Genomic DNA, 119970 nt, shown 5'->3' with positions numbered 1-119970 from the left:
CCGATTCAGTATGTCTGGGGTGGGGCCAGAGAATTTCCATTTTTAAAAGTTCCAGGTACTGCCTCTTGGCTTTCTTTGTTCACATTTCAAGGAAATTTCCAGAACTGTAAGCCTTTAAGGGATGGTGAGGGTGGGAAAGATGCTGATCTTAGGCAAGCTTGTATTTTTTATGCAAATCTTACTATTTTGAGAGAAAAATCCCTCATTCCTGGCTTGGCTGAAGCTCCTACTACTGGAGGAGACTGTCAGAGCTGGCCCCACTTGCGCTTTGGCCTCAGTCTCTGATCTGCTGAACTCACTCTTGCCAGCACTGTGTCAAGGGTTTTTTGTTGTGTTTTTTTTTTAATGATCAAAATGTCAGCTTTATTACAGATAAAGCGGGAGACTGTGGTTTTCGATCTCTAGCCACAGGGATTGCTCTCCATTTCTACCCTTGATGCCTCACCAGTCTAAGCCTTGAGACACCCACCCAAGGGAAAGGCTGTCTGTAGAGCAGATACTCCAACCCAGACTGGCTGCCCCATGCTGACCCCGGGTGAAGAGGGGAGATAAAAAGGCAGGTTTCCCCCGTGCTGATGCAGTAACATGGATGAATGGATGTCATCCTCAGTCACCTCTGTGGAGAACAGTAAGAGGTGGGGCCAGAGGCAGGAGTGCTACATTAGCTGAGGTCACTCCACAAAGAAAACAGAAACCCAGGAAGCAGGAGTTGGTGCCCAGCCTTCATACCTGTGCCGATTGTGCATCTGGAGCTTTCCCCACATGTCCATGCCTTTCATACACACAACTCCGTGGGGATGGCACTACACCCCTGATATTAGAGTTAGAATCCCGGCTGCCAGGTCACCTGTGCCAAAGTTTGTTTGGAAGTGTAGTTAATTTGGGGCAGGAGGAGGTCTCTGGTGCTTGGAAGTAGCAAGGGTTAGTGGGCACGATTTCCATACAAGGAGTGCTGACAGCTTTTGGTTTAATTGGTTTTATAGGGTAATCTGGGAAATTACCTCTTTCCTCTCTATCACTGTTCCTATGGGAAACGTTTGTACAAATCTGTACAAATGAGATTATTTCATTTTCAACCTACATCAAGTCACAGATCATGGCTCTCATTCTTTTATAACTTTTGAAATGCAAGTGGGGGATTGCCTGTAATTTTTCTGAATTCAGTAGAATTGACAGAGGTTTGAAAAAAACCTAAGTAATTTTTTTTTTAATGGGCCTACAGGACTTTCTGGGTGTCTAGACCTCTCCCGTAAAGGTTCGGGTTTTCAGAATTGATGCAAGAGAAGTTTTAGTGTGCTTTTGATCTGATTGTTGCATTGTGTTTTAACATCACTAGTAAAAATGTACATAGTTCAAGAGTGACATTTTAAATTTTCTACAAAAGCACTTCTGAAGATCATTTGAAAAAAAGCAAAAAGACTTGGTGAGACTCAGAAGATTTAAGTGCTTTAAATAACAGCCACTCTCCCAGAATAAGTTTGGAATCCAATGGCACCAGGAGTGATGCCGATCATCCTAAAAAAATGCAGACTTTCCCCCACCGGTGCTGCCACTGGGAACTTGATCCAAAAGTGTTGCTCATTGCAGCAGGAGCAGCCAAAGTAGAATTAGATGCAAACAGATTCTTTCTTAAAAGACTGGCATAAAGAATGGAAAAAAAAAAAAAAAAGATAACCTGCATTCAACGTATTTTATCCAATATGAAATACACAGGAATATTAAAGTTTCCCAAAATAGAAGAACTAAATGTTTTTATTGGTTAAAAGAAGCTGCTTCAGATGCATTCCAAAAGACAATGAGGGAAATGCTTTCCATGGAAGGAGACAGTTGGATAGGCTGTTAAATAAACTTGGAAATAGCAAAGGAGTGAGAGTAGTGTGTGTTGCGAGCCATGTTGGGAGGGGTGGGGGAGGGGCGTGGAGGGTTAGCGCTATTCCTGTATTTAGTCAAAAAGGGAGCTTTTTGTCAGGGACAGTGTCCGCCATCAGAGAAGTGCTGTCAATCTGAAGTCTAATGCCAGTGAGCAAGAGGCAGTTCTGGGAGGGGAGGCTCAAAGGTGTCACAGTTGCATTTCAGAATGCAGCCCGTGGTTTTTATATGCATGAAAATGAGAAGAGTTTCTAAAAGAACTATGTGCCATACAACAACATTTCAGATATTTTTAAATGAAATTCAGTCATTTCATTTCTCTTCACATTAGTTCTCTTTAAAATAGTGTCCAAACTGAGTTTTTAAAAGACAAAAGGACCTAATGTAAATTAAAACTAACACAGTGAAGCAGAAAAAGTAGCAGAAAGTAACAGTCTTGAGTTGAAATTCTAGGTCTGCTGCTGACTACGCCTCACTTAGGCTGAGTAACTAACTCTCTGAAGCTACTACCTTGTCTAAAATGGAGAAAAATGCCACTTACTTCACAGGTTATGAGAGTAGTAAGTGAAATAATTCATGAAAAATATCGACAACATTCTTTTTGGAGAAACTGAACAGGTGTGGGAAATGCCACCATCCCTGCTCCAAAGACATGGATAAGATGGTAGAACAGCCCTTTTCCCCCCATTAAAAAACCAAACAAACATAGGTTCTCAAGGTAGGAAAGAATGTACAGTAAGGAGCAGAAATGGGGCGTTTTCAGAACTTGGAAAGCCCTGTTCCAGTATGAGAACAGAAAATCAGTATCTATTAAACCCAGGGGCATGAAAGGAAACCAGCTTTCCCTCCGAGGCTGTGGTCACTCACAAGAGGCTTCATTACATGTGAATGCACAAGCCAAATTCATACCAGTTACATCTTGGACTCCCATTCACCAAAAATAACATAACAAATGGTTCAGTTTCAGGAAAACATATATGGCCCTAGTAGAAATAGTCTAAAACATTTTTCCAAAGGAAGCAGTTGTGCCTACACAAAATAAAGTGCTAAACAAAACAGTCTGAGAAGAAAATGCCCCAGAAAATGACCACATAAGTTTACAAAATAGAATGCAATTCAATGTTAGCAACAATAACTGGCAAAATCCTTACCTAAAGAACCAGAAATGAGAAAGATTTAAAGGACTTTGAAAATAAGTGTTCTAAATGCTCAAAGGCATACTAGAAACACTAAGATTAATAAATGAATACAAGAGATTGTGAAATTAGAACAGATAAACTTATAAACAAAATTAGGAAAAATAGTTCTTGAAATAAAATAACTTATTTAGATGTATTGAACTTTAACTAGACTCAAAAAGAAAATTCAATGAATTGGAAGAATGATGTGAGGAAATCACCAAGAACCTAGCACAGAGGTGGTAGGGATGAATGATATAAGAGATGCTAAGGCAAGGACTCATGGACAAAACCAAAGGGGAAGAGCTGAGGGAGGGAAGGGGGGAGGGGGCAAGGGAAAGAGGTGAGATGGGGAGGCAGAGACAAATGTATTTAAAAAGTAAATAAATTTAAAACAAAAAGAAAAAGAGAGATGCTAAGGTATGGAGGTTGGACTGTGAAAACTTCTAGGAGGTTAAGATGGAGATAGAGAATTTGGGAGAGAAGCTATCTTTTTAAAAATAAAAAATTTTTAGAACTGAATCACAGATTTTTAAAGGAGTACAATGAGTTGCAAATAAAGCAAATAGGAATTAATCCACACCTAGAAAAATTTTAGTGAAACTCAGAAGCTAGAAAGAAAACACACATTCTTCAAAGAAATGACTATCTAGTTGACATTCAACTTTTTTTCATGAATAGATGCCAGAACACAATGGAATACCTACAAGATGCTGAATAAAGATAACCAGGGATCTAGAATTCTAAACCCAGTCAATTTATCTAAAAAAGTGTGACAAAGTCATTTTCAGACTTCCAAAGATTGAGAAAATTTACTGTTCCTAGACCTTCATTGAAAGGTCAATGACACAAAAACATCTTAAAGGGTTCAACAAGAAATAGTGAGCCAAAAAAGGGGAGACCAATCTTGTTAGTAAATCAGTAACTCACATTTAAAAAACAACTTGGATCTTTTAAAAAAGGATTTATTTATTTTAGGCCATGGGGAAGGGAGGAAGAGAGAAAGAGAAACATTGATATGTGAGAGAAACATCGATCAGCTGCTTCTTGTATTCCTGACTGGGGACCTGGCCCCCTACCCAGGCACGTGCCCTGATTCAGGAACTGAACCGGTAAGCTTTTGGTCTGCAGGATGACACCCGATCCACTGAGCCACAGCAGTCAGGGCAAAAACAACTTAGGTTTTAAAGAAGTTATAACGACAGACTTTTGGCCAAGATGGAGGTGCAGGTAGACACACTTTGCCTCCTCGCACAACCATAAAAAGGATTACAACTAACCTGAAAACAAAAAGCAACCAGAACCGCCAGAAAATCGAACCGTATGTAAGTCTGACAACCAAGGATTTAAAGAAATACTCATCTAGATGGGTAGGAGGGGCAGAGAGGATGCGGTGTGGTGGTGATGAGGGGGCAGTGGCAGCTAGTGAAACGGGCAGCCACACATACATGTGTGGCAGATAAAAACCAGATGGGACACCTGGGGAGTAGGTAACCCCAGCCCCAGACCACACCACGGAGCCCAGGGTTCCAGCACTGGGAAATAAAGTCTCATAACTTCTGCATGTAAAAAAAGTGGGCATTGCGGTGGCAGAAGAAACTGTTGGTGTCTCAGGAGAGTCCATTTAAAAGATCAGCACAGTCCTAGAACCTGTGCAAAGGCACCCACTCTGGTCCGAAAGGCACCCATTCAGCATCAGAGTAGCAGCTAGAAGGACGCCAGTCACATATGGGCAGTGGGGGAAGTGACTGGAAATGGGACGAGAACCGAGCAAGTGGCATTACTCCCTCTTAACACCTCTCCCACACACAGTGCCACAAAGCAGTGAAGTGTGTTGCTTCACCCTGGTGAATACCTAAGGCTCCACGCCTTACACCATAACAGGAGCACCAAGACAGGGAGTCAAAACAGTTCTGTCTAATACACAGAAACAAACAGCAAGGCTGCCAAATTGAGGAGACAAATAAATATGGCCCAAATGAAAGAACAGATCAAAACTCCAGAAAAAGAACTAAGTGAAAGGGAGATAGGCAACCCTATCAGATGCAGAGTTCAAAATGCTGGTGTTAAGGATGTTCAGACAACTCACTGAGTGCAGCAAATGCACAAGGGAAGAACTGAAGGCTCCACTAAGTGAAATAAAGAAAAATCCACAGGGAACCAACAGTGAAAGGAAGGAAGCCAGGGTTCAAATCAACAATTTGGAACATAAGGAAAAAATAAAAAGTCAACCAGTACAGAATGAAGAAACAAGAATTCAAAAAGATGAGAGGAAAAGATGACTGTGGGGCAAGCATGCCAACATCCAAATCATAGGGGTGCCAGAAGGAGAAGAGGAAGAGCAAGAAATTGAAAACTTATTTGAAAAAATAATGAAAGGAAATGTGATGAAGGAAAGAGATATACAAGTCCAGGAAGCACACTAAGTCCCAAATAAGTTGGACCCAAAGAGGACCACCCCGAGACACATCAAAATTAAAATGCCAAAAGTCACTTCTGGTCAAGATGGAAGTGTAGGTAGATACACTTTGCCTCCTCGCACAACCAAAAGGACAACAAATTTAAAAACAAAAAAATGACCAGAACGGCCCGAAAATTGAGCTGTATGGAAGTCTGACAATGAAGGAGCTAAAGAAGAAACATTCATCTACACCAGCAGGAGGGAGGGAGATGAGTAGCCGAGGTGGAGAGGATGAGCGGTAAGGCGGCAACTGGAGGACCAGGCAAGTGAGGCAGTAGTTGGGGGCGGTCTCACATTTGTATGTGGATGAATTGGGAGGAACAGCTAGGGAGTGAGACAGACCGTGCAATCCAGGGTTCCAGTGTGAAAAAAGAAAGGTTCAGAACCTCTGGAGGTAAAAACCTGCGGGGGTTGTGGTGACAGGAGAAACTTTCAGCCTCACAAGAGTGTCCGTTGGAAAGACCCAGAGCGTCCTAGAATGTACACAAACCCACCCACCCAAGAAACAGCACTAGAAGGGCCCAATTTGTTTGTGGGCAGCACGGGAAGTAACTGAAAGCCAGCCAAGAGCCAGCTGCTTGGCATTTTCCCTCTTGGACCCCTCCCTCACATAGAGCGTCATAATGCAGCAACCTGGGTTCCACTAACCTGGTGGATACCTAAGGTTCCACCCCTTCCAACATAACAGGTGTGCCGAGACAAAGAAATATGGCCCATATGAAAGAAGAGGTCAAAGCTCCCAAAATAGAACTAAGTGATGAACAGATAGCCAACCTATCAGAGGCACAGTTCAAAATACTGGTAATCTGGATGCTCACTGAATTGGTTGCGTATGGCTGCAAAATGGAGGAAAAAACAAAGGCTATGCAAAGTGAAATAAAGAAAAATATACAGGGAGCCAATAGTAAAAGGAAGGAACCTGGGACTCAAATCAATGATTGGGAGCAGAAGGAAGAGATAAACATTCAACAGGAACAGAATGAAGAAACAAGAATTCAAAAAAGTGAGGAGAGGCTTAGGAAACTCTGGACAACTTTAAATGATCCAATATCCTAATCATAGGGGTGCCAGAAGGAGAAGAAGAGCAAGAAATTGAAAACTTATTTGAAAAAATAATGGAGAACATCCCCAGTCTGGCCAGGAAATAGACTTCCAGGAGATCCAGGAAGCCCAGAGTCCCAAAGAAGTTGGACCCAAGGAAGCACACACCAAGGCACATCATAATTAACATTACCCAAGATTAAAGCTAAGGAGAGAATCTTAAAATCAGCAAGAGAAAAGGAGACACCTACAAAGGAGTTCCCATAAGACTATCAGCTGATTTATTTCTCCAAAGAAACCTTTCAGGCAAGAAGGGGCTGGAAAGAAGTTTTCAAAGTCATGAAAGCCAAGCGCCTACATCCAAGATCACTCCATCCAGCAAAGCTATCATGTAGAATGGAAGGGCAGATAGAGTGCTGCCCAGATAATGTCAAGTTAAAGGAGCTCATCATCACCAAGCCCTCATTATATGAAATGTTAAAGGGATTTATCTAAAAAAAAGATCAAAAGCTATGAACAGTAAAATGACAACAAACTCACAACTATCAACAACTGAACCTAAAAACAAACAAACAAAAAACTAAGCAAACAACTAGAGCAGGAACAGAATCACAGAAATGGAGATCAGAGTGGAGGGGGTGGGGGGAGAATTGGGGAAATGGTACAGGGAATAAATGGCATAAAGAGTAGGTACAATACAGGCAGAGGGACGTTAACAACAGTACAGGAAATGGAGAAGCCAAAGAACTTATACGTATGACCCATGGACATGAACTAAGGGTGGCAGGGGATGCTGGTAGTTGGGGTGGTGCAGGGTGGAGGGGAATAAAGGGGAGAAGTAAAAAACAACAACAACAACAACACAAAAAAAACACCAGCCTCAAAATATTGATATGGGAAACTGACGCCTCTGGGTTTTCTTCATTTTCTGTAAGAACATTCAGCGCTGTCTTGAGGATTAAGTGAACCGAGGGAAAGGATTCAGGATGTGACTCTATTAAACTCAAACAGCCTGGCAAAAAACAAAACAATAAAATATTACTCCAGAAAAATAAGTAAAATAAAATGCCAAAGGTTAAAGATTAAGAGAATCTTAAAAGCAGCAAGAGAAAAGGAGAGTTACCTCCAAAGGAGTCCCTATAAGACTGTCAGCAGATTTCTCAAAAGAAACTTTGCAGACAAGAAGGGACTGGCAAGTATTCAAAGTGATGAAAAACAAGGACCTATAGCCAAGATGACTCTATCCAGCAGAGCTATCACTTAGACTGGAAGGGAAGATGAAATGCTTCCCAGATAATGTAAAGCTAAACGAGCTCATCATCACCAAGCCATTATTACATGAAATGTTAAAGGAACTTAAGGAAAAAAAAAGAAAATCAAAACTATGAACAGAAGAACAAACTCACAACTATCAACAAGTGAATCTAAAAAAACAAAAACAAACTGAATGACTAGAACAGGAACAGAATAATAGAAATGGAGATCACATGGAGGGTTATGAGTGAGGAGAGGGGAGCAGGAGTTAGGGAAAAGGTTACAGGGATTAAGCAGCATAATTGGTAGGTGCAAAATAGACAGAAGTTTTCAGAATAGTAGAGGAAATGGAGAAGCCAAATAACTTATAAGCATGACCCAGGGACATGAACTTGGGGGAGGATTGCTGGAGGGTCGGGGGATAGATACTGGATAGAGGGGAAAGGGGAAAAATTGGGACAGCTCTAATAGCATAATCAATAAAATACACTTAAAAAATAAAAAGTTATAACCAAAATAGTGAACATGAACATAAAAAATAGGTCAGAAAAGATATGAAGGGAAATAAAACTAGGGTAAGATATTTGTCTTAATCAGGAAAAAACCTGAGGTATTGACCATTTTATAAATATCAATATGCTTTAATGCATAGGTATGTTAAAAGCTTAAGAATGACCACAAAATAACAGATACTGCTTGAATAATCCAATAACTTTCAGTGCAATGCAAAGGTTGGGGTGGATCTAATCCTCTTTAAATATAGGGTCCTATAGGATCACAACGCCTGCTTGAGTGTGGTTGGAAGGGTAATAATATGGGTCTAATCATTTATAACTTTAATTTAAACATTTCACCTAAAATGCCATGTGGTGTGCTTGAGTATGACATTATGTTACATAATTACATGCTTATGATTTTGTGATAAAAGATTTTGTAATAAAAAACAGGCATTATTTGTGCCAGACCCTGTATAAGAACAAGGAGAAAAAGAAAAAAAAAAAAAATCCTTGCCCCATTTATGATGAATCGAAAACAAAATGCAATGATAGGAACAAATCTAAATATCACAGTAACAATAATAAAGATTAAATTTAGCTATCAGACTATGCCAAAATATAAAATTTGAATGAAAAAGTTGCAGAATATGTACATTTGTATAAATTTTAACACTTGAAATAGTATATTTTGTTTATGAATACCTATACATGAACAATTTATAAAAATCAACTGAAAAGGCATCATTAAATTGATAATTTCTTAGGTGGGGAGGTGATGAAAGCATGTCAGCCTTTTTTGCAATGTTTTTTTCCCCCCTTTAAGAACAAATGCTAACAACTGTCAACACTGGCTAGACTGTATGCAAGGTGTTCAGTAGTTTCTTTTTTAATTTTTCACATTTAAAAACAAACTAAAACCCCAATAGAATAGAGCATGGTATAAATGTTGTTTTCCTTCTCCTGGCTTGTGTGTAAGACAAGGGGAAGTTTTTTTCCCCTAAAATAATGAAACTTTTAATACTGAAATTAAGTTATCTTCGTAAGGTTCATAAACAGTTAAAATCCCTAACCAATTCTGATGCAAGGGGCCAGAATTATATCATGAAGAAAAAATGAGCAGACTTACTGTCCACAATATTTGTGTATCAAGAGAAACTATTCGTTAACTCATGTAGGCATATTTTATAATTCAGGAACACAGGTCAGTGACAAATTTTCATGGAATTCTACCAAAGAAACTCTTCACATTGCAAGATTACTGCACTCGAAAGATACCAGCCTTCCTCATCTCCTCAAAATCTTTCATGGAACCATAACTTCTGTAGAAATCTGTGTCTGCCTTCTTTCTTGGTTCAGGCACAGCAAACTTACAGAAAGCTGCACACCGCAGGGGCACAATGATGGCTCCAACAATATGAAATCGCAGATGCTTGGTCACAAGGCCATGTACTTTGGAGTTTTGTCAGAGCCCTGAACACATAGTAGTTACTGTCTCAACACTGACATCCTTATGGATGGGAGAAAGGCTGGAAAGTTTTAGTATCACTTAGTATAGTATCTGACACTTAAGTATTTAATAAATGTTTGTTTCTTGTCAAATAGAGTTTATACAATAATCCTCCCTTATTTGCAGGGTAAATGTTCCAAGACCCCCAGTGGTGTTTTTGGATGACCCCCGGTGGCTAGGGTAACCCCCAGGGGCTAGTGGGTTTAGGGTGTTCACTTGGAGTGAAGCAGATATAATCAAATGGGTTTTTTCCCTATAGGTCACCTTTTTCCCATTTCTTTGGCTTGTGAGAGCAGGCTTTTTTTCTCTGTCTGAGCCCAATGATGTTTTGGAGCTGTAGGTTTCCCTTGCACCTACACCAAGAGAAGGTAAAAAAGAAGGCAAAACAAATACTCCAGGAAACTTCCGGGTCATTCCTCAAATTCTGAAGTGCCTACCCCGGCCACCTTTTTTCACCTTTCAGGGTCTTTTGCTCATTACTTTGTGTTTCATTGAGGCTTTTTAGCTATATAGTAGCCCCTCCCCTCCCATTCATGGTTTCACTTTCTGTGATTTGCTACCTGAGGTCAATTGCAGTCCAAAAATACTAAATGAAAAATTTCAAAAGTAATACATTTTTAATTGCACACCGTTCTGAGTGGCAGAGTGAATGACAATGAGGAAGAGCCGCACAAACCATCCCTGACCTAAGCTGCAAAGATGCAGTACTTTAACTGTGTCAGCTAGACACTGAGGGAAGATTATGAAGAGAAGGAGCTGGAAATCTGTGTATGTTGTCCTGGACAGACCCTTAGGCATACCGTACAGAAAACTGACCATAATCAATACAATAAAAAGAACTATGAGTGGTCTACTGCCCAGGTTTCAGGTTGGTCTCTGGGTAGCATCCAGGTAGGGGCAGATCAGAACACTGCAAAGACTTGGAAAATTAAATTGACATTGAACCACAAAACTCCGTTGGAACATGAATTCTGAACTGAAAGATAAAAATGAACAAAATGTCTTATAAAACAGATTTAAATGGAGACAATATTCTCATAATACTCAACAGGTTCAGGATTCAATGCAAAATTATTCATATTGAGAACCAGGAAAATCTCAACTTGAATAAGAGAGATATAGAAGACCAAAATGGAAATTTCAGAACAAAAAAATATAATAACCAAAACAATACAAACAAAAAAACCTATATTCTGCTCAGTAGCAGACTGGATGAGGGGGGGCTGCCCAAAAAACCAGAATTCTCTTCTGGAGGGCAGGCCCCTAGTAGTACAGGCTCGCCCTGCTAGGTGAGTGTATCAGTGCACCAGCTGGCATTGCTGTTAAGAGGCCACATTTGGCTTCAGTGAAATTTTTTGGAAGACTCTCAATGCGTTTGCCCATTTCATGACAGATGATTTACGAGTGCACCTGCCCACACTGAGCTGAGTGTTCAGTAGTTTTTTGACCAAAAAAAGGCATAACCCTCTGCCCCAATTTCCCTATTTACTGCCCAAGTGATTTTTTGTCTTCTCAGATGACAAAGTCCTCAAAGGGAACTGTTTGGCTGATGTGCAGGAGGTGTAACAAAAAATGGCAGAAGCACTAAAAGGCATCAGAATCGACAAGTTCAAAAAATTTTTGAGCAGTGGAAAAAAGTTTTGTTAGATGTATTGCATCAAATAGAGAGTGCTTTGAAGGAGGCTGAAATGCAAACATGGAAGAATAAATACACAATTTTTTATAAATAAATTCTGCTTTTTTTTTGGTCCCCGCTTGTAAATAACAGAGAAGAGTCGGAAAAACTGAGGAGATTATTAAAAATCATCTAATCTGAATAGAGAATATAAACTGAAGAAAAAGGAACAAAATCTCAGAGTCTTGGGGAGACAACAACCAGGAGCTAATATTGGAGTTCCAGAAAAAGAGGAGGAAGAATGCAGGATTGAATCATATTTTTAAAAATGGCTTGAAACTTTCCAAATTTGACAGAAGATATGCTCTAGATTCAAGAAGCCAAGTGAACCCAAAACAAGATGACTCCAAGGAAATCCATGCTCAAACACATCTTCAAATTTCTGAAAATTAAAGCCAAATAAAAAAGTCTTGAAAAAAGCCAGAGAAAAATAACATATTACCCATAAGGGGACATAATATGAGTAACAGCAGATTTATCAGACACCATGGAGGTTCAAGGTTTGAATGGGAGAAAATCCACTTCCATGCTCATTCCTGTGGGTTCAGGACCTTGCTGGCTGTTGGCCAGAGACATCAGTTTCTTGCTACACAGGCTTCTCCCTAAAGTAGTGCAAAACATGGCAGCTGTCTTCTCTAGGAGTGAGCAAGAGAAGTTGTCCAAAGTGGAAGACAGTATTCTTGTAACCTAACTTTCAAAGTGACATCCCTTCATTTCTGCTGCATTCTATTCATTACAAGGGAATTAGTTACGTCCAGCCCACACTCAAAGGGAGATTACAACAGGGAATGAAGAATCTGGGGGTAGAGATCACTAGAGACCATCTTGGAGGATGCCTACAACACTATCAACCAGTTTATCAATAGTGTTCGTTCTAGTTCTATATTATTAAAAGACCAATTTAAAAATTCAATTCCTTGGCCACTGGTAGGCAGAGGAATTTAGGGATGCTTCAATCCATCAGGATAGGCTACATCATGCTAATAACTCAAAAACTTTAGGGTCTTAAAGATTTACTTTGCACTCATGTTGTATGTCGATGCCAAGTTGGCTGGGGGCTCTGAATCATTCTTAGATTGGAACCCAGGATGGGATGAAAGTTCTATCTAGATGCTATTGGTCTGCATGGAAGGGGACATAAAATTCTGGAAGGAATGAAATGCTTTGCCTAGAAGTGACACATAGCATTTCTGTCATAATTAACTGACCAACTGGCCAGATGGCCTACCCAACCCACACAAAGACTAGGATGTGCAATCCTAACACATGCACTTGAGACCCAGAAATAGCTGGTGAACAGTCAAATGACTACCACAGTCATCCGGTCACTGAATATTCAGCTCACTTTCATCTCCTACAGAAACCCTCTAGAATGGTGACAATGAAAAGAAAAAACAAAATGAGGTGTTAGTATGTGGGGCAACCAGAACTCTCATGAACTACTGGCAGGAATATAAAATGATATAAGCTGCACTTGGAAAATACCTCTTCATTTTTCTTGATATGAAATTGGTATGTATGATAAGCATATATTTAGTTTTGTAAGAAACTGTCATACTATTCCCCAAAGAGTTACACACAAAGATTCATAGCAGCTTTATTTATAATAGCAAAATCCTGGAAACAACCCAAATATCTGTCAGCAGATTAATAGATAAACCATATTGTAGGATATTCATACATAATGGATTACTCAGCGGTATGTTCAAACTTTGGCAGTATCCAAACTCTGTCTGTTACATTTCTTTTCAAAATCATGTTTATATCTAAAAATTTTAATCTCAGATTATTCTTCACATAGCAGCTTGTTCTTCTATCAGTGCAATGCAATTTAATGCCTAAGGATATAGCTGTAAAACTCTTAATTCTTTCATTCATTTTTCTCAACAGTAGTTGTTTGGTCATCCTGTTTGGTTCCTCTAGCTAGCTCTTATTATCTTGTGTTCAGTGACTGGTGTTTTCATCTTTTTTTTTTTCCTTGTAGTGTCTGATTAATCCAAGTTACTAAATATTACTTCCTTCAGGGATTTAAAGGTCTGATATGGGGATCAGTCAGCAGACAGTGAACAAGCAAGAACAGCTTTTCCCAATGTGAGCTGGTGGCAAGCAGGTAATCAAACTCAATTCCCTCAAATTAGGTAGACAGCCATGAGCTCTATCTTCCAGGGTGTTCTGAAGATGAATGGGGAAAGATCTGATCCCCACTGAACAAAGAAAGGAATAGCACACACGAGGCAGGTCAGAGCACATCTCTACCTAGCTTCTATAAGTAGGATCTACATTAAAACCCAAAGCTTTAGCTTATACACAGGGGCGCTTTCTGTTAGCCAAACTGTCAGAAGAGAGTTGTGAGAGAACTAAGGGTGTTTTAGATTGTCAGCCTCCAAAAGATTATCTACTATCCTTAAACATACTAGCATGCACATATTTGTTGAATAAACCATATCATGTAAAAGTGAGGTCTAAAACTAGAGGCCCTGTCTACACTAGAAAAAATTAACTAAAATAATCCTATCCATATTAAAGTGGCTGAGTAATTAACAGTAATCATTGTAACCTAGTAAATGTAACAGAATCTAGTGAAAAGCTCATTTTTCAAACTTAAGCTTAAGAGACAACCAGATACTATGAACCCCCTTAGAGGACAACCACACCACGTACGAAGTCTTGGGGGAAAAAAAAAATCAAATCTGAATCTGGTCATGCTTGAATTCTAACTGCCAGTTTACAGAAAATAAAGAAAAACAGGATAAACCATTCCACATGGTTATAATCAGAAAAATCTATTCTGTCAGGAAGACTTCAGGACAACTTCATCACACAAATTGTAAAAGGTAAAAGAAAACAAAAATTGAGGGGCTATACATAGATTAAGAAACATTTAAAATATGGTAATAAATAACAATGCAAGAGCCTTATCTGGATCCTGATTCAAAGAAACTGACTTAAAATATCCATGTATGACATTTGAGAAAATGGACGTTGAACATTTACTAGATATTTTATATAATTAGCATTAATCTTTTTATACATGTATGGCAATTATATTGTGGTTATGCTTTCTAAAAGTGTATCTTTCAGATAGAAATGGAAGTATTTATGTAAAAAAACCAAAATTGTTAAAAAAATTTAGGAGCAACATAAAATCACCTAGTTTCGGGCCATTCTTGACACTTCTGAACATGTTAAGCTGTAATCAGCTTTGTTTCCTAGTCTGTCATGTTATAAGCAGAGTTAAGACCATATACAGTTTAAGTGAGGGAATCACTTCTCTTACTAATAAAGGTGGTAGAACCAAACCAGTGCAAGAAGCTGAATCTGGGAGACATTCCCCACCCTTCATGCAGAGATGTGGCCAAGGCAGGAGGTAATTACACCACCACATGATGCAATTTAATGACCCATTTTCAATCTGATTTAAATTTGATTCTTCAAAATAAAAATGATTCCAATGTTTATAACTAGTCCTAAGTGACAACAGCTCCAATCACTATACTGTAAACCAGAACCTGGTTTTGAGTTTAACTGAATGCAGGAAAAGCACTGAAATTAGTTTGGCTTATATTGACATGTGAGAGAGTCTACATATAGTCCAAAAGGAAAGATCACCAGGTCTGGAATCCGATTGCCTAAATTTACAGCTCTGACACTTCCTTGGCGAATGAACTTTGGCAAGTACCTTAACCTTTCTTTGTCTTTGATACTCATCCATAAGACAGGGATAATAGCACCTGCCTCTTAGGATTGTGAGTAGGATTAAACTCATACACATAAAAACATACAAGTGACTAGTACAAAACAAATATTCAGTAAATATTGGCTATATGTATGGCTCTGAATTCAGGGGTAGGAAAACAGAGTCAAACAAAGTAAAACTGATTAAAGCATAATATAGCTACAGAGATGAGAACTATGTTTTAAAATATTCTTGTGTCTGTGAAATAAGAAGTAGCATTGATTATGCTAAAATTGACATAAGACTGAAGTTGTTATAAAGACACTATATTGTTACATTGAAAAATTTTCCAATTTAGTAAAATTAAAAAAAAAACATACTTAGGATGAAATCTGTCCTTAAGTGCTTATGATTTTGTATTAGTTCTCGTTGCGAAAAAAATAGAGTGAAAAATTGTGTGAGATGTCTGTTTCAATAAAAACGTACAATGAAATACTCTGGAAATAATTGATTCTTCAAAGCACATACTATAAGCCAGACAAATGTAAAACAGTGAAGCAAGATGAGCTATTTTGCTAGTCATAAAATATTTATTAAGGTATACTTTAGGGAATATAGTGAATATAAAATTTAGGATCACAATATGAAGCAATTTCAGCCCTCTCAAAAGTCAGCCCAGTCCTCAATGCTCTGCAGCTGAAAACCCACTGGTGAGACTCACTAAAAGCAGTTTGACTAGTACAGAAGAGGCTTTTCATAAACATTTACAATTAGAGCATCCGAATACCTCTTTTAAGTGCAAAACCACACCACATTACACTAATGCAGCAACAATGCATTCATATTGTTCTCATTAATCATTAGTAGTCAACTTGCATAAAACACCAGAAAAAAGCACAATGGAGCTCACAAAATGGGCTAAAAAATGAACCTGCCCTTGCAAAACACACATTGTTATGGAAGAAGATATTAAACTTGTATTACACATACTACAGAAGCTGTGTTCATTCCAATGATCTCAAGTGTCATTTTCTTTTCTGTAAAATCAAATTACATGAACGAGGCACAACTAATATTTGGGAGGCAGTGTGTAGCTAAAATTTCATTTAACTAATTATTCAATGATTTAAAAAACCCCCATAAATCTTTTCTGTCCTGAGGTAGTTGCAAAATAAATCATAACTTGGATATCAACTAGAGCTGAGGCTTTGACTTTTACTCATTACAACTAGTTGTTACTGATAGGAACTACCTTTTGATATTTAAAAGACAGTTGAGAAATGGGCCTCTTACTACACACACAAGATGATGGCTATGTAGGAAAGAGGATTAGCTGCTTCAGAACATGAGAGATATGGTCCACCATTGCTTCCACCCCCACCCACCCCCAACCACTTTAGATTCTTTATTGTCCAAAAAAATCACCAGAAGCAACACAGTGGAAGTAGACAGATCATCGTCCTTTGCTGTAGCCAGGGAAGAAAAGGTCAAGTAGAGTCTGCAGAACCTCATTGGGAATCATGATGTAATTCTGGCCAAGATCATGCCGGCAAGCAGGGCAGGAGAAAACTTGAGCCTTAAAAGAACGCTGTAAACAATCCTAAGGCAAAACACAACAAAACAAAAAACCAAAAAATATACCCAATTGCATCTGAGAGTAAAGCATGTAGAAAAGTACTCAAGAACTTTTGCTTTTAAATATGAACTAGAAACTTACTGTTTGGCAACAACAACAAAAAGATGAATATAAAGGTCTGAATCTATAATATATATGAATACTAGTCTATAGACATGACTTTAGTCCTACCTCTAGCACAGTGATTTTCAATCTTTTAAATTTTATGGCACACTTAAACTAATTACTGAAATTCTGTGACACACTAAAAAAATATATTTTTGCTGATCTGTAAATAAACAGGTATAATTTTGATTGATTTACCAAAAATAGTAATTACCTACCCTTTTTGCTCCAAAGTGACTTTAAAAAAAAAATCAGGTGCCTGTACTCATATAATATAAGGATTTCTGGTACCAAGAATTAACCAATCAGATGCAATCTTATTATGCGACATGTGTGACTAGTAAGATATAACTCTGTTACATGACCTATATATTTACAGTTCAAGACAGGGCATTCATACAAGATGGGTATTGTTGTGTTGGCTGTTGTCATTTTTCAATTTGACAATCTAAGGGAAAAGAGGTCGGTGGCCTTGACTAAATAGCAAGGTATTGCATGTTTTATAAATCCTTGTGGCATACAGGCTGAAAATTGTTATTCTAGCACATACTGTGAGACTTCAGGTAAATGACTTAACTTTTGCATGCTTTGGTCTACTCATCCAATAGAATGAGGGTGTTAAAGACTATGGTTCTCACTAGCCTCATCTTCTAGACTGAATTTTAATACTGTTCTTTTCTGATTGAGCACTAAAGAAAAAAATTCAGGATTCCCCTGCTTAGAACTAAGTTATATATTTTATCAAATCACTTAACATATAATGTGTCTTCCAAAAATAATTTTAAAAAGTACTATATATATATTACACAGTTAACTCACTCAAGGCCAGGCACAAACACATGGGTGGAAGGGCTGTTTCTATTTTACAGAAGAAACTAAAGTGCAGAAGTTAGGGTATAAAACAACCAAGCAGTAGAGCAAGACTCCCACCTTTTTACTATAACTCAAATTTTCCTTTCATGCCATACTGATAACACAATATTCAACTTCTCTGGGCATGCTGCCAGACAGAATCTGTTTAAGATTGCATTAAGTACATGGCACTATTTTAGTTTGCACTATACTATATGAAACATATAAAAGCTAAAAGAGAAAACAGCAATAAAATTTCACTTTCTCTTTTCCATTTCAAGCCCTCCCCACAATGCCAAACACGACAGACTATCTCAGCTATATATATCTGAATTACTATTACTATCTAATTAAAACATGCATTTACTACCAAGATGTAATTAAGTGCTTGTGAGCAGGCAAGATTCTATTACTATTCTGTTTTATGGAAAAATGCTTCTTCACATGCTAAAAGCAGGTTTGGAGGTTAGTGTGCTTTTGGCCTAATAAGATAAAATGAGAAAGAAATTCTACTTACTTTACAGACATTGTGGAGGCAATCTGTTGTCACAGGCTGGTAAACTAGTTCCTGGCAGCAGACACACATAAACGATTGTTCCAATTTTTTAAGAAAATTCTAGATGGTACCCAAAAGGGAAGGAAAAAAAAAAAAAAAGGTTAGCATTTCATAACATTTTAATAAAATTCAAAAAGTATCTTCATCACATTCAATACATTTTCTATTAAGAAAAAAATCAGCCCTGGCTGGGTGACTCAGTGACTAGTGCCGGCCTGTGAACCAAAAGGTGGCCAGTTTGATTCCCAGTCAGGGCACATGTCTGGGGTGCAGGCCAGGTTCCCAGTTACGGGAGCATGAAAAGCAACCACAAAGTGATGTTTCTCTCCCTCTCTTTCTCCCACTCATCCTCTCTCTCAAAAGTAAATAAACAAAATCTTTAAAAGAAAAAGAATAAAATCCTTAAAAAAAAATCAGGTAGTGACTGTAATAACTAGCCAATATATAATAGAAACTGGGAAAAACTCATTTCATTAGATATACATATTAGTGTTAAATCTTAGGATTGGGTTGGAAAGGTCGCAGAGGCAGATATATAGCATTTAAATGTAAGTGGCCCCTCTAGCCTCACATTCCAGAGATTATTTTTTTGACAGTTAAAAAAATTACGGACAACTTGTTTCAAAGTAATTACATATATTTTTCAAAAAGTTGCATGGTATTCCAATACATGAACATGTATTACTTATTCAATCTTTTGCTATAAAACTTGAGTATTTAAGCCTAAAAACACAAAAACAAAATAAAACCCCAAAAAGCAAACTCACTGGGCAATAACACTCTGTACTATCTAAGACCACCAAAAATCTACGTATTTATTTTCCTAGGATTATTTTCTGTAATATTTTGTTGCAACCCCCAAATCCCATATTTGCCTGATGCTAAAGTTACTCAAATTGGGACTAAATTATGAAAGGTAAAGCTATAGAAAGCAAACAAGATAAAATGCTTATTCTTTACTCTTCAAGACCATTACTAGTTCCATGTTACCCAAGCTGTTTGTCACTTTTAAACTAGAAGGATAAGCCCTGGCTGGTGTGGCTCAGTGGACTGAGTGTGGACCTGTGAACTAACAGGTCGCCGGTTCAATTCCAGTCAGGGCACATGCCTGGGTTGCAGGCCAGGTCCCCAGTTGGGGGTGTGCGAGAGGCAACTGAATGATGTATCTTTCACACATCTGTGTTTTTCTCCCTTTCTTTCTCCCTCCCTTTCCCTCACTCTAAGAATAAAAATAAAAAAATAAAATTTTAAACTAGAAGTACAAGTAGTTTTTTAATACTCACTACGATAATCCGCCATTCCGTTATTTTTGGTAGCAAGGGAGTATATTTTATATTTTTATGTTAATAGAAAAAGTAGTATTTATAGTTTCAAGTAAGAATAAAAATATCAAAGATCCCAAAGTATAAACAAGTACCATATGATCTCACTTATATGTGGAATCTAAACAAACAAACCTAACCTCATAAATAGAACAAGTTAGTAGTTGCCAGAGGCGGACTGAGGGTTGGCAAACTAGCTGAATAGAGTCAAAAGGTACAAACTTACCATTATAAAAATAACTCCTGTGATGTACTGTGCAGCGTAGTTAATAATAATGTATTATTATTATAGTTAATAATAATGTATTGCATGGTCGAAAGTTTCTAGGAAAAGTAAATCTTGAAAGTTCTCATCACAAGAAAAAAAATGTTTTAACTAATGTATGGTGACAGATGTTAACTATAACTTATTACAGTGATTGTTTTGCAATTATACAAATATTGAATCATTTTGTTGTGTACACTAAAACTAAAATGTTTTATGTCAATTATATCTCAATTAAAGAAAAAGTGAAGATCCCATTTCAAAGTTATGTCTTGATACTAACGTATTTATAAACGTGGATTATGAAAGTCAAGTGAATTATCAGCAAGGTGTTATGCAACACAGTAAAACAATATACCAATTAGGGGAGACATGGAAAAAATTATCCATTTTGTACCAGGTACCCTGTCCCTGAAAAATGCCTTTGTTAACGACTGGTATTTCCCCAGTACCTCCATAGAGCCTATGAGTATATGTACTAGAGGTATTTTGAGTTGCCACAACGTGGTACATAGCTGTAATTAAAAGGCCACGTCTCTGTTCTCATGGAACTTTATATTCCTTTTTAGGAGAGCAAACTAATTCTATTTCATGTAGTAATAACTAAGGAAACTAGGTAAATTAAAGCAACAGAGTAAAGACTACTTTAGAAAGGGTAGTAAGTTAAGGCCTCTCTGAGGAGTGTAATACTACTGCAGAGTCTTAGACAGGACCTGAAGGAGTGAGCCACATGAAGTTGTAGAGGAGAGAGAGAATTCCAGTGAATAAAGCCCTAGCAGCCAGAACAGGCTGAGTGTGTTAAAAAACACAGAGATCACTGTAGTCAGAGCAAGTTGGGCCAGAGAGAGTGGCAAGAGGAGACTGCAGAGGTAGGTAGGGATGCCAGATCATATAGGGCCTTGGGAAGGTGTTTGGATACAAATGCATGTATTATATATATGTTCATTTATTAAGTCATCATGGCCAACATCTGATTTTTTGGCTTAATAAATGTGTTTCTGGCTTATCTGTAGAGAATGTGCATAAAACCTGCCCAGGGCAATCAATAATAGTTCATAAATGTCCAGAGTAGTCACTAGAAGCTACATCATAATCATCTGACTCACGCATGTAAGATCCTTTCACAAGCAGGCTGGATTTTTTTTTTGGGGGGGGCCCTTCTTTTTTGTCTGAGAACTGTCAACTGATGACTTAATTTCATACAGAAGTTATACTGAAAGAAGAGATTGAAAGTAATATTTGTACATCCTTGTCAAGTTTCACAGGATTCAACCACTTTGATAATTTTTTAAATTAATAACAGAATATACATATTAAAAATCTCACATTGAAGCCCAATACACATGTCCAACCGAGACAACAGATGTGCAAAAGAAATTCTGTGTGTACTCAGGTGGCTTTCTGTTACTGATATCTGCTATTTTGTCCCCTGCCCACCCATAGCTAGAACTCATCTGAGTTATCACTAACTAGCTGTAGCCCTCCAAACAGAAAGTAGTTAGACCATGATCAACAACTGCTTGCTGTATCTTACTCTGCCACAGTCAGGCTCTTCTTATGCCTGTGTTTCTTGGCTAAACATCAAGTAACACTTCTCACAGAGCTAAATCACTTTACTTCTGTCTGCCAAACATGTAAGCCTCATACTACCAAGGATAACCAAAATAGCGCATTTGTAGGCAAAGGAAATGATGACTGCAATATAAATCCAAAGGGCATGTGATAAACCTTACCCATTTTTAAAAGTTTAAAAATTATACCAGGAAGATTCTTCTTTAATATAATAATGATGACTATTTCTGAAATAAAAACCAACACAAAAGCTCTATGAGAGTTTCCTTTAAATATAGATAGAAAGCATATAGATATTCATCAATAAACTCATTTCAGACACACAAGTGTTCTGGCTAATGCAGAGAGAAATAAAACTAAACTTAGAAAAAATAACTAAAAGATGACAAAAAAATTTGGATTTCAAGAGAGAATATGAGAGGTCACCAACAATAGCTGCATATCACAATATTTTGGAGAAAAAGCAGAAAAGTAACTATATTACACATGGCAAGAAATTAATCTCTAATAAAAGATGATTTGTTTATAAGCAAAATTTAAGACAATAAAAGCAAGTGAGCAAGCAAGCAAAGAATGAATAGACAATTCACATTTGAAACCTCTAAGCTTTGGGGACCTGATAAGAAAGTGCTGTTTCCAGAACGGCTTAATACAAATCCACATATCAGTTAACTATGTAATTTCTTTGCACTAAAAAATTTTATGATTACCAACCGCCCCCCGAAACAAACAAACCAAAAAACCCGCCAAAACATACAAAGTATTTAACCATATCAATGCTGGTTTATTTACCTTTAGGTTGAACACATAGGCACTAAAATTGTGCTGAACTGCTTAAGACTTGAAGTGCTTAATGCTATAAGTTTGAAATAAAACAAAAAATCTCCTTATTCCAAAAAATCCAAGAAGAGGGAAGACTCCCAAACACTTTTTATGAGGTCAGCATCATCCTAATTCCAAAACCAGATAAAGATACAACAAAGAAAGAAAGCTACAGGCCATATCATTGATGAATCCAGATGCTAAAATCCTCAATGAGATATTGGCAAACTGGATCCAACAATAACATTAAAAAGATCATAAACCATGATGAAGTGGGATTCATCCCAGGGATGCAAGGATGGTACAATACTCACAAATCAGTAAATGTGACATATCATGTAAACAAAACAAAAACCAAAAATCAAATGATCAATAGATGCTGAAAAAGCATTTGATAAAGAACAGCACCCATTTATGATAAAAATGCTCAGCAAACAGAGCATACCTCAACATAAAAAAGCCCACATATGAGAAAGCTATAGCCAACATCATACTCAACGGGCAAAAACTAAAAGCTTTCCCCTAAGATCAGGAAGGAATAAGCCAAGGGTGTCTGCTTTCACTATTTTTATTCAACATAGTGTTGGAAGTTCTAGCCATGGTGATCAGATAAGAAATAAAAGGCTTCCAAATTGAAAAGGAGGAAGTGAAACTGTCATTGTTTGCAGATGACATGATAGTATACATAGGAAACCCAAGAGATTCCACCAAAAAACTACTTGACTTAATAAGTGAATTTGGCAAAATGATGGGATACAAAGTCAATATTCAGAAATCAAAGGCATTTTTGGACACCAACAATGAAATATCAGAATCAGAAATCAGGAAAAAAATTCCATTTACTATAGCAACAAGAAAAATAAAGTACCTAAGGTATAAACCTAACCAAGGAGGTAAAAGACATATACTCAGAAAACTACACAAAACTGAAGAAAGAAATTAAGGAAGATATAAAGAAATGGACGCATATACCATCTTCATGGACTAGAAGAATTAACATCATCAAAATGTCCATACCACCCAAAGCAATTTACAGATTTAATGCAATTCCTATTAAAATATCAATGACATATTTGACAGATATAGAACAAACATTTCAAAAACTTATATGGAACCATAAATGACCATGAATAGTCTCAGCAATTTTGAGAAAAAAGAACAAAGTAGGAGGGGTCACAATACCTGATATCAAACTATATTACAAGGCCACTATAATCAAAAACAGCTTGGTACTGGCATAGGAACAGAAACACAGATCAATGGAACATATAAATAGCCCAGAAATAAACCTAAGTCTCTGTGGTCAATTAATATTTGACAAAGGGGGTAGGACCATAGAATGTAGTAAAAATAGCCTCTTCAATAAGTGGTGTTGGAAGATCTGGACCAGGTGCATGCCAAAAAAAAAAAGAAAAAGAAAAAAAGAAATTGGCCACCAACTTACACCATACACCAGAATAAACTCAAGATGGATAAAAGACTCAAATATGAGTCATGACACCATAAAAGTCCTAGATGAAAACACAAGCAGTACAATTTCAGATATTCCAAGCAGAAATATTTTCGTTGATATACCTCCTAGGGCAAGGGATATAAAGGAAAGAATAAACAAATGGGACTTCATCAAATTAAAAAGCTTCTGCACAGCTAAAGAAAACATCAGCAAAACGAAAAGGGAACCAACCATATGGGAAAACGTATTTGCCAATGATACCTTGGATAAGGGTTTGATCTCCAAAATAAATAAAGAACTCACATGACTCCACACCACGAAGAGAAACAATCCAATTAAAAAATGGGCAAAAACAGACTCCTGGCCAAGAATGGAAGCATAGGTAGACATGCTTTCCTTCCTCACACAACCAAAGAAGGATAACAACAAATTTAAGAACAAAAAACAACCAAACTGCCAGAAAATAAAACTGTATAGAAATCCGACAACCAAGGAGTTGAAGAAGAAACATTCATCCAGACTGGTAGGGGGGATGGAGATGGGTAGCTGGATGGAGAGGACACAGAGCAAGGCAGCAGACCAGGTGGGCAAGGGCATTTCCACATTCACATGTGGATAAGTTGGAATAACTGGGGGGAGGTAGGGGGGTGAAACAGACCATGCAACCCACGGTTCCAGCACGGGAAACTAAAGCCTCAAAACCTCTGGCAGTAAAAAACCTGTAGGGGATGCAGCGGCGGGAGAAAATCCCAGCCTCACAGGAGAGTTCATTTGAGACCCCTGGGGTCCTAGAACGTACACAAACCCACCTACGCAGGAATCAGGACCAAAAGGGCCCAATTTGCTTGTGGGTAGCAGGGGAAGTTACTCAAAGTGGGGTGAGAGCCCAGGAAGCAGCACTGTTCCCTCTCTGACCCCTCCCCGACGTACAGTACCATTGCAGCAAAGCAGGTTGACCTGCCCTGGCCAATACCTAAGGCTCTGCCCCTTACAATGTAACAGGTACACCAAGACAAAGAAATATGGCCCAAATGAAAGAACAGAACAAAACTCCAGAAAAAGAACTAAGCGACAAGGAAAATAGACAATCTATCACATGGAGAGTTCAAAGCACTGGTAATCAGGATGCTCACAGAAATGGTTGAGTACTGATGCAAAATAAAGAGGAAAAAGTGAAGGCTGTGCAAAGTGAAATAAAGAAAAATAGACAGGGAAACAACAGTGAAAGGAAGGAAACTGAGACTGAAATCAATGACTTGGAACAGAAAGAAGAAATAAACATTCAACTGGAACAGAATAAAGAAACAAGAATTCAAAAAAATGAGGAGAGAATTAGGAACCTCTGGGACAATATTAAATGTTCCAACATCTGAATCATAGGGGTGTATAGGATAAACAGAGGCAATCTGGCCTCCTCACCCAGATGATGGGCAACTAAGGGAAGCAGTTTCCTATAACCTTGAGAATGGACATATAAGCAGTGTTCTCATAGCCTTGAAGCTGGACCTGATAAGTAGTCCCATAGCCTTGAGTGGGCTCACATGTGCAGAATCACGCTATGTTATACAATTTTCTGGCTTCCTGTTGGCTTTGTCTGTCTTCAGTATATAAGGTGGTAGGGGATCCTCACTGGGGGACACGAGGGGGGGGGGGACAGGTGACATGCAGTGTGACACGCAGGGCCATGTGGACACACACAGCCTGCATGTGTGGATCGCTCACCCTTGAATAAAGGCATGTCAAGCATCCCCATGGCTCTGCGACTTTTCTTCCACCTGCACAAATCCCATGAATCTGTCTGGCCTTGAAAGGTCACAACAGAGGGTGCCCGAAGGAGAAGAGGAAGAACAAGAAATTGAAAACTTATTTGAAAAAATAATGAAGGAAAACTTCCCCCAATCTGGTGAAGAAAATAGACTTCCAGGAAGTCCAGGAGGCTCAGAGTTCCAAACAAGTTGGACCCAAAAACGAACACAGCAAGATACATTATAATTAAGTTACTCAAGATTAAAGATAAGGAAAGAATCTTGAAAGCAGCAAGAGGAAAGGAGACAGTTACCTTCAAAGGAGTTCCCGTAAGACTGTCAGCTGATTTCTCAAAAGAAACCTTACAGACAAGAAAGAGCTGGCAAGAAGTATTCAAAGTCATGAAATCCAAGAACCTACATCCAAGATGACTCTATCCACCAAAGGTATCATTTAGAATGGAAGGGCAGATAAAGCACTTCCCAAATAAGGTGAAATTAAAGGAGTTCATTATCACCAAGCCCTTATTCTATGAAATGTTAAAGGGACTTATCTATGAAAAAGAAGCTCAAAACTGATGAACAGTTTTTACTGGTGAACAGTAAAATGGCAACAAACTCACAACTATCAACAACTGAACCTAAAGAAGAGAAATAAAAAGCAAACAACTAGAACAGGAAAAGAATCACAGAAATGGAGATCACATGGAGGGTTATCAGCAGGGAGGGGTTGGGGGAGAATGGGGGAAAAAGTACAGGGAATAAGAAGCATAATTGGTAGGCACAAAATAGACAGGAGGAGGTTAAGAATAGTATAGGAAATGGAGAAGCCTAAGAACTTAAATGTAAGGCCCATGGATATGAACTAAGGTGGAGGGGACGCTGATAGATGGGAGGGTGCAGGGAGAGGGGGATAAAGGGGAAAAAAATATTGGACAACAGTAATAGCATAACCAATAAAACATATATATTTTTTAAAAAAGGGCAAAGGACCTGAACAGACACTTCTCCAAGGAGGACATACAGAGGGTCCATAGGCATATGAAAGGATGCTCAGCATCACTAGCCATCAGAGAGATGTAAATTAAAACCACAATGAGATACCACTTCACACCAGTCAGAATGGCCATCATAAACAAATCAACAAACAACAAGTGCTGGCAAGGTTGTGGAGAAAAGGGAACCCTAATACACTGTTGGTGGGAATGCAGACTGGTGCAGCCACTGTGGAAAACAGGATGGAATTCCCTCAAAAGACAAAAATGGAACTGCCTTTTGACCTGTCAATTCTGCTGCTGGGATTATACCCTACGAATCCTGAAACACCAATTCAGAAGAACCTATGCACCCCTATGTTCATAGCAGTGCTATTTACAATGGCCAAGTGCTGGAAACAGCCGAAGTAGCCATCAGTAAATGAGTCGATCAAAAAACTGTGGTACATTTACACAATGGAATACTAAGCAGCAGAAAGAAAGAAGAATTCCTACCCTTTCCAACATGGATGGAACTGGATAGTATTATGCTAAGTGAAATAAGCCAGGCAGTGAAAGACAAGTATCATATGATCTCATGTATAAATGGAACCTAATCAACAAAACAAACAAATGAAAAAAAAAGAACCAGAGACATGGAAGTTAAGAACATGCTGACAGTGATCAGAGGGGAGGGGAGAGGGAGACAACAGAGGAAAGAAGGGTAACATGTACAAAGGACCCATGGACAAGGACAATGGGGTGAAGATTGTCTTTGGGAGCAAGGCTTGGACAGGGCAGGGGAGAGCAACTGGGGGAAAAAATGGGGACAACTGTAACAGTACAATAAAAAAATAAATTAAAAACAGCCCTGGCTAGTGTGGATCAGTGGACTGAGTGCTGGCCTGTGAACCAAGGGTCACTGGTTCGATTGCCAGTCAAGGCAACATACCTGGGTTGTGGGCCAGGTCCCCAGTAGGGGGCACGCAAGAGGCAACCACACATTGATGTTTCTCTTCCTCTCTTTATCCCTCTCTTCCCTGCTCTTTAAAAATAAATAAATAAAATCTTAAAAAATATTAAAAATAAACAAACAAAACACTCTCCTGATGAGTTTTAGATTGAGTATGTTCCACAACTGAAATTTTTCCCCATGAATAGTACCTCAACATTAATTATTAAGTTCAGGCACAGAGAGGTCAGAAACCAATATCTAAGAGGTCTATAATAAATTTGAAAGCATTTAACTTCTGCCTCAAATTGTTTCTGAAAGCTGGAGGAAATGGATGAAAAGATTAAAGGATCAAGTTTTGACTGACTTGTGAAAATGATACTTCACAGGCAAATTATTTTCCATCATTTGTTAGTATCAGGACATTATTATTTAAAACACTAATAATAACTATGTATGGTGACATATGATTACTAGTCTTATGGTGACCAAGTATATAAGTATCTAATCACTATGTTGTACACCTGACACAATTATTATATTGTATGTCAATTATACTTAAAAATAAAGTTAGAAAATAAAGGCATGTAATTATATGGAATAAAAGAAAAACAACTTTACATACTGGTCCTTCCACAAGATGAGCAAGCACTTCATCCCACAGTTTCTGGTTTTGATGATCTTCTCTGATTAGATGTTGTTGTTGAGGGGTTAGTTGGAAAGCCTCAACTGCTTCTGCTGAATCTGATGCTTTGAATACTTTGGAGGCACTTGGACAATCATCTAGATTTATTTAAAAATACACCAGAAAACTTATGAGTGGTTCTAAGCAGAACTATGAAATAAAACAGTTAACTGGTACCAGTAATGTTTAGCACGAATATAACCTGCGTAAAGCAGCATCTCACTTCCCCTGGAGTTTAGGATACTTACTATACATGCTGCTGTTTTGATTCTGAGACTATTAAAATACAATGGAAGTAACACCCACACCAAAACCCCTTAGCTAATTTCTTATGAGTTTCTCAATTTATTCTCTTAATATTTCTCTTTATTAGAAATTATGTTATTAGGATTTATTTCCTGTAATCATTACCTACCATCATCTGGAGTCGGCCTCTTTGAGGCTCCACTGGCCTGCTTCTTTGACTGTCCTTTAGTCTTCTTCCCTTCCTTATCTGAAGGGTAACCTACTGGATACTGATAGGGGAGGGGGAAAAGTACAAAATGTAGACTTAAACTTCACAGAGAAGCGGGGGGTTCTAGATCCTGGTGAGAATTTAAAAACAGGACAGAAGAGGAATCCATTTTTTCCCTAACTGAACAAACTTTATATAAAGAAAACAGACATTTAAAGAAACAAAATTCAAAGGACAGAAGGCTATTAAGATCCCAAATTCAGTGTAAAACCATGTAGTTTTGATTGTTATGAAATTCCATTTTATAATACAATGATCTTAGTTTCAGACCTAAAACAGGAAAGGTAAGTTTACAGGAATTGTGACTAGGTGGCTTGAAAATTTTGAGGAGGAAAGGAAAGTGGAATCTTGATATGAAGACAAGTGAAGATCAACCACAGAGCACAATAGATGGTACTTACATCGATGGGATTACACTAAATTGTGGGGCCAATCTAAAAAAATAAAACAAAAGAAACCCTACCAAAACATTAAGGGCCAAATTTCTTATCTCTTAAAAATTGGGGTGGGAAGGTAATAACAGCTTTTAGAAGACCTAATGCCACTAAGTTACTGAATTCTGTATCTGTCAAAGGTCAGGTTTTAAGGAATATATTCTACCTATTATCCTTGTATTTTACTGGCTATCTTATTTTTCCTTTGGGTTATGCTTTGTGATTAAGACTCATGTTTAAAGCTCAATATGTTTCAGACTTCATCAATGATATATTAACTCATCATAGTAAATGGGCTTATGTGCTTCTCTGTTCAGTTTCATGTCTAACCTTTCTAGAACATTCTTTTTGAGATTCTTTAAAGATCTGAAAAAATATTTTAAAAATGGGTTTAACAAAAGGTTTTTTTTAAAAAATCAGTTACAAAAAGAATTAGAGCTGACCCTTGAACAACAAAGGTTTGACATGTGTGGGTCCATTATATGTGAACTCTTTTCAATAAATATATTGGAAATTTTTTTTGGAGATTTCATTACATGAATTGCTATATCTATTAATAAATTTCTTTTTTACATTATTTTTATTTTTCATGTCAATTGTTATAACATGTATAATATCTACAGTGTTTTGCATCATGGAGGACAATATTGATGTAGGAACTGACAGACAATTCATCTTGTAAACAGATGACAAACTTACAGCATTGATAAATACAATAGTGTAAATGTATTTTCTCTCTTGGATTTTTGTTAATAACACTTTCTTTTCTTTAGCTTACTTTATTGCAAGAACGTAGCATAGAATACATATGCAAAATATGTGTCAATAGTCTGTTTATGTTATTAGAAAGGCCTCTGGAAAACAATACATTATTAGTACTTAAATTTTTGTGGAATCAAAAGTTATACATGGCTTTTTGACTGTGTGAGGGTTTATGTCCCTAACCCCCATGTTGTTCCAGGGTCAGCTGCATTTTGGCAGTTATTTTAGCAGCTGATAGGTCTCATTTAAACAATAAATTCTATGAATTTAAAAATAAAACAAAAATAGAAACAGACTTTCACTAGAAGACACACACTCACCTGCCTGGGTGGTCAGACACTTGCCCATAGTTCAGCCCCTACACATGCAGTGTGGGCAGAGCCAGGGAAAATGACAAAGCTGGTAATCTTTACAGAAAGCACAACAATGGGGAATGATGGAGGATGAACTCAAACCATGCAAGTCAGTGTCAGGGACAAAGTCTAGGGTGTACAGGCAGTGGAGGGAGAATGCAGCCATACCATCCACTATGCACACAAAACCAACAAATTCTCATATATGGGTTAACAGCTGATCATGGGCAAAGGGAAAAAAAAGGCACAACACTAAAGGTGGTGACAGACAGGGAAGCAGCTTTGAGGGGGAAGAGAGAAAAGGGGTGAGGAAAAGTGAGAAGGGTAGGAAGCAGACCACTCTTATAAGCCACCTCCCCCACCTTCCCCTACAAGAGACATACCCCCTGTGCCATCTAGAATAAATTTCCCTTCTCCAGGTCTCCTACACATAAATTTTATGTATCCCTTTCCATCACACTTACAGTGATTTCCATATTGAATTGAAAATACGTTTCATTGACTGGCCCAACTTTCACCAAGCAGAATTCTTGGTCTGAGGGCAGTTTGACGCCTAAGATGCTACTTTTTTTCTGCTTTTCCTTCTGTATACTCGCCGGATCTCATTTTCACCCTTTACCATCCACTGATCAACTGCTGTGGGTTGTATCCAGTGTTAAAACATGTTGGTAGTAGAGGTGAATGTTTTTGGCTATACAAGCAGCCTAGACAAATGTAATCTAACCTGCAAACGTAGGCATAATCTCCTTGATCGTTCTATTCCTTCTGAGGTCCAAGGAGCAGGTTCAACATCATCTCTTCTTAAAAGATAGCGCCAGACCAGAAATCCATGACTTGATGAAATCTCAGGCCAGTATTTCACCACCTAAATCACAGCATTTCAATACTATGTTGAGATTTAAAGTTCAAACTTATATCATCATATTAGTGGTTTAAACTTGCCAAAACTAAATCCAACTTCAAAAGGTACTTGTTTTGCTGTAATAGTAAATGAATTAAGAATATTACCAAAGTATTATTTTGACCTTATTTCTTATTAAGATAGTTCCCATATAAGTAGAGATTACTATAAATTTGAAATACTAACAAGATTATGCTTATTAATAGAATTTTGCATAATATTAAACAGAAATGGTGGCAGTAGATGCCTGTTTTCTAAACAAAGAATACAACCTGTTTTAAAAATTATAATGTGCTCTGCTTGAAAATCTGTTGCAGTTAAAATCATTTTGAAAGATATATAAGAATCAAGATCTATAATGGTCAAGTTATTTAAATGGTTTTATCATAGAGAATAAACTTACAAAAAGCTTAACCCAAAATATTGCTCTGCCCTTATGGACTTGAAATTAGCCTTAAAAGAAAAGTATTAAAATTGAGAGCTCACTTAGTGCATCTGTTACAGTTCCAGAAAAAGTAGAAATACCAACTAGGATGGTCTAATGTTTCCTCCAGCCCACCCACAGCAAAGTAGTTCCCTGTGGTAGTAGTAGCCCTTGTCCTGAAAGCCCGGGAAGAATGACTAACAAGAGGTCATGCCAGATAGAGCACCTTATAAATGCCATCATATCTGTTGCCTTCTTCAGGAGCATATTTGCTGATCTTCCTCCCTTTAAAACTGCGTATCACTCTGACTGGCTTACCAGCTCTCCAATTCCGAGATTCTGCTCCAATTTTATCATCCAATGGAGCATCACAGTTTAGGGCCAATGCCCTAAAAAATAAAGCAAAGTCTTTATACCAAGTAATCTTTCTTCAAGTATATAATCGCATCATTAGCACAATTAAAAGGTAAATTATGCCTTACCTGACAGTTAAGATTCTATGATTCTTTCCATATTATTCCAGATAATAGGATTATGCTTTCCCCCACCAGCAGAGAAGACAAATCAGTTTTCTGATGTCACCCCCAAGCCAGGGGATTGGTTCTCAGATAGCCTGTAGGGTTCTTCTGAAAGTAATAACATCTGTGCCACGTATAATAGAAAACAACTAGAAATACATGGAATTTTCTTTAAATAACGTTTGTTGAGGAAAGGGAAAAAGTTGGAAAACTAAAGCAACCAATTGTTGTAATAGTTATTTTTGATTGGGAGTGAGGTAAATTGCAGGAATAATGTAGAAAAAAATTCAGAAAAATAAATTTGTCAGCAAGGTATGAATGACCTTTCTAGGTCCACTTTCCACACAACAGAGATTCCTTGAGGTTTAGAAGATATTAAGAACAAGTTCAATATGAGAATATCCTTTAAAGACCTCCAGTAAAAAACATAAGTTTAAATAAAAGTGAAGCATTTAAAGTTCTGTGCTCAATCATGACAATAAAGATTTCTGGCGGCTCAAGATCACTGCATTTTACTGATGACACATGAACAAGGAGGAACACTGAGCTGGAAACAACATCTGATTTACCTAAAGCTTCTTAGTATGCCTGCTCATTTAGTAGTAATTAATCATCACTAAGGTTATTAGATGTTAGAAGACCTTTCTTGGGGAACTTAATCCTGCCCCTCAAAAAACGAAAAACCAAAAACCGAAAAACCCCACCAAACTAGAATCTGTTTAAAATTAGTATTTTTCCTCGAAAATACCTATTTCCTAACTTAGGTGAAACAAAACCACTGACAACACGTGATGTCAAAAATACACAGACACACCCTGGATGGCATGGATCAGTGGATTGAGCGCTGGCCTGTGAACAGGAAGGTCACCAGTTTGATTTCCGGTCAGGGCACATGCCTGGATTGCAGGCCGGGTCCTCAGTTGGGGGCATGCAAGAGGCAACCCATCAATGTTTCTCTCACATATTAATGTTTCTCTCCTTCTCTTTCTCCCTCCCTTTCCCTCTCTCGAAAAATTAATAAAGTCTTTTTAAAAATTACATACACAAAATCTTGTGAAATCAGATATGATATAAAATACTTGTTCAGATTATAATTCTCTTTTTGCAGGCTCAAAATATACGCCTTAAGAGTAAATGACTAATCCACTAAAATTCCTTGATAAAAAAAAAAATCTTGATCATAGTTATATTGTTAAAGTAAATGAACTTAAGAAAGTATTTCTCAAAACAACAACAAAAAAAAACATTTATAGATGTGGCCAAAGAGTGAAAGCTTACCAATTATCTGTTATCTCAAAGTAAGATGCATTAAAACTCTGGGAGGTAGAAAAAAATATAGCCATTAACTCTAGAGCTAGTATTATATCTTACTTATAAAATAGTTACCTCAATACATACTTCATCTTTTAAAGAATTAATATAAGGATAAATACTAACTTCATGTTAACGAGTGGAATGCTTTGGTGCTCACAGTTACCTTTAGTCATAATGACTGCCAACACTAACTGGCATTAATTTGCTTCTAGCTTCACATAAGTATTCAGGCTGTCCAAGTATGTGAAGAGTCCAAGAGGATGAAACTAGCCAAAACAATAAGGCTATCCACATTACTCTATTCACAGCTCAATCAGTTGCCTCTAACTGCCCTGATAAAGGATGGCCAGGTTACCTTGCTGCCCTTTTCAGTTTCATAAAGTAGAAGAGCTGAGAAGAAATAGGAACAAACTTCTCAAAAGTAAAATGCAGGTATCAAACTATGTCCTATTAGAGTAGCAAAAATGAATTGGACCATATACTAGTCAAGAAAGAGTATACTGTAGGTCAGAGCTAAGGACCTTTCACTTCAGGTTTCATGTTTATGAAACATATAGTACCTTTGCCCAAGAGGTCTTTACAATCAGTCATGAGGCATACTCACAGTTTAATGTATATATTAACTAAATGGATGTTAGAGTCTATGATATATCAGTCCTAAAGTATTTAATTATATTCATTTTCACTACCTTCCCTTTAAAACATTTTTACTACTTGACAATTATTTTGTAATGAAATTATAACATGGTTAACAGAGTGCACTTACTAGATTCTTCAAAAGGTTGAAAAGAATCTACTGTGTATTTTTCCAGTGCAGGTAGTTATGAAAGAAGTTTCACTCAAGCAAAATAATCTATTATTATTATTAAAGGGAAAAAATATAACTTTCAGATCTGACAACCTAGAAAAGCTTTTGCGAATTCAAGTCACATTTCCACTGACAAAAACACATTGAAATATTTCTAAGTCTTTTTAAGATCATTCCTCCTTGAAGAGTTGCTCTCTTGCTAGAAAAAGACTAGCTAGTGACTGGACTCCTGCCTCAGGAATGTTTTCACCAGCAAATCTGACCTGTCTCCTCTGCTGGTTCAGTAAAATAATCCTACTGTCAGAAATAATATAGAAGGAAGACATGAAAACAAGAAAGACATGAAAACAGATTCTATATAACTTGGTATGCGACAAAGTCTTGAAATCATACTGGTATATTCTTTACTTCACATGTTAAGCAGAAATTATGGGCACACTACTTAAAACCAAAGTGATTTAAACTCAAAAAAGTGAAAAATACTTTTACTTAACAACCCACAGAATACCCTTATTAATAGAATACAAAAATTTAAACTTTATGAAATGATTACAAAATTATCAGTATGACAAGTTATAATGTAGTCATTGATATTTGATGGTTTGCTGTTACTTTATTTTTAATATTAGCATGCATTTATGAAATAAAACATTTTGAAGTTATTAAATTTTTTCCCCCATGGAAGCTGGATGCCACTGATCCTTCTATAGAATTAAGGTCAACACAGGTGGCTTTTTTGTAATGCCTTACAAGTATTTAGTTAAAAAAGGTCACTTTTGTCATAAAGAGTCCCTCTTATAACATTTAAAGAAACTGATTATTAAAAGTCCTAAAAACATCTTGAGTGTAGGTCTGATTTAATTATTTGATGTGTTTAAATGTGATTCCTGAATATAACCTTGTTCCAAATTAGTATGTCTCTTCTAAAAAGAACTTTGTCACTTTAAAAGATAAATAACTTTGACCTATAAGGTAGTAGATAAGCCACTTTGCCCTCAATTTCATTTATATTATATAGGCTCCTTTCTTTCAAAGGTTTCAACATGTTTTCAAAGGCAAAGCACATGTATTAAGGCTGGGGATTATGCCATTAAAAAAAAAAATAATTCAAATAAATAAGGTGCTTGCAAAAATTGTAGTATCAGGTAATAGGATTTTAATTTTAGATGTTTAACTTTCAATTTAAGACTTTCCTCTTCAATCTAAGTTATAAATTATAGTCCTATAACCAAATATTTATATGAAGTCCATATTCTAAGTAGTCTTCACAAACTCTAACAATAAAGAGTACCTGTTCATGTTTGTTAATGTTTGATCAGCCGATGGTGCACCAATTCTTTTATTGCCAGCAAGGTTTTTACCACCACTCCCAGTGTATGTGAACTCATCACCTCGGTCCTGCAGGAGAAGATTTTTCATCATTAAGACACCTAAACCCAAGTATAGTTTCATCAAGTCTTGTTTTAGAGTCAGAACATTTGGTTAGGATGTTGTACATTAACATATTCTATCAAGGTACCTATCAAAATAAGGTCAAATGCAATCTTATGTGTAGTATGCCTTCAAGTTATATCACTTGATTTAAAGATTTCATTTTGAAGTTATGTACCTCCAAGCACTGCTATTCTCATTTTTTATATATATATATATATATATATATATGTGTGTGTGTGTGTGTGTGTGTATGAAAACATATATAGATCTCTTCAAATATAAAATCAAGTAACCTATAGAACATTACAAGATTAGCTCTTATGAATTGGGAATATTATTTCACTTAATTCAGTGTTATTAAAATAAACTTATCAATATTAGCTTCTAGGTTCTTCATGGAATACCATTTTAATAAATACACCATAACTGATTTCCCAACAGCAATCTATGCCATACGCACATTTGCTGCGATATTTCAACTTTAAAACCCTAATAGCATGGTAAGTTCCCCACATTTCACTCTATGAGTTAACTCAAATTACATTAAGGTAAAATAATTACTTATCATTAAGTTGTATAAAGTGCCTACCACATGTGGCACATAGAAAGCAAAAGCCAAAAGAAGCGGATGATACTTGAACAAGCTCCAGAAATATTTCTGTAGTAGCTATAAACTTATATAGATATTATTGAAGGAATTCTAACAAATAAGTACACCTAGTACAGCTCAGAACACTTCTTCGATTGATCAGAAAGTTTTCCAAATGATATCTGGATTGACTTCACAATGCTCATATTCATAACTCTGGCAACTTTGAAATTATAATTGTGGTAGTTCCATAAGAGAAAAAGTAGTGCGAACTAGGAGCACATAAGAGGGACAACCCAAGCTGAACAAAGTTTAAAGCAAAAGAACAAAAGCACTTCTGATTATTCTTTACAATTTTTTTTTTATTGTTCAAGTAGAGTTGTCCCCATTTTCCCACCACCACTTTCCCCTGCCCCACCCACCCCCACCTCCCACCCTCAATCCTTCCCCACTTTGGCTTTGTCCATGGGTCCTTTATACATGGTTTTTGACTTGACCCTTCCCCTTCTTTTCCCTGTTTCCCTCCTCCCAATTCAAGTAACTAATAATCAAGTAAAAATGGTTAAAATTCTGTTATTAACTCTTCTGTACTTTAATCTTTATACCAACAAAGACTTTTAATTATCACTTGTGGGAGAAAAACTGCAGACTGTCAGAACTGTCAATATTTTTTCAGACTATTTTCCTCCTGAAAAATGATCAGCCTAAAGTTGTTGCATTTTCTAGTCCATGCTCTACTAAGCTATACTCCTGTGAGGCAGTAGCTTAAACGCAAGATTGCTGCCTGGGAAAATCTCACATAAAGAAGCTATCATTTACACAGGAGATATGGTCTGTCCAAGAGTGACTAAATTTCCCACAGTTTTCCAATCTCTACTCTTCTCCAAGCTATAAAGCAGCTGCCTACCACAGTAAGCTGGGAGCTCCCAGTCCTGCCATCATTCTCATCAAGTAAAAGACCTTCATCTCAGTCTTCTCACCTGCCCCCCACCCAAAGGTTATCAGATAAATATCCCACAGCACAGTTAAAATCATTGAACTTTTCCCAGACACCTTTAATGATTCCTCAATTCAAGGCTGTCTAGAATATAGTCTCAATTTTTGCCAGTTTCTCTGTCATAATACCCCTTCCATGACCATAAAACTGGGCACTACGACTACTACTGATAATACCTACCTAACACTATGTGTGAAGGTCACACTAAGCATTTCACATACGATTAATTCATTTAACCCTCATATCAACCCTGTGAGATAGGTCTTATAAACCCTATTTTACAGATGAGGCAGAGGGGTTCAGTCACTTGCCTAAGATTACATAGCTAGCAAGAGATGACACCAGGGCACAAACCCAAACAGCTTGGCTCCAGAGTCTGTTTCTGATCACTGAGTAAACTACTTATCAGGACAACTGTAAGAGGCAGATGACCTCATTTCTCAAATGAGGTCATCAAAATCAAGGCAAAAAGCTAGCAGGTGATTAATTCAAGTTTCTAGACTAAAATGTTAACTACTTTATCAGCAGGTGTTCAATAGCTTCATGTCCATTCATCTAAACATAAAAAAAAAAATCATTGGCTCCATGAATTTTACATGAAATTGAAGGTTTAAGAAGAAATTTTTCTTGCATGAGAAAAGTTTATTTAGGATTCCTCCACCTATTTCTGTAGATTATGATTAAAATCAAAAGATGGAAAATGCTTATAAAATAGAACATCTCCAGATTCATCTTAGTTGGCAATTAAGCCTAAAAGGAATTATTCTTCACATTATACAATAGACTTAGAATTAACGGCTTATGACACCTCATCAGCATTTTTCTCCACAAATGTTTTAATGTGTGACTAGTAACTATATTCAAAAGATGGGGGAAAAAAGGAAGTAATAACACCCATCTCATTTCAACCTGGTACTTGTTTTTAGCTTTACAATTATAAGTTTATATGTTTCATATATTAAATTTCTGATCCAGACCATAGAACTGTCTGAATCCTTATTATATGCCCAGGACTACATAAATTACTTCATTTAAAATCAGTAACTTTCTGATATAAAATTACAATACTATTTTTTCTATTTTACACATGGGAAAACTGAGGCTTAGTAGAGTTAAATAATTTGGCCAAGGTCTCACACACAAATGTTAGCGCTCAAATCAAATACAATTGGCTAATTGCTAAAAACATATGCTAAAGAGACTCCACTTCATTTGGTTTTTCTTACAGAGCCTGAAAAAAATTTTAAGTGCTCATTTCTATAAGCTATATTACATTTTTGTATTTCTGAAATAGTTAAAGATATAGCTTCAAAATATGCATATTTTGCTGGGCATACCATACAGCCCAGCAACTGTACTCTGGGTATTTATCCCAGAGCACTGAAGACCTTTGTTGAGGAAAAACAAACAAACAAAAAAAGTGTACACAAATGTTTATTGCAGCTTTATTCACAGTAGACAAAAATTGGAAATAACCCAGATGTTCTTCCAGAGATGAATGGTTAAACAAACTGTGGTACACCTATCTATACCATGGGCTACTCAGCAATAAAAAGGAATAAACTAGTGATACATGCCATAATTTGAGAATTATCCTGAGCAAAAAAAGAATTTCCAAAGGCTTATGTACTATATAATTCCACTTGTAAAGATTTTGAACTGACAAAATTTTAGAAATGGAGAACGGATTAGTGGATGTCAGGAATTAAGAAGGGGTTAGGAGAGTAGATGTAGTATATGTGGCTATAAAAAGGCAACATGAGGCATCGCTGTGGTAAGGAAAATAAACGTTCAGGGTTCTAAATGTATCATGTCAATATCCTGGCTGTGAAATTATTCCGTAATTTTGTAAAATGTACTACTGAGGGAAGACAACTAAAGGGCACAAAAATCTCTGTACTGTTTCTAATGCTACATGTCAATCTAAGATTATCCCATAATTATTAGTGTGGTTTTTAAAAAACGAGCTCTGTAGAAAATGTATTTTCATTGCGATAATCAGTTATCACAGATATCTATAAATCAAAACAATACACACAAAAATTAAATATTGCCAACTGATGTACCTTGTAACTTGTACAGAACTGGCTACTTCAACATAAACATTATGCTGAAAAGAGACAGGGTTTGATGTACCCTAGACAAAAATTCTGTATTTTACTGAATAATCAAAGCAAGTTCTAAAGCACAAGGTTGTTTCATGACTTACTACTTCATCTGCAAATCCACCAGCCAGGACAAGAGAATAAGCCCCGTCATTACTTCGACCATGAATTCCACCAACATGGGGCCTATGTACACCAGCTTCGCTCACCTATAAAATAAATAGAGTCTCAAAAAATCTTTTAACATTTAAGTTACATTTACAAAATGCTTTTGCATATACCATTGGACCTAAAAGCCTCCAACTAAAAACTGCATGTTGCCCAGATTTCTACCTTTTGTCCACTGACTTTACTTCTCTCCAACTATATATCCCTTAGGTACTAAGCTGATGACTCTTAAAAGTGCTCAGGCTTAGAATTTTAAGTTTCAAAATAACAAATAATCATCTTATGTCTATTGCTAATAACAGCTCAATCTGGGTAAACAAGAATTTACTCTCAGTGCTACATCTCTTCCCTTATGTCTCATCTTTGATTATGGCACTGTTCCTACCCATATCGGATAGGCAAGAGTCATTTTAGCCTCATTCTTCTTATAGTCCAAACCCATTTATTTGGCCACAAATATGGCTGACCCGACCTCCCAAATCCATTTTTTCCTCCTTCTGCTGCTATAACATTAGTTTGAGTCATTAATGCTTAAACTAGACCCTCTTTCACTGCCTCCAATTTTGTTCCTTCAAACCCATTCTAACTATCACAAACAGAACGATCCTTTAAAGAATGAATCTACTTTTAATTTTCAACTGCTTAAAATATCTTAAATGGTCGGATAGTCACTCTGCAGAGCCCAAGTTAAGTATTACTCCTTATCCTCTCTCTGTCTGGCTCCTATCTCCAATCTCCAGCTTCTCCTTCATGGAGCCTCTATGTTTGAACCAAAACTACTCAATGTTACCCAAACATGTTACCAATTTTCTTAGTTTACTCATGCTATTTACTACTTCAATGGCCCACTGTTTTTCCATATTCTTTCAAATCTGGCTCACTGAAACAAGTGCCATTTCAAACTGTACTTCAAACTCACTGAATGAAGTACTATAATTCATCTGCTTAACATACAATTGTTTGCTCTGACCAGTGTGGCTCAGTTGGTTGGGCTTCATCCTGCAAGCAAAAGGTCGCCAGTGCAATTCTGGGTAAGGGCACATGCCTAGGTTGTGGGTTCATCCCTGGCCAGGGCATGTGTGAGAGGAAACCGATTGATATTTCTCTCTCACACTGGTGTTTCCCTCCCTCTCTTTCTCCATCCTGCCCCTTCTCTCTAAAAATAAATACTTTAAAAAAATTTTTTAAAAACCCCTCAAAACATACAATTGTTCTTAGCAGAGAAAAAGGAGCTAAAATCTAAGCATGAAAAGTAGGCTAGGGAAGAAGGCACATTAGAAGCCCATGACAAGCTGGTAAGGGCAACAGAACCTGGATTTAGTCTTTGGAAACACCAGGTATTTCAAAAGATAGGACCACTTGATTCCCAACCATACCAACTCTGAAAATAATAAATCTGTTTTAAATCTTCCCCACTTCTTAAATGGCAAATCCATCTTTCCAGTTGCTCAGTCCAACAACCTCAAAATAGTCTTAGACTGTGTTAATGAGATTTTTAAGAGTTCAAGAATGGATTACTGACACCTATACAAAAAAAAAAAATAAAGCAAACAAAAAAGACAGTTAAAAATACGCAGTGTATTTTTACTGTATTTATATTTTATTATATTGTATTTTACAGTATTTTTACTGTATTTATAGATCCAAAGTCATAATAATATAAAACCTTGAATAGTGATTTAGCCAAATTATTTTATTATGCGATGGGAGGACAGTGTGTTAAACTAAATTGTTCATCTTCTATAGAAGGAAGTTAATAAAACTAATGTATGAAGACAAAAGCAGTATAAACACATTATTTAGAAGGAGGCAAATCCAGAAGAAAACATCTAAAATGTTAAAGTGGTTGTCTCTGATGAACAGAATATGGAGACAAAAATGGGGTGGGTTTTAAAATATGCCATATACTAGCAATTAATTTCTTGAGCTATGTATAAGCATTACACTATTTTAATTTTAAAATGTTATCATTCTACTCAAAGTTCAAGCTCCTCTAATTGCAAAATGGTTTACCTAAGATTCTGCCCCCCCAAATTAAGTTTTCCATAATGATAAAATTACCTTTCTAAAGAAGAAATCAGGAATAAATACAATAGAGCCTTCTTCAAGGGGAAAAAAGAAGTAATTTTATCCTGGGATTATCTGGCTATTCCTCTGACCAATACCTTAACAGTCATTCAGAAAGTAAGCCTCAAAGAAAACACCTAAAGTGAACTTTCTTATAGTTAAACTGAAATTAGTTGAGAACTTACTACATACATCACAAAAAGAAAAAGTTTAATAGTGCAAATATTAAATTCTTGCAAAAAAATTGTTTAGGAAACTTACCAATAATGTTAACTACCATAACAGTAACACAACGGTAAAACAAAATGATGAAAAGGTATAGCTCATGCTTATTTCATGATGCATGTTCCTCTGTCAAGCTATGGGGAAGCGTCTACCCATTGTAATAGAAAATCTTTCATTCTAACTGAATACAGTGTGATACTACCTAGGTTAGTCCATTTATAATGAATAGATACTGATACGTGCTATAATTTGAACTATACCAAATTCTACCCTTTCAACTAAGCCAATTTTAAAAATACCTGAACTCTAAATCGCCAAGTCGATCCAACAGGAATTCCAGGAATAGGTCCATAATGATTTGAAGGAACAATAGTACATTCTCTAGTGCGACCAACACAGGCCATTCCCTACAATTCACAGAACAAGCTGTTTGAGAAATCAGTTATGCTACATCTTAAAGCCCTTAGATCCCATAATATGTGAATAAAATAGAAACCTGACTATGTATATGATTAACAATATATAACACTTTATATTATTAAATTCAATTAACAATTATGTTAACAGTTAACAGCATTAAACAACATAGTTATTTGTTAATATTTCTGATATTTAAAATACCACTCATACCATTACTACTGTTATTAAAACATTGTAACTTGCATTATAGTTATTATAAACATTATAACTAGGAAGAGAGGAAGACTTTTTTCTTTACCCTGCCCCAGTCTCGTCGGCTTTCAGTACTAGCTGATGGCATCTTTGCTTTCTTTTTACTCATCTTAAGTCTTTCACCTGCCTTTACAACTTCACTGGAATCGGTTTTACAGGAAGGACAGTACCTTTAAAAGGAAAAAAAAAATTCTGATAATAGCATATTAAAGCCAGTAACAGAATAATGACCTTTCTAGGGTAGAACAAATTTAAAGATGTTGTAATTAGTGTATATTACAGAGTTTCAGCTGGTACTTAAGTATTAAATTTTGCAAAATATTTACATGGTTAGGCTGGTCAAAACAACAACATAAAAAATGTTCTTATTCTTTTAGAGAACTCAAAATTTTATTATAAATTCTCAAGTTTAGTTCAAAAGCCAGACACAACTGTCCAGTTCAAATGGTACTATGATTTTATCACTAACTCTGAAAATGGTAATTATTCATTTGATGTTTGTATCATTAAAACAAAAGGAACAAGAATAGATGATTCTTCTACACTGAACACTGAACTATACGCAACTCATACACATCTCATCTAAATTGGTTATTAGAATTCTCAAAGTGAGAAATGCATAGTCTATTATAACAAATTTTCAAGGATGTTTATTTATATTAACTTTATCTCTAGCTCAATTTTAATTGCTTATACTTGTTTTTCCTTTAGCTTATTCATAGTTAGTCATGCCGATGTAACCTGTACAGGCTACTTTGGAGGTGCTGTGGATTTGGTTCCAGACCATCACAGTAAAGTGAGTAGTGCAATAAAGCAAGTTATAATCTGTTTGCTGGTAGAGTGTCTTGCCTTCAATTTGTAAAAAACAAGACATCTGTGAAGCACAACAAAATAAGGTATGCCTCCCTATCATTATAAGCAATCTTAAAGCATTTCTAAAAAACAAAGTGTAAGTATCCATAGAATGAAATGGGCTATTCTGTGTCACCAACGAATGGAACATCTTAATAAAGATTGGCTGGCCACTTCCCATGTTAATTTTAAATTTTTGTCTATACTTTCTACTTCATAATTATCCATTCCATTTGGCCTATAGAACAAAGACGACTCTTACGCCCAGCTAGATAATTTTAACAGCCTAATCATGAGATATCTTGATTAGTGCTATATGAAAGAAAAATGTAAACAATTCAGTCTCTAATTCTGAGATTAGTTAGGCAGTGAGATACAGACATGAAATCAAGGCAAAATTAAGTATGAGAAGGCAGTAAGTACTATCAAGTGAAATCTTCCCAGTTAGGAAATCAGGAACGCTTCCAAAAGGAAAGGAAGGAATGTTATGCTTTTAAGAACATAAAGGTGGATAGAGCTTAAATTCAGTAAATAAAATGGATAAATGATGAGGTTAGAGAGTAGGCAGGGGCTAGGTCATAGGTGGCAAGGGCTTAGGTTTTATTCTAAGAGCAACAGGAAGACATTAGGGGGTTTTAACAGGTGAGTAACCTAATTTAGAACTTTGTAAGATCACTCTGCTGCTATGGGAGAAAGGAAGCTGGTACACAATGTGGAAGCAAGGAGACTAGTTAGGCATTTATTATAGAAGAGATGAGGGTTTGGGTTGGGGGTGAGAAGGAGGAAGATTATGCTCATACATTATTGGATGTAGTGTATACAAGGTAGGTGGTAAAGAGAATCAAGGATTCCCTCATTAATTTTGTGATGTCAGGCAAGCAAGCAGTTGAATATAGGAATATAAAGCTCAGGGGAGATTAGATCTGAAGGCGTAAGTTCAGAACCATTTGGTTGGTATACAGAGTCTCATGACTGGGTGAAGTCATCTAGGAAGCAAGTGTAAAGACGGTAAATGAGTAGTCCTTTCGGAAACTGAAATCTGGTAGGTGAGAGAGGACCAGTAAGAAATTAAGAAGGGAAGTGAAGTAGGAGAAAAATTAGATCATATGATATCATATAATCTATAAAAACACAGTCAGCAGCTAAGGACTACAGTAAGGAAAGGACTGAGAAGTCACCATTGGGTTTGATAGTGGAATGTGTCTGTGAGCCTGACATAAGGTGGTAGAGTAGTGGAGAGTCAGATTGGTGTGTTGAGGTATGAATCAGAGGAGAGGAAATAAAAATAATCAATGGGGAATGCTCTTGAGAAGCTTTACCATGAAGGGAGCAGAGAAATGGGATAGGCAGCGGGTAGGAGGAATGGGATTAAGGTAGAGGTGTGTGTCTGTCCGTTTTGAAAGCTCAACGAGATTCTAGGATACTAATTAGAATAACCTAGTAATGGTAATTCGGGAGAGGAATTCACTGTAGGCATAAAGTTCCTGAAAAGGCAAAGGATGTGGAATTGTGAAAGAAAGTAGAAGGGCGTGCATTTTAGAGAAGCAGGAACGTATCACCCATGGAAACAAAAGACAAATATGAGACTTGAGAGGAAATATAATTACTAGTGATGATAAAATTTAGGATGTGACCATGTGAAGTAGGGGGTGAAAAAGGAAGTTATATCTCTTCCTTTCTTCTATCCCTCCTACATCATCTGTTATAATACAATAAAAACCTTCCTAAAAGTAGGGGGGGGAGAAACGGGACACCAAAGGGATGGAGAACAAGCTATTCTTTACAATGATACCAGCTGCATCTCATGGCGATGTTAATATTTCTGGGTATGTCATCCTTCCAACTTAAAAACCATCTATGCTAGTAACATGGCCCACAGTTTGAAGAGAAAAAGCATAGTATGACATTAAAAAGTTCATTATAACTTTGGGCACATTTTTCCCAGTCTCCTTTCTAATTATTTCTTTTTGTAACTAAGTTAATAGAAGAAATATTTTGTCAAGTGTATTTGATCTTGGTGCCTGGTTGTACTTATTAACCTCATAGTATTAAATATTGATACAATAACCCATATAAAGCACTTTGTAACTGTCTAGCATTTACTAAGTGCTTAATTACTATTAAGTACTATTATAGAACATAATAGGTACATCTAAAATAAGTCATATTTAAGTAAAAACCAGAAGAATGAATATCATCCTGAAGTTAGGTAAAGAAGAAAATGTTGCCAAGAGAAAACGTATCAAGCATAAAAACCCAGAGGAGAGAAAGAAAATGACTTATTTAAAGAGCTCCAAGATATATAATCTGGGTAGAGTAACCTTGGCCAGGTAGGTCAGTTAGAGCATTGTCCCAATATACTAAGGTTGTGGGTTTGATCCCTGGTCAGAGAACATACAAGAAGTAATCAGTGAATGCATAAATAAGTGGAACAACAAATCGATGTATGTCTCTCTCTCTTTTCTCCTTCTTTTCTCTCTAAAATCAATAAATAAAATTTTTAAAAAAACTATTATATAATCTGGCTAGAGCACAGAATATTTGGGGAAATGGAAGGGGTAAGTGGTAAGAAATACAGCTGGAAAAATCAACTAAAAAATATTTGTAAGGCAACATAAAGCCTCTGAAGCAAAAGGGTAATACAATCAGGTATTTGAAAAAACATAGACTCCATACTGGAGAAAAGACTGGAGGGATTAAGTATGGAGCTAGAGACTGGTTCGGGAGCTGTGGTAATAATTGAATAAAGGTATCAATGTCAAATAACCATTGGCTATAAAATGTTAAGTACTTTAATATACATTATGTATCTTTATAAATCTATGGTGACTCAAACATCTATTTCACATTCTATTTTTAACATAGCAACAACAAAAATACCCTAATAATCATACCAGTATTCCTCTTCAGGGACCTTATCCAAGGGTGGATTCAGGCAGTAAATATGATAGGCCATGTTACATTCATCACATAGAAGCTGCATGTTGGGTTCCTGTTTTCCACCACATATATGACAGGAGCAAGAATGGCATTTCTTGTCTGGGTCTCCACCGCATAAGTCACATTCAGGATCATTTTTCCCTATTAAAAACAAAATATAGCAAGCCTAATCTTAAAATCATTTTTGCAACTATATATCTTCCCAAGAAAAACCTATGAAAATATCACACAGCTTTTTTAATGAAGAGAAAGAAACCATCAAGTATGGGACTTTAAGAATAAATGCCTGAGCCTCATTCTAGAGTTGTGAATCAAATTTTCAGGAATGGGGCCTGGGCATGTGCCAGTAATAAATCTAATTACACCTGACCATGAGGATAATGAACTTTTGTCTTAAAAATATTTTAATTTATACTGATTAGACTCATGGTTCCCCAAATGTGCACCAATGTGGTGAACTCACTGGGGCATCATAAGATGTCTTAAAATTTCAAGGGATATACAATACTTTGTCAAACAAAGTTGTTTAGACCTACTTACTTAATAAACGGAATTGTTAAGTACCATCTGTCCTGCAGATCCAAACCCTTCCTTGGGAGGGCTGTACTAAGAGGGGGAGGGCTGTTAGGAGCCAGCAAGCCCACTTTAATTCCCATACAAGCTATGCCCCTAACATATTCTCTTTATTAGTAATAGAAATGCCTCTTATAGGCATTTCTAATTCAGCTGATTTTCATCTTACTTGTCAATTGGTTCAGAACTCTGGCAAGTTAAGAAATGCCATTTTTTGCCTCCTCCCCATCTAAGTCCAAATACCTTTTGATAAAGTGTTCCCTTAAAATTTTAAAATATACATAAGTACACAAAGTCTTATAGTAACATTCATTAATACCAAAAGTTAACCTAAATGTCAAAGAGGAACAATTGGAAAGATTTTTATGAAAAACACAGGTAAATTTACAAGAACTATTAATACAGAGGAAACCAGGTATATTAAATTCAAAAACGAAATTGGAGGATAATTTTTTAAAAAACAAAGTAGCTTAAATACAAGAGGAAAAATTATAGATACAGGATGATGTCTAGAATGACATACTGTTAGAATGATTACCTCCTGGGAGTTCTATATTATTTGAATTTACATAGTTCTATATTCTGAATTTCTTACAAATTATATACAGTACATTTGTGAAGAAATTTACTGTATCAGGACTAATCTAGCATAATGGGGAAAGTACCTGACTAATGAGATGGAGGAAGGAAAAGAGAAAAGGCTACTGACTTTAGTAATAACTTTCTGACTAATCACTGCTCATTCTTGCTAATTAAGATGACAGTAATTTTGTTGTTCATTTCCACTACAGTAGCTGTGACAACATATTAAGTAATGGAAATATGACAAACCTAAAAGGCATGTTTAGATTTTTGGTTTGGAGAGTGAATCATCTGACCAATGGAAATTTGGCTATGGCTCTGAAATGGTTTCTTTAACATACAAATTCAAAAATTATAGCTATAATGTGATTAGCATTAGACAGAACAAAAAATATGCAGATATACCAAGTGGGAGAAGACAGAAAGACATGAGAAAAACCTAGTCAAACTTGGTTTTCTATTGTGGTTAACTGAGAAAGACTAAGTCACATTAAATAGATTTACTCATCAATTCACCTTTGTTTCTAAGATACAATCATACAGGTAGTCATACAAAGTATGCCTTAAGGGTGTTAACTCAAATGTAGATAAATTAGCCTTACAGACTCAAAAAATGAGAATGGTCTAGACTGGTAACATGAAAAGTCTGTTTATTGATCTGTTAAAATTTTTGTTTTATAATCTTGCACAATTGTGGTAAGAAGAGATTAGGAAGGACCCCTTTTGTCTTGAATAGTTCTTTTCCAGAATATTCTAGACATTGATATGTGGCATAAAGTCAATGGACTGCTCTCCACAAAAAAATTCAGAACTGAAAGTGTGAAGACACTCTATATGAAAAGATAGTAATTGAATCATGAATGAAAAAACCTAGAATCTAGTCATAACTCTGTTATCAGCTAGATATATGATATTAAGCAAGTAAAATATGTACAATGAAGAGGTATGGATATATAAAAACCTCATTTATTATCTCCCAGGAATTCAAGGATGAATCAGCAACATTATTCTTGGGCTCTATTGGTATAAAAATAAGTCTCATTAGTAAAAACTAATCTTGTCTGGCCATAAAATTACTGAAATGGGATTTTTATTTGGACAGAACCTGTAGTAGAGAAAACAGCAAGAAAATGGCAATAAAATGTCACTATGAGAAAATATTTCTTTGAAAACAATTTTTATTATGAGAAAAATCCATCAGACCAAAATGGAACTTAGATCAAAACTGGTGTCTTGGAAATTAAATTCTATAGGCTAAGTTTTATACTCTCTCAAAAGTTATTCCCTGGCCAATTAAAATGGCAATCATGTACACTAAATATAGTTTAAGCCCATAAAAATATCCATACTTAAAAACTTTCCATCTGCCAATGAAAGAGGATGGGCTCCAGGTTTCTCGATCTTGAAGATTTCATTTACAAATTTTATCTGGCAGTCATTTATTTTTCCTTCAGAACCCCTGTTTAAAAAAGGAAGAAAGGTTAACTTCTGCCAGCAAATCTAACCACATGCAAGTAATAATTAAAAGTCAGTGTGAAAACTAAACTTTGTTTATTTACAAATTAGGATTATAGTTATTCCAATTACTCTGAGTTATTGTTTCCAACAGAATAAAAAGTCCAATAGTAAGAAGCTAATATTCAAAGTTAAGTGTAACTTTAGTGTACTATTAGGAAAAAAAATTTAGAGACTGCACTTAAATTATCTGGTAAGAAGATAGCTATCTTGTAAATTTAATTTAAAGGCTAGATAAAATGATACTCTCAATTAAAATGAAAGATTGAAACATATTTCCAACAAATACAGTGAGTTTCTAGGTAAAAAGATGACATCATTAAAAAGAAGTCATTTAAATACTATGCCATATATTTCATAGATATAATCTATACCTGTTTGCATAAGCTTCTTCAAAGTTTCCTGTTATGATGGTGGATATGTACATTTCTCCTTTTAATCTGTCAAGTTTTGCTTTATATTTTTGAAGCTACATTACTGGGTGTATACAGATTTAAGATTCTTAAATCTTATAAAATGTGTCTCTACTAATACATTCTGTATCAAAAGTGTACCTTTTTGTTATTAGCATTTGCTTAAAGACATTTTCCATCCTTTCACCTTTTCTTTTAAAACTGATAATGTAAAATATACACAAATGCAGAAAACTGCATAGGGAAATGTACCATTTTTGCATTTGTTTCCAAGACTCTATAAATTCCCACATGATCTCTTTTTTCCTTGCAATTTGTTGAAGAACCACTATCATTTGTACTATGGTTTCTCAGTCTTGATTTTGGTATTTGTATTCTCAAAGTTTTGCATTCCCAGAGTGTAGTGTAGTTTTTTTCTGTTGTTCATATTTTCAGTAAATTGGTAGTTGGATCTGGAGCAGAAGTCAAAAAACTTGGTTTGCTGCCTGTTTTTCTAAGTATAAGTTTTACTGCAGAAGCTACGCCTAACTCATTTATGTATTCTCTATGGCTGGTTTTCTCTACAATGGCAGAGTTCAGTAGTTTTGACAGAGACCCTCTGTCCACCAAAGGTTAAACTACTATCTGGACCTTTACAAAAATTAAAAAAAAAAAAAAAAGAAAAAAGTCCAGACCTGGCTTTAAATGCTTAATCAAATCATCTAGGTTCATTTTTTGGTAAAATTATTTGCAGTTTTCAAAAGTAGTAGTTCCTCTAACACCCTATATAGGTGACCAATGAATTTTATTACTAGGAAATCACATATTTGAAGTGTTTGAATCAACTGTAGTTACATTCCTCATCAATGTTCAAATTGTCTCATCTCTGGCCAATGGGATCTTCCAGATGACTCCCAAATCTTCCTGACAAAATCTCTGTCTTTGCGGGTTTCCTTGTTACCTATAACACAAGATGCTCCAAGTCCACCTTGTACACTTTCTGCCTCTGGCCTGAATTATCTCCAAGGAAGCCTGGTTTCTTTTAGGTAGACATGGTATTTCAAGACCATAATTTAAGCACTAGAGAAGCTTACTGTAACTGGACTGATCACTGTTTCTAGGCTTTTTCAGTGGACAGAGCTATAGAATTGAAATGTACACATTAATACATGTATAAAATGCCTCATGAGTTCATACAAACTTTCTGTTCAAATTCAGGACTAAAGGGCGAATTTACTTTTTAAAAAACAATTATGTTTCTCCTTTTTCCCTAATCAGAAAAGACACCAGTGATGCCTAAATTAGAATGCTACAAATACTTCTTTGCTTTATCCCAAAGTATATACAAGACATTCTCTCACCAGTTGTCATTATGATTTCTGAGAATGCTTTAAAATTTCTCTGTACAGCCCTGACCCACGTAGCTCAGTTGGTTGGGTGTCATCCCACAAAGCAAAAGGTCACTGGCATTCTATCCCTGGCTGACGCGTGTACGAAACAACTGATTGATGTTTTTCTCACAATGTTTCTCTCCCTCTCCTTTTCCCTCTCTTCTACTCTCTAAAAATAAATAAATCTTTAAAAAAATTTCTCTGTACATCTCCCCCATGTCTTAGTTATATTTACAGTGTCAGATCATATAACCATTACATACATATTATATTTTCTATATCTCCTTTAGCCCTAGTTCTAAATGTAGCATTTTAATGTTTACAACACTCTGTCAATTTTTTTTTAGTCATCTCAATGATCTGAAGCTGGTTTTTTAGGAGATTCCCTAGGAGGGGTTCAGGAAAACAATGCCTCCCCTAGTTGTTACAAGTTAACGACCTGTCTCCAGCCTTTATGCTGATGGCCAGTTTGGCTAGACTTAAAATCCCTGGTTCATGCTTTGACTCATGCATGTCTTCCTGGAATGCTTTCTTTGTAAGCATGTTATCCTAGTTCCTTATTTTTTCCCTTCTAATTTTGAATGATATTTGACATTGATGCTTTTCTTCTTATTTTCTTGAAATTTTAGAGGGTATAATTTCACTTGGCTTTGCTAGTTCACAGCTAGAGTTCCACAGAGCTATTTTCATTATTGCTTTTTGGAGAAGCATTCAATCTCATAGCAGTTAAAATCTAATAGGACAAGAATCAGATCAGTAGTTGTAAGGGGCCAAGGCTGAAGGTGGCAGTGGTGACTTAGATGAAGTCACTTTTTGGGGTGATCAAAATGTTCTCTATCTGGATTACAGTGGTAGCATGGATATATACATTTGTTAATATCCACTTAATATATTGTAAAGTATACCTCAAAAATTACTTTTAAAAAGACATTATGGAAGTTTACTTTCTGAAATCTCCCGGCTCCATTCCCCTCCCCTATTTTTAACTGGATATTTTTTCCTTTTGTCTTTATTTCCCTGTCCTATTCAATTTGAATTGCATTCACAGTAATTTCTTCTCAATATGGAGCTTTGTCCTGGTATGGAGCCATAATTAATTTTGAGAGTTCATAGAGTTATAATCCCCTTAGACCTCTCTACAAACTGTTTGTACTTACCCAAACTGGGGTGCCTACCCCTTCTAGCTTCAGCTGCTGTCATTACCTATTGTTGCATAATAAATCACCCTAAAACTAGCAGCATAAAACAAAAATTACCTTACAGTTTCTGTGGATCAGGAATTTGGAAGCAGCTTAGCTGAGTAGGTCTGGTTCAAGATCTTTCATGAGGTTTCAGTCAAGCTGTTGACCAGGGTTGCAGTCTCATCTAAAGGCTCAACTAGGGAAAGACCGACAGGCTGTCTGAAGTCTCACAACACAGCAGCTGGCTTCCCCCAGAGGAAGTGATCTGAGAGCCCAAAATGGAAGCTTCAATGTTTTTATATTTTTATAGCCCAATCACAGAAGTTGTATACAACCACTTCTGTCATATTCTGTTGGTCACACAAAGCAACCCTAGTAAAATGTGAGCAGGAATGATGCAAGGCATGAGTATCAGAAAGCAGGAATTATTGAGGGTCAGTTTGAAAGGTGGCCACCAAGCTGCTGTTATTAAAACTGCTTGCTTAATTTATTATTTTAGAGTTCTTGGATCCATCATGTATCCTGTAGTTAGCCTCTCCTTCCTCTTCTACAACCACTAACACCACACAGGTCTTGTAGCTTTCAGCTGTTTATCCCACCAGCTATTTAGGTGTTTGTGCGGAATGCCACATCACCCAAAACAGTTGTCCATGAGTTTTTGGATTAGATATTTTAGTTGCTCTATGTTTTTATAAGGACATCTAGGAAGATTAAAAATTCTGTCATCTTTCTAGAATTCATTTCTTCTTGTATTTTCAACTTCTATGATTTCATAAAGAGCCTTTCTAGCAAGCAGCATATGGGTTTTGTTTTTGTTTTAATCTAGTCTGCTGATCTTTCGTCTTTCATTGTAATACTTAGTTCACATATAGTTAGTATAATGGCCGATATGTTTGGGTTTCTTTCTACCATTATACTATATATTTTATAATTTATCTACTTTTTCACTTCTTTTACTCTTTTTAACTGCCTTCTTTTGGATTTTTCTAATATTAATTATTTACTTTCTACTCTATTTATTTGCTAACATTTTATTATTTTTTAGTGGTTCTTAAAGACTGCACCATGCGAAACTGACAAATCAAACTCTTGGGTTGGCCAAGATGTCTGCATGGTTTTTTTCCATAAAATAAAAAGACACATTTTTCATTTTCACCAATAACTCTATTGATTTGGATATTTTGAGTATGTTCATTATCTCCTGCGTGGTATAATGTTGATTGTTCTCAATTAATGTCTCGATTTGATCGCTGTCAACTTCAATTGATCTACCTCACATGTCCAGTGAGAAATCTCTAGCATGAAACTTCACAAACCACTTTTGACACTTTTGATCAGTCACAGAAGCTTCTCTAATACACTGCATAAGTCTTTTTTTTTTTTTTGCATTTCAGTTGTTTTTACCTTTCTTGAAATAGAGCATATGCTGAAAATGTTGCTTATTTTCTTCCATCTTCAATATTAAAATGGCTACACAAAAATTCACCCATTTTGATGTTTTTATTTTTAAATGCACACTGATATGAGAGCCATCACAATACAATTGCACAAAATTGTTTCGAATGAAGTTAAAAACTAAGCAGTACTAGAGCCACCTCACAGAAAAAACCAAACTTTTGGCCAACCAAATATTTTAAGTTTTACTTTCACTATTTTACTGTTCATGCCAGAATCTCAGTTTCATTTACCAACTCCATCTTTGCATGGCTGTCATGCATTTTCTTCTACACATATTTTGAGGTTCACTATCATTGTTTTGAATAGTCTATTTGTACATCATTCATATAGTTACCCTTCCTTTGTTAATTCCTTCCTGCATTTTCATGTTTCTAGCTGATACCTCCTTCTACTTAAATAAGTCCCTTTAATTTCTTTTCATGCAGGTCTGTTAGTATTGAATTCTCTAAGTTCTAGTTTCATGTCTTTATTTTGGCTTTCTTTTTTGTAGGATATTTTCATTAGAAATTTATTTCTAAGGTCAGCTATCTTTTTCAAAAGTTTTGGAAAATTCTTGCTATTTTCAACTACAGTGGTACCTTGGTACTTGTCATTAATTCATTCTGAGGGGTAGCAAGCAAGTGCCAAGTGCTGAAACATTTTTTCTCATCAAAATGCCGCAAGTACTAGGTTTGACGAGTTCTGAAGCCGACGAGTTCTGAAGCCAACGAGTACTGAGGTATGACTATTGTTTACACCCTACTCTCCTTTCTGGGATCTATAAGTAAATGTAATACATATCTTTTCACCAGTCCCATATGTCCAAGTCTATTTTCTGCTGTTTTTGATTATTTTTTCCATTTTTCAGATTGAATATTTTTCACTGACTTTTTAATTTACTAATCCTACCTCCTGCTGTATCTTATCTGCATAACCCAATCTAATGAGGTCTCATTCTTAGATAACTATATTATTTGAGTTCTAGAATCTCCATGATTATTTTACAGATTCCAATTCTCCATGAAACTCTCCATCTTTTTGTCTGTTTTCTTGAGCATTTTAATCACAATTACTTTAAAGTCTCAAACTGATAACAGATTTATTAAGATCACCTATGTACATCTATTTCTATAGTTCCCCTCTCTTTTCTGGTTTTGTATTATATGGCCCTGTCTTTTGGTAGTACAGTATTTTTGGCTCCATGGTAGACAGGGTATATAAAACATTTGAGGCTTCAGATGTTATCTTACCATAAAGAAGGTCCAACTTTCCTTCTGCTGAAGAGATAGGTACTATGGTGGTTTAAAATTTTAATCAGCACCTATGCTGAGGCAAGGCTGGTTTGAAGTCTTGGTAGGACTCATAAGTTCACCTGTTTGCCTTAGCCACCCAGTTTTTAACTAAGGCATCTAAATTATCTGCCACGAGCTTTGACTTCTGTCTCTACACAGTCCCCATGCAAAACTAGGTTTGTACTGCATCCATAATTAGCAGAATCCCCAGGGCCAAAAACAACTATAAAAGCCTACTGTCTTCTAAGGTTTTGATTCATAGTTCCAGGAGTTCTCCTTGCCTTTATGCTGCCTGCAAATCATGATAACTATATTTGATCTAGCTAATCTAGTAATTTTAGATAAGAATAATGATCTACTGCCAGCTATTTCATCCTACCCAGAGACAGAAACCTTCCACATATTTAAGTGCTTCAATACATGTCACCAAAAAAAAAAAAAAAAAAAAAAAAAAAAAGGCTCTAAAACTAAACTTACTTCTTCACTTATTATCTATTATTTTTGTTGAAGGCTTACCTTACCCATTTCCTCTACATAAAACTGATAAAGTCATGGATCACAACCAAACTGTGTAAGTACATAGTCAATTCATTCCTTCAAGAAATACCTTATTTCATTGAATGTAATAAACCAACAATTGTACAACACATTATTTTATGTACTACCAAAAAATAAATTGGTCTGTAATGGGGCAGTCTAAGAAGAAAGCTCAAGAAAGTTGGAACACAAACTAGAAGACAACAACTATGAGATACATTAGTTTATAAAATCCCCCAAAAGCAACGAGTCAGAGAAGGACCCTCAAAGTTAGAAAGCTGAACAGCTTCTCTCACAGTTAAAGAGAGAAATAAATTACCCTACTGTAAGAGACAGAAAATAAATATGGCTGTTTCAACATTACCACTGGTTGTAAAGAGAAAAGTGATCCCCTAAGAACTGAACCACAAGGTATAATTCATGCAGGTTTGCACCTGCGAATTCACACCACCTGCGTGGTCTAAAAATGCTCAGAGAATTTAATTTCAAGTAAAAGGCACTCCAAGATGACTAGCAGAAGTAAATCCAAATCTCTGAAATATCCCAACTTCAGTTAGTCCAATAGAAATTTTAAGATATATCCTATTTCAGAAATGCTAAAATATGAAAAAACATTAATTTCAGATTCTATTTAATATTATGGTTATTGAATACCAAATGAAACTAGTGTCTAGAATACAGTAGCAAACAAAAATCAAGGCATTAACTATTCCAGTGGTAAGATAGGCAGAATAGGCTTCAAAGATGTACATGTCCTAAGCCTAGGAACCTGTATGTTACTTTGCATGACAAAAGTGACTTTACAGATATGATTAATAACCTTGAAATAGGATTGACCAGGTAGGCCCAATGTAATCACAGAGGACCTTAAAAGTAGAAGAGGAAAGAAGAGTTACTTTGAGAAACACAACATTGTCGGCTTTGAAAAGGAGAAAGTAGGCACAGGCCAAGAAATTAGGAGGTCTCTAGAATATGGATAAGGCAAGGAAGAATTCTTTTTAAGAGTCCCCAAAAGGAACACATCCCTGCTGACTCTGATTTTAGTCCAATTAAACCTATCTAAGACCTCTGACCTAGAGAACGATAAAATAAGTGTTACTGTTTAAGTCACTAGGTTTGTGTAATTTGTTGCAGCAACAATAGCAAACCAATACAAAGCAGGGCATGAAAAATAAATGTCACGATAATCAATACCATAAAATAAGTCAAAGTAAGAGAAAATTTAAGTAAGCAACACATGGTATATGTATATGATTTTACACAGTATGATCAAGAAAAGCCTCTTTTCAAGTGATGTTTGAACAAAGAACTGAAACAAGACAGAGCAAGCCAAATGTGGGGAAAACCAGACAGAGGGAACAGCAAGTCAAAGACCCTGAAGCAGGGGCATGTTTATTTGATTAAGCAATTCAGAAAGGCCAAACTTTTTGGAATACAGTGAATTTTGATTTATAACTTGATACAGACACCAAATTTGTGCCCTGTAAGAATGGTACATTCAATGGTAAGTATATCACTAAAGAGATTTCATGATAAGCAAGTATGAATAAAATTTAGTAAATAAACTATAAAAATGACATTGAAAATAAAGTAAATACATACTCAGTGTAAGGTTAAATAAGTTATTTCTTGCTATAGGATTCAAATTCACTTATGAATATATAAACTAGTATGATTTCATGTGACATTAAATACAACATACATTAACAATGTTTTGTCAAACACTCATTTGTGATGAGAATTTTAAGATCTACTATTTTACATCTTTAGAACAATGTATTTTGAAAAATAGATGTAAACTGTAAACTTCTCTTTTGAATTCTCTTCAAAACTAAAAAAAAATGAAAGAAAAGGTAAAACAATTTGGTAACTAGAGTTAGATAGTTTAAGGATATTTGCTTTTTGGTACTCACAAACTAAAAACAGAAAAAACATGAACTTTAACTCCAAGTTCCCTTATCAAATCTCTGAGGCATAGTAAAAATCATATTCCCTATTTGCTTCTTCGTTTGCACCTTCAAAACAATAGAGAGGATCAAAGCTGAAAGTTAGTTCTTTGCAAAACTAATAAAACTAATAAACCTCTGGTGAGATTAAAAAGTCACACACTAAATTTAAGAATTTATCATCACAACAAAGACTGTACACATTAAAAGATGAGGCTACCAAAACAAATGACAGTAAATTAAAATGTAGATAAAATAAATTCCTAAAAAATCAAATCCTATTTCAAAAAGGGATAGAAAATTTGAATAGTCCTATAATCATTACAGAAATGGAATCAATTATAAAAAATCTTCTCACAAAGAAAACTCAGCTCCAGAGGACTATATTGAGAAGTTCTATCAATCATTCAAGGAAAGCACACAAAACTCTGCTATAAAATAGAAAAATAGTATCCTGTCAAGTTATTTTATAAAACTAGCATAATTTGTAAAGGACCACTAGATAGAAAAGTTAACACGCAAATTTTGCTCATTAACACAAATGCAAAGATCCTATACAAAATATTGTCAAAAAAACCCCAAAAAACACACAACACAGGGAAGCATATCCACAAAATACCTGTATCAAAAGTAGTTACTGGTGAAATTTTGAAAGCTTTTTTATGGAGATTGGAGGGTGGAGAGGGGGGATGCATACTATCAATACCTTCTTTCAACAATGTACTCAAGACCAGCTGATAAAGAGGAAGCAATCAAAGAAAGGGACGAAACAAAAATGTCATAATTCAAGATAATTATAATTGTAAAAATTCCAAAAACAGTATGGATGCAAATTAATATTAGTAAAAATAAAAAATCTAGTAAGGGTGGTAGATCCAAGATTAAAAGTTACTTGTATACCAGTAACAGAGAAAAATGAAATAAAAAATAATTAAAAAGTGGTACCTAAGTTTAAATAAAGATAACAGGCAATATAAGATCAGATCTCTGGAGAGAGTTGTATCAAGTTGAATCATATAATTGTCAACATTTAAATATTTGAACCTACAAAAGCATATTTCATATGGTTCAACCTAAAAAAAAAATCAGAAAAACACAATGACCTAACTAAATGATGAGAAATCACATTATGGATTAGATTAAATGTAATACCTATCAAATTCCCAATAGTTTTTATGTGGAAATTACCAAGATGACTGGAAAATTCAAATGAAAGTACAAAGAGCTAAGAAAACAGTACTGAAGAACAAGGAAGGGAGATCTGCTCTGTCACATTATGACACGTTTGGAGCTGATATAAGGATACACAAAATAGACGAATGTTATAGAATAGTGACCAAATGGATGTATCAAATATAAAGATACTTGTTATGAGGTGATATATATTAAGATCAATGAGGGAAAAGTGGGCTTTTGATAAATGATAAATGATTATCCATATGTCAAGGTTAATTAAACCCTTACCTCACACTGTACATAAAAACCTACAAGTGGATTAAAGACCTAGAGAGAGGCAAAAACACAAGCTTTTAAAGGTCAGAATGGAGAATACCTTTATGCTATCTGGGTAGGAAAAAGTTTCTCCCTTCCCACTCATTGTTTTATTGAGATATAATTAATATGCCATTTATAAGTTTAAGGTATATCACATAATGATCTGATATATGTATATACTGATAAATGATTACCACAAAAAGTTTAGTCAACTTACATGACCTCACATAGTTATAATTTTTTTTTCTTGTGATGAGAATTTAAGATCTACTCTTTTAGCAACTTTCAATACAATACAGGATAGTCACCATGCTGTACCTTACATTACTGGAACTTGTACATCTTATAACTGGAAGTTTGTACTTTTTGACCACTTTCACCCATTTTATCCCCCCATCCCTAGCGCCCAAGCCCTGGAAAGTTTCCTAAGCAAGTAGGTTTCTCATAGAAAATATAAGCATAAAAAAAACATTGACAAACTTAACTATTAAAAATTAAGAACACTATTCAAACATATGGAGAAAAGATAAGGCATAGAAGATACTTTCTTCACAAATAACTGAAACGGTCAAGTTTCCACAATTAGAACAACTAAAAATCAGTAAGACAGACTACTCAATTAACAAGAACAAAACACCAGTGTTTGGAACACTGTCCTTGCAAAAGATATCCAAATTGCCAAAAAACATAAAGTTCTCAATCTCATTAGTAGCCAGCGAAATTAAAATTAAAGCCACAATGATATACTATTTCATTATATGCCAAAGTGTGAATGAGAATGCAGAGTAGTGGGAATTCTTAAACTGCTATGAAAGTATAATGCAGTACAACCATTTAAGTATTTGGTTCTAGCTGTTACAGTTGAAAATGCACAGGTTTTACAACCCAGCAATTCTACTTCTATATAAGGTGTGCAACACAAAAACTAATGCAAACAAGCACCAGGACACAGATATTATGTCAAGGCAGAACTCTTTATAACAGTCCCAAACTGTCTATTAACAGCAGAATACCTCTATACATTCGCTCTAATTATTTACCCACTATTTCCAGTGAGGGGAAAAAGATTTCTAACTATGAAAAAATTTCCAATCCACAAGCTACACCAGCTCCTTTCTGGCTTTGTGTTCCTAAAATGTAGAGTAGAAATTTAAATGACAACACAATACTTTATAGGACAGTGTGTTTTAATGTTGGGTATCACATAATTTTTCTCTGTAGTGAGCCAATATTTCACTATCTATAATTTCCATTCAATCTTAGCTTTAGTCACTAAAGCCAGGGTGTTCTACTCTAACTGTATCTCAGAATCCCTCAGGGAAGTATTTTTTAAAATAGTGAGCTATTTTTCAGCTCAACATGATGTATCGTTATCCCCTCCTACTCTGTACAAATGCTTTTTTGTACTTCCCGCACTCAAGTATCTTATAAGGCTCCCGATACAACCAATTTATATAGATGTTTTCTTCTTTTCTTCATGATTTATATCCATATCAGAATTTCAAGTGGTCTGAAAGTCTGTTGATTTAACATCCTTATTCTGGCAATAAAATCAAACTTGTGTTGGTATAAAGTTCTGCAACTGTTTTCTAAAATATAAACTATTTTCAGCACCTTACACACATTCTTTTTCTTTATCTTAGGAGTCAACAAACTTTCTCCATGAAGGGTAACAGTAAGTAGTTTAGGTTTTACAAGCCAGAGAGTCTCAGTTACAACTATTCAATGCTATTGAGTACAAAAACAGCCATAGAGAATACAATAAATGGATAGGTGTTGCTGTGTTCAAATAAAACTTTTCATAACAGGCAGCCAGTGGGTTATAGTTTATAGACCCCTGCTTTGTATTATTAACCAGAAGCAGATGCTTGAACCCAGATTTGTCACCTCAATGTTATCATAAATATAACAAATATATTAAATATAACATATATTCTATTATGTTATATATGCATTGTATATATTATAATAATATGGAATAATCCATTTAATTAGAACTTGACAAGTATATTAGTCTGGCTGTTTCCTTTATGTAAAAGAAAACTGTCAGGGTCATCCTAGAATCCCCAGTGCATAATGCAGCAAACGTACCCCTAAGGACTCACTCTAAATTAAAAACAAAAACAACAACAACAAAAAGACACAAATGAGTTTACAAAATTGTTTACTTAAAACATTATTTATAATAAAAAACTAGAAACAGTCCAACACACTTTTTTTTGAAGTAAATTAATGGCTATTTATCCAATAAACTATTCAGAAGAAATGGACTAAGAAAGGTGGTAATAATATTTTCCTAAGTATAAAAAGGTAGCTGTGAACAGTGCCTAGTACTCTATCACTTGAGAGAAATATCTAAAAGTATTGCTTAAAGAATTGATGATAAAAACATATGAGTGATTTGGTATTTTGGTGACATTTTACCTTTTCAATTCTTGTCATTGAGCTTGCAATATTCTATAACTTGAAGAAAATTACTATAAAGAAAAATTTCAGACAGTCTTGCAAGACCAGCAGACAGCTGGTTATGTAGACAGTCACAGCTATTATATCAACATAGATCCACATAGCAAACATGGCTATTGAAATGCTCTTGTATATTATTTGGTTTAGTCTATAAAAATTCTGTGAGATAAGCAAGGATTTCTTTAATAAAACACTGTTATTTCTTAGATGCTTTTAAATAATATCTCCAACCATAAAGTAGCTATAGAGATTTAAGGGCCATTCTTAATTTAAAAATTCTCAAAAAAAAATTTTTTTAAGTCTCCTTTAATACATAAATTTCTATCTTTCATAGATTCCATTTTTAAAAGGAGAAACATGTGCTTAATACCTAAAAATTGTATCAGTGAAGAGAATCTTACCCCAAGAAAATATTGACACGAAGTTCTTTCTTGGTCCTTGAGATTGTCTTCAATGCAGTAATTTCTGCATCAAACCAAAATCCCCTATTACTAGGACTTTCTACGTTGTAATTAACCATTACCACATCTCCAATATTTAGTTCATTCCATTTCAAAGTGGTTCTTGCTCGTGGTCGAAGATCCTTCACATTTATTTCTACAGTACCACTTTCTGGATATCTGAGGAAGGAGAGAAGAATCACAGAATACTGCTTATTAACTATCAAAGAAAACTAAAAATGTAAGCAACACATACAAAAACTTAATCATATTATTATTTTTTTAACCCCACCCAAGGATATGCTTATTGGTTTTAGAGAGAGGGAGAGAAACATCAATGTGTGAGGGAGAACCATTGAACAGTTGCCTCTTATACACACCCGACCAGGGTTAGCAGAAATGAAACCTGTTATCATTCTGTTTATGAGAAGATGCTCCAACCAACTGAGTCACAAGGGCCAAGGCCTAATCACATTATTCTTAATAGCAATTAAGGTAACTGATATTTATCTATGATATTAAGTGCCAGAATAAATAATTCTTGCTAAAATCTTAGAAATCCTCACAACTTGGAGGGAGTGGGGGGAGGAGCAGTAAAAAACAAAACAATACAGGTTCTTTCTTCCTCTTCCACATTTTCTTAACCAAAGTTTAAGAACAACTTCAACAGGAGTAGATGCTGACCTCTTCCTGAATTTGGAACCAGTTTCAGTTCTGCCATTTACTTTAGACATAGTAAGAACATGAACCCAGTACATTTCAAAAGCCTCCATTTTTCCAGGAAGAAAAAGATAAAATTCTAGATCTTATAGTCAGCTTCCTAGTAATGGCAACAAAACAGAACAAAACACAACAAAAATCCCTAGATTTTTTTAAATGTATCATAAAGCAGAACCACGTGAAAGAATTCTAGCAGAATCTTGGTTTTTGTGTTTCTAAATCTAAGCTTAACATAAAACTAAAGATGACCTGAATTTAAAGTTTAGAAAGCTACTCAATTTTAGGCCTAATTTCTGCTTTCAACTGATCAAAGACAGCAATGTAATAGTCCACAATGATTTCTATAAAATTAAGACCTGTAGCCTTTGTGTATTGTTTGGTAGTAGGTAGTAGGAGGAAAAATAAATGAGAAATACCTGGTTTGTGCTCTTGGAAAGTTCTATTGGGGCAGGCTAAACTACCATAACAGTGGTTCTCAAAGTGTGGTCTTCAGGCAAGCCGCATAAAGCATTATCTGGAAACACGGTAGAAAGACAAACTCTTGTGGCTCTGCTTGGGATCTACTGAGTCAGAAGCTCTGGAAATAAGGTCTAGCAATCTACTTTCACAAAATCTCTAATATTCTAAAGCATGCTCAAGTTTGATACTTTTTGTGCTATAGGAACACAATAATTAAATATCATACCCTAGTGTGACAGTATTATTAACTATGAAGAGACCATTAACCCTTAACCAACTGAGTGGCCTGTTCAAAATATAAGTGGGTCTGAGGTTGGAGGCAGCTGTAGCAGCTAGCCTTGGTTGTTCTGAATCAAACAAGTACTATGCAGGCCTACGACTCTCACAGTATATCTAATTCACTTAGAATAAATGGATATTAATCCTGGGTGGGATCTTTAGTTAATTACCCAATTTTATCAAGTCTCTTCAAATTTTACAATAATTAAAAAAAAAAAAATCTCAGAATTAGCAAGGGCCTCTAGGTACCATAATTCCCTTCTACCACAAGCCTTCCAAATAATCTTTTGGTTATTGCAACCTTTGTTCAGACAGTAAGTGATGAAGTGTCAGTTTTAACCCTAAAAAGAGAACATATTGACACTGGACCAAAGGCAAGCTTTGGAACTCACTCATTGTATACCTAGGTTCCATGAAGAAATCTATGTACCCTCTCCACCACAGACAGTTGGGTCTTGACAGTCAAAATATCCCTGCCACCCTCAATCTTTGCTCCTAAATAAAAACACTTTAAATGAATTTACTTTGACTTATATGGCAAGGTTTTGAATCCTTTATCATCATTTATAATGTTTTATTTTCAGTTTGCCTGGGTTTAAATCCCCAGTTTAGCTTCTTGCTACTGTGTGTCCTTGGGAAAGTTACTAAACCTCTCTGTGACTGTCTCTCATGTGTAAAATGTACCTATCAACTGTATTCATATGGTTGTTCCAAGAACTAAAATAAGAAAACTTGAATTCTGCTTAAAATGGTATATGATAGGGTAAATAAATGTAAGTTGTTAATATTTTGTCATTATCACACAGAAATAATTCCGAAGAAAGTGATGAGTACAAGGTCATGTGTATGGTTCTATTCTCCTCCCATTTTAATTCCATTTTTAATGGTAAAAGCTAACTTCAGAGGTCTCTAGTCTAACACTTGGAGTTTATATACTCATGTTGTTTCACATTAGTTTGGTCATAAAAATAACCAACACTTTCCCAACCTATAAAATAAAGAAGTTAATCTAGATCTTCTAGGGCCTTTTTCATTCTAAAGTTGTGAATTTGTTTCCTGCCTCAATAAGGTGAAGTAAGATAGAAAACTCTGTTCTCAGCAGCAATGTCAAAATATAATTTTGACATCATGTTATCATGTATTTCTGTACAATACAGTAAAAAAAAAATTATAATGATAAACAAGAAAATTCTCCATTTATATGTGTAAATTTGTCAAAATTAGATACCAAGAATGGAAATATTTGAACAATGCTTCAAAATTGTATACAAAATGTTTCTAGAAGCTAAGGTAAAAATAAATTATTCCATATTTCAGAGCACAAGAATTGAAGCTATGTTTGCCCTGAACTAAATTTGTATGATAACAGAATTATATTGTGAAGTATAGGTATATGTATAGTCTGTAAATAATGTCATGAAAATGAAGTATATTTTTCTAATTCTGGCAAAGGAGATGTTAAGTCAATTGCTATATGAAAAAATAAACATGGAAGGGGCGCATAAACTACTCTCAACAAAGTCAGGAACATCAGTGTGCTCAAACATTAATATTATTCTTTTCCTGGGCACCTCCATCTACACAAAACACCACATAGAGTGATGACTTGGAAGCTCCACCCTAACCCAAATTTTTTTCTTCAGATTCATATATCCAACTAACATTTCTAATACAGATGTCTCAGAAGCATCTGAATGAAATTCAAGTTATCCAAGATAGAATTCCCACATCCCATAATCTGTTGATCCTCAGTATTCTCTAGAGGAAGTCTTTCATACTCCCAGAAACTTAGGGAATTATTCCCAATTCCTCATTAATTTCTCCATTCAGTTACTAGGTCCTCCTTATGCTATATCATTAACAATTCTTTACTTTAACTATACCCCCTTAATGAAGACCTGAAATTCTTTGATTCTACTGTTAAGGCCCAACATATCTCCCTCATCAGAATCACACCTTTTAGTCCATACCATGCTTTTTGCCAACGATTCTACTTAAAATATTTTGTGAAGTTTGACAAAAATATGTTCCTAGGCTGTGGGAAAACAAAGTGGTACTTTGTCATTGTACACAGGAATTTGGCCATAGGCAGAAAAATTGCCTATATATATATTTATCTTTTAAATCCAGAAATTCCACTTCTAGGAATCCATCCCAAATATAAATAACAAAATCCCTATGAAAAGACACATACACAAGGCTATTCATAGCTGCATTATATGTAATAGGATTATAAGCGATCTAAATCTCCACAATAGGAAACCACTTAAAATAACATGGTACAGTTACATAATGGAGAATTATGCTCCTATAAAACAGAATATGAGCCCTGGCTTGTGTGGCTCAGTGGCTTGAGCTCTGGCCTGTGAACAGAGGAGTTTCCAGTTCCCCTCCCAACTGGGGCACATGCCTGGGTTGTGGGCCAAGTCCCCACTTGGGGGCATGCTAGAGGCAATCAATCTATGTTTCCCTCCCTCTCTCTAAAAAATAATTAAAATCTACAGGACTTCTGGCCAAGATGGCAGCATAGATAAATACAGCTCGCCTCCATGAACAACCACACCAAAATTACCACTAAATTATAGAACAACCATCAATCATAAACATCAGAAATTAAGTTGAATGGAAGCCTGACAACTACAGAATCAAAGAAACAACACCCACCCAGACTGGTAGAAGAGGTGGAGATACAGAAAGGACTGGTTGCACATCCACATGCAGTGGATAAAAGTTTGTGTGGGATATCTCAAGAGCAAGGGGTCCTAGTCCCACACCAGATCCCTCCCAGCCCAGGATTCCAGTGCCAGCAAGATAAATTCCTGTAACTTCTAGCTGCAAAAATCAGTGGGAAGTGAACCGGGGGAAGAAACTTCTAGAGTCCCAAGCAGTTCTTAAAGAACCCACACATGGACTTATTCAGACTCGCTCACTCTGAGATCCAGGAATGGGGTAGCAGCTTGAAAGGCACCAGAGGCATATGAGGAGGAACTGAAGTGACTGGCACCAGGATGAGAGCTGGGGGACAGCTTTCTCTCAGAAAGATAGGCGGACAGAGGCCACTGTCCCTTTTCTGAACCCTCCCCCCATAGCGTCACAGAGCCACAAGGCAGGTGCCATATCAGAGGCTCCATCAACCTGACTAACACTGTTTCCTCCACCCTGGAGATCTCCCGAAGCTCCAACACACCCAAAACAGGCCCACCCAAGCTGTTAACAGAGGCTTTTCCATATTAATGGCTGGTCTTGGCTCATATTTCACAACTTACTAAATCCTCTCAAACAAGCAACAGCCAGCCACAGTGAGCCACCAGCCCCCATACCTCTTGTTAAGTAGCCCCAGCCTGGCACTAGCAGCAGCCATCTCAGATTGCTTTATAGCTCAGGCAGGGTGGCCCTGGGCAAAACACAGGTAGGGACTGACCTTGGCCTGCACCACCTGGGAAACCCCAGGGTCTGTGCATCCAGTGGACAGCTGCAAACCATGTTGGAGCACGACCACCCTGCCCCTACACAACTGATCCTCTACAGAAGGTGGAAGCTGATAGTCAGTGGTCACAGCCAATCCTAGCAGCTTATTGGCCTGGGTAAATTCCTCCCATTGATCTGTCAACAGCAATCAAGGCCCAACTACAAGAGGAGGTTGTACTGGGCCCACATGAAGGGAGCACCTCCAGTACCCAGCTAGGGTAGGAGAGGCTGTGCCGCTGAACATTACAGAACACCTACTATATTAGGCCACTCTATCAAGCTCGGGAGAAGTAGCAGCTCTTCTTAATAATTAGAAACACACACACGGAGGCTGCCATAATAAGGAAACAAAGAAACATAGCCCAAATGAAAGAACAAATCAAAACTCCAGAAAAACTACTAACCAAAAGGGAGATAAGCAATTCATCAGATGCAGAGTTCAAAACAATGGTTATAAGGATGTTCTAGGAGCTCAGTGAAGTCCTCGACAGCATAAAAACGGTCCAGTCAGAAATGAAGGATACAATAATTGAAAAAAAGAACAATTTATGGGGAAACAACAGAAGGGTGGATGAAGCTGAGAATCAAATCAATGATTTGGAACGTAAGGAAGCAAAAAACAACCAATCAGAACAAGAAAAATTTAGGATTTATGGTCAAGATGGAGACATAGGTAGACACTTTACTTCCTCACACAACCAAATAAGGAAACAACAATTTAAAGACAAAAAACAACCAGAACTGCCATAAAATAGAACTGTGTAAAAGTCTGACAACCAAGGAATTAAAGAAGAAACATTCATCCAAACTGGTAGCAGGGGCGGAGATGGGAAGCCAGGGTGGGAAAGCATATGCGGCAACGCAGCTGGAGGACTGGGCAAGCGAGAGGGTGGCTAGCAGACCTGGCAGTCCCACATTCATGTGCAGGTAAGCCAGAAATAACAACTGGGGAGGGAGACAGACTGCCCAACCCAGGGTTCCAGTGCAGGAAACTAAAGTCTCAAAACCTCTGGCTGTAAAAATCTGTGGGAGCTGCAGTGGTGGGAGAAACTCCCACCCTCACAGGAGAGTTCACTGGAGATCTCCACAGCATCCTAGAACATAAACAAACGCACCCACAAAGGAATCAGCACCAAGACGGCCCAATTTGCTTGTGGGTAGTCAGGGAAGTGAATGAATGTGAGGTGAGAGCTGAGCAAGTGGCATTGTTCCCTCTCTGACTCCTACCCCACATACAGCACCACCAACGCACTGAAGCAGGTTGCCCTGCCCTGGTAAACACTTAAGACTCCATCCCTTACAATGTAACAGGTGCACCAAGACAAAGAAATATGGCCCAAATGAAAGAACAGATCAAAACTCCAAAAACAGAACTTAGCAATAAGGAGATAGCCAACCTGTCAGATGCACAGTTCAAAGCACTGGTAATCAGGATGCTCACAGAAATGGTTGAGTACAGATGCAAAATAGACGAAAAAGTGAAGCCTACGCAAAGTGAAATGGAGAAAGATATACAGGGAACCAACAGTGAACGGAAGGAAACTGGGACTCAAATCAACAATTTGAAACAGAAGAAAGAAATAAACATTCAACCGGAAAAGAATGGAGAAAACAAGAATTCAAAAAAATGAAGAGAAAATTAGGAACCTCTGGGACAACATTAAATGTCCTGACATCCAAATCATAGTGGTGCCAGAAGGAGAAGAGGAAGAGCAAGAAATTGAAAACTTATTTGAAAAATAATGAAGGAGAACTTCCCCAGTCTGGCCAAGGAAATAGATTTCCCGGAAGTCCAGGAAGTTCAGAGAGTCCCAAAGAAATTGGACCTAAGGAGAAACACACCAATACATCATAATTAAATTATCCAAGATAAAGATAAGGAGAGAATCTTAAAAGCAGTCAGACAAAAGGAGACAGTTACCTACAAAGGAGTTCACATAAGACAATCAGCTGATTTCTCAAAAGAAATCTTGCAGGCAAGAAGTATTCAAAGTCATGAAATATAAGAACCTACATCCAAGATGACTCTATCCAGCAAAGCTATCAGCTATCATTTAGATCGGAAGGGCAGATAAAGTGCTCCCCAGATAAGATCAAGTTAAAGGAGTTCATCATCACCAAGCCCTTATATGAAATGTTAAAGGGACTTATCTAAGAAGAAGGTCAAAACTATGAACAGTAAGATGACAACAAACTCACAACTACCAACAACTGAACCTAAGAAACAAAAACAAAGCAAACAACTAGAACAAGAACAGAATAACAGAAATGGAGAGCAGAGGGGGGGGGCAAAATGGAGGAAAAGGTACAGGGAATAAGCATAGTTGGTAGGCACAAAACAGACAGCGGGAGGTTAAGGAAAATATAGGAAATGGAGAAGCCTAAGAATTTATATGTATGACCCAACATTAAGGGCAGGAGGAGAATGCTGATGGGATGGGGGATGCAGGGCGGAAGGGAATAAAGGGACAAATATAATAGTATAATCAATAAAATATACTTAAAATTTTTGGAAAAAAAAGAATAAGAATAAAAAAGAATTTAAAAAAATGAGGATAGTGTAAGCACCCTTTGGGACAACTTCAAGCGTTCCAACATTCATACCATAGGGGTGCCAGAAGAACAGAAAGAGCAAGAAACTGGAATTCTATTTGAGAAAATAATGAAAGAAAACTTCCTTAATTTGGTGAAGGAAACAAGACATGCAAGTCCAGGAAGCATAGAGAGTCCCAAACAAGATGGATGCAAACAGGCCCACTCCAAGACACATCACAGTTAAAATGTCAAAGTTTAAAGATAAAGAGAGAATCTTCAAAGCAGCAAGAGAAAAGCAGTTAGTCATCTACAGAGGACTTCCTGTAAGATTGTCAGATGCTCATTTCTCAAAACAAACTTTGCAGGCTAGAAGGGATCGGTAAAGAAATACTCAAAATGATGAAAAGCAGGGACCTACAGCCTTGATTACTCTACACAGCAAAGCTATCCTTTAGAATAGAAGGGCAGATAAAGAGCTCTCCAGAAAAGAAAAAACTAAAGGAGCTCATCATCACCAAACCATTATTATATGAAATGTTAGAGACTTATTTAAGAAAAAGATTAAAACTATGGACAATAAAATGACAATAAGTACATATTTATCAACAATTGAATAAAAAAAAATAACCCTAAGCAAACAGGAAGAACAGAGAGAATCGTAGATACAGAGAGTATTTTGATGGCTGTCAGCTGGGAGGGGGGAAGAGGGAATAGGTGAAGAGGTGAGGGGATTAAAAGGTACAAATAGGTAGTTATAGAATAACCATTGGGATGTAAAGAACGGTATAGGAAATGGAGTAGTCAAAGAACTTATACACGTGACCGACAACATGAACAAATGTATGGGGACTGCCTGAGAGAGTGGGGGTGCTGGGTGGAGGGAGGCAAAGGGGATAAAACTGGTACAACTGTAATAGCATAATCAATAACATACAATTACAAAAAGAAAAGTCCCTAAAAATCAAAATCAAAAAGAAACAAGCTCAAGTTTTCATCAGAGGATGAGTGGATTAAAAAAAAAAATCTGTGGTACAGTTACACAATGGAACAATACCCAGCTTTAAAAGGGAGGTGGAGTATATTTTACAATTTTGACAGCATGGATGGGCCTGTAAAGCATTATGCTTAGCGAAATAAGCCAGTCAGAGAAAGATAAGTACCATATGATTTCACTCATATGTGGAATGCAATGTACAATACAAACTAACAAACAAAATAGAAAGTAATAGAGAACAGAGTGACAGTTGTCAGGGGAAGAGTGTTGTGGGACTGAGTGAAAATGGTAAAGGGATTAATCAGAAAACCCAAAAAACAAACAAAAAAACCCACCACAATTCAGACACAGACAGCAGTATGGTGATTTCTAGAGGGTAAGGGGCGGGGGTGCGAGAAGTAAAAGAGTTTGTAGGGGTATAGGGGGGATAAATCGTGATGGACAGAGACTGAACCTGAGGTGGTGAACACACAATACAATATACAGATGATGTATTATATGGAATTGTACACCTGAAGCCTATAGCGTTATTAACCAATGTCACCCCAATAAATTCAATAAAAAAGTAAAAAGCAAAATGAAACAAAAATGCACAATTAATGGCTTAGCTACACAGAGAGGAATTATTACAAGTGACCTGAAAACATACTAAATTAACTATATATCCCTAGTGACGTTATCTCCTAAGGACATAAAGTAAAAACAACTACCACCTTACCTTTTACAATATCACTATTTGCAATATTAGTACTGCATGTCAGAACTTACCATATAAGTAGGATACAGCAGTCCTCCCCAACCTGTTTCTAACAGGTCTGTGGCCTATTAGAAACCAGGATGCACAGCACGAGGGGAGCAGAGCACAAGTAAGCAAAGCTTCATCTGTATTTACAGCTGTTCCCCATATGGGCTCGCATTACAGCCTGAGCTCTGCAGCCTGTCAGATCAGCAGGGGCATTAGATTCTCATAGGATTGCAAACCCTACTGTGAATTGAGCATGACAGGGATCTAGGTTATACATTCCTTGAGAATATAATGTTTAATGATCTGAGGTGGAGCTGAGGCATTGATGCTAGTGCTGGGGAGTGGCTGCAAATACAGATTATCATTAGCAGAGAGGTTTGACTACAGAGACCATAATAAATCAACTGCCTGGGGACTCATATCAAAACCTTATCAGTGAGTGGCAAGTGCCAATTAAGCTGCATCTGGTGGCAGGCTATAAAGCCATCCCCTAGTCCATGGGGAAAACTGTCTTCCATGAAACTGGTCCCTGGTGCCAAAAAGGTTGGGAACCACAGGGATAAAGCAAATCAATATTGTTATTATTAGAAGCCTTCACTTTCAAGGTAAGAAAAAAAAATTTTTTAAATTAAATTATAAATCTTTAACTCCAAATTTAATTGGAAATATCATTATAAACCTATGGTGTACTTAGGTATTTCCTAGCTGTGTCCATAGAGAATACCTAGAAATATAATCAAATAAGTATCAATGAGCAGCCTAGACTTCATACTTTAAATACCATATTTAACTAAAAAGAACTAGGGAATCCTTGAAGAAATAGCTGAATCCAAGCCTGGGCAGGAAATAGAAAAACAATTTGGGACACCCTCTTGTACCAGAATGCAAAGAAGCCCTCAAAAACTTTTATGTCAGATTCAACATGAAGGAGCGTTTTCAGACAAAGAGATGGGACAATTTGCGCGTGCGCGCGCGCACACACACACACACACACACACAACAACAACAACAAAAAACAGAGTTAGATGAAAATAAGTATTAAAATCCCTTAGTTCATGATACTTAAAAGTAAAAATCTCACTGGCTAAACTCTGGAGAATGCTAGGGAACTTACTCTGAACACTGAAAAAGTTCAAGAATCAATAATCTATCCTACCTTTCAAATATGAACCAGCTGGTTAAGATCTTTATGAAAAATACTAGCTAATAAATTAAGGAAAGACAGAATGAGGTATCATCATTTTTGCAACACCTAATAAAAAAGTGGATCTAGGTAAAAATTAATGGCTGCTAAAACCACTGAAAGTTGGAAGCAAATTTCACAATAGATGTATCAAACTGACAACACCTGAAATCTTACCACATAAAAGAAAAACAGGTATTATGTGCCTCTCAATAACATAAAGTAAACACTATCTGTCAGCTAGTCTTATCAAATAATATAATTTAAATCCAATAAAATGTCTCAATATAGCTAAAAGCTTTTAGGAAACTAGTATCAACAGAGGGACGTATTAAATACCACTATAGAAATGTAATTAGTGAGCTCAGATATGGGAAAACTGAAAAATTTGTCATTTGTCTTGTACAAATATATAGCAAGGAAAAAAAGGGGAATCTATAGGTTGAGACTTAGCCTATCAAGTAAATATAATGGGTAGATCTTGTTTTTGATCCTTATTTGAACAACATATTTTTCAAAACATACAATTAAAGAAGTCTGAACTTTGGCTGGTTATTTGATATTCAGGAATTATGAATTTCATTTGATATTTGTTGCCTTTTTTTTTTTTTTTTTTTTTTTTTTAATGTGTTAGGGTCCCCAGGTCCATTCCCAGGTTCAGTGAGTTGCTAGGGGAACTCATAAGACTCATTCTCACAGGAGAGCATACAGTTGCTTTCAGGGCTAAATGATTTATTACAGAGATGGGATACAAAGCAAAATCAGCAAAGGAAATGGGCACATGCAGTGAAGGCCAGAGAAAACCAGGTACAAAGAGACTCCTCTCCCAGTGAAGTCACAAAAAACATGCTTAATTTCTCCAGCAACAAGTTTTAACAACCCATGTGTACATCATCTACCAGGGATGTACAATAAAGACTACCCAAGATTTTTATTAGGGGCTAGTCATATAAGCACTCATTGCCCAGCACATATCAAATTTCCAGACTCCCAGAAGTAGGTGTTCAGCATAAACCATATTGTTATACAAACAGGTTAGGCACCGTGAACCATTTTTTTAGAGAAGGATGAAAATCCTCCTAAAAGCCAAGTTCCCAAACACCAGCCAGAGGTCAATCACACAAAGCAACCTTTTAAAAAATATTCAAGTTGAATACACACTTTAAAAAGTATGCTTTTAGCTATTTCATTAGTTGAATGCTCTGAGACAAAGTCAAAATAAAGATGAATCTATGAAAGTGAGGGAGAAAGAATAGGAATAGGTAGCAAAAGTCATTATGATACTGGTTTGTCACTTTGAAAGAGGAAAGAGTGGGTCAGGCATGAAAAGCATGAATGTGTATGTAGTATACCACTGACAAGGACTTGACCAGCCCAATGGTGAGCAATGGTCTAGAGACTGACCATACAATCCCACACTGAGTAGAAACTGCTGGCACACTTAATCACTGGCTGGAGGATGTTAAGAAAACAGTGTGCCTTAATCAAACACTGGCAGACCTCAAAAGTACTATAGCTAAAAGCTACCAGCTAACTATATTCATTCCTTGTAGCTGGTCAGCCAGTTCATTATTTTGTTTTAATTTTTATTTATTGATTTAGAGAGAGGAATAGAGAAAAACATCCATTTGTTGTTCCACTAATTTATGCGTTCATTGGTTGATACTTATAAGTGCCCTAACCAGGGATCGAGCCGCAACCTGGGTGTATCAGGACAGCGCTCTAACCAACTGAACTACCTGGCCAGGCCAGCAAGTTCTTTCTTGACGGGAGTTTTAAGCAGTATGTCCACCATAGTGCTAAAGCCATACATAAGGCCATTTCTGGCTGAAATGTTACAAGGTTTGGGACTTGCTTCAGAATGATCCAGTAGTGCTTGGGAATGTTGGTATAGATGGCCAGGAGTTCACAATGGTTGAAGCTGGGTGAGGGATTCATTGTACTGCTCTCTCAACCTCTGCTTAAGTTTAAAGGTTTCTACAATAAAAAAAATAAAATGCCTTATGGTTCATGTTAAAATCCAAGCAAAAGGCCTCCTGCCCCAGCTCATTATAGTCTTGACTCTTATTCCCAGGTGCATGCTTTCTCAATACTTAGCTATTTCTTTTATTTAATTCTGTATTTTTAAGTAACATGCTTATACTTTTCTTTAAACTGTTATTTAGCCCACCTCTCATGTACAGTTCCTTGGCCTCCATCCTCTTTCTCACAATTGTTAATACAAGACCTTGCTCCAAGTGTTCACATGTTAACAGCTCTTAGAATGAGGTAGGTGCTACTCTATCCCTTTTTTACAGATGAGGCACAGAAGTGAACTAAGTTCTTTAGACAGAAGAGCCATGATTAAAATTCAAACTCTGATCATCTGGTTCTAGGCTCATACTCTTACAATGATTGACAAACTTTTTCTAGCACATTACACAAACTAAGTTGGTTGTAAAAATCAGTATTTTATAAAATTTTTTTACTTGTTGACTAAAAAGTATTCACAACTGAAGTTTTAATTACATGTCCTTTCTTCCACAGTTTTGTTTTCTGAATGCTTAATGGTTCTTTTTAGTTTTAACTTGCTTCTTTTTAGTTCTAAGTTGCTTAAGTTTTCTGTGTACCTATCAATTTTTCTCCATTCTATCACAGTTGTAAAACTCAACGTTCAGACATTTCAGGTACTCTACTTATCCTTTGGGCTTCAAAATTTCTTTTAGAGACCTCTGTCCTATTGTAACCTGGACAGCTTGCTCTGAACAAGTAGACCTGTTCCACAGCTTTCATGCTGGGATCTCCTTTCAATACTTTCTGTACTGAATCCTATTTCCTAAATACATATCTTCCTCTTCCCGACCTCCCACCCTGAGTGGGGTGAGAGTGGTTAAAATGTTCTTTCATATAAATTAACCAATACTCTTGTTTTCAGTTTTATTTTGTCTGCCTACCTCCAATGTACCTGGTGAGTCTAAGGCCTGAGCCTCCTGAAGATTCTTCTTCAATGCCAATTTACCTGCTTGTTGTTGGCTTTACATCCTTAAGCTTCAGCTTTCTCTGGCCTACTAAGTTAGGTGTCATCTATCCATTAGCTTCTCTGTCAAAATTGTTTTCTTTTCTGTGTCCTTTAGTTCTCATTTTTTTTGTCTTTGGAGATTTATGTATTTATTCTTTTACTGTCTTCGTGGAGGGTTTAAGGAGTGAAGACAAACATGTATCTTAATCTGTCATGTTTAACTGGAAGTCTTTTTTCGCCTTTAATTTCATTTACTACTCACCATATAGCTCCTACACCCTCAGGTGACCCCATATTTCCTACTTCTTTACCCTGGTATCCTCTTCTTCAGGAATATAATAGTATCTCTTCTACCTGTCCTCTCAGAGCTCCAGGTACTCTAAAAGCTAGGTATACATATTTCTATCACAATTAACTGTAAAATACCAAGTTTTTATCAAGGGGCAGTTATGTCCAAACTTTAGCATTTATAGTATACCAGGCCTACAAATATTTGAAAATACACAACCCATTAAACAGAAAAGCCTGCTTTTATATAACTAAAGCTCAAATATAATAAACTATGACCACCATATTTCAAGAAGATTTGTTTGACTATGCTGTGTCTCCTATTCTTCCTTGAGAAGTCTTGGTCTAAATAGTTCCAAATCTATAGGAACACAGAATTTTATGCAGAGTTACTATAAAAAAGGCTTGTTAAAGATTATGTGTTTAGTATTCTTAAAAATGAAAACCATGTAATCAGCTCAACTGCCGCTTAGAAGAGCAGTCAAGAAAAGGTGTTGTTTTGTTTTGTTTTGTTGTACAGTATAGGCAGTCCTTCAACACAGCATTCTTCCTCACCACTATAAGGTCTAATGTACGGGTGAAGATGACCAGTGCAAACTCTTCTAAGCAGCTGATTTCTTCCAGCATTTGCACTGGGGTAAACTGTGCAGGGGACTGTATGAAACATTTTGGGAAGTGTTAGAAGCTTGAACAACTTCTAAAGCAGGGCTCAAGATATCCCCAAAGACCTGAAGCATAGAAAGGTATGAATGAATCAAGGCCAACTTTACCTACACTTAGCTGAGGGCCAACCCTATACCTATCGAAGAATGAAAGTAGGGTTCTTCTTTCTTTCTCTTGTACTACATGATCTCTTGTTCTCAGAACCTTCTAATTCTAATATAGGTATAAGATAAATTGACAAACAAAATAATCACTGAGTAAAGTCTGGGGAATTAAATTTCAGGGCAATTGATTAAGCACTATTTAAAAAAATAGGTTTATTATAAAATAAAATTACATTTTCTTAAGTGGCTTTTAAGCCAACTAATAATTTTAGAAAACTTAAATGGTATTAAGCAAAGAATAGTATCACTGAAATCTTCCTTCAAAACACAGTTTCCTGGTGTTAATATGCTTAAATAAGGACACCATTCATCTAGAGGCATGTTCTAGTTTGTCAAATCTTTAATGTCACACCACATGCAAAAAAAAAAAAAAAAAAAGAAAAAAGCATTTCTTATTCTAGTAGATAACATTACTAAGTTTGACACCTTAAACGTAAAGCTCACTCACAATTAATAACTTACTTAAAACTGCTTACAGTAGCATTTTACATGGAAATAAATCTCATTTGTAGAACATAATAACAATGGTGGATAACTGCTTCAATAATGGAAACAATATAATTATGTTAAAAATACCTACACCAAAGATAAATCCATACTACTTAAGAATACTTACCAAAATAAATGAAAACCAACAAATTTGATTCTATTATTACGGAGTATATTTCAAGGTTATTAAGGAAAAAAAGAAAGTCATATTTACAGATGAGAAAATTAAAGAGGAAAGAGTTGACACTAAACAAAAAAATTACCAATAAACCAAAGACCTAGAGAATTCAAACCAAATTATAATTCTAATGCCTGAACTACTCGTTTACAGCCTGTAAGAGAACAATCACCCGGTGTACTTAACAGGCCCCTGCCATCTACCCCAGGCTGATCCAATGGAGGCAGGGAGGGTAATGTTTGGTGTCCCTCAGGAATCCGCATTTTAAACACCTTACTTAGGTAAATCTGAAGTGTCGATGACCATCTTTTTGAAAAACACTAATTAACATAAAGGAACACTAAATTAACATGATGTGTATATTTGAAAAGATAAAATTAAAAAATCAACTGGTATTTGTAAAGTCATTTTTCTAAGCATCGAGTGATCTTATAACACTACAGGAGAGCAATGGTTAAGGTCACAGACCTAACTTCTTCAGTCCTCCATTGGTTATCATCCATTCAGAATGCTCCAAGTCATACAAAGTTAGAGGAAATATTCTCAGTCTTTGGTAAATATATTAGTAACAACCAAGAAACAATGGAGGCAGACTTGTCACTGCACCAGGATTCTGGAACTAAACCTCACCTTCTAGGTCTTCATACTCAAGACAAACAGAACATTTTGGCTTGGTTATAGGACAATCTCTTACTACTCCCTGTCCCCCACACCAACCAAAACCTAGAAATCATTTTTTTGACATTGCTCAGAACATTTTTGGGACTCCTTTAGAAATACATTGTTATATCAATACATTCAAGAAAACCAGTTTTGTTACTTTATAAAAAAACTACTTTTTTTCTAAAAATACCACTTTATTTTATTCAGAATTGGCTCAATGACTTCCATTTGCAGTAATCATAATTAAAGCTACTCAAAAGCATGCACCACATACCAAGAATAGCTTGAAAAATCTTAAAGAATGCTGGGAGCAATGACAACATTATCTTAAGACATTTGCCAGATGAGCTTCTAGTTATAGCCTAGCATAAGTTACCCTCCAAGTTCGTAAGTGATGCTGTAACATTTCCATTTGATTTCACTCACATAACACAATTAAAAGCAGTTTAACCTATTTGGTTTAAAAATCCCTTTAATACTAACGACCTCTGGATTCTCCCCACAGAAAAAGGCACACAGACATTTATGGCCAAGTAAAAAAACTCTCATTTAAGGTTATTTGTTTTGCAAAAGCATAACTGAAAAGACTGATAGAAAATTTCTAAATTATATAAACACTATATGCTATATAAACATTTTATAGTATTTTGCAAGCATCCTTCTCTCAAAATGAGAGACACTGTGGTAGAGTGGTTGCAAGTATGTGCTTTTCTGAATCCAGATCTACTATTTACTAACTATCCAACATTGGGCAAGTTAATACTTAACCCCTCTAATTTCAGTTATTCTCAAGGTAGACATAAAAAAGAATCTATGGTACTTCATTGAATTTTTATGAAGACTGTATGAGGTAATTCAGGTAAGGCACTACTAGTACAGCGCCTAGCACATAGTATTATTTTAACAATTATTGAATTAAGCTACTCCTCTTTTAAAAGGGTACTTTGGAATAATTTACTAAAAAGTCAAAACAAAAAGAATCTTTGTTTCTGAGGTAAACTGACAATTCTATTTTAATGTGAAACTATGGAGCGTAGAAAATCATACAATAATTTTCATGACATTATGAAAACTCTTAGCAATCATTTACTCATGTTTAAAGATTTCAGCTTTGCTTTGCTACAGACAATATTCATTCTTAAGATATGATAAACACTTTCACAAGCATTTTCTCCTTTAAATATACACTTCTTGTACAGACTATTAGGTGATTTCTAGCTTCTCTTTATAGAAGTCAGCTAAAATTTATAAATCAAGATCTCTAAATTAGACCATTAAATATAATAAAGCAATTAAAGAAAGCAAATCACTAACAAGAATAGTATTCTCAAATTCACCTTTTTCACTGGGCTGTAAGACTAACTAAAGGTACATGTTGAATCCTTAGATGCATGAAAGTGTCAGGAAAGATTTTTATTCAACACTATGTCAAAATCAGAAAGCTTGTCCTAGAATGACTGGTATATTGAAGAGCCTATTTTAACAGGAAAACCAGGACTAGATCTCAGAACAAATATACACCTATTACAGAGTATTTTCCTCCACTCAAGAATATACCAACATATCACAATAGATAAATTCCCCATAGACTTATTATGGATACTGCTTTCTACACAAAGTACGGACAAAAGCTGCAAAGTGCAAAATAGGACCCTCATTTAAAGTCACATACAAACTGAAATATAATATATTGAATGAAATATAATTTCTTTTTGAAAAAGACTTAATTCTAATAATTTTGTCTATATGTAAACAAAATGGAAAAATCAGTAAGCCATAAACTACCTAGACAAGTACTAAAGGATGAACACTCAGATTTGTGAGGTATTACATATCATCTTTGGCTTTTAATGTATTTACTAAATTTAGTTAAACTATCACTATCAACCCCATTCTCCCATTTTGCTCTTTAGTAGCAAGTACCAGACATAGCTGGGCCAAAGACAATCTTAATGGGTGGTTCTCAAACTTGAGTGTGCATCACAATCACCCAGAGGACTTACTAAAACAAAGATTACTGGGCCACCACCACAGATTGATTAATTAGGTCTGAAGTGAGCCAAGAACTTGCATTTATAACAAGTGATGCTGATGTTCCTGGCCAAGGATTATTTTTGAAAACCACTGGTCTAAAGCAGTGGTTCCCAAGCATGGCTGCTCATTAGAAGCACAAGGGAACTTTTCAAAACACCAATGCCTTGGAGGTCCCTCAGATCAATCATACCAGAAGTTGTGAGCGTAGGTCCTAGACACTGATATTTTTTAAAGCTTCTCAGAAAACCAATATACAGGGTCTTGCACAAATAACACCTTTTTTTAACTACAAAATCTCTTATTACAAAATCACAAGCATGTGATTCTGTAACATAACAGTATTACACTCAAGCACAACATGACATGTTAGGTGAAATGTTCAAATTAAAACTATAAATTATTACACCCATATAATATTATTACCGTACTAACCACACACACAAGCAGGCTTTACTTCTGCCGGACCCCGCATAGTCAGGGTTGAGAACCACTAGTTAATTCAAATGAACCTAAATCCATTAAGAACAGATGTTTCTGCCCTGGCTGGTGTGGCTCAGTGGATTGAGTGCTGGCCTGTGAACCAAAGGGTCACCGGTTTGATTCCCAGTCAGGGAACATACCTGAGTGGTGGGCCAGGTTCCCAGGAGGGGGCAAAGAAGAGGCAATCACACACTGATGTTTCTCTCCCTCCCTTTCTCTTTCCCTTCCCCTCTCTCAAAAAATAAATATAAAAAATAAAGTTATAAAAAAAAAAGAACAGATGTTTCTTAGTACAAAAGAATGTACGAAAGATGTTTCTTTAGTACAAAAGCAGGAAAAGGATTATTCAATCGGGTGGCCTCAGCTGCTTATGTAACTAGGGTTTAACTCAAGAGAAGAAGTTGTATGTATGTTGCCTCCTTTAAATACCAGACAAAGTCTAAAGCAAGTCTTTAGAGGTCACACAAAATGGTTGTCCTTTGAAGGCAACATAAGTGTGGGCTGCTACCAATCACATGTATCATGTTTAGGCTGAGTGGCAATTTTGCATACTGGTTACCTCTCAGGTTCTAGAGACAAATCATTTAATAGATGTGATCTTTGGCCACTTAATTAAGCACGGCTTCTTCATATAGGAATTAATGGAATTAACATATTTATGCTAAAGATTACATGAGCATCCATGTAAAAGTTAGCTCAGAATCTGGCATACAAGATTTAATGTAATCTAATTGCTATAAGCCATGTCACAGACATATAACCCACCAGAAAAACTAAGGAATCATTGTCTTTTTCCAACTCTATTTCTCCCCTTCAGTCAACATCATGTCTCTTCATCACAGTGGCTTCAAGATCTCTACTCTTACAAGAACATAGCCACAGCTTTGTGAATTTAGGTGTTTGGAGCCCACAAAATTTTTTTTAAAATTTTATTTATTTTTAGAGAGCGGGGAAGGAAGGGAGGAGGAAACACCAATCTGCTGTCTCTCGCACACTCCCCAGCCCAGGCATGCATCCTGACTGGGAACTGAATCAGCAACCCTTCCATCCATAGGATGGCGCTCAATCCACTGACCCACACCAGCCAGGGCAAAAATTTTTAAACTTTAAATATCTTAACAATAGAGAAGATAATTGAAGAGAATAAATACAACTTACAGAAAGCTATACAGTATAAGCTTACTATGAAACAAGGTAAAATTCTATGTTCTCTCACCCTTTTCTTTAATTGATCACTTAAACACTATATGATTTCTAAATGCCTGTATAGCCTTGACATTTGCCATTTCTGAATTCCCTTTACCTTGTTACTGTCCAAAATACCACTAAATATTAAAGAGGTTTCAACCAAGCATAGTCTCTCCCCTGTAATGACAACTCTGGGAGGAAAAATGCTCTCCTCACAACCAAGTTATGAATGCCCTCTAATGGGGTGCTTTAAATAAAACCTTAAAGACGACTTAAGAATCATTTGGAATCTAAATCTCTAAAGTCTAAATATAACATTCCTACTGTCAACTCTTTCTCCCCAAGTACTTACTTGGCTGGCTGAGTTCTAAAAACACAAGACTCTTGCTAAGACAAAGGTGACAAAAGATGAGAGGTATGGAATAGCAATCAGGAAGAAAACCTCCATAAATGTCTACTTTGTCCCAGGAACTTTGATGTTAACTACATGTTTGCTTTATATATTTTGCATCAAGATGTGAATCAAAGTTGACAAGCTTAATCTAGGCCTTATGATTGACAAGCTACAAAATCTTCACAAGAAGCATTCAATAATTTAGTCCATGTTCATAAAGGAATCTATAGGGACCCTTGCAAACAGTAAAACTCAATCTTAAAACATTTCAAACAAATCTCTTAACCTGCTTTTCATGAACTTCACAATGTATATAATTCTGAGAGAAAAAAATGGAGAAAAATTATGAAATAAATTATTTCATTTATATTTTAGAACAATGTCCACTACTATATTTTGGCCTTTTAGGGGGTTGTTTTTGAAACGCCTCTACCTAGTACTATAGCATAAATCTGTAATACATACCATTCCTCAGAGATTAAAAAGCACTTGTTTTTAACTCTGCCTGATCTATCTAGATTGGGGGTTGAAGATGCAAGAGAGTATGTACCTAATTATATTGTTCTGGGCCAGCAACTGTTTCAATAAAGCTCATTTCGAAGATTGAGAATTCATCTGGTTTGGTAATATGTTAGATCTGTGGGGTCACAATGAAATAGCTTTTAAACCATTCCATTTTACACTGACAAACACTGTATATCCTAAAGGAATTCCTGAGCCAGGTTCCCTGGTCCCATGTTTGATACTTCTCTGCCTTGGTTAAATGATAACTTGTTCAAATTGTACTACTGTACTCAGGGGTTTGAAGATGTGATTATTAATGAGGCAAATTAATTTTCAACTTTAAAAGACTACTCTCAGCTTACGCTGGGTAGAAGAAAAATGAAGTTAGTGCACTGAGGGAAATAAGAATACTTAATCAGTATCATAAATGGAATGGGAAGATAGACTATAAGTACTTAAAGTCTATTCATTAAGTTAAAGTGCAGAAAAATTACCTAAGAAACACTGCCTCGGAAGTAAAAGTTACACTGACATTAGAGGTCATCTAATCCAATCATTACAACTTTAAAAGTTCTCTTTGCAATGTAACATCTTTACTAATTCTCCCAGCCTATGGTTGAAGACGGCCAATGCATATTTATTAGCTACTTCTCAGGGCAGACCATTCTCTATCTTTAGAGATTTGACCAGTAGAATGTTTAAGTTATCCTGAAACTGACTAGACGGAGCTTCTAAAATATGCAACCTATCATGATCCAAATCTTACCAGGCTAAATACTTTGAGTTCTTTAAGCTACTCTTCATGATGGCTTTACATTATTACATTTTGGGTTCTGCTTTGAAGATGCACCATGTGGTGTTGATACTGTTCTTAAAGCACGGGAGAAGAAAAACATTCCAGTAGGGAATAACTGGCCTCATACAACAGTAGCATCACTGGGCTTGTTCCAAATATCCTACTTCTAATAAAACATCCTTAACAAAATAACTATTTGATAGCCACATTGTATGAACCCACTTGGAGCTCACTACTCAATAAAAATGTCTAATTCTACTGCCTAAGACATACACTCCAAAAGCTCTTTTCAATGCATCCTCCATCCAAGGGAGGTAAGAACTTGTTTAATAACTTGTTGAAGTAAACATGTACTTTACAATAGCTTCTAACTTACTTTTCTAATAACCACGAAGAATGAAATTTTAACAGGATTTGTTATCACATCCATATTGAGTCAACATGATTCTTTTTAGGTGCTTACACCAGCCTTTTTTTAATTTGAGACTCTTATCTAGAAGCTCGTCTATTTTATTTATCTTATACTTAATTTTATACAGTCCTTTTTTTAAAAAAAAGACTTTTTTTTTTTAATTTTTAGAGAGAGGGGAAAGGAGGCAGAAAAAGAGGAAGGAGAAAAAAACATCAATATGTAAGAGAAACAATAATTGACTCTTGCATGCTCCCAGTTGGGGACATAGCCCACAACCCAGGCACTTGCCCTGACCAGGAATTGAACTGATGACCTTTTGGTTCACAACCCACTGAGCCACACCAGCCAGGGTGTCCTTTTCTCTTTTTAAAGAAGAGAATGACATTTACCTACCACTAAGTTTCTGTTATCTTTTACTTCTCAAAGAAAGTTCAACTATCATTATATTTAAGTTGCCAGCACTGAATGATACATTTAATTCCATCATGAAAAATTATTTAGGACAGATAATTTGGGTCTTCTCATGCACATGGCACTTCGACTCTCTTTTACGAACATTTATTCTATTCAAGACAGCTTTCTCTCTCAAAAAAAAATTTAACAATTAGGCACTGTGATTTGAGCTGTGTTATTATACCAAACTCAGGCCTATACCTTGGAAAGTCTTACTCCAAAACTAAGAGCCCCTGAAACTGTAAAAGTTTAATAAACCTTAGTTTATTTAGTGTTTAAAGTATCTTATCCTATTTTTATGCTGTGCCATTCTGTACAATACATGTTGCCAAACAATAACTTGTTTGTTGACCAAAATCAGGCCTCAGGTATTAGCCTTCCTAATTATTTATTCTTTTCTCCAAGAAATAAAACTCAAAACAAATCAAGAACTCTACTCATTGACAGCAAATATACAGATAGCTAACGGCCTCCATCACTAGAGTTTTTTTTTGCCTCTTTGCAATGACATTCAGTAACCTAGAGACTGATTGCTAACCGCACACAAATTATTCCAGCCTTAATTTTACCAATATTGTCAGTCCTGGCCAATCTCAGATCTTAACAGTCATCTGGCTGTTGGTTCTATTAACATCTACTACAGTAAAAACCAGGATGATAGCTCATTTGAAATAAGCCTTATTATTAAGTTAGCCACGATCTTTTGAGAAGTATCAAAAAAGTAAATATTAAAGGGATCTGCTTTAGACCACTTTTCAGGTATCCTGAAAATCTGAGTGACACCAAAGTCTTTTATACCATTTTGTGGTAGGAAAAATCACAACCACTTTAGGATATTAAACTCTTATACATGATAAGGATTTGGTAGCATAGTATTTTGCACACATTAAGGTGCTGCTTGACTGAGAACTTAAGTCCATTTAGTGTGTTGAATAAATACTAAATCTTTCACAATAGTAACTTTTATATTAAGATTTTGAAAATAGGTAAAGAAAATAATTCAGTGTTGGAATCAAGGTAAGTTCTTAATACTGTCTTCATATGAACATTTAAAAACATTTCATTGGGGAAGGGAGACGGGAGTTATTGCTTGGTACATTTTCAGAGAGGTGGAGGAGAAAAAATTGTTCTAAAATTAGTTTGTGTTAATGCACAACCCTGTGAATACAAAAAAAACCAATGAATTATATCTTTTAAATGAATAAATTGTGAATTACCTCAATAGTAAGCTATTCAAAAAATATTTCAATCTCACTCCAAAAGGTATTATACTAATGTTATTATAAACTTTCTAAAATAGTAAAATATATGTTAAAAAAGATTATAGAGGAAGAAACAAAGAGAAACCCTTACTCACTCTATTAAGCCAGGCATTAGGATACTGAAAACAACAAACCACTTAGGAGCCAGAGACAAGTGAGCGTTAAGAAGCCCTTATTATATTATAACCACTAAAAAAACAAAACAAACAGTAATAGACTGAATAGACCCCTAAATGATTTCTTCAAAAAGACTATTATTTGAAAGGAATCTTGAAATGGAAGGTTTTGCTTCTATAAACAAAAACATGAATGAAGTCCTCAACAGCATGAGCACTTACTCATCATACTCGATATGATAGATAACGTCTTCATCAGCAGCAACAGAGTCTGAATTAGATGTAGAGGGTACACTGTCCAATTTATTTGTGTTCTCTTTGGAATTATGATTTACATTTCCTTTAGTCCTTTTACAAGAACTGCCACTCTTCAGTGGAGTTTTGCCACGTGAATGTCCATCAGAAGCTCTGGTAACACTATGTATACGTGCTTCGAACCAAGCACCAAGGCCGACATCTCTGGCGTCCACCAACTCATTTACCTAAAAAGAGTTTAAAATTAGTTAGTGCTCAAAAACCTTAATATAACTCATGCTATTTTATGGTTATCATGGTTAACAATACTTGCAACTACTTATGCTTAACCTAATTTCAAAGATTAGATCAAAACTATTCTTTTTATATGATACTGTAAATCTGTTATTTAACTTTACTCCAAATTTTCTTCAATAAAATTTGAATAGTAAAGAAAACAACCATGCCTGCATTTGACTTTTTTTTTCTTTTCAATCCTTACCCAAGGGTATGTTTATAAACCTTAGAGAGAGAGGAAGGGGAGGAGGGAGAAACATTGATTGGTTTTGCCTCCTGTATGTGTCCCATCTGAGGATCAAACCCACAACCCAAGTATGTGCCCTGCTGGGGAATCAAACCCACAACCTTTTGGTGCACTGGAGGATGCTCCAATCAACTAAGCCACTGGCCAGGGCTCTACATTTGACTTTAAAAAAATAAAATTCTTATGTACCCAAAGGTGTTCTGGCAAGCCATTCAATAAGAATGTCACTAACAAAAAGCCAGAACTTAAAAGAGTTATGATTGTGTTATTAATCTGTCCCACTAATTTCTTCAGAATTCTAAACAATATACAGTAAAGAAATAGAAAACTAGAAAAAATAAGGGAACTGTGCACATGTGCAAAGGGAAGAATTTAGTGAATGTTTTATAAAAATGGGTAAGTTCTACCAGTTAGTAACTCACTAGCAAATGCATTATTTAGTACCCCCCCAAACAAGGTAAAACATAAAAAGAACAGAGCTATAAGATGCAAAACAGATGTAGTAAAGTCTAGTGGATGATCCAGAATTAAGCTACGCAATGTAATAGGAAAAACAGTATACCAGAAGTTAAGAGTTATAGCATGGAAGATGGTTTAAAAAGAAAAATTCCTCTTGTAAAAAAAAACCCGAGGAAACTGGTCTGAAGGTCAAAGCCCTTTCAGGAGCAATAACGAAAAGACATCCCTTTAACTTTTTTTAAAAAACCTATTAAAAAGAAAAACAATGGCATCACTAATACTAGATCATCAACCTAATCAAGCTAGGTTTTTGTGAGGGTGTAAGAAAGAGACTACTTAAGGTATGCAAAAGAATTCTGACAGATGGGGCAGGGGTAAGGTGGCAGTATATACTAAAAATACCTATATGCCAGATATTATGCAAGGCTCCTTTATTTAGGCTTGGCTAACTCTAGCAACCTTAATAATTAATAATTCCTATTTTACACAATAAGGAAGACTTACAAGTTAACTTGCTCCAGTGAAAGCTAATGAAATGTAAAGCTATTATTTGAAGACATCTTGACCCTGAAACTTATGTTTTTGCTATAAGATGACAAAGTAGGTAAATAGGAACTTCAAAGGTTCAGTGATGAAATAAGAAATAAGATACTAAAAATATAAAAAGATGTCCTGGCTGGTGTGACTCAATGGACTGAGTGCTGGCCTGTGAACCAAAGGGTCACTGGTTCAATTTCCAGTCAGGGCGCATGCCTGGGTTGTGGGCCAGGTCCCCCCGTTAGGGGTGTGCGAGAGGCAACCACACATTGATGTTTCTTTCCTTCTTTCTCCCTCCCTTCCTCTCTAAAAATTAAAAACAAACCCCAGCCTTCAATGGTTTCCTACCATGCTTTTTAAAAAATAAAAGAAAAATATAACAAGGTTTCAAACCACTGAACTAATATAGAAGGTAGAAAGAATATAGACAAACCAAAAATTATTAACTATCACTACCAGAAAAGGTACTGCATTTGACCAAAGACAATTGAATGTCGCGAACATAAATGAAACATCTTGAAAGACACAGTTCAATGTAGCATTAAGAATTAAGAATTTAGAAGGGAAAGACCTAAGGGCCACCCAGGCTAAACATAGCAAAGATTAGAGATGGAGCATGGTATATACTGCATAAATTAACTCGTGTATTCAATGGACACAGGCTCTTTTTTTTAACAGCCATTATCCAGTTTAAAGACTTCAATTTCTTATAGGTAACACTAGCTAAAACAAAAAATAATTAATGTTAAGGTCTATCATACTTGGGAGAATAAACTGAGGCTACTACTCTTTCATAGCAAAATGTAAGAGGTTTCATATAGCACTACTATTATTCTAGAAGAGAATGGAGCATATGGTTGATCTGAAAACAGTCACAGCAAAAATGCATTGAACAATATAAATCTCACTACAGAAAAGTATAGGGTATAAATGAAATATTTAACCTGCCTATCAAAAATAAGAAACTAGCTGCAGCCCTGGTGGCGTAGCTCAGTAGGTTTAGCTTGTATCAAGGTTGTGGGTTTAATCCCCAATTAGGGCACACATGGGATGCAACAAATGAATGCATGGGTAAGTGGAATAACAAATCAATGTTGCTCTCTAAAAATCAATAAATTAAAAAAGAAACTAACATGCAGATATAGTATCTGGATATCTTAGTATTTGACAATACAATTAGAGTTAACAGAAACCTAAGTCAATCTAAAAATACTGCTACTGCTTAAATATCACATGAGAGAACTTATTAGTTCATAAAGGTAAGGCATTCTTTTGAGTAACCCTAGATTTATAACTGGAAAAAAGAGCTACAAATTCTTTTATTAAGTATAATCACTCATGATATGCATATAAACTGGATGGAAAAAAGGCTTTTAAATTCAAAAATATAGTTTCTGCACATTACACAAATTAGGCCAAATTTGAATGGGTCAAACTGCCTCCAAGAGGTTTAAGTTCTTTTGTAAAGCCTGGGATTTGAAAATGGTTCAGAAGAGAATACTTAAACTTGTATGATTAACATGAAAACAGAGGATACCACCATGGTAACTTTAACATCCAGTTGAAATTAAGAACTGAAAAGTATGTCCAAAGCCACAGCATGTACACCGTCAAGAGTCAACCCTAATGTAAATGATGGACTTTAGGAGATGCTGTGTCAATGTAGGTATGTCAGTTCTAACAAATGTACCACTCTGGTGGAGGAGGTTGATAATAAGGAAGGCTATGCATGTGTCAGTAGGAGGTATATGAAAAATCTCTACTTCTCATTTAATTTTGCTGTGAACCTAGAGCTGTTCTAAAACGTAAACTCTATTTAAAGGTGGGGGGGGGGGGGGAGGGAAGGAAAAGGAAAACACCCTGGAAAGTAATTAGCTAGAAAAGAGCAATAAAAAAGAAGACAAAATGATAAACAGGAAAACAACGTGTGTGTGTGGTGGTGGGGGATGGGTGTGGGGAGTGTCTCAATTGCACCTATGGACTTCCTTTGCAGAGGTAACTGACAACATGGAGAGGCTAATGCCACTGGAAGAATTACTTGTATTTCCACAGGGAAGGCAGCAATCCAGGCAGGACCAAAAAGGGAAAGCACCAAGTTTGGTCAGAAGTCAGAAGAAGCATGGAAAGCATGGTCCAGAGACCACTGCATTTTCCATGTAAAAGGCAAGGCAGAGCAGGGAAAAGTTTTTGATTGGCTAATCTGAATAATGTCGGCAGGCTCTGGGCTATAAGGGTGGTCTCTAGTTGTCTGGTAGCTGATGCTGGGTGCTTAAAGCATAGGAGTATTGGTTGGTTTGTAAAAGTTAGATAAAGAATGTGGCTGGGGTTGTGGACTCCAGGTTGGTTCATTTGTATATGAAAGGCAGGCTCACTAACAAGCTGCTTACTACTCTTCCTTGGTAGCCCTAAAATAGAAAGTCTATCCTCAGCCACTCCCCAGAAGATGTTAAAACATCATAAAACAAAACAAAAACACCCCCTACACAATTCATGGATGAGGTGTTTGAACTGAAAAGTCATCAGTTTAAAAGAAAAAATCCAATCACATCAATCTAAGCTTAAGAACTGAATTTACTGCCCTAGCTGGTGTGGCTGAGTGGACTGAGCGCTGGCCTGCAAACCAAAGGGTCCCCGGTTCAGATCCCCACTTTAGGGCACATGCCTGGGTTGCAGGCCAGGTCCCAGCACAGGGCACGTGAAATGCAACCACACATTGATGTTTCTCTCCCTCTTTCTCCCTCCCTTCCCCTCTCTAAAAATAAATAAAATCTAAAAAAAAAAAAACCACCCCAAAACTGAATTTATTCATGTCAAAAATATAGCCACAGTTAGAGAAGAGTCTTCAATGTCCAAGTATTTGACAGATATACCTATAGATATGAACACAAAGAGAACAAAAAAAGAAAGCATTAAAAAATAAAACAATGCTAATAGCAAATATAGCAAATATTTGAGAATGTACTATATGCTGGGTATACTTCTTTTTTGGGGTGGGGGAGCCTAATACTTCTAAGCACTTTATATGTTCTATGGAAAACACACCAGTTCTGCAGATAAACCTAGGTTTAAATCCTTGTCTATCACCTGCTAGGTATAACCTCGAACAAGTTACTTAAGCTGTCTTATCCTCAGCTTCTTTATAACATACTTAGCAGTGTATTTTAGGTGACAAAATGAAAATGATGTGCCAATTTAGCAACACATAGTAGGCACAAATGAAACAACCACCCCCTTCCACAAAGTATCATTAAAACTCAGAGTATCGTCTCATTGCCATACTCTGCTTGGTAAACATATTAGCAGTTTACTATTATGTACATTACCTCCTTTAAAATTACAATATAAAAGTTATTATTTTCAATGAGGTTCATAAGTGAAATATACTTGCCTTCAGAAGATAACACAGCTAAAAGTGGGAGCTATGCTGATAAAGGTTTCTCCAACTCTGAACATGACTCTCTCCTTATATACCATTATTTCATCACAGAGTTACAAATCAAAGTGCAATATGGTTCCATTTACATGAAGTTCAGAAAGAGGAAAACCAGGATGCACACACAAGTTAAAAATTCTTAAGAAGTTTTTAAAGAATTAATAATAGGATAAAGTTAATAAAAAGCAAGGAAATGATTACCATAGAAGTTTAGATAGTAGTTACAACTGAGGAAGAGGGAGTTATAATCAAGAGGGCACATGTGAAGTTCCTGGGGAAAAGCTATTTTATTTCTTAATTTGTGTGGTGTTTATGGACATTGATTTCATAATTATTTCATTAAGCTCTACTCTTTTTTGGTACTGTCTGTTAAGTTTCTTAATAAAAAGTTAAATATCAAAGAAGCAGAGTTGTTCAATAGACAAAAAATAGGGAATACTAAGATATCATGATGTTTTAATTAGTGGTAATTATTAATAATTTCCCTTTTTATTTTGTACAATGAGCATAAGAAAACATGTAATATGTTTAGCAGTGCCACACACACAACTTGGAAAAAAACCTTACTACCCTGAAAGCTTACTACCATCAATATAGATAGATATTATTTAGGCAATGATGATAGTCATTTCAAAGTAGGATCTTTACAACTCTACATCCGAAAGTCAAAAATTAAAACAAATTTACATCTCAACAGTCCACCTCATTTCAGAAAAATAAATTTCTTCCTAAAGTCAGTGTGATCCAAGTTCTGTTATACAATGGAAATTAAGGGGCCCAGCCTCTGCACAACCTTCCACAGCCTCTCCAAATGCAAAGTGATATTTAGTACCTTATGACATATGAAGAGATATCTGAAACTGACCAAATGTTCCTCTAAGTTACCAAATAGCAAAACAAGAATGATATTGGATTATAACTTCAAATTAAAAATTTATTTTAATGTATTAAGTTTAGTGCTTACCTATGCCAATTTTGACTAATGTGGATTTGAAAATTCTTTTTTTGTACCTACTTATGTCATGTGGTCCAAAGACAATTTTATGCAAAACAAAAAGCCCCAAAATTTTTTGCTCAGCCTTAAAAAAGTTTTACTTATAGAAAGCTCTATGTCTATAAAACAAAAATCTTTACAAAGCAACAGTGACATATGTAAATATTCAAGATAAAGGGGGAAAAAAGCCTCCCAATTTTTAAGTGATCTAGAAACAATGAAATTTTAATATATTTACTATTCAGAGACCTAGTCTAAGAATAATAGACAAAATTCAAAGCAAATGCAAAACAAATCAATTAAAAAGTAGCAGCTTACCCTTGGCCAGGTAGCTCAGTTGGTTAGAGCATTGTGTGGATATGCCAAGGTTGCAGGTTTTGATCCCCACTCAGGGCATATACAAGAATCAACCAATGAATGCATAAATAAATGGAACAAATTGATGTTTCTCTCCCCACCCCCCAATTCCTCCCTAAAAATCACGTAAAAAGAAAAAAAGTAGCAGCTTCTCAGCATTTTCACATTAGCTAAAACAATATCTAATAAAATTCCATGAAGGCAGGAGGCAATATCACTTGCTTACCCCTCCATCTCTAATACCTAGTACACTTATACACTATATACTCAAATATTCATTCAATGAATAAAGTACCCAGAAATAAGCACTTCTAGATTTAAAAAAGTTACTAGTTAAAATTTCAAATATCTATGACAATTACTGAACTTCATTAAAAAAAAAAGGAAATACGTAAAATGAATTAGACTCCTGAACTAACAAGGTTAAATGCACCTTTGACTAAACTTGTTATTCTATGAAACACAGTAGCCTTTTGAGAATTTAAGTGCCAGATACCACAAATGTGTTTCTAAGTGAAGAAACAATGTAAAATTTACTGACCAAGTTTGTAAAACTTAGAAACCACTGCATTGGAATTTGAAACCAAGCCTACTGACAAAGCTGAAGTCCTTAACATCTTTGCTACTTATTAATACAAAATATAAGAGATGCTAAAAAGTTAGGCACCAGAAGTTGATAGCCAAAGCATTAACACTGAAAATAAAAAGCAAGGATGTGGTAAGGAAAGTACTTTTTCATGATGCACTTCTAAATTAGATTTGGGGAAGTGGACATGACAGGGTATTGAGAAGCATGTTAAACAGAAAGAATTTAAATTGACCAGAACTGATTAACCTTGATTATCTCAGATCTGTAGATACATAAACAGGCTTTCCAATGAGAACAAATTCATATCCCCACTGTCTAAAACAAATCAAATCAAAAGCAGCAGCTTCTAAACTGCTGCCTGTAACCAAAGTTGAAAATAATGTAAGATTAAAAATAAAAGAAAATGTAAGATTAATATAAACAGATGGTTACATAAATATTTATTGACATACGGATATACAAGAGTTGCTATACATACATATATTTCCTTGCTCTGTCAGTTGAGCGCCCTTTAAGTAATGACTCCCTGGTAGCAAGGAGCACACCCTACAGTCTGGTTTGGTTTCTAATTCCATTCTCCAGTTAAAGGAACCAAGGCTTCTTAAGGAAATGGTTGATTCCAGGAATGGAGCAGGTAACACACAAAATGAACCTGGTGGTCCTTCTAGCATCAGAAAGTGCTTTAACAACAACAACAACAACAACAACAAAAAACAAAAACAAGCAACAGAAAACCCCACAATAATGAGGGTTTGTCAAAGGGACACAGAAAAAGATTCATACTAACGTAAGTAAATGACTGACTAAATAAATGAAGCAGAAGAGACCAGTCTCCCATGTGGAAGAATTCCCAATAATTTTTGTAGATAATCTGCCCTCAAGGAAGTGAAGTACTGAACTACCCACCTGTGGGCCACAAATAGTGACTTCATCTCAAAGGTTACATACAGTATGAAAAGGCGTGCAGGGGATGAAGGTGGGAGAGTTAACTTTGCAGTGAAGAAAACTGACAAACACTACCTCAGACAGGTGACTAAGTTCACACAGTGATAAGTTACTATTGATGTAAAACCTGAGTTATAATTAGCAAATAGAATGGTGATAGTATGTGCCACTAGATATGACATGATGAAAACATCACTTTATCTCTGTGGTCTTCCTCCCAAAAATATTTAAATCCAGTCTAATGATGAAGAAAACAATAGACAAATCCAAATAGAAGGACATTTTACAAAATACCTGACCAGTACACCTCAAAACTGTGTCATCAAAAACAAGTCTGAGAAACTGTCACAGTCAAGAGGAGCCTAAGGAGATATGACAACTATTGAGTATTTAGTATAACATTAATGTAAATGTAATGTGGTATCTAGATGGAACTCTGTAACAGAAAAAGGATATCAGGTAAAAGCTAAGGAGATATGTTCCATTAATTATAACAAATGTACCATACTTATGTAAGATGTTAATAAAAGGGTAAACTAGGTATAGGAAATATGGAAACTCTGTAGTAGCTTTCCAACTATGGTATAACTTTTTCTAAAATAAGTTTATTTAAAAGTAAAATGTGAAGAATATCAATGTACAAAGTATTGATAACTAAAGAGGGATGAAATCAATGGGTGATATAGAAAGCAATATGGCAGATGGACTTCCAATATTAACAACCCTGTCTGATCTTTGTGAAAACTATATTAAGCACTGTTTTAATTTATGTCTTGCCCATATCATGTAAGTTTATTCCTAAAGTTTGCTTTGTTATTGAAATTTTTTCTTTTACTAAATGATTATAACAAGTTATTGGTATTTATACAGTCACTTTATTGATTGCTCATAATGCTCCAATGTTGACTTTCTCAGCTTTTCCAGGTATCTGTAAGTATTAACTTTGCCTTCTCCATATTTACACTTTGTTGTTTTCCTGTGTATCTGTATATCTGATACTTCTAGAAAGATGTTAAACAACAGCTTGCTGGCTTCCTTGTCCACCTCCCATATTTAATGGAAATGTTCTGGCTTTTGTCCACCATTAAACACAATGCTAGGTATGGCTTAAAATATTCATTTACTCATCTGTTCCTCTTACCAAAGATTTTAAATCAGAAATAGATTCAAATTTGTATTTAGATGTTTTTAGAAAACATTTCAGATTAGATCATTTGTTCTCTTTGGTTTATTAATATGATGAATTATGTTAAAATATGTTCTAATAAACTCTCCTGCTTTGATAAACCATACATATTCAAGGTATTGTGTTTTTTTTTAATATATTGTCACAATTTTATTTGCTTAATATAACTTAGGCTTTACATCAATATGTAGCAATGCTGGTGTGCTTTTTAGTCATGTGTTTAGTGTCAGTGTTATAGTAAATTTATTTTTTTAAAAAGAGGGGAGCTTCCCATTTCTTTATGTTGTGGGTCAATTTAGGTAACATTATAATTATTTATTCTTTGCAGGTTAGCATTTCATCAACGTAGCCACCCAAATCAGGTACTTTTGAGACACAGCTCTTTGCCAGTTTTCTTGATTCTTTCCATATTTATGGATCTGTTTGCATTTTTCATAGATCCAAAATCATCTTGTATTTTCTTAAATAATTTACTTCACCTACCAATCTTTCATTTTTAACCTTGAAAATTCTCTGAAAAATTGAGTCTTGGTCCCAATTTATCTCAACTGATAAGAATTAAGAAAAGAGTTATAAGGATAGAAAAGGATGAAGCAAAACTGTCATTTGATTATTTCTACCAAATTTATTAGAACAAATTTGAAAAGGATGCTGAATACAAAGGTCAATAAATAAATCAATTCCATTTCTATACATCAACAAACAAATCACAATTTTAAAAAAATAATCATTTATAATGGCATAAAAAAGAAATCAACTAGAAATAAATCAAAACAAGATATGTAAAGAGAAAAATAATTAACATGTCAAAGATCTAGATTAATGGAGACATTGATCATGTTCATGAATGAAGGACTAAATTATTGTAAAGATGACAATACTCTAAGCTGATCTATATACAATCCCCACCAAATCCCACATTATTTATCTACAGAGTTTTGACAAACTAATTCTAAAATTTTCACATGCAAGTGTTAAAATACAAAAACCAAGACACCCTTAGATAGTAATTAAATTTTGAGATGAAGGAAAGGGAGATGATAAAACAGCGCTACAGTACTCAGGACATTATGGCCACAGGGATAGGCAAACACACCAATGGAATAAAGTAAAGAGTAATTTGTCCTATGAATGAACAACCAGCACTTCCATTTATAGATAAAAATTCCTACAGAAATTCTTGAACATGTGCACCAAGGTACACACAGAAGGTTCAAAGCATAACTGTTTAAAAGAGCTGAAAATGGGACGGTTCAAAAAGCTAATAAACAGAGATTAGATAAATATATTGTGACATGTTAATAAAATGTTATAATAAAAGTGAAAAATAAAAGTTTTATGCATGAGAATCTCTAAAAGTTGAGAAAAAGTAGAATTCCGTTATATAAAACCCAAATATAGACAAAACAAAACATATTGTTTAGGGATATGTACATTAGTGACACTACGGAAAAACATGAAATGAAAAGAACCATAAAAGAACAAGTAGTTTACTTTGTTCTGAATGAGAGGGAGATGTGTTCTGGTAGGGCACATAGGAGGCTTTGCAAAGGAACTGGCATCATTCTACTTCTTAACTGTGTTGGAATTACACAGGTGTATTATGCTTTAAAGTGTACATATACATTTTATATGTTCATCTATATGATTTACAACTTTTAAAAAGACTTTAAGGAGTATCAACAGCCCTTTACTTTCAAATGGCAATCAATGTACTTACTCACAACATCCTGAGAGAAGAGACATCTGCACTCTCACAGCTAACAAGAATTCTGAATTAGACAACATACCTTATATAGTCCAATGCCAGGATCAATGAGGAAATCACGAGTGGATGTAGATGGCTGACTGGATGATCCCACCCTTGGTGCTTTCTTCATTTTAGGCGGAGTATTAGAAGAGGGTTTGGCCTGTACATCAGTCTGTTTAGATGTGCTAGGAAGATCAGGATCTGGGCGAACTAGTAGCTGAATTATATCATTCAGTCCAACATCATAGTCAAATAAAGTATATCCATTTTCCAACTAGAAATAAAGAAAAAGATTAAAATGCTTCTCTCAAAACTTGACCTTTCTATATCTTTAGTAATCCAAATTATTAAAATAAAATTCACAGCATCGTAATTAGTGACCCTGAAACCATTCCTATTACTTTATGGCCTCTGATGTCAATATCTTCTCAAAAATGTCAATAAATTAAGAATCATTCCACATTAGCTAGAGGGTACACTGATAGCCACAGGGGGGAGGAGGGCGGGAAACATCACTGCTGTTACCTCATCACCTAAACAGAAAAACTAGATTTCTCATAAAGTTTTATTTCAATGAACAGTGCCTGAGCCCACCACAAGAAATAAAAAATTTTGAAAGTGAGTTGGCTTATGACGTTGTGTTCACAAAGACATTAAGTTAAACATTTCATCTTTCTGAAGACTGTCAAATTTTTTTAAAAGCCAGGAAAAAATTATTCAAGTAGGAATAATTACCATTCTTGCTCATGCTATTCCACTTGCTTAAAGTTCTCTAATTCCATCCATTTCTAAGGGTTATTAGTCGTATCATGAAAAGTCTTCCAGGATGAATAGTGAATAAATTATCTTGCAACTTACCATATTTTGGCAAGGTCTCTGTAATATGCTAAATGGTATCTATCCCATCCTGCTATGCCCAAATATTTGAATCCCAGGTATCTCAGAACGTGGCATTTGTAAACAGAGTCTTTTCAGAGGTAATTAAATTAAAAATAGGTCATATGGGTGGGCCCTAATGTGATTGGTATGCTAATAATTTAAAATTTGGACAAACGACAGAGGGAAGATGCAAAGGCACACAAAGAAGAAACAGCCATGTGACTAGGGTGATGTATTTACAAGCCAAGGAATAACAAAGATTGCTAGCAAACACAAAAATTAAAGGAAACAAGGAAGATTTTCCCTAGAGCTATCAGAGAGAGCAGGGCCCTGCTGACACCTTAATTTCTTTCAGATTTATAGCCTCCAAAACCGGCAGATAAAAATTTTGTGGTTTTAAGCCACCTAGGTTTTGGTACTTTGTTGCAGAAGCTCTAGGAAACTAAGTCTCCATTTTGTTTCTTATAAAATTCAACTGGCCACTTCACTATGATACAATAAGAAAACTAAACTTCTTCAAGATTAGAACCATCATTTCCCCAGAAATATTACCAATTTAGTTGGTCATTTTCCTCTCTTTGTATGTAATATCTATCACCATCTACAACTCTCTATCACAAGAAGACCATGCTTGAGATGTCAAAGAATGAAAGTCTGTCCTTGAATGGTGGGTCCAAGAACACACCTAGCACAATCTTGCAACTTTGAGGTGTTCCAATTGTTAAATAAAACAAGGAATCAAGAAATTCATAAATTTCTCAGTGAGTAAATTAAATTAGACACTATCTCACAGGTTAGTTAATATGCTTATTACAAATAGACCTAAGGAATTTTCCAAAATTCAGTAAACAGATATGCCTATAGGGTTGGCAAAGTTAATAAGCGGGATGGCAAAGTTAATAAATTCCAAAAAATGGAACTTACTAATTAAAAAATTGTGTTTCTTTTTACATGTTTAAATTTCAGTCACCTTCAAAGTACTCCCCATTTAATGCAATAAACCCATCGAAACAGTTTTTCCATTGCTCAACACTATTTTTGAACTCGCTTGTTTTAGTGCTTCTGTTGTTGTTTGTTTCACCTCTTCCACATCAGCAAAACATTTCCCTTTGAAGACTTTTTTCATCAGGAACAAACAAAGTTGCTCAGGGCAAGATCGGGTGAATGGGGGGTAGGGCATGGGGAGTCATGCCCTTTTCAGTCAAAAACTGCTGAACACTCAGCTCATGGTGCAGGCAGGTGTGCTCATAAATCACCAATCATGAAGTGGGCAAACATGTTGAAAGAGTGAGTCTTCAAAAAATAATTCACTGAACCTGAATCAGCCTCTCACAACAATGCCGTCTGGTGCACTGATACAGATGGGTTCTTAGAACACTCACCTAGTGGGGGAAGTCTGTACTACAAGTGCCTGCCCTCTAGAAGATAATTTGAGTTTTTGGGGTAGGCAAGGTCCCCCTTTGTATTACATTATTAAAAGATAAACAAGAACTCCTAATCCTGGACTCCTGGGGAGAAAAAAATATCAAGGAACAAAAAAACTACACATTTTCACCTTTATTTTGACATTTTCCAAGAGCCTCGCCTCACCAAAAAAAAAAAAAAAAAAAAAAAAAAAATAGAACACACTAATTCTGAACAGGTGAAAAAGCACAGCTTGGTTAAACATACAACTGTTGCATATTATGACAATTATAAAAAAATGGAAGTGTTTAGCCCTAGTGGGTGTGGCTCAGTAGACTGAGTGCTGGACTGCAAAGCAAAGGGTTGCCAGTTCAATTCCCAATCAGGGCACAATCTTGGGTTGCAGGCCAGGTCCTTGGTGGGGGGGCGCATTGAGAGGCAACCATACACTGATGTTTCTCTCCCTCCCTTCCCCTCTATCTAAAAATAAATAAAAATCTTTAAAAATTATTTGGACAATGATTATTGAAGATTCTACATTTCTAACCAGTCCCTAAATATAATAACTGGTACTTAAAAAATAAAAAAAGGGAGGTTTAAAGTAGAAAATAAAAATAAGCTCTCTAATAGCATAGAGCATGCAAATTTACTGGTAGGGCATTCCCCAAAATGAAGAGAGCTGTTAAGGTAGTAAAATAATTGGAAATCCATAAACACTTTTCCACTGAAATTTGAGGCTCAAGAGTCAAAGGGACTTGGAGGGCATTCTTATACTCAACCTCTTTGACTAGTTTTTACCAACTGATCAATCAGTAAATACAAGCTGCTTCAAAGGATATTTGGTTTGAAAGGAAAAGCAGTGTCTGAGTGAAAGTCAAAGTGAAACACTAAGCATTTCAAGGCATGAGGTCTGATAACAGAAGTTAGACTCGTTAACATTGTAACCACCTTTCCAATTATTCATGCTTACTATGATAGCCACTTTTACCCATAGTATCCACTCCTTTCCCTCCCAGTGTTCCTAAAACAGTCATTGTCCATTGCACAGCACGTTCCCCACAGCTAAGCCATTGTGAATAATGTTAGAATGACTTGTTCCTTGAAAAGTACTGAAGTTCTTCCAAATTTAATTAAAGTGCAAACTAAAAGTTACCTTCCCCTTATATTATGCTGAGTGGGGAGAAAGAGATTGGGTTACGAAGAAATTACAAACACCTATGAGTTTCAGGCATAAAGTCCACCAATGTCTCACAAGAGAAAATGTTTGAGAGCTGCCATCCTAGAAGATGGGGCTGCAACACATTCAATGCTAGAGAGGCAGGAATGGCCCCAGAATTTTCTGTTTTGCCAGACTGCACTCTTGAATTTTTATTTGGTTGAAGGCAAAAATTCCAGGTAACAGAAAGGATTGTTAAGAGTAATGAAAGGGAAAACTAGGAAGCAAACACCCAGTGGCAGTGGCTGAAAAGGCAGCGGGGGAAGTCATTAACAAGAGGCTAACAATAAGCACGTGGATGGAAAGCATTGTTAGCAACTTTCATGTACCTCTCACATATAATATATGCAATACATTACACACACACACCCTTTTGAACAGGCAAACACTTTGCCATGGCTGGGTAACCCAGTTGGTTAGAGCATTGTCCCCAATATGCCAAGGTTGTGGGTTCAATCCCTGATCAGGGCACATACAAGAATCAACCAATGTGCATATCTAAGTGGAACAACATATCGGTGTTTCTCTCCCTCTAAATAAATAAAAATTTAAAAACAAATAGGCAAACACTTTTACTTTGTTTCCTGTATAAAACAGGAAGAGTTCACAGGCAAAGGTAATTATTCAGTTTTTCTTCAGCTCTGGTTCATGTCCCATAGGTACCATCTATTCTAAGGGTATCTCTAAGTGGTACAGGGACAAGAATGAAGGGAGTGGAGAGGATCTTTTTGGAGTAGGAAAAGCTCTGGATTCTCAAAAGATTTAGAGATCCACCAACACTACTTTAAAAAATCAACAAAAACAATCCCCAGGGTGCTTCAAATTCAACCCCCCAGAAAAGAATATCCAAATGAGGACCCTACTCTAACCAGAACTTAACAACCCTGAATTGCTATTTTCCATTTTGACCCTCAAAAAAAGTAGAGTCAATTACACAGCTTCTCAAATTTAATTTGCATACAGATCACCTGGGGTCCTTGTTAACATACAGATTCTTGTTCAGTAGGACTGGCATGAGGCTCCCAGGTGAAACTAATGCTGCTGGTCCTGCTAATACAGGGACCATGCTTTGAATAGTAAGGAACTAATAGGAAACTGACAAACCTTCAACTTTTATTTTCAAACTCTGGTGTTCATCAGAATCTCCCATGGGGTCTTGTTAAATTCAACTACTTGGAATTTTGGGGTGATCTGAGCATCTATAATAAAATATTCACGTGATTCTGATACACACCAAAGATAATAAGACTTTAGTGGTGTTGCCCAGGAATACATTCTGATGCTTCATTTCTCTAACTGGTGCTGAAGTTACCCAAGTAGCTCAGGCATTGATGTCCTACTGTCCCTAGCTAGAAAATAAAATTCAGAAGGCTGGTTACATGCTTTTCACCTTTGACCAAAATATAAAAAGTATCAGCCACTGGCAGCACAGCAATATAAATCTAAGTAGTGTTTATGCAATTATTTCAAAAGCAAAGTTTACAACTAAATTTGAACACCTGTTTTTATTACAAGTCAAACACTAACAGATCAATAAAAACTGGCTGCAAGAACATATCAAAGATGTTATAAACATTTATTTTAAAACACATTAAAACATCTCATGGCTCGCTTTATTCTCAATGTAATCTTGTTACTCTGAAATGTCTGGGCAGTTTTAGAACGGTAAGCATATTAAGAGTAGAAAAATATTCCTTTCAAATCCTTTGTGGTTGTAGGAAAACGGCTACCATCAAATCCAAGTGAGCTACATTTATTTCAAACCACAGGATCGGAGCCAAGCTGTGGTCTATCAACGGGAGGATGCCAACTTTTTTAGTGGATTACATTTTTTTTAAAAGACAGAAAAATAAGATCGGTCTGGGTCTGTGGGTATAGACCAACAGAGACTTGTGGGATAGGAAAAAATCCCCAATGGGCCAGTGCATGGCCATACCATACAACTACGAGAAGCGCCCACAGATACCTTCACCGCCAAAAACACTTTTCAGCCTTCAAGTAAGTATCGCTGGCTATGCTCCAGTTGCCGTGCTAAAAACTTCGGTGAGGGTACTACTAGTAAGAGGAACAAAAACAGTCCTTTATATTCCTTTCCTTTCTGGGAATAACTCCTAGGGCCTATACTGGGCAGTTTAAACACGGTCCTGGGTTACATCAATAGCTCCTACAGCCCAGGTCTCTAATCTTCTCCCGGGCAGTTATCAATTCTAGGAGAGTGGGTGAGAGACGGGAAGTCCTGGAAGTTCTGGAAACCCTGCGAAATCTTTCAGAGTTTACAAATCCCTTCCACACTGAGGAGGCAGGACTACGGTTCTTGTGCTCAGTATGTAAGTTTCCTCCTTTCCTATTTGGGAGCTGAAGCGCGGAAGGGCCACGGAAGCGACGAGAGCCGTTAGCCGGGGCTGCCGGCCCTCCCCACCTGCACTGTGGCATGGCCGCCACAGCCCGCTGCCCTCCCCGCCCTCCAGGGGCCCCAGACCCCGATGAGCGCGGGAAGCGAAAGAACCCACGCGCTCTGGCCGGCTTTGCCTGCGGCTGCTGCCCCACTGTAAAAGGGCGGCGAGGTCTCAGTGCTTTAGCCACCCCCGCCTACGACCCCGCCGGGCGCACCTGCACTCGGGGCTGGCAGGGACCCCGCTGCGCCCCCTCAGCGGGCCCAGGCCCGCACTTTTGAGTCTCGCGGACTGTCCACTCCAAGTGGAGCCAGGTGCGCTCTGAGCGCGCGGCGCACCAAGCCCTCCGGCCGGCCCAGCCCACGCGTCCTGGGGAAGCCCCACTGCTCTCGCCCCGGGATTCTCGAGGGGTGCGGTGGGCACGCCTCACCTGCTTGCCCCGGTAGAAGAGGCGCTGGCACTCGGGCCGCACGTCGAACAGAGCCCACACTCGTTCGCGCAGCTCCTCAATTGTGGCTTTGCGAGACACGTCCTCAATGGTGCGCGTCTGGGAGCCGTCGATGGTGCGAACCTGGATCCACATCTTCGCGCCGGGAAAGGGGGCCGGCTCTGCTTTGTCTCCCCCTGCGCTTAGGGCGCCGCGCCCCGCCTGGCCCGCGCCGCTTCTCCGCTCTCCGCGGCTGGCGGGCGAGCGCGTGCACAGCGAAGACCGATCAGACGCCGGGCCCGACAGCCGGCCGCGACTCCTAGACCGCGCACTCGCGCAGCGGAGCTCAAAACGAAAGGAAACCGGAACTAGTCTGAGGCGCCGCTGCTACAGCCACCGCCTCACAAATAGGAAGAAACCTAGTCTGCGCCGCGCGGAGTGTTTACTTATAGAGCTGTAGCTCCCACATGGAGGTCACGGCGCCAACCCAGATCTCGCGAGATTCACACCGGGCTCCGCCTTAAAGAGGAAGCGGCCGGGGAAGTGACTGTAGACCGAAGGGAACTAAATGGGCGGGGGCGGGGTGGGCGGGGCGGAGGGCGGGGCTTCCCAGAGCCGTTACTTGTTCCTTCGCCTGCACCTGGATTTTTGACACGCCCTCTCGCCTTCGGATTTTGAGCGGTTACGAGGCCACCCACACTGGTTGCCGTTTTGGTCTTTGTCTCGGCGCCCCGGGAGCGAGCGACTACAGTTGTGGTTTCAAAAACACAGCGAAAATAAGAAACTCTGACGTGCACTTATAAGATCATGAAAACGGAGTTGCGGACGGCCGCGGCCTAAATTTCTGAGAAAGCACAGAAGGAAATGAGCTCGCTCCATCACGCTCACAAGGACACTGTCCGCCACGCGGCCTGGCGGCGTCGGTCACCCTGGAAAGGCTCCTGGGACCCTTCTGCTTCACCAACTCGTTTACCGCCAGGCCTAAAGGCTACCTTCGCTCGGAAACAGCTTCCGGGAGTTTCCCGCCGCTGGGCCGAGACAGTGGCTCCAGGCCCACAGGCCGCGGGTCCAGCTGGGATCGCCCTGCCTGGCCCTGGGCGCTCACACCCGGACCTCTGGCCTCGGTGTTGCGAGTGGCGCCACTTGGAGGACCACTCCTCAGAAGCGGACTTTTCTGTTTGTGGACCTTCCGTGTTAGAGTGCTTTTGGCCTCCGAGTTGCAGGGTCGTGGAAAACAATTTTAAAGGATGCAAAACTACACACCTCTAAAAAAAGAACTCCAAACATCTTACTAGGAATAAATTCTCAGAAATGGACCCATTGCAGCATTACCTAACAATGGGCTTATTAAAATGAAAATATATTTTCAGAAGAAGGAAGGGAGCACATGAAAGTAGAAATACATATATATTTACATACACACACGCATACATACTGGGACTTTATATAACTTAAATATTGAGACCAATGCTCATTATTACTATAAAGGTGGGGCAACATTTTTATAATAACCAATTAAAGTAATTACAAGTACAGAGAAGTCCAGTAGTAGCATAAAAAAAAAAATGGCCCACATGGCAGGGGCAGGAAAAAAAGGAAAATAGAAATAAATAAATGTGTGTGTGTGTGTGTGTGTGTGTGTGTGTGTGTATTCGGGTCTCTGCCCTTGCCGAAAATTTTGCATTCACTTATATCCTGTAAATATAATTCCCCTTGTCAGCTCCAGATTTAAGTAAAGCAAATATTGAGTATTATATGTATAAATGCAATAATAGAAATATATAAAGCACGCTTTTCACCTATCCAGCTAAGAGATAGCTATTTGCTATTAAAGGATATACTTTACTCTAGTAGAGTCATATTAAGAATTTAATTCCCTGTTCACAATGAATTTACAATCTGAGAATTTACAATGCTAAGATTTACAAAAATGAAAATATTGAAGAATAACTTAGTGCCAAACAGTATGCTGTTGGTTAAAACAGCAATTAGAGATGAAAGAAGTGGGACTAGAATGATGTGGGAGTTTTAAGGATAAGGGTACAACTTGAACCGAGTTAGAAGGTATATTGTAATGGGAGCATTTAAATGTTCAGTTCACGGATTGAGATGGACCTGAAATGTAATCCCAGTTTTGCTAATTAAACTGTGATCTTGGACAAATTATCTTCTTCCATTTCTTCAATGTAAAATGACACTTATAACATATAATGAATGTCAAGTGTTTAGCACAGTGCCTATCCCTTGGTAGTACACAAATTATTTTCAAGCTATTATTATGGAAAGGATTTAGCAGAGAATGTCCAAAGAGGAGAGTGCTGAAGCAGAGACAAAAGATATGCATTTTTTGTAGATCAGAAGAGGTTTCATATCCAAGAAAGGTTGACTAAATAGAGAAAGGGAGAATGTGCAGATAAGCATTCAAAGCAGAATATTTTGCTGGCCCCAGGAAGAAACTAAGGGTTTTAAAGGAGTTCACTGATGTGATTAAATATGCATTTGGGAAGGAGGCAGAAAGAGTATGGAATGATGCCTTAGGGGAAAACTGAGGAAAGAACAGACAGGAGATTTTTGTCAAAAAGCTTAAAGAAGAAACAACTGTGTCAGTTTTGGTGAAATTTGTGGCTGTAGGTTAAGAGAAGAAAGGGTAGATTGCAAAGTATTCTAGAAAATTAAGCCTATTAAACTTGTAGAATGTGTGAATATGAGGGATGAGGAAAACAGAATGCTGAGAATAATTCCCAAGTTTCTAGTTTGGGAGACTTAAATAAAGGGCTTAGGTAGATGGTTATATTCTTAACGGAACTAGAAAAGGAAGCAAGCCGGGGAAAATGCAGTGATTTCCATTTGAGCTGTGTTGGGTTTAAAATCCATTCAAAATATACCTAGATGGAGATATCTGACAGATGAAAATATAAACCCAAAGTTTTAAAAGGAAGTAGGGAAGTTCTGGAGAAAAGAACTAGTCAAGACCTCTTGTACTCACTTCCATGTAGAATTTTTTTCTTCCCCATTAAGTATGTCTTTAATGGGGAATCCTTTGGGTAAGGAGGCAGGGGAGACAACTATCAAAATTAGGTATATATTGGGACTGTATAGGAGCTGTGTTAATCCAGTCAATATACATCTCAAAGAATTGGCAGGCCAGAGTTTAGAGATGTGAGACTCAGAAAAGATATATTTGTTCTGTGTAGACAAAATTAATTACATCTGAAAACATAAGCTCATATGTATATTAATTTACTTAAGATATAAATAAGTAATTGTAAATAGTGATTTAATATGTAACAAAATACATCTTTCTGTTTCTCCAACAGTACCTATTGTAACTAAAGAAAGACAAACTAAGGTTTTTCTTTCCTCCCCTACAATGCTGTTGTGGTCTGCTTAGCAAGCTATCCAGTTGTAAAAACAGGATAGAAGTTCTCTGACAAAAACCACAATTCTGACAGTTTAGACATATCAGCCTTATTACCAAGTATGTAGCTGAAACAACTTGGATGTGAACAGAAAAATAAATAAATTATTTACATGGATGCAGAGCAAATACTAAAGTTTATGACACCACTTATGATCTAATGTTTGTTCAAGTCAAAATAAGCAAAACAGAAAGGTAAAAGATTGATTGTAGAACTAATTATTCTAAAATCTTATCACACCTCAGAATGTCTCCAGTACATATATAAAGTGAATTTTTACCAGCTCTCTTAAGCTATAATTACTACTTTTTCATTGGCATGTCTATGCTGATTGTCTTCCTTTTGCTCCTCCAGGGCCACTCTCAACCTGCTCTCTGCCCTGAGTCCAAGGGCAAGGCTTCCAATGAGTTTGGCTAGTGGAGAGGATGAACAGATAGGAAATGCAGGATGAGAAGAGAATGAAGTCAGTACATTTATTTTCCCGGCTTTCTCCTTGAAAGTTTACCACTGGTTGTCTGTTGCCTTGTCACTACTCTTAAAGTGGCCTGCTATACATGACACTCTCTCATAGTCTGGAAACCTCTCCCTCTACTTGTTGCTTGGGTCTAGGCACTGTATCAGTTTTATATTCCTAGATTTATGCATATTCTATCAGTTCCCCATAATTTGGCCCGCACCCTTTTAATTGGTCCTTTTGGGGAGGGAGGTAGAAACATTAAAGTAGCTTAACTGAAAGTTTTCTGTTATAATCCCTAATGCTATTTTTAAAAGAACTACATGTTATATGAAGCAACTTAGAATTTCCATAGACTAAAAAGCACTTCATTTGTGGCTCATTACTTAAACTAGCCAAATTTTCAAGTGTGTGCTCTTTTTTCTTAATAGAATCACAGATTTTTACTGTGGACATCTACTTTAGAGATCATTCTCATCTGACCTCTTTAAATGAAAAAAATGATTAGACAAAGACATGCAATCAATGAGTGATAGTATAAGAGCTTATATTCCCAGTGTCCTTTCTCTCTAGCCAGTGTTTTTTATCTTTCACCTGTTCCTCTTTTGTTTCTCTGGAGGCTTCCTCATTCTCTTCTTCCAGAGAATAATCCTCATCCTTACTGTGGTGAGCCCCCCTGGTTCTTTAGAATACCTGATGGCTCAGGTAGGGCTGGGGACCTGGGATTCTCACTAAAGACTTGCAATTTATTCCTTATAAGGAAGCAAAACAACAACAACAACAACAACAACAAACATGCAATCAGAATAGCAAGAAGAAATAAGAATTTTTAAAAATGAGTGTAGTGTAAGGACTCTTCCCTAATGAGGTGAAAGAAATAGACATACAAGTTCAGGAAGCACTGAGATCCCAAACAAGATGAACCCAAAGAGGCCTATACCAAGGCACATCATAATTGAAATGCCAAAGTTTAAAGACAAAGAGAGAATCTTAAAAACAGCAAGAGAAAAGCAGTTAGTTACCTATAAAGGAGCTCCCATGAGACTCTGAGCTGATTTATCAAAAAAAAGCTTTGCAGGCTAGAAGGGATTGGCAAGAGATATTCAAAGTGATGAAAAGCAAGGACATACTACCAAGATTACTCTCTACTCAGTAAGGCTATCATTTAGAATGGAAGGATAGTTTCCCAGAGAAAAAAAAGCTAAAGGAGTTCATCACCACCAAACCAGTATTATAAGAAATGTTAAAGGGTCTTCTTTATTAAGAAGATAAAAAATATGAATAATAAAATACCAATAAATACATATCTATCAATAATTGAATCTAAAAAACAAAATAGACAAACAAGCAGAATAGAAATAGATTCATAGATACAGAGAACATTTTGATAGTTGCCTGATGAAAGGGGGATCAAGGGGATGGATGAAAAAGGTAAACAGATTAAGAAATATAAATTGGTAATTACAGAATAGTCATGAAGATGTAAAATACAACACAAGGAATATAAAATGAGGAATGCCTGTATTGGATAAGAGTAAACCACTAGCTCTTAGCTGGTGATGCAATGGTTGAAAACTTAAGCTTTGGAGTTAGGTTTGGAGTCAACTGTGTGAAGCAAACTTCAGTTTCCTCAATTGTAACCTATTTGGTATCTAATAGATTTGTTGTCAGAAATAATGACATATCATATGTAATTACTTAATATACCATTTAGTGAATAGTGACTGTCATTAGCAGCAGCGCTATTGGCAGGACCCAGAAGCAATTTATGTGTGAGTTTTTATAGTGATAATTAAGAATCCCGTCTCCCTCAAGTACTTTGTGCTATACTTCTTGTATGTTAGTTTTTGCTGCATAACAAGCCACCTCAAAACTTACAGGCTTAAAACAACAAACACTTATTTATCTCATTATATTATATGTTAACAATTCGGGCTGGGCTCCGCTGAGCAGTTCTTCAGGTCTCATCTGATGACTGGATGGCCTAGAGAGGTCACACCCGAGATCGTCTGTTACTGTTCCATATGAGTCTAGCCTAGACTTGTTGACATGGTGGACGTGCAGGGTTCTAAGAGAGCCAGTAGAGCCTACAAGGCCTCTTCGAGGCCTAGGCTTGGAATTGGCGCAGTGTCAATTCACCAGTTACAAGGCTAGTCCAAATTCAAGAAGAGAGAAAATCAGCTCCCCTTCTTCTTTTTATTTTTTATTTTTAATGATTTTAGAGAGGGAAAAGGAGGGAGAAAGAGAGAGAGAGAAAAATTGATGTCAGAGAGAAACCTCAATCAGTTGCTTCTTGCATGTGCCCTGAATGGGGACCAAACCTGCAACCCAGGCATGTGCCCTGACTAGCAATCAAACCAGCAACCTTTTAATTTGCCAAATGATGCCCAACCAACTGAGCCGCATCAGCCTGACCTAGCTCTGGTTCATAAAAAGGGGAGTGGCAAAGGCTCATTGCAAAAAGGTAGACAGGGAAATAATTATGGCCATTTTTGTAATTAATCTAAAATGCAATCTCCTACTAACCTTAGTTGTAATAGATTACTGATTGGTAAACTTTGATGGCATTACTAATCTTGTTACTGTATTTCTCATGATCTTTTAATCTCTCAGTCAACCATATGTTATTGCTGTAATTGTGCTTCATGTATTTGCTGGATTCAGGCTGGTTCAGGCTGGATTTTTTTTTGTCGCGTAACTAGTTGATGCTGGTAAACTTTTTCTTTTTTAAGATTTTATTTATTTTTAGAGAGGGGGAAGGCAGGAAGAAATAGAGGGAGAGAAGCATCAATGTGTGGTTGCCTCTTGTGTGCCCCCAACTGGGGATCTGGCCGGCAACCCAAGCATGTGCCTTGACTGGGAATGGAACTGGCGACGCTTTGATTTGCAGGCTGGCGCTCAATTCACTGAGCCACACCAGCCAGGGCTAATGCTGGTAAACTTTGATCTACCTCAAACTTGTAACCCACTATCTTTTTATTTAATCCCAGCTAAGGCAAAATTATATACTTTCTTGATGACCCCTCGGAATATATCATGGTGCAGTCTATAAGATATTAGAAATTATTGTTTTGTTTCTTTTAAATCTGTAACAATAAAAATTGCTTTTAAGAATATCACAGTAATATTTAGTTTCTTAAAACTTCTCACAAGTTATAGTAGAACGTACTAAACACTTCAGAACTAACATTATTGAGTATTAGCAAGACTATAGAGCAAGTGGGACTTTTGTATATCACTGGTGAAAGTGCAAACTGATTCAATCAAATTGGAAAGCTGGGCAGTTTTTGCATACCCATTATCCTAGGAGCAACTATACGTATAGGTATGTATGCAATGGAAATAGTGCATATGTCCAACAAGTATATACACGAATGTTCATCGTAGCTGTAGTTGTAATAGTTCCAAATTGGAAACCACCTAAATGTCAAAATTAGGAAAATGGAGGAACAATTTCAGTATGTTCATAAAATGGAATACTACACAGTGATAAAAAAGGATTGAACTGCTAATATATGCCACAACTAAAATGTATCTCAGAATAATTATGCCGAGTAAATGAAGCCAGGCACAAAGAGCTAATACAGTATGGTTCCCTTTATATAAATTTCAATAAGATGCAAATTTAACTTATAGCATTAGAAGTCAAAACTTTGGGGAGTGGAGAAATTTGTGGTATTGACTGGGGAAAGCAAAAGAGAAACTTTTGGGTGACAGTAACATTCTATATCAAGGGTCCCCACAGAAGGAGGTAAATGGTGGGCGAGCAAGCAAAGCTTCACCTGTATTTACAGCTGCTCCCCATATGGGCTCACATTACCGCCTGAGCTCCACCTCCTGTCAGATCAGCAGGGGCATTAGATTCTCATAGGAACACAAACCCTACTGTGAACTATGCATGAGAGGTATCTAGGCTGCACATTCCTTATGAGAATCTAATGTCTGATGATCTGAGGTGGAGCTGAGGCAGTGATGCCAGAGCTAAGGAGCCGCTGCAAATACAGATTATCATTAGCAGAGGGGTTTGACTGCACAGAGACCATAATCAATTGCTTGAAGACTCATAACAAAACCCTATCAATAAGTGACACGTGACAAATAAGCTGCATCTGGTGGCAGGCTATAAAGCCACCTCCTATGCCTGGTCTGTGGAAACACTGTCTTCCATGAAACTCATCCCTGGTGCCAAAAAGGTTGAGGACCAATGTTCTATATTATGATCAGGATAGTGGCCACAACAGAGTGTATATTTGTAAAAATAGTGAACTATACTCTTATGATATATATATGTAAATATATATATATACACTTTACTGTGTAAATTGTATATGTCTACAGTCATAATTATAAAGATGCCCTTCTTTGAAAAAATAGACTTAATATCTATGTATTAATGATATAAATGAAAACATAAATCCTATTCCTGGCCACAGAGTTAATCTGTATAGAGAAATACAAAGCTTTCTGCTCTTCCTCCTCTTCTTTCAGAGATTAGGGAGAAAGCCTTTAAAGAATTTGGTCTAGTCTAAAGTAAAGCTAAATTTAAAAGCTTCTCCAGGTTCTTCCATTACAGATATTGATAAGAGGCTGGGGTTGTTTTTTTTTTGAAAGGTATGGTAGTATGTGTGCATGCACATGCATGTGTGTGAATATATACAAACATGTGACCATATATGGGTAAGTTTGGTATATCCTGATGCTCATCTCCTTGGCTTGCAGACGGCTGCCTTCTTGCTGTGTCCTCACATGATCTTTTCTACCTATATGTGTGCATCTCTTTTGTCTTTCCCTTTTCTTACAAGGATATCAGTCATATTGGATCAGGGTCTCATCTTTATGACCTACTTAAACTGAATTATCTCTTTAAAAGCCCTATGTCCAAATACAGTGACATTGTAGGTTAGGATTCTTGATCTAAAAAACTAAACCATTAGTTCAAGAATAGCAGAGAACCACAATTTGGGACAAAACCATAGACAAGTCTAGAGGACAAATGAGAGGTATGTTCTTTTATAGAGGAAAGGGGAAGTTGGGAGGACTGTTATAAACCAAGTGTTCATTAGAGGAAACCAGGAGTTTGAAATGTAGTGGCTTTTCATTGGCTGAGCAGTGGTTCCAGTGGAGGAGAAAACTTCCTTCTTACTGCTGGAGTAGTAGAGTAGAAAACATTTTCGTGTTGAGAGATGCAAGGAACCACTCTTTTCGTTTGAGACAGCTCGCCATGAGTAGAAGGGTGATAGACCTCCCCATTCTGGTCATTACAACTCCAGTGTTGGCTGAGTTCTCTTTTATTATCTTAGACATCAACATATGAATTTTGGGAAGAAGGAAACTCAATTCAGTCCACAGGATATTGCTACACTCACAAACTTGAAATCCTCTCATTACCCCCTTTCTTTTAAAGATTACAACTTATTACTAATTCTAAACAGCAAAATACCTTAAGTAAAGGACAAATTACTCATAAAATCCCCCAGAAATAACTTAGAAATTTAAAATTTACCTCAGCCAGGTATAACCTCAGATTGCTAAGAGCTGAATAAGTTAAAATCACATGTTGAATATTAATCTTAAATACTCAATTATCTAAAATGTTAGTTATTCGCAAGTTACTAACAAAAAACCCAACTGCATAGAAAAAGTGATACTTTGAGAAAGGATACAATGAACTGATCTTTACTTAGTGAACTAAAAAAGTCTTTTCACATTTTAATGTATCATATTAGTCTTAGAATAGCCAAAGTAAAGAATTTTGATGTCTAAACATAGATAATTAAGATGAAATGTTTTCCTCACACAAAAAAAGAATGCAATAATTCAAATTAGTAAGTTCTACAAATACGTAGTGAGAAAAGAGCTTTGTATATATAACCCAAAGAGGTAGAAGCTGTATGTACATTTTATCTTAAGAATAGCTATTCATAACTATGTATGGTGCCAAGTGAGTACTTGAAATATCAGGGGGACCACTCTGTAAAGTATGTGATTGTCTAACAACCATGCAGCACACCTGAAACTAATACAATAATATTGAATGTAAACCATAATTGAAAAATAAAAAAATAGCTATTAATTTTAGAACAGGAGGAAAGAGTGTACTGAAATAAATCATTTTGAATGATGATTGTTGTTCTGATTTAGCACTCCTATTTTTTATTTTTCATTTCATTTTATTTTTCTTTTTTTAAAAAAAAATTCTATTTTATTGATTATGCTATTACAGTTGTCTCCATTTTTTTCACTTTGTCCCCTTCCACCCAGCACCCGCCACTCCTTCAGGCAACCCCCACACCATTGTTCATGGGTCACGTGTGCAAGTTCTTCTGACTACTCCATTTCCTATACTATATTTTACAGCCCCATGGCTATCTGTAACTACCTACTTGTACTTCCCAATCCCTCACCTCTTCACCTAACTCCTATATCCTCCTCCCATATGGCAACTATCAAAATGCTCTCTGTATCCCTGATTCTGTCTCTGTCCTTGTTTGCTTAGATTGTTTTTTAGATTCAGTTGTTGATAGATATGTATTTATTGCCATTTCACTGTTCATAGTTTTGATCTTCTTTTTCTTAAATAGGTCTTGTAGGGTGAATGGAGGCAGTTTGGCTTCCTCACCCAGGTGTCTGGGTAACTAAGTGAAGCAGTTTCTCACAATCTTGAATGGGTCTGATAGAGCAGAGTTCTCATAGCTTTCAGACTGGGTCCAATAAACGGTTCCCATAACATGAAGTGGGCTTGCATGACACAGAATCACACTATGTTACAAAATATTTTGGCTTTTTGTCAGCTTTGTTGTCCCCAGTACTTAACAAGGGTTTCTCACTGGGCGCGCAGACAGACACAGACACAGACATGCAGCTTGCAGCGTGTGTGGCTCACCCACCCTTGAATGAAGGCATGTCAAGCCTTGCCACAGCTTGGTGCATTTTCTTCCATCCACCCGAGTCTAGAGTGGATCTGCTGCAACACAATTGACACAGTCAGGAGAAGAAATGGCATACCATTTCTCACAGTATGGAAATGGAGGAGTCCCTGGGGTCCCCTGAGAGGAGCCGTGATGGGTGGATTGATACCAGCATGTAGCACCCGGTGGCGAGCCTCCTGGCATCATGGGCCCCACCCAGTGAGTGGCCCAATGTCAGTGGCACACCTGACACTGTGGAGAAAGCCCTACGAGAGGTTGGGGAGATCGTGGGGCCGTGGGGCCGCGGGCTGGGTGTTTCTTTTGAAGAGCTAAGACAGTGAGGACGCTTCACGACGCAGAGAAACAACGCGAGCTTCAAGGACAAGAAGCAGCCCTGGAAGCCTTTATTGGTGATCTGGGGGAAGAGTTGCGAGCGGCGCAACAGCAACGCCAACCCCTGTCTCCTTCCGCAGCAGACAAGTCGGAGTGGGAGGAAGATGGCATGGTGTGAACCACGTTCCAGGAAGGCTCGCCCAGTAATGTCACAGAAAATGAAATCCCAACACCTATGGCACCCCGGGAGAATCCTGCGGGTTTATGCAGATGGTAGAGCTGACCACTTAGAGACCTTACACTCAGGCCGAACTGGTTGACCTCGTGAATCAGTTTCAGGAGGAGCTGGGGAATCCTTGGCCGTGTGGCTCTTGTGACTGTGGGATCTAGGGGTGCGTAGTATCATGTGCACTGACACTGAGAAAAGTTAACATCCATCATGACCTACCCCTCTCTGTGCCAACAGCTACAGAATAGCCAGAGGCATGGTGGGTGGCAGGGCTCCCATTCTTTGGTGGAGTGGGTAATGGCGGCTACCTGTACTGTCTGGGCAAATGCAGGTGATGTGCCAGACACAGTGAGCAAGTGATAGTCCTTTACAGACTTAGTGCAAATCTTGCGGGAGTTGGGCATACGCCTGGCCATGTTCAATTCCAATACACAGGGTCCTGATGATGAATGTTTTACTTGTGTGGGATCTTGTGCTCCAGTACATTCCCTGTCCCCTCTCCCCTCACTTCCTTTGGCTCTCGATGATTCTCATGAGGTATGTTGGTAGTTGCATAAATGACGTCATGACAATGGTGACCAGTCTGTGAAAGGCGGAGTCTTGTCGCCAAAAAACAAAACAAAACAAAACAAAACAAAAAAACCCCTACAGTACCTCAGAGTCCCGCTGTTCCTTGGTCAAACAGCGCCCCCGTGCGGGTGACCAAAACGCAGATGTGGTCAGATCTTTTAGGGGTTGCAGTAGATTGCACTAAGATTGACAGAAAGCTGAATGCATACCTGTTAGAGCTCTGGAAGCAGCTGTGGGCTGACCAACGCTTCCTGTGGCCCCAGAAGAAGAAACTGACGGGGAAATACAGGGGTGCATCGCGAGAGCCACAAGAAGACCATTTGGTCCGGCTGGAAGATCATCTCGCTGTGTCAACCTCCCAAGATGAGGGAGGAGATATCCTTTGGACTTTTGGCTAGGGTAGAGGTTAAGGACCCCATCTTCAGGGGAAGGGAGGGGGACTGGAGGCCACATGTCGAGTTGGCTACTCCTGCAAATGTTCAGCAAATGTTAGCCTTGTGGATACAGGAGCCAAATGTACCCTCTTACATGAAAACCCTGAGAAGTTTCTGGGGCCTGAGGTCTCTATTAATGGTTATGGGGGTCAAAGTGTGAGGGTAAATGCTGTACAGCTCTCTCTGGGTATCTGGCACTTGCCCTGCTGGGAATACACTGTCTATATGTTCCCCATTCCTGAGTATATCTTGGGTATTGACATACTTCAGAGTTTGTGGCTACACATGACTAAGTGGTCATCTGCAGGAGAATTTCACCTGCAGGTGCTAGTGGTACAAGTCATTTTGTGGGGACATGCTAACCATCCCCCTGTGCAATTGCCATCTCCACGATGGGTGACAGAGGCGAAACAGTAACAGTTGCCCAGAGAACATGAAGAAATTACGGCCAATATAGGAGAGTTGGAGAAGGTGGGAATAATTAGGGATGCCTACAGCCCTTTTAACTCTCCTGTAAGGCCAGTAAAAAAGCCAGATGGTTCTTGGAGAATGACAGTTGATTACCGGGAGCTCAATAAGGAGCATGTCCTCCACTACATGCAGCAATCCCTTCTGTGATGAACTTGATGGACCAATTAACTAATGAACTGGGATCTTACCACTTTGTAACTGATCTAGCAAATACTTTTTTCTCCATTGGCCTTACTCTGGAGAGTCAAGATCAGTTTGCCTTCCCATGAGAAGGCTGACAGTGGACTTGTACGGTGCCCCCTCAAGGGTACTTACACAGCCTATCTGTCCAGGCTTGTGGCAGAGGACCTGGCTAAGTGGCCACAGCCTTCAGAAGTACACGTATTCCATTACATTGATGAAACCAGTGATTCTCTTGAAGAATTAAAGAAAGCAGTGCCACAAGTGCCGTCCCACCTGAAGTCATGTGGCTGGGCAGTCAACTACACCAAGATGCAAGGGCCTGGATTATCTGTCAAATTCTTGGGTGTTATCTGGTCGGGTAAGATAAAAGTCATCCCTGATGCGGTGATAGATAAAATTCAGGCATATCTGACCTCTACCGCTGTGAAACAGCTCCAGACAATTTTGGGCCTGTTGGGATCCTGGAGAGCATTTGTGCCCCATCTAGCCCAGGTTATTTGTCCCTTATATTCTTTGGTGGAAAAAGAAGGCAACCTCAGAACAAGTGTTCCAAGGAGTGAAGTGCATTATTAAGCACTCCCAGGCCTTGTGTGCTCTGTATCCTGCTAGACCCTGCGAGCTAGATGTGCATGTGACACAGGAAGGGTTTGGATGGGGTTTGTGGCAGCAACTGGAATGGCTACATCAGCCCTTCGGTTTCTGGTCCCAACTATGGAAGGGAGCAGAGGTACAGTACTCCTTGATTTAAAAGCAATGATGTACAGTATATGCTGCCTTGTTGGCAATGGAGGCTATAACAGGAATTGTCCCCATGACAGTGAGGACCACTTATTCCATTGCAGGGTAGGTCTGGGACTGGATGGCCAAACCTCGTAGAGCGATGGCTCACATGCCCATGTTGGCTAAGTGGGAGGGCTTCTTTGTAGCAAAGATGTTCACTAGCCCCTTACAGACTGAGATACAGGAAGTGCTGGGTCCTCTTATATAGATGAGAAATCTACTGTTCCTGTCCCTATAGAAGAAATAGCAGCTAGCCCCTTCCATGGAGGGCAGACACTTATTCCCTCAGATACACGGTGTACTAATGGGTCCAGTAGGGGTCAGCCTGCCATGTGGACTGCTGTAGCAATTCAACCAGAGACAGACACAATCTGGTTTGACACTGGTGTGGGTCAGAATAGCCAGTGGGCGGAATGCCAACCTGTGTGGCTCATGGCTACTAATGAGGATCTGCCTCTCACTACTGCACAGATAGTTGGACGGTGTACCAGAGGCTAACATTATGGATTTCTATATGGCGTACAAATAAATGGATGGTTATGCATAGGCCATTGTGGGACAGGCTTTATGGCAAGACTCATAGGAGTTAGGCCTCCAGAAACAAATCACTATATATCATGTGACTGGACATGCACCTCTTGCTTCTCCATGGGAATGATGAAGCTGACACTCTAGCCAAGGTATAGAGGCTAAAAACAGTACCTACCAGTCCCTCAGAGAGGGAAGTAACTCAGTGGCTACTTTGTCGCTTCTTACATGCTGGACAAAAGACTATGTGGTCCACTCTAAAGACTTGGGGGTTACCTGTCACCTTAGCAGAGGTACAAGAAGTTTGCAAGACCTGTGTTATCTGCTCATGAGAGCATCCCTGAAGGCCTGTGGGAACTACTGGACAGGTGGTGCAGGGATGGATACCACTGACCTGGTGGCAGGTAGGTATTATGGGGCCCCTACCTAGTGCAGAGTGATACAAGTATGCTTTTACAGGTGTGGACATGGCCACAGGACTTTTAGCTGCTTATCCCACATGGCACCCAGATCAGAGAGTGGTAATAGCTGCCCTTGAGAGGTTCTGTGCTGCTTATGGGTAACCCTTGATCATTGAAAGTGATCAGGGGATGCATTTTATTGGAGCCTCGGCACAAAAAATTGGCTCGAGACTTGCAGATTGACTGGAAATTACATGTGGCCTTCATCCCCAAGCTGCTGGAATGATTGAACAGTATAATGGTCTCTTAAAGCAGGCCTGTGAGCTGTGGCTGCCACTTCCACAATGAGGGATTGGACAAACACTTAGGGACTGTCCTCCAGACTCTAAATGACAGGAGTTGGAGGGGGGCAGCCCTGGTGGAAGCTCTGCTCCACTGGACTGCAGCTCCAATTGAGCTGCAGGTATAGACTAAGTATAGACCAGGCATGAGAAAACAGAGAAATATTATCTTGCCTGTTCCTGAGGGCCTGGAGTGAGGGCAAACAAGACCTGGCCTTGGGAAATAAAAGCCCCTCACATGTGTTGGGTGGCTCTTGTTGCCCCTTGGGGACAGGGGTGGAGAGAAGCTTGCAAATAATGCCCTGGGTGATTGGGACTAGGCCCCCAATCCTCAAGATGACATATCCAGGGCCAGCAGACAATGAAATGCTGCTTCGTGGCACCTTTGTAATTTCCTTATGGCCCATCATGAGTTCTCCCCTGTTATTGCAAGTAGATGCTGAACCACCAGTTGAGGCACAAAAGGTACGGTAGTCATGCACAGGAAGACGCCCTCTGCCAGCCACTGTCTTGTCAGCTGACCAGAAGCTCGCTTATATATTACCTGACGGCCATGACTTACCCTTACTGGTGTCTGTAACTACTCTGTCTTTTTGCCCCTAGGGTGCAAAGCAACACTGTAGTGGACTGGGTTCACACCTATGCCTCAGTGGCTAACCAATCAGCGTGCTGGGTCTGCACTGAAATCCCACCGAGCACGTCTGCTGATCTCCCATGGTACATCTCTTCTGCTTCCATTGCAAATTAGACTTGGCTTCAGAACCAATGGAATGATGAACATCCCTTGTGGAATGCTACCTGCACTGACATCTATGCTGGGGTGAAGCAGTGGTCTGACCAGCCCTGGCCATTAAGTGGTACTCTGTATGGGATGGCTTGGGGTGGCTCACAGGTGAAGGAAGCTATGGAGAGGGCTGGACCAGCTCCCCTTTGCATTGAGAATGCCAAAGGACAAGTCCAAGTGGGCTGGACTCTGACAGGTCTGGGTCAGACTCTGACTCTAGAGCATTTCTGGGAGGTGTGGGATGATGTGTGGGCTGCAGTTCTTACTGGATCCCTCTGGGTATGTTGCTCACATGGGTGGCCTTACTTGCTTGGAAATTGGACTGGTCGTTGCACTTGGGGATGGCCCTATTTGTCTGCTTGGGTTCAAAAAACTCTTGTAAGCCAGCCAACAAATTGGGAAGCATTTAAAGTGCGACACTGGGTAAAGTGTACTCCCTGGTGGTGTTATTGATTAGCTGTTTTTTTTTCCTCAAGCTACTTCTATAGCCACTGAAATTGAGATAATTGCTTTGGCTTTGCATATTACTCATGCAGTTGAATGCAGCATATGATTCTTTAAGCCTGTTAAATGAGGAAGTGTAACAATTGAGAAAAGTAGCCTTGCAAAATTGTATAGCTTTAGATATGCTTACTGAATCCAAAGGTGGGGTATATGCCCTAGTAGGAACTGAATGTTGTGTATATGTTCCTGATATCCACCATAATGTGAGTTAAGCTTTATGGGCATTAGCCTCTGAGACCCATGTCATTGAACACTTGACAAGCGATCCTATGCAGGAATGGTGGGCATCCCTAACCACTGAATGGCAGTGTGTTCTTGCTGTCTTGGGCATCAGTGCCAGGGTTTTGCTTGCTTGTTGCTGTAGCCTATACTGCTGTTGTGATTTATGGGTGCAGAGCTCTGCCCTTCTCACCAAGGAAACTTTGCAGGAGATATCCTCACATGGATTGTGCAGTGAAGAACTCAGAATGGGTGGACTGTAGGGTAAATGGAGGCAGTCTGGCTTCCTCACCCAGGTGTCTGGGTAACTAAGTGAAGCAGTTTCTCACAACCTTGAATGGGCCTGATAGAGCAGTGTTCTCATAGCCTTGAGATTGGGTCCAGTAAATGGTTCCCATAACATGAAGTGGGCTTGCATGCACAGAATCATGCTATGTTATATAATATTTTGGCTTTTTGCTGACTTTGTTGTCCCCAGTACTTAAGGGGGTAACCTAAGGGGGTAAGGGTTTCTCACTGGGTGTGCAGACACAGACATGCAGCTTGCAGCATGCGTGGCTCACCCACCCTTGAATGAAGGCACGTCAAGCCTTGCCACAGTTTCGTGCATTTTCTTCCATCCACCCGAGTCTAGAGTGGATCTGCCAGGCTTTGACTGGCTGCAACACAAGTCTCTTTAACATTTCATATAATAGTGGCTTGGTGATGATGAATTCCTTTATTTTTCCCTTGTCTGGGAAGCTCTTAATCTGCCCTTTGATTGTAAATGACAGCTTTGCTGGGTAGAGCAATCTTGACTATAGGTCCCTGCTTTTCATGACTTGGAATATTTCTTGCCAATCTCTTCTAGCCTGCAAACTTTCTTTTGAGAAATCAGCTGACAGTCTTCTGGGAACTCCTCTGTAGGTATCTAATTGCTTTTCTCTTGCTGCTTTGAAGATTCTCTCTTTATCTTTAACCTTTGGCATTTTAATTATGTGTCTTGGAGTGCACCTCTTTGCGTCCATCTTGTGTGGGACTCTGTGCTTCCTGGGCTTGTACATCTATTTCCTTCACCAAATTAGGGAAGTGTTCTTTCATTGTTTTTTTAAATAGTGTTCCAATTCTTTGCTATTTCCTTTCTCCTCCAAGCACCCTATGATGTGAATATTGGAATGCTTGAAGTTGTCCCAGAGGCTGA

At 37.1% G+C, this 119970-nt stretch overlaps 1 protein-coding gene across 1 annotated transcript; it reads right to left on the bottom strand.

The window, feature by feature from the left end:
* Nucleotides 1-15728: 15728 nt before the first annotated feature.
* UHRF2 (ubiquitin like with PHD and ring finger domains 2) lies at nucleotides 15729-102679 on the bottom strand. Its single transcript, XM_054583123.1, has 16 exons — nucleotides 102236-102679; nucleotides 95954-96187; nucleotides 85108-85367; nucleotides 61382-61600; nucleotides 48679-48788; nucleotides 46129-46315; nucleotides 42429-42552; nucleotides 42010-42117; nucleotides 39355-39459; nucleotides 35417-35523; nucleotides 31712-31874; nucleotides 30885-31025; nucleotides 28513-28612; nucleotides 28038-28195; nucleotides 18269-18367; nucleotides 15729-16758 (listed from the first exon to the last, which is right to left on the bottom strand). The coding sequence occupies exons 1-16, from the start codon at nucleotides 102386-102388 to the stop codon at nucleotides 16612-16614; spliced, it is 2415 nt and encodes an 804-aa protein (XP_054439098.1). The 5' UTR covers nucleotides 102389-102679; the 3' UTR covers nucleotides 15729-16611.
* Nucleotides 102680-119970: the final 17291 nt, after the last annotated feature.

Source organism: Pteronotus mesoamericanus, unplaced genomic scaffold, assembly GCF_021234165.1.
Source record: "Pteronotus mesoamericanus isolate MK-2021 breed Mesoamerican mustached bat unplaced genomic scaffold, CSHL_Meso_final contig_73, whole genome shotgun sequence".
Taxonomy (NCBI): domain Eukaryota; kingdom Metazoa; phylum Chordata; class Mammalia; order Chiroptera; family Mormoopidae; genus Pteronotus; species Pteronotus mesoamericanus.
The sequence above is the reverse complement of the archived record's forward strand: the minus strand, read 5'-3'. Positions and strand labels throughout refer to the sequence as shown.

Bases quoted from the DNA above. Each gene is read 5' to 3' on its own strand.
- UHRF2 (XM_054583123.1), bottom strand. From the start codon at position 102,388: ATGTGGATCCAGGTTCGCACCATCGACGGCTCCCAGACGCGCACCATT. The intron at 48,789-61,381 runs GTAAGATTCTCT...TTTTTTAAACAG, and splicing joins CGTGTCAATATTTTCTTGGG to GGGTTCTGAAGGAAAAATAA. The intron at 28,196-28,512 runs GTAGGTAATGAT...AAATAAATCTAG, and splicing joins GAGGCCGACTCCAGATGATG to ATGATTGTCCAAGTGCCTCC.